This window comes from Ornithodoros turicata, chromosome 5, assembly GCF_037126465.1.
Source record: "Ornithodoros turicata isolate Travis chromosome 5, ASM3712646v1, whole genome shotgun sequence".
NCBI classification, from domain to species: Eukaryota; Metazoa; Arthropoda; class Arachnida; order Ixodida; family Argasidae; genus Ornithodoros; species Ornithodoros turicata.
Genome location: NC_088205.1, coordinates 50128 through 190408, shown reverse-complemented (window position 1 = coordinate 190408; position 140281 = coordinate 50128). Strand labels below are relative to the sequence as shown.

At 45.7% G+C, this 140281-nt stretch overlaps 3 protein-coding genes across 4 annotated transcripts; 2 read left to right on the top strand and 1 right to left on the bottom strand.

Moving 5' to 3' along the window:
• Positions 1–7816: 7816 nt before the first annotated feature.
• LOC135395241 (serine hydrolase-like protein) lies at positions 7817–9295 on the bottom strand. Its single transcript, XM_064626481.1, has one exon. The coding sequence runs from the start codon at positions 9067–9069 to the stop codon at positions 8104–8106; it is 966 nt and encodes a 321-aa protein (XP_064482551.1). The 5' UTR covers positions 9070–9295; the 3' UTR covers positions 7817–8103.
• A 35320-nt stretch (positions 9296–44615) lies between these two features.
• Positions 44616–66870, top strand: LOC135393753 (DNA damage-regulated autophagy modulator protein 1-like). The gene is made up of 8 exons (XM_064623989.1): positions 44616–44659; positions 48796–48951; positions 54365–54432; positions 56634–56806; positions 60381–60558; positions 61174–61266; positions 61594–61658; positions 63403–66870. The coding sequence occupies exons 2-8, from the start codon at positions 48821–48823 to the stop codon at positions 63607–63609; spliced, it is 915 nt and encodes a 304-aa protein (XP_064480059.1). The 5' UTR covers positions 44616–44659; positions 48796–48820; the 3' UTR covers positions 63610–66870.
• Positions 66871–85481: 18611 nt separating this feature from the next.
• LOC135393752 (DNA damage-regulated autophagy modulator protein 1-like) lies at positions 85482–127174 on the top strand. 2 transcript variants are annotated; one of them, XM_064623987.1, is made up of 7 exons: positions 85482–85603; positions 92637–92818; positions 107441–107508; positions 112203–112375; positions 121417–121594; positions 121721–121785; positions 125152–127174. In XM_064623987.1, the coding sequence occupies exons 2-7, from the start codon at positions 92637–92639 to the stop codon at positions 125296–125298; spliced, it is 813 nt and encodes a 270-aa protein (XP_064480057.1). In that variant the 5' UTR covers positions 85482–85603; the 3' UTR covers positions 125299–127174. The 2 variants fall into 2 exon arrangements, with proteins under 2 accessions (XP_064480057.1, XP_064480058.1); XM_064623988.1 differs by lacking the exons at positions 85482–85603; positions 92637–92818; positions 107441–107508 and adding an exon at positions 108772–108885.
• Positions 127175–140281: the final 13107 nt, after the last annotated feature.

The following is a 140281-nucleotide window of genomic DNA, read 5'->3' as shown; positions in this document are numbered from 1 at the left end:
TTGACCTCGTCGTGGCAGCTCAAGTGGCGGCCCCCAAGGAACGACTTCAGTGGCCTGAAGAGATGGAAATCGCTTGGGGCGAGGTCTGGACTGTAAGGGGGATGTGGCAGCAACTCCCAGCAAGTTCCTGTAAGGTGCGTGTCGTGAGATGCGCGGTATGCGGGCGTGCATTGTGCTGTAGGAGGAGGACTCCTTTGGTGATGAGGTCCTGCCGCTTTTGATTCAGCGCCTTATGCACTTCCCTGAGAACCTGGCAGTAATATGCACTATTGATGGGGGTACCACTGGGCAGAAAATCAACATGAACAACGCCAGCCTTGTCCCAGAAAACATTGGCCATGACCTTACCCGCAGACGGGGTGCTTCGGAACTTCTTGGGAGCTGGCGAGCCCGGATGCTTCCACTGTTTTGATGCGCGTTTAGACTCAGGAGTGAAATGGTGCACCCACGTTTCATGGCACGTGATGATCCGATCAAGAAACGGCTGTCCTTCAGTGTCGAAACGGTACCTTAGCTCTTGGGAGATTTCCAGTCTTCTCTGCCGGTCAAACACGGAGAGCTGCCTCGGGACCCAACGGGCACTAATTTTCCGAAACTGGAGGTGTTCATGAATGATAGTGTTCAACGTTCCCACAGAAAGGTCCGTCTTTCGAGCCAGTTCAAGACATGTTATCCGTCGGTCCTTGAGGATCAGGCGCTCCACAAGTTGGATGTTCTTAGGAACTCTGACACTGGGCTCTGAGCCGCCCCGGCCGGGATCGTCCTGCACTGATGTACGGCCGTCTCGGAACCGTTTGCACCACTCAAACGCTTTGCTGCGGTTAAGTGTATCGTGGCCATACTGAGCCTGAAGTCTTCTGTGAATTTCAGATGACTTTACGCCTTCATTCACGAGAAAATTCATGACAATTCGCTGTTCGATGTGCGCGCTCACCTCGTTGTCGGCCATCTTGTCCAGCGCTTGTCTTCTGTTTTGCACAAACTTTGGACCACCACATGGTGAACGCGGAGGCCTCTCGCGTGTGAAAATGACGAAAAAGAAGTAGCGCGAGCCATTTGTACACTCAGGAGACAGATAATCCCGGTTTGACTTGAACACCCCTCGTACACTCTAAATCGTTTTACACCTTAAAGGGTGTAAATCAAAATGTTCATGGCGCACACCTTTTAAGGTGTATTTTAACACCCTCATGGCAATTGGGGTGTAAAGGGTGTAACGCCGAAAAAAAACTGCTGGGTTTGTGGCAATAAGCTGGTAACTGTGTATTCACAATTACCATCATATTGCGTATAATCACATTGAGGTCCATATATGTATGCACATCAAGGTGATTAAATATGTCAGTAAACATGCGCAGCCGACATACAGACAATCATGTATGGCGTGGCAGCTGTTCATGGCAATGAAGCATGGCAGCTGTATATAGCTTTTTGTGAAACTGTTGACCTCATGAGCAGGCACCTCCCCCATATGCATGTTCATTACTTAGAACGCTGCATTTATTCGTTTCTTCAAGGCTTTGCAGTGTTGTACCCACAAATATCTAACCACTGTAAAATGCAATACGTTGTTCATTATCCGCGACTCATCATGATGTTTGGTCCTTTCCTGTCTGTATGGTTGTACGCGTTTCGAAGGGAAACACCAGCATTTTAAGGATGTTGCTAGAAAAACTCGACATTTTAAGAACATAACCCTTTCATTAGCAAGAAGACATCAATTTTATGAAATGTATGTGTGGTCGCAGCTCTTCATCAGAAATGCCACATCTACTGGTGGTTTCAAGGAGATTCACGCAGAATCTATAGTCTATGTGAAGAGTGCAGTTGATAATGATAACACATTTGCTGTTGGCTGTTGTTGCCAAATAATATTCAGAGGAGGACTTACCCGTGTTCATTGAGATTGCAGGCATACTTGTTATTAACTCTGATACCATTTTTCTGATACAAACATTAACTACAGTTGAGTATGATGAGCACTATCATGTATTTGTTCTGTCATGCAATGAGGAGCAATGTGTTTTAAGAAATTTAAGCACTATCTCAAAAGATCTTCTAAATCTGCATGCATTACCAGATGGTAGACTTGTTGTAAATCCCGGCCATGCACTGTTATAATGTAACTTCCTGTTCCCTGTTGTTGTATATATTTACTTTTGTTCATGTGAACGAAAACAAACATACTCCCTTTCTACACCCAGGCGACACACTATCACCATATTTCACCTGAGGGTGGAGTACACCAATGTTACACCCTCAGGAACTTCCAAAACAAAGTTGTAGGGTGTGAAAGGGGTGTGATCTTTGTTAATACACCTATTTTACACCTTTAAAGGTGTGAAACGATTTAGAGTGTATATTGGAAAGTGTGTACACATACCTATTTTGGGCAAGCCATATCTTGTAGCTTCAAATTGTAAATTGCATGACAGCATTGCATGACATGCAGTTGTAGTTGCATGACAACTACCTTTTTGCCAAGAAAAAAAATCTAAAGCACATGCACTGCTCTTTATGCCTCAGCCAGATGCACTTCAAAACAGACGTCTCCCCCTGCTTTGTCATGAAGGAGCAGAGAAGTGGGTGCGAACGTGCCGAATTCTTACACACACTGATATGTTAATGTAGTGACAGATGCACTTCGAATAACTGTTTTGTTTCTTGTTTGTATGATGGTGATGGTGATGTGATAAAGCAAAAAATGGAGTTGGAAGTACATGCCAGGTGATAGGTGCATTGGGTGTGTTGCAACCTCACAATACGAGTCCGCCTCTTGGACCTGCATGGTACCTTTCCAGGTGTTCTTATGGGTTTGTATGAAGCACTGAGAGTTTGCTTTTTCTGTTCTTACAAATTTGTATCAGGGAAACAATAACTCTGTTCTTTAAGCATACTGTTTTGCAACACTTACTTGCATGATCTTCAAGACGACTTGAGTACTGCACACTTCAGGATAGGGGCATAATTTTTATGCGTTATGTACCATAACAAAAATTCCCCAATGGAGATAGCCTTGTGAATGGAGCAACTCTTACACCCGATATGCTGGAGTAAATAGGGGGCTGTATGGGAGTAACTTTTACTCCGTACTATATAGGGGGTAAACTTTACTCCATAGTTCCCGGAGTTGCAGATACTCTTCGGAAAGCCTGAAATTTTGCAAGTATAGGAGTTAGGGTGTTTTACCCCCGCAAAGGAGCCGGTACGACTCTTTTTTTTTTTTTTTTTTCAGAGTGTAGTAAGAATGCGGTTTCGAACTTGGCAGAGGACACGGACGTTTGCTATGTTTCATAAATTACACATATTACCCAAATATGGAACAAGGACATAATCGTATAGGGGTTTTTCAGTATATTCAGAGTAATTTGTGTGCATAACGTTGACGGATTCCAACGTATCACGGTGCCCTGACGTAATACCGCCTGGCGAGAGCTCCGCAGCGGAAACCTGCGTATACCTGAAAGTGTCTGGCACGGACCGCTTCGTATCGGAACATCGTATCCATTTCGTGTAGTGACCCGCTTCTGCAATCTACTTATGGATGGAGATATCGTTTCACCCATACTTAGCCCGAAGCCGAATCTCACCCATCGCCGGTCATTCCTGTTAATCTTCTACGCACTCAGGAATAACTCACTCGTGAATATAGCTCGCACCCAACTTGTTAGGAGGAAACCTCATGCATGGCAGTACGTTCTGGGTGTGCACATCGTCAATGTATGCAGGAAAGAGTTTGGAACAGCTTTCGACTAATGTTTCTTTCTTTCTTTCTTTCATTTTTTTTTTTTTTTTTTTTGTAGCCCGCGTAATGCCACAGCTATGTTATCAAGGTATTATGTTTGGTCACTGCAGCGTCATATGCATGATGCGTGCTGACAGTGCTGTTCTTAGGTTGAGCACAACAAAGGAGGAAATAATTTCAACGCGCATGCGTGTTGTACGATGCACATTCATGATACGATGACTGCGAAAGCAGACTTGTGCCCGTTACCAAAAAATAGGAACTAAATACCGTTACCCGTTACTTCAGAAAAAAGTAACTAAATACGTTACTCGTTACCAATATACAAAAGTAACGAGTTCTCGTTACTCACAGGTAACGAGTTACTTTTACGTTACCGCCGCATAGTTAAAGGAGCCAACAAACATGCCGTCACTTGCCTTCAACTCATTATTAATGAGAAATTGCACTTCACAAGAAGCTGATACTCGAAATTTACATCAGTGATCTTCGTTCTCTTTCGTGTGAAGACATCTGCTGCAGAAGTGGGGTTGATATGAGGTTATGCAAACACAAGAACAGACACCGGTTTTCGTGCCACCGATCACCAACGGTTCCCAAAAACAGACGAGGGGCTGCGTCATAATTTAGGGCGCTCAGAAGGTTAGCAAAGACAAGAAAATGCTAGAAGTCGAAACGCGTTTTTTCTAGCCATAGCACAATTGGTGCCCATTCTTGGGAAGAAGGAGTGATGGTCGGAGATTACGGAAACAAGAGAAAAGACAAGGGCTTTCGTTTAAGACGATTCAGCACCTCAGCAACACATCCAGCGAGGGACTGCAGTAATACTTTGAGTCACACGTGGTCGTGGGTCACGTAGGTCCACGCATTGCGCCACGTGGAATGTCGAAATGTGCTCCCCCGCGCTGAAGAAAAGGAACGAGTAACGTGAGTAACGAGTTACCAATTTTTGTAACTGATTCCGTTACTATTACCATTTTTTCAAAAGTAACGGAATCGTTACTTCGTTATCAAAAAAAGTAACCGTTACCAAGTAACGAGTTACTTGTAACGAGTTAGGCACAACTCTGTGCGAAAGACTACTTGTATATATACTGCCCGTAGAATGTACAGTCACATTGGGCATAAAGTCACATGCACAGCAGTTTGTTGGATGTAACGGCTCGTTGGACGTAGTGGCCATTGGGCATACTGGCCAAAAATGGATGTAATAACACGTTGGACGTAACGGCACTTTGGACTTAAAAGCATGTTGGATTGTGATGGCACGTTGCCGTAATGACATGCAATCTTAAATGTGTCCCTATTGGAATGACATCACTGCGACGGAGCCCACACTTTCCCCCTTCAAACATATGAAGAAGCACACGCACTTTGGTTGATTGATGCACTGCTCGAGTATAGCGTGTATTCGACGTCAAACGAACGCGTTTGGCCGCCATGGTGGTGGTTTTTTTTCGGCGCAGCTGCCGAGATTATCTAGCGTTTGCTCGACAACGCGAAGCCTATAGAATGGTGTTTTGAAATCCAGTCGCGTCCACCCCCTTCTTTTATCCACAAGACACTTCGTTATTGTCGTTCTCACGTTTTCTTTTACGAACACTATGGTTGCCGCATTGAAAAATCGCGGAGTTTGTGATCATTCAATGCCGCTACCACGAAAAGTGACCACCAGTGGGAGGAGCTTATGCGCATATGCCACGTCACGACGTGACGTAGGTGAATACACTCTATACCACACCGTGGCCAGTTCCTGCTTTTAGCAGCAGTGGCTGTATTCTAACAAGAGAAATTCTCTTCTTTCTTTTTTTTTTGGGGGGGGGGGAGGGGTGAGAATTTATGTTAGGAGTAGCAGAACACGTCGAGAGACGAGTTCAATTTCTCTTCTCTTTTTTTTCTTACAAACAAACTTCTTAACTGGGGGAGGGATATGTTTATTGAAGAAGAAAAAAAGGGAGGAAAGGTTGGTCAGGCGTAGGCCGACTTGCTTCTTAACTGGGTGTTTGCAGGAGCTATGCGGTGACTTCATAAGTCGCCTGCAGCTCAATTTCTTGCATTTCTTGAGAACTTCACTGCATTACACTCTCAGGAGCAACTGTGATTGAACTGAATTGAAACTTTATTTTACATTGTAGCAAGTACAATGTGGGAGGTCCAGTGCAAAAAACTGCAAGAAGCAGCTTCAAATTCATTCAGATTCAAAATCGTATCGTTCTGTTTGCTGATCCGTTGAAAATAAGAAGTGTACGCCTTTTTTGCATGAATTCGGGTATGCACGTTGATTGATACAAAAAGGCATACATTTCCGATTTTCAACGGATCAGAAGAGAGGGATGTCGTCTTTTCCCATTCCTCTCCGAATCGACATCTGGAGTGACTGCCAAATAATCCCAAGGTTGCTAGTTCCAATCCGACCGAGGTCGTTAAACACGGGATGCCGTGTACTGAGATTTGAGCGCACGTAAAAGATGCCTCAGGTGGGCAAAGTGAATTCCCAGTCCCACCACCTGGTCCTGGCCGTTGTTGTTTCGCTAACGTAAACCCACGAATTATCACCAATCGTAATATGACAGTATTTTTCTCACATTTTTATGATTCTATAAATCTAACCTCACCCCACCGTGGCAATTCTTACAACATTTTAACGGCAGCACAATGCCGCACTAACCATGGTGTAATACTCCTTATGCCCCCCATAATGTACGTTTCATCATTGTATATCGCTGTAAGTCAGTTACAGCTGTCAGAACTTTCCCGTTTTAGCATTGGACTCGTAGAACAAGTTTCCGAACTTCCTGGTGTTTTTCCGGGAACGCGAGTTCTGAGGTGCGTGGGGAGGAGCAAAGAGCTCGGTTTCCGTAATGCCCGCGAAGCGATAATAGCTGGATGAAACAGGCTTTTGGCATACAGATGCATGCACTGCTGGGAGATGCTCTTCATCAAGATTCAGCACGCGCAGCGTCCTGCCGGAGAGTCGGAGTTGCCCTTGAAACGGAGTCTGAAAGAGTCCTTGAAAAATGCGGGACGTTCTTTCTTTTCACGTTATATTTATAGATCTGCTGCAGCCTCCGTTGTTATGGCATCGAGAACATGATGAACGATTGGAGAAAAAAAAAGTTTGGTCGACAGGTGCTTGGTGAATTGTTGACGACGACGACTTGGTGTCTAACGGCGTAAGAGAAACGATTGAATTGCGCAAATATGCCAGCAGTAAATGTATCTTGTGAAACAGATGGCGTGGCAATCGCGCGTGTGATTTTCGTGAGGCCTTAAGCAGTGGCGTAGCCACGGGGGGGCTAGGGGGTGCCCGAGCCCCCTCCTATCTGCCACTGACCGACCCAGGCAAATTGTGCAAACCCGAGGAGAAAATAATATATGGGGGGGGGGGGGGAGAGACCAGTGTGACGATCGCGAAAGCTCTTACAGTTCATGGCGTCTATCTAAGACGCCAAAATCCTTCCAATCTCGTGACACCACCTCATTGGACATAACAGTATAATCGTATTGTGAATGTCCAAATCAATTATTTTAGTTTTTTTTTCAACCGCATGCTGCGGTGTGCACAAGTATTGTGTGTTGTCGCACCCAGGATCAGCGTCGGGGAGGGAGTGGGCGGGTTTTCGTATAGAGCCCCTCCTACCTTGGAGGTCTGGCTACGCCACTGGCCTTAAGGCGCAAACAGTTCATGAACACTATTGAACAGCTCTTGAATACTCATATGCGCAAGACTGTACTTAAAATGTGATTCCTTCAAGGAACTACAGTCTAAGTGGAACTACAGGGGGACCACAGCAGCTATAAAGAGCTTATTAATTTACATATATTCCCTGACTTAGGTTCAGGACTCGGTAAAGTCTGTAGAACATCTTAAATGTGCACTGGTACTTGGTGTAATTCGGTACAGGTCACGGCTCAACAGGTGTTCCAAATGTGGCTTCGCTTTTCGTGACCTTGAACATGCTACTAAAAGCCAGTTAGAAAGTAACTTTTGCTTGGATATAAAGCCTGTGCAGTAAGTGAGACCGGTGTAACCTGAAAGTGCGATATCGAAGAAGTCAGCACGAGTTAGAGTGATAGATTCGTACAGGCGTTCTTTGTTTGTACGCATCTTCAATTACCATCTCCAACATAGCGCGCGCAATAAATGTACCGGAAGGAATATACATCAAGATGAGGCAGCATAGTAATATTCACTACACATTCTTATTATGCAACGCGTGAACGACAGTCCTGACTATTCAACAACAAAAACAGATGCATACGCGACAAAATACATTATTTACAGTATGTACAACATCGATGATGACATCTCCCGAAGGAACGCGGCGCAATAAATAGCAGACGTCACAACTGAAAGCTCACAGGATGCAGTCACTTTCCATGAGTGACATCGCTTGTGTGCGGTTAACCCAATCTTCCTCGTCCGAGTACGGCGACGAGCCAAAGTTCAAGAGGAAATTGTTGACGTGCTCCGAAAGAGCAGCAGGGTTGTTCATGTGCACGTGGTGCGTTCCCTCCACTTCGATGCTGCTGAACGGTTCACATGAACTTTTGAAAAAGTCTTCGCAGATCGTCAACATGTCGTCCACGTCCGCGTCCCTCCAGTCTTTGACGCTGACCATCAGCAGTGGGCCTTTGTAAAGTGTCATCGTGTTCTGAAGAGTCAACGAGTTTTTCCTGGCGTCCGACATTGTGAATACCCGCAAACACCTCGATAACACAGCAAGAGACATGCTTTGACCGGCTTTTTCTTCGGCCTTCAGCAGAAGCCTTGCGGAGTCTCCATCCAGAGAGCCCCCTGTGGCGTCCACCAAGTCACTAACGGCCGAGTCGAGTTCTTCAAAAGCAAACTTCGCCTTCACAAGTGCCTCGTCTTGTGCGTACTGGAACAGTGTCGGCATGACATGAACTAAGCTGGTGCTCACAGTGTCTGCGATGCTTAACGATACCACACAGTCGCACACGTCCGGACATAATCCAGCGTAGTACAGTGCCATTGTCACACCCAGTCCATGAGCGATAATCCCACAGTGGTCCCAGTTGAGGTAGTCCAGTATGAAGCCCATATCGTGCACGAACTGTTGATGACTATATTGGAATCCTTTAGGTAGCCTCGCTGATGACCCATGTCCTACGAGGTTCAGGGACACCAAACGTATCGAAGGATCTAGGCGTTGAGCGAGGGGTTGAAAAGACGCTGCGTTGTCCAACCAGTCCGGAATCGCCAGGACAGGAACACCATCCTCGGGTCCCCACTGCAGGGCGTGAAGATTGCCGTATGATACAGGAATCTGCAAGTCTTTCGGCGTGCGTAGTCGCTCCATGTTGGCTGCGAGGCAAATGTCCGGGAGCTCTGTCGAGCCCTTCCCTTTTTATGCCTGACTGCCACGTGAGGTTTCTGTAATATTTAGCCGTCCCCTTCTCCGCATCCTCCTCTCTGACAGGATACACACGCAAGTGGTTCCCCGCATGGATGCCCTAAACAAACGCGGTCTGTCCTGATTCGGCTCAGAGAGAGAAGGGTGCTTTGCAAGAGGAGGCAATCGGAGGAGGAGGTCGGTGTGTATCCCCCGATGTAGCTCGAAAGCAACAGCGGTATTCCCCGCGTGGCCTCCTCCTCTCCTAGCCTTCTCGACGTTGTAGAGTTACACAGGACAAGGTCGCATACAGATATACCCACCAAGGGCAGTGATGCTTCGAGCAACTTGTCTGCCACCATGATGCAAATTGAAGCCGTGTCGACTTATAAACATATATTCTGGGGCTAGAAGAGTTACGAGCACATTTGATATGCATAAGCGACCTGCCTACGTGCGTTATGCGCACTGGTTCTGCGTATTACAGCCCTCGCAGGTGTAATCCGAAAAGGAAACTGTGTCAAAACAAGCTCGTTGCGAAAGAGTGATGTGTGATGCCAGCGAAGGACGTCATATTCACTGCTGCCCTTGTTTGCCAGTCGTCAAGACCGAAAGCAAGCTTACTCCCATTTCCCCCGTGGGGCGAAAGAAATGAATCACGTTGGGGTCATGTGCGAAATTTTCCGTCAGGGGTATTCCGTGACGCTCAGGTACGGAGAGCCAAACAAAACAGCGTGACCGGACTCGGGATTCGTGTCCGCGTGACTGTGAGCTGCTGTGTGGGTGGGCGACGAGCGGAAATGTACATCAGTGAACGAAACTCCGTCTTCTTGGTAGCGTTGAACTAAGTAACTTTTTGCATGGTTATCCTAGGAAGTAATTACAGCCTCGTGCTTCTGGCAGGTCTGCAGTCCTGGATGGCTCACGTGATATGAGTCAAGGTATGACTTTGCAAAGTCAATTCTGAAAATGAAGGTTGCTGAAGGTGTGGTTACAACACGTTCGTTTTAACCACTGCAGATGAGTCGCTGTTGGTCATATTCTGTGCCAACATGCAGAGATACGAGCGAAGTGGTGATAATAAGTGGCCAAGTGGTGGCATTACATCGCGAGACAACTACGAAGTGCTGATTATGGAACCTAAGTCCTGGGGGAAAACATCCGGGTATTAGAAGTGGAGGGGGATGCGAAGGTGGTGGTGTTTTGATATTTTATGGCAAGAGCAACTAAGGCCAAATAGTGCCACGACACTTGATTTGACGAAGGTGATATGCGAATTACAGACATGTATTTTGGATTCGGATTCACGTTGGTTGATTCATACAGAGCAGATACATTTGGCAGAAAATTATACAGGAAGACGTCCCGTAGCTAAACAACTGACCAGGATTGACCAGGTAAAGCATCCATATCCTTTTACCAAAAAGGAAATTAGATTGCTTTTTGTGAAACGTTATACGTGTAAATTGTGCTCATCATACAGGGTCAACGCAACATTCTGTTGGGTTTAACCATAGCTTGAGCAGTATGGTAGGTTCTTCGTCTTAAACGGGGATATTCTAGAATGTCGTTTGATTTGTATGGGTTAATCTGTATCGGCGACATAGACAGACCTATAGACATATGTGCCTCGTTGTGCGTCTCAAGTGTGCCGAAAAATGCGCCGACAGTCATACTTCAGATCAGCGGCAAAATGAAAGGCATCTCCACACCGACATGGGAGAAATTGTGCGCCTTGCCTGAGCAAAAGCGTTTCCCTGCTTTATCTGTCTGCAATCTCGTCCTTCACAACTGTCTGTTTGAAGACTTCCAAGAAGCTATCCGCAGTCCAATTACCTATAGGCTATAGCTTATTACCCAGAATGGTAGAGGGAAAGTGACATTTGCATTCCTCAGCTGCGTTCCTCAATCACGTTCTAATGATTCTATGTCATCAAGAGAAATGGAAACAGCGTTCATCTCCTAAATCCTGGCAACTTGCCTTCGACATATGATACTTGTGGCAGTTATCGACAATTCGTTCGTCACGTAGACGAATGGAAGCCCAACCATGGTGTCAACCATGCACCGTCGACCGACGGACGTAGGTTCGTGGCAGTGAGAACATGTCAACACATTGCGCTGCGTTGAGCACTGATGATGCGTGCCAACAGAACGGACGCCTGTGCGTCAAAACGCACCAGTGAAGTTCATCGTTTTCATTCTTGGCATTCTCTGTATAGGTATGTGTACAGGGAGCCAGACTTCGTCGCGACGTTACGTCCCCATCTTTTCCTTTTCTTCACCACCACCACAACCACGATCATCACCATCACCTTTGCATACCAGCACAAAGTGTGGAAGTGGCACCTCGTGTGAAAAAAAAATAATAATAATAATAATTGTTGCATTTCGTGCCTTACTTACTCACTAAGATTGGTCGCTTTCCAAGTGGAGGCCGACAGGTGACGCGGGTTCGAATCTCGGCACCGACTGTATTCCCTAGGTCTTTTACTTGCAGGGTTTTCATCAGACGCATTAAGATAAATGTCGGCACAGTTCCGTATGAAGTTCCTAGCACGCACGATGCCCTCAAGCAACACGCCGCCGCACCGGGATGCAAACTGCCTGGCAATAATACGGCACCTTATGGTGTTCCAATATTTGTGTTCGCTGCTATACCCTAGCGATAAAGTCGCATTTGCGCCGAAAATATGAAATATGTAGCTGTCTTTCAATGATGCCTGCTTGTCGAATCGCAAGAAAACCTGCACAAGAAGGAAACTGTTTTCACGAAACCATGCGGCACACAATATTGGACCCATATTGACTGGGCATTGGCCATACTGGTCCAATATGGGACACGTTTTGCAAGGATTTCCTCCATATTGGCTCAAACTTGGCAATATGGGCCCCATATTGCCCGTGTGAACCCCATATTGACTGAAAATGTAGAAAATGGGACGTACCCGTATGGGCACTTGGTACAAGTGCCCAATCAACACGGCAAGATTGAACGTTGAAGCGTGTGAAATGCCCAACTCAATACGTCGTTACATCCAACAACTTCCCGCAGATGATACACATTGTTCGAAACAGTCAACATATCTGGCAATCCCACTGTAACATGCACTACAAGTCAACAACTCAACTTTCCACTTGCTGCAAACAGCCGCCATCTTGCTTCGCGATGCCAATCGGTCGAACCGACTGAGAGCGTAGTCGTTTGAGCGAAATCACGCGTCCTACAACTAATGGGCATGCGCGACACTCGGATCGGACGTTCATTCGGGCTAAAATGTCGCTGGTTTCTCTAATGACAACGGAAGCAGCAGGTCAAGTAAAAAACACAATGTTTGATAGGAAAGGATGTCTGTTCTGTAATGACAGGTGCTCTCAAGTTACTGCAGGCAGTGTGAGTTGCTGAGGCGTATGTCCGTCACCGTCACGAAAGTGCTTCGCTCAGTTGTACTTCAGGAACGGGTTGGAAGTTGTTGAGTCATATGTACCAGGCTCCAACAGCTCCTCATAGAGCCCATAGTTTGAGATAATTCACACAACACTGGGCACACGACCAATGAAATTGCAAGGTGGTGGATATTATGCAAAACCAGTCGGCCAATCAGGAGCCTCAATGTTTGGCTGGCTTTTCGGGCGGCCCTGGCTACCATCGACTTCTACTGGATTTCAGGCCTGTCGCCGTTATTCAGTATTCAAAATACCTAAAGCGAGTTTTGTCTAACATTTATTTGACACAAAGCACTGATTCAAAGATCTGATACATGGGTGCACGTTGCGTACAAAGCCCACTACGTTGCTGACACACTGGGACAAAGTTCGAACTGACAGTGTTCAACTCCTACTACCGAGTCAGTCTCATGAGCGCCTACCATTTCACGATGAGTGTCTTCTTTCGCTGCTTGCAGTGCATCATACATTACAGCGAACCGGAAATCGCTGGTGTGGCACGTAGTCCTGTCTTTGTTGTCATTCCTCGAAATCTAACGGCGCCCGAACTTGTTTTTCACGATCCAACTCATGAAGCATTCCGGTGCCGCAGTTGATCGACTGTTCGTGGGATAATAGTTGTGTCCAGAAACAGCACAACACACGTAGACTCACAATGACGCACGAATAAACCCGCGAACATATTTCTGTAAACTGTTCTGTGGATCAAAATCACGGAACACAGGAGGATGCCGTGCCGGCCGGCCGTGCTATTTCGAAACTATGAAACGGTCGAGACGCTGCACGCACATGGGCGCGTACCAAAATGAGATTTCAAAACGGTCTTCAGACTCGGCCAATGGGCTTGCAACGTGGTGTATGAGCGCAGTGGTACATACTCGACAGCCGCGTCCGTGGGTACCTGAGGAGGACTGTATGTACTACTGCAATCCCAATGAAGGTTTCTGAGGGATGCTTGGCACCGGTTAGCACGAGGGCAATTCTATTTTTGAGGCGAGGTGTGGGCAAGCTTGTGCTTGTCCCATCATCCAGTTGGCAATACGAATGCCATTGGTAGTTTTTGGGACTGCCCGGCTCCTTCAACAAAATAGGCACGGCACCTGTTCTTTGTTTTTAGGACGAGGCAGTGTTGTTTTTGTAACGTGATGCAACGTGGATCAATTAAAAGATCAACAGAAAAATTTTAAAAAGACGACATACATATTGTTATCGTTAGTAGTGGATATTATACCGGATAATGCTTTATTATTACCCGGATTCATCGTTGGCGTTATCACAAAAAAAAAAATGGGCGCAACATGGGCAATCTGGGCTTGCCAATATAGGCAGTACATGGTTTACCCTGCAGTTATCGGCGAATATAAATCGCAACGTAATTTCGAAACTGTGCCGCAACCTTAAAACCAGAAACCAATGCAAAAATAGCCCCTGTGAGACATCACAAAAGGAACACTTTATTGCTCCATAGCGAAGCGGTGGTAGCTGTAACAATCGTGAAAGCAGAGCTCATTTAAGCTAAAATGCAGCGATTAATCCTCCTAATCTTTCCTCAGACACTCATTTGTGTTCGTTGGTTTTCGGTTAAAACCGAATGATAAAAAAATTACCGGTGTATGTATTTCGGTTAAAAGCGAAAACTCGAAACCCTACTTACAGAGCACCACAGCGCTTCTTGCGAGTTTATGAGCGCTTCGTATAACCAATTAGACGCACCCCTGAGAAAGTGGAACGCAAAAAATTAAAAGGAGCGTATATTCACACGAGCCTTACCACAAGCAACACATTTATGGAATTCATGCGTCCGTTACTTCCCATTTATAAGCAGGTAGCCCTATTTTAGCGGCAGCGGGAAGGAAAAAAATGACGTGAAATCTTGGCAGGCTGCCCCACGCAGCTGGGCAACGAATATTTCTCGGATCCATCAATATTTTCTTTGCCACTTCGGGAACACGAGTACTAAGTGGTAGATAAACGACCATTTCTCAGTCCATCAAATGCATTTTCTGCATACCACCAGACATTCTCCTCGCTTGGTCTCCTCGGGAAATGACCACGAAGAGTTGCACAACGCGTGCCTCTGTATAAAAGACCGCCTTTAATAGGGGGTCGGGAGCGTTGCATTGTTAAGAAAGCCGCTGTGAAAGCTCGATAAGGGGGACCATCATCACTTGTGCAATGTGTTGCTATTATGGGTGAAACTAGTTGGAGGCTATTTTTGGGACCAGCTTGGTAAGGTGCCTTTGTGGTTGTGTCCTGGCACCTTGATCCCTCGCGAAAGGGTTTTTGTAGCTTGTTGCCTACTGTACAGAAGGCGTATATAGGCGGGTATATAAGCTAAGGGTATGTAGGCGTAGTACGGTGCTCCAGAACGTGTATTCGGGGACAAATAGTCGCCTTCAATCAGCCGGCCCCAAAAGTTCATTTCTTTTGTTTTCTATTTTTATCAAGCAAACATAGTACCGTATTTTCACGCGTATTAGCCGCGGCTTATGCGCGATTTATTTTTTTCGCGGACGCTCTGCGGCTTATCCGTGGGTGCGGCTTATCTGGTGACTATTTTTCCCTGGTACCTTCCCCATACCCCGGGTTAAACGAAAGGGCCGACAGTTCCTCATGTTTTTCGGAACAGCACCGCCCTGCCAGTGCACGAACAATACCGAACATGGGCGGGTCCACTCGACATTCGAGTGGACTAACCCGTCAATCCACGAAAAACACGCAACAAGGGCACAATCCGATCTTAGTGGTAGAACACTAGAACTGACCTCCTTTGTTATACTTCATGCCAACACCGGAATGTGGACAGGGTTTATGGCCTTCCCCACGGTCTCCTTTGTCGGCAGACGCACAGGAAGGGTTCAATACACCTGTCATCGGGATAAAACGTGGTCAGCTAAGCGTCAGTTCTCATTTGACGAGAGCAGCAGCATTCGTGGACACGGGCACGGCAGTTAGAGGTGGGGCATGACTCCAACGCTGAGGCACAGCCACGACAGCGGCTTCAAACTAAAAGTCGTCAGGGCAGAACAGGGCAGCTGGCAGGGAGTACGGCGCTCACGAGCGTTGAGCGTCTCTGTTGATTTTGTATGTGCATCATTGGTTTAGTGCACAAAGCAGTCGCGTCGTATTACCCGCGGCTTATCTGCGAGTGCGGCTTATCTGCAAAAACATTTTCAAAATGTATCTAAAAACGAGTCCTGCGGCTTATCTGCGGTGCGGCTAATACGCGTGAAAATACGGTATGTCTTGCACACAAATAAATCGTCGCAAAATCTTTTGGTTTTGACGCGCAGGGAGCTGTGAATGCGTTGGGTTTCAGTTGAGTTGAATGTAAAAAGAAAAAAAAAAAGACGAATGAAGGGTGATTCCACGTCAGATCAGGCAGGTTGGTCCTGACGACCTCCCGGATTTTTTTATACGCAATATACGTTGAAGGCTAGCGTATGGAAAGCATTCCAGGACAAAAATAATTTGAACATTATTTGGGGAGTTTGCGTAAAAAGTAATTACATGGAACGGCAGTTTTGCGCAGTGGTATTTTCATCAACTTTTGGACGTTGTATCTCTGGGGCAGATAGGTTCGTAGAGTTCTTGAAGTGGGTCCGCAGAGTCGTAGGAACGGTTCGCGGGCCCGACGCTACGTCGACACGTTACGAAAGGAGGAGTCCACGGGGACTTGACGTAGAACACCAATAATATACATTTATTACATGGAACTTCCAGTTACAACTGCTAGCCAAAGTGGCAGCGAGACCATCAGCAATCAACCACGCTAACATGCGCGGGTGCCTTCTTAAAGGAAAGGCCATCTCTCTTCTACCAATCAGCACACACGAAACTGACGTCAGTATAAATATACAAAATGTGTGGTGAAAGTGAAACCCATCCACACGAGCACTACATGAGTTCAATTACAGTTGTGCCGCCTAACCAGCGGCGACTTTCGTCGCAGCGCTTCAAAGCGACGGGCCCCGCAGGGTTAACCTTGGATACCTGTTGTCTACCCTGGTCCGTCGTCACTCTGCCGCTAGCACGATTATAACCCTCCCAATGTCCTTGGAGGCACCTACGTTATGTATCGACGGCAGTGACCAAAAGGGTACCTTAATCCCATAATGTCTCTAGGTGCAGGGTTCCCATGTCGGCGAATAGGGCGCACTTCAGAATAAAAGTCGCCGACACACCAGCAAGAGGTTGCGCGCCTAACAGAGGCCATGAGGCGCAGGGGGAAAATATTTTTGTCACAGAATAGATAGGTTGTCGTTAGTTGGCCGCGTACTTTCTACGGTCGCAGCTGTGACAGATAATTTCCTAAAAATTCTCAAAGTCACTCCATCTGCAGATTTTTCTGCTTTTTAGACTCCTCAATGCTCGTCTCTATGTTACCGATACATAGTGAATGTGGTATCATAATGTTCGTCATTACAACCTCTTTCTACTCGTATCAAGAATGTAACAGGTTGTTCAACGACAAAGCTCTCAGGGGCTAATTGCTTAACCATGGTTCAGCGAAACTGTCAACTTTGGACGTCCGTTACAGGTATCCGCCCACTCAGTACGTTGTTCATACTGCTTACAGACATTGTTCCACGTGTCCCGAAAAAAAACGTCAAATTTTTTTGTGGATCAAAGAAGGGCAAAGCACAGCCAGTAACCTTAAAATCACCCCTACCTCACCAGTTGTATGCCCGTAGGGACAGCGCATGCAGATGCAGCTTATCACTTTGTAGCATGGGGCAATCTTTCGAATTCACTGCAGGGTCTCTTTATGTGGCCGAGTATAACATGACGTGGCTTGCACACGCTTATACAGTTGTTGCACAGGGGAAGGTAAACAGTTTCCAGAACAATTGATTGAGCTTGAAACACATCTGGTAGGTAAACGAAAATGCAGACGATGCCCAACACTGAAACTGTGCGTGGAAAAGCAGGTACTTAAGGGCGCATCACTACCTTCTTGCACACACTATCCGCCGTCCTGGCGACCAAGATTTCACTGTTACCGTCCTTGTTCCGTCTGAATTCCCACACATGCGACGACTGTATCCCGCGTATAAGACTATATATATATTATTATATTATATAGATTATTATATAAGCGTTTCTTAGAAACGCTTCAGAGCTTGTTTCTTGTCTTTCGCCAAAGCTTTCACATATCCACCTCATCCACCTTCCAGCCGACATCATCTCAGAGTTCCGGATGACAAAAGGAAATGAATGGACAACTGTTCGCGCCGTTCCAGGGATACAGTCGTCACATGTGTGGGAATCCAGACGGAACAAGGACGGTACTGTGAAATCTTGGTCGCCAAGACGGCCGATAGTGTGCGCAAGAAGGTAGTGACCTGCTTTTCCACACACGTCAGTGTTGGGCATCGTCTGCATTTTCGTTTATCTACCAGGTGTGTTTCAAGCTCAATAAATTGTTCTGGAAACTGTTACCTTCCCCTGTGCAACAACTATATAAGCGTATGCAAGCCACATCATGTTATACTCGGCCACATAAAGAGAGCCTGCAGTGAATTCGAAAGATTGCCCCATGCTACAAAGTGATAAGCCGCATCTGCATGCGCTGTCCCTATGGGCATACAACTGGTGAGGTAGGGGTGATTCTAAGGTTGCTGGCTGTGCTTTGCCCTTCTCTGATCCACAAAAAAATTTGATGTTTTTTCGGGACACGTAGAACAATGTCTGTAAACAGTATGAACAGCGTACTGAGTGGGCGGATACCTATAACGGACGTCCAAAGTTGACAGTTTCGCTGAACCATGGTTAAGCAATTAGCCCCTGAGAGCTTTGTCGTTGAACAACCTGTTACATTCTTGATACGAGTAGAAAGAGGTTGTAATGACGAACATTATGATACCACATTCACTATGTATCGGTAACATAGAGACGAGCATTGAGGAGTCTAAAAAGCAGAAAAATCTGCAGATGGAGTGACTTTGAGAATTTTTAGGAAATTATCTGTTACAGCTGCAACCGTAGAAAGTACGCGGCCAACTAATGACAACCTATATATTGTGTGAAAAATTTTTTTTCACCCTGCGCCTCATGGCCCCAGAGATACAAAGTCCAAAATTTGATGAAAATACCACTGCGCAAAATTGCCGTTCCACGTAATTATTTATTACGCAAACTCCCCAAATAATTTCCAATTTATTTTTGTCCTGGAATGCTTTCCATAAGCTATGCTTCAACATATATTGCGTATAAAAAAATCCGGGAGGTCGTCGGGACCAACCTCCCTGATCTCACGTGGAATCACCCAGAAATTGAATTCGTCACCTGTCGAATTCTGCTACTCCCATAAAGAACCCCTAAATGGATGAACCCCACACAAAGGAAAAAGAAAAATGAAAAGAATGCGAATGCGTGTACAGTACAGTGTTGTACACGTTACCGAAATATGGTGTCGCGATACCGATACTCGTTACTTTAGTAAAAAGTAGCGAAATACCGATATCGATACTTCCTTTTTAAGGTAGAAAAGTACCGCAACCGTTACTCGAAAAAGTGACGCGATACCTTGCCAGGTGCTTTTGCTCAAAATACGAAGAAGTTGCATGAAATCTGCAACATCGAAAGCTCGTTTTCGTGACCATTCCATTTGGATAATAGCGAATTGGGAGAGGACAGTTTTGCAACAAAAAAGCAGAACATTTATCATACAGTTCAGACAGTTTGGCTGACTTTTAGCAATAACTGGCGCTCAAAGTTTTTGGTTTATGCGCTTTCCCGTAAGCGTGTCTGCACTGACACTGAACCGACGTTCCGCTGAAGCATTAGAGGCAACTGCTGTGTTCACTCTTTCGAAAACACAGTGAACGTTTGGAAAGCTGTCCTTGTCACTGTCCGCGCTGGTGGGCCAGTGACAGTGAATAAAGGTAAGAAATATTACCGGTGAAGCAAGAATGGGAGCACATAAAAATATATCGGTGTCGGTAACGATGCGGAGGTCGTGCTACCATAACTTTGTAACGGAAATACTTTTCCATAACAGATATGAAAAAGTATTGCGATCCACACTTAGATGCCGAAAAAAGTATCGATTAGAGTAGCGGCGTTACGTACAGCACTAGTACAGAAGAATGTCTCAGATTTCGAGAATGTGAAAGTTGGAACACAGATGCAAGCTGAAACATTATGATGCTGAGTGGCAAAAAGCCTCGACTGTCTTGAGAGGGTAATTTGAATTTCGTGTATATTGCCGAATTCCTTAAGATATGTTAACGAGGTCATTGTTTCCATGAGCATTTTTGTCCCCCACTTGGATAATTTCTAAAAATACGTTCATGGGCATTAATGTATTCGCGTATAAAGAATTAGAAGAAAGAACGAGGCAAGAGAAATAGACAAAATTCTTCGTTTATGAAAACACGTTCATCTCCTATGTTTTCTTTTCCCCATCAACCAAAACGTGCATGCTGTCATGGCAGGGCACGGCTCATGGATCACGTAATATTCATCTGACTTGGTGACTACGAGTACTGGAGTAGCAGGTCTTGACACCGTCGGGACTAACAACTCCACATTTTTTTCTCTTTTGTCGTCTAATGTAATCTAATGTCTACTGCCTACTTATTTCAAGCTTACACCAAATTGCTTATGTCCTGCTGTAGCGTCTTACCTTTGTTATTTCTTGTGTGTGATTTATTATCACGATTATTATGTTATTGATTTTTGTATCTGTAATGACTATCCGTGTCATGTATGTTTGGGAACATGAAAGCTTCTGCACCGACAACTGGGTGCACCAAACTTCCTCGGAAAGCAAGCGCTGAAACGCAAGTACAACAACAACAAAGCCCCTGCATAGATTGCATAGGGTGTTTTTTACACTTTACATAATTTTTAGAAAAAGCTATGAGAGCAGCATAGATGTCGTTTATGCAGTTGAGTTGTGCGGCCAGGCGGACATCATCTCGAAGAGAGTATGTAACTACAAGATGACAAATTATCTAAAATTCTATTTAATCAGGGAATTTCGGGAAAAAGCCAGGAAACAGAATGGGAGACAATCCTCGTTGAAAGCCATTTTATCTTTTCAAAATCCTGAAACAAGCGCGTGCCGTGAAATATTATTCGCTGAATTTCACTATGCGAATGAGCCGAAACCAAAACAGCGCCGCCTCAGGAGCACATCACCTTCGCCGACGGAGGCTTACCTGCGCCGGAAAGCGGTTGATCTGGCCAGGAGATCAGCACCTACTTCAATCATGTCCATTGCTCCAAAGCACGTGGCCCTCTGATGTGAAATGAGCGCTGTGCTCCCTGCGCTCCCGGTCGCCGCGGTTTCGGTTCATATGCATATCAAAATTCGGCTATGGATATTTCAACGCACGTGCGCGTTTCAGGATTTAAAAAAAAAAAAAGGAATAGCTTTCAACAAGGATTGTCTCCCATTCTGCTATCTAGCTTTTGCATGAAGTGCCCTAACTAAAAAGTTAAGTAATGAATTTTAGGTAATTAGTCATTTTGTAGATACATAGTTTCTTCGAGAGGATGTCCGCCTGGCCCTATAACTTAACTGCAAAAACGACATATATGTTGCTCTCATAGCTTGTTATAAAAAATCTGTAAAAGATTCTTAAAAAACACCCTGCTGTACAAAGCTGTCAATATTCAAGCATTGCAACACTGGATAAAACGCTAATACTTTCATTTGGTGGAGGTATTTTGCAAAGATGAAGCAAAGGTGCTGCAAAAAAGAAAAAAAAAACGCTAGATGGAGGTGCTTGAAAAAGCAAAAACAAAGAAAGGTCGCGTTTCCGTCAGTTTAGCACGTATACAGGGGAAAGTTGCAAAATAGGAAAGGTCAAGAGATGGGACAAAATGTCAACATTGGTGAGCTAGTGTTTGACTTTGGAGTTTGCAACATCACGCAACAGGATACAAGATATTCAAGCGCAACATTCTGTATTTCTCTTTGCGATATCAAGAAAGCGTGAGAAAATCAGTGACATACCTATACGCGCGTCCGTATGGCCTGCCAAAGAGGATGAGAAGTTAGATAACAGAGGGCGTTCATATGAATGCCACCTACCCAGTCCGTACCAGCGTGTATATTAAAAGCAGCCTCAGCAAGACTCCCAGTGTCAGGAAGTGCGCTCTCTTCAAGTTCGTTGAAGCTCAATCACGTTTCGCAGCTACTTGAATCCAATCTGTTTCATTGAGTCCCGACATGTCTGAGAGCAAGCAATAACTGCAGCACCTGTTTCTTTATTGAGGCAAATTTGTCGTGTAAAGTGTACTCAAAAGCGTATTTTCGATACACGAATAGAGAATTGAAGATACGCATATATTGGAGCATTGTTAGACGTCGCGCCCTGTAGTTGCACTTCTATTTTTGCAAAATGACAGTGCAATGGCCATGATGACAATGACAATACAGTGTCTAACAATGATATCTAGCTTTACTTGCCTAACTTACCGACTGAAAGCTTCGCTCTTTGAGCCCGGTCATAACACATGAAAAAAAAAAGAAAGAAAGGAAGGAAGACGAACAAGAAAAAGTGAAAGATTTTTAGTTGCTGTTTGTTTTACTTATCTGTAACCTTCTCAAGCAAAATAAGCAGATGAACTATGAAAAGTTACAATGTGCCCGCTTACAATACATACAATCTGTGCGCGAAAAAAAAAAAAAAGAAAAAAAGAGGGTGAATGCAGATCGCGCTCTTTTGTTTATATATTTTGTGGCATTTTTAGAACACTCTCTGTCATGCATAAACATGAGCTCCTTGACGCTTCGTAGCGCAGACACTATGAAGCAGAGGACACGTTACATAAAAGAGCCGCACCCACCCCATGCACAGAAGCGCCTCGTGGAAGAGGTCGTGCGTTCCCTTTGACGTCACCAACTGGAGCCTAGCCGTCTGCAAACTTGTTGGTCGTCTGCTGCCCCGAGGAGGAACATTTCTTTGCCAGACTACTTGGCGCCCAGGAGAGGTGACCGACAGGGCATGCATCGATTGAAAAGGGAAAAATACCGAGGCGGCGTTGCTCAGGGAAGCTGCACTGACATTGCCCGCGATTGCAATAGAAACGCGTGTAGAGCGCTTCGCCTTTCCTTTCTTTTTTCTTGATAAACATATCCACCCCTACCCCACCCCGCTTCGCATGGCAAACGGGACACGTTCGAGGTGCTTTGAAGTAGTACTTGAGATACTGTCCTGCGAAACCTAAACTTTTTCCAGAGAAGTACTTTGAGCACAGGCATGACAAAGAAGTACCGGACATGGTCACAAATTGATTTTTTTTTTCGGATACGAAATTGCTGTTCTAAAGTGATAGCCTAATAGGATCACATGACACCACGTGATATGCCACCACCACGGAAGAGCCAATCAATGTTTGTGTGTGTGTGTCTGTGATAAGTTGATAAGTAATTTTTTTTAAATATATGGAGAAATTGAATTCGGCACCGGTCCAATTCTGCAACTAAATTTTTTTTTTTTAGAAAGAACAGACACGCGTCATAACACGCACCCACTAAAACGTAGTCTCGGGGCCACAGTTATATGTATACAAACACGTGCACAACATCAACAACAGCGCAATAGCAACAACAAAGATGCGGTACAGCGGCAACAATTACAACATCACAAACCAACAGTGCACGTAACCTAATCAACGGATTCCAAAGAACACTGTGCAATAAAATTCACAAGCGCAGTCAGAGCTGCATCCCTCTTGCTGAAGGGCCAAACACCTCACACCTTTGAAAATAGACCAAAAGCCAGGGATCATGATGTTTATTACTGCGTAACACTGCTGTTGTTTAAAGGAAAACATGACATGGACACTAAAGGAAAACATGAAAAGGACGTTTCGTCCTTTTCTTGTTATCGTTTGTTTTTATTTGTTGTGCAAGCCAGTGTTACACCAGCTCTCCGTCTCCGTCCCAATGTATTTCTTATGGAACATGTTTATACTTGTTCTCGGTAACCACTGCGCAGATTTTCACACGGGTGGTTTCATTATAAAGAGGAAAACGAGCTGTATTGAATAACGCGTATGCATTTCTGATATATGTCGTATGTATTTTACGGCGACGTCACGAATGTGAAAAAAATACACAATTTTTCTCATCCCTCTTTGAACAGGTTTTTATTAAACTTCTATAGCATTTCGAAACAACTTCTCATTTACTCTCTCTCGAAATATTTCAGGAATCGATAGACACCAAATTTATATGTCTACCACTTTTCGTTTTTATAAAAAAGCATAAAATATGAGTACACATACACACCGACTGAAAGATCTACGTAGCGGCGGTAGAACTTAACTGGGCGGGAGAACCGTTCCATGGCCGTCTCTTCAATGTGTTCCATGACCAAGTTTGCTAGCGTCACTGACACAGGGCTTCCCAAAGGGCATCCTTCGATTTGATGATAACACTTGCCGTTGAAGCAGAAATGAGTTTGATTGAGGCAGAATATCAGAAGTATAGCTACCTCTTCAACTGTGAGTGACGTTCGTGATGGCAGGGTGCTGTCCTTCCGTAGTCGGTCCTCCGCCACTTGTACCGCGAGATCCTTCGGAATGTTGGTGAACAGTGACACCGCATCAAATGACACCATGACATCGTTGTTGCTGGGGGCCTGTGTCCGGACCAGCTCGACAAACGCCTTCGAGTTGCGCACCGTCAGGTTGTTGTTACCGGTAACGGGAGTCACAAGTTCTACTAGATACTTGGACAGGTTGTACGTCGGCGACCCGATGAACGAGACAATCAGTCTCAATCCATTTCGGAGGAGAAATCTGGCTTGGCCAGATCGGGCCGAATTCGGCACGGAATTCTGTTCTCCGAAAAAAGTTCGGTCCCGAATTCGGTTCGGAAAGAATTCGGACGCTTTTCAGCCATGCGGTTCACGCTTTAGGGCATAGCCTTGGAGACCAGTACAAAAGGTTGCTTAGCTGCCCGTAAAGGGATTACCCTCTGAGCCTGCATAGTCGTGCCTGTGTAATGTAAAGAGAAAGCACACTGACATCAACGACCCTCTTTTTTTCTGTCTCTCTCTCTGTCTGCGCACGGTGCGCGTATAGAAGGTGATGCTTGGTTCACACTGTTGCATTTTCATGCGTTACGGATGCGGCGCGACACGGTTGTCATGACAACGAAGCACGACACTCCGAAAAGCACACGCACCGCAAGAGTTGAGCTCGACCGAACTCCATGCGGTACGGGCTACCTGCGGAGATGCAGCTGACCAATGAGCGAACGCGCTCCGCGCAAGCTCCCCGTGCACGGCACGTTCCTGTAGTATTTGGCGAACCCACTGTCGTCGTCGTTTTTTCCTTCTTTTCAGCAGAAGCGCTGCTGCTGCCATTTGAACAACAAGTGGCCAGTTTACGCGCTCTGTATGACGCAGATACGCTTCAATACACCTCAAAGTTTCGCCGACCACATCACGTTGCCCGTTCATGGCTGCCTGTGGAATGGAGACGTGGTGGAGTGGAGACGTGATTGGTCAACCACAAGCGTTTGACGTATCAAGAACGCATATGTCTGAACAGCGTGTCGTACGACAGCCGCCTCCGCACTGGATCCGCACCGTAACCGCAACGGAGAGAAGTTGTAGTGTGAACCACGCATGAGACGAGTTTATTAGCTTCACGTGAAGGGCGTCAATTTGCCCGATTTAGCCGGTTCGAGTTTGTGCGTTCTTAGAGTCACTAAATAAGCTTCGCTTCAGAGTATGGACACTGAGGTCCAAGGGAGAGCAGGAGCGCCATCTTGTTTCCGCACCACACCGGTATCATCCCCAGTTGAGGATCAAAGACGGCTAACATAATGCTCCTAGAGTCACTAAATAATAATTAAATAATAATAAATAATAATTATTTAGTCACTCTAAATGCTCCCTGTGGGATAGAGAAGCGTGTATGATTGTTGCGCGATAATCCATGTGTTGTCAACCAGAGCGTCCCGAAGATATCAAGGTGAGCTCAAGGCCGTCAACTGCTGGTTATAAACGAAAGGAACATTTCACCCGCGCAGTGCGCAGTTCACGGCGTTCAAGTGCGCAGTGCGCGTGGGTAGCGCGGCGCTGAAACAAGATGGCGCATGCTCGCTCTTGGAACTCAGTGTCGATACTCTGAAGCGTAGCTTATTTAGTGACTCTATGCGGACTCAGTCAACTGTTTAAACTGTCTCATAAGGCTAACGAGAATCTCTCGTATTTCCGGTTAGTGCAAGCTGGGATTTACAGTCATTCTTTACAGTAACGTTCAACAGTACTGTGCTGTAATGTTCGTAATGCTGAAAAAATGCTAGAAATTCTACCGTCGCCTCCCATAATATTAATTCCCCGTTTCTTTTTCATTTCGCTAAGAGTGCACGCCTCAGTCAGTTCCAAACTTCTGAAGTTTTCGGGAGGTCCTCGATATTCCCGGTTGCGAAATCCACGATCTCGAAATTCGCGGGGTATAAGAAATAAAATGGTCCCTGGTTGTGTGGACGGAAAAAATGGTCCCGCAAGCACCTGCGCTGCCAAAAATACAGGGGCGTATTTGCAGATAGCCGATGGAGCACATCACAGCCGACCAAGTGTTACCATTCGCTCCCATGATTTGAAATTCCATTCAATGGGCAACATAAAATCGATATAATTCGCTGCACTAGTTCGCTAGTGATATCGTCCTCTGTATGCTAGTATTTTTCTACAGTTGGCCAGACACGGGTTTTACAGTTGTCCCCTGCATCTTTTCTGTGTCGATGTTTATGTACAATGAAAGCTGTACACCCATTTATTCCTTGTTTCATGGCCCGTACAACTCCACTTCTGCTGAAGATACGGTTCATCGACATCCAAAGTATGAGAGAACAACTGCAAAGTCTGTGTCTGACCTACAATAGGAAAATACGATACAGGAGATACGATATGCGATATAGGAGCACCACCCAGTGAGCATCATCAAAAATGTCATTTATTTATTTGACTGATTTATTTGTCAAAAATGTTTATTATTTGACATCAATTATTACTTGAAAAGGGGTTGGGGACTAGGGATGAAAGACATGTATGGTATGCTTAGTCACTCTGTGCCAGAGCGGGAAAACCTATCAAGTGGCCGGTTACATCCCATTTCGCCTATTCCCATTTTGCCTAACCCGGATTATCGGATTAAAGAGGCGGGAGGGGTAACAGCCGTTAGGCGAAATGGGACTGCCGTGCAATCTCATTAGGCAAAACGGGACTGTCGGCAAGTGGGCGTTACTTACACGCTCCGACCGGATGATGACGTGTGCAAGAAATGAATGTGCTCGTCGGACAACTACCTTACGTCGTCCGAAACAAAGACCCTTTACATTTGCAAATATAAGGTGTAAATATAATGTACAAATATAACAAAAACATTTTACAAACATTTTACATAGTGACTCCTGATCGACAGCATGACGAATGAAACAAGGCTTCGAGCCACGTTCAGTGTCACCTCAGCGATGTTAAATATGGAAACTGGTGTCGCTATAGTCGTGTTTAATTTAACTCTTTTTTTTACTTTCGTGTTAGCGCCGCGAAGCTATGAGCGACGGCGAGGTGGCTATGAGCGAGATGTGGCTATGTGGAGATGAGAGGTGGCTATGAGCGACGTACAGATGAGGACAGATGGAGAGAGGACAGCAGGAAGGAGTGGGGGGATAGGGGGTTAATATGCGTCTTGGGCAGACTTCAGGGGGAACTGTGCCGGTATTCCTCTCGAAAATCTTCGGAAAACCCAGGGAAAACCTCAGACAGCACAACCGGTGGTAGGATTCGAACCCACCGCCTCCCAGTTAGCACGGCACCACCGAGCGAGACGCCTTAACCCACGTTCAACCTAACTACCGTATTTTCCGGTGTATAACGCGCGCGTTATTCGGTAAAAAGGTGCTCTGAAGAGGGCCTGCGCATTATCTAACGGTGGGAGTTATACACGGAAATATTTTCCGACAGGAATTCCTTTTCTGGTCGGTGTCGTACAAATTCTAGTCTCCTCCAGGGTGTGCTGTGAATTTCTCCCAAATCACTTAGGGTCAGTTGAAAAAGTCGGCGTAGGGCGTTGGAATTAATAAAAAGTTGTGATGCTACTTAAGAATGTCATTGAGCAGTCAATAATTCAGAATGGCGAACGGGACATGATGTCGTACCTCGATGCCGTGGGACATCTAATGCATATTGAGTAGAGCTGCAAATTTGGAAGAATTTTGAAGTGCAGAAAACAAAGCTGCCCTTTTAATTTAAAAAAATTAAATAAAAACTATGTTTTCACTCTTGCACAGTCTATATTTGTGAACCAACAGATGAGGGAAGAAACCCTAGTGTAATATGAATTATAAATACAGACCTCATGCTTCAGTAAAACCAACAAGGTTGCATGTAAAGTTATATGAAGATCCGAAATTGACTTTTGGCAGCATGCCAGAGGACCGCCTTCTTTCTTACGTAACACGGATTAGTAGGCGAAGTGGGACTGTCTGCAGCATACATTAGGCCAAATGGGACCCCCTGCAGTTCGAGGTCGGTGAACCTGCTAAGGGATGGCGAGATAATCTGCTAAGAAGCATTAGGCAGAATGGGAATAGGCGAAATGGGAAGACACGAAGTGGCCGAACGGGCTCGGGTGAACAAAGCGGCCCTTGGACCGCTTCCCGGATGCGAAAAAGTGGGTTAGCATGAGGAATGTGTTTACAAGCAAGCGGTTTACACAGAGATAATTGTTCCTTATGATAACAGCATTTACAACTGCAGCTTTCTTTGTTCTTCTCCTTTTATTTATTTATTTTTATTTTTACCTTTTTTTCATCAACGCTCCAGGTTAACCAATAAGAAAAATCAATCAAGCGACCGCTGCACCATTATTTCCGCCCACGCAATGAGGAATCATCTTTTCCGGAACCCAAATTCACGTTCTCGAAACAAGGAAAACCAACGACAATGCTCGATTGCTTCGTACGATGACATGCCGTGTTTAAAAATCCCACATCACTATATTTACCACATAATCTCACGAAATTCCGATGTCTGTCCAAGTCATTTTAGCGAACGAAAGCCACATTTTAGCGACTTAGGCTTAGAGGGGCAGACACGACGGAACAGCACGTTGGTTAGTTTATTATTAGGTTAGTACAAGTTCGGTGTTTGCATTGTCATGTTCAGGTTAGTCTATGTGCGCTTTGGCAGTTTCCCGCACACAGCTGTGCATTTTATAGCCAGATAACATTTATTTACAGTAGTTTATTTTGAGGTACACCCAATTTTTCGATACCGGTTCCCTGAATTTTCTATCTTTCGACACTCTTTGCTGGTTGTGCATAGGATGACCCAAAACCTTTACCCGTCTGTCTTTGCACCGCAGACAAAGGGAGGCCTACTGACGAAGGTAAGAAAGAGCTCCGAATCACTGGGGGTTCTCGGCTGAACTAGTGACTCAACGCTGAACGAAAGGTTTGCTGTAATGTGAAGTACCCTGTAAAAACCAAGGAGCGTCTAAAAATATAGCACTGAAGTTTCCGGGTAATAATAAGAGCGTTACGAGACGGAATTTGTCCCCGAGACCTTCTCGCGCGTCAAGTTCCTTTCATATTATCTTGTTCATTTATACATAACGACGGAGTTCAAGGAGCTTTAGGAGCGTCCTTCTCCTTTTTGTTTTTGAATAGCTGTTGCTAAATGCAATGCATTTATTTAGGCTGATTGAGTGTGAGTATTAAGCCTATCAAAAGGCTGAAAATCATAACGCCGAACTATCAGAAGGCAGAAAGCCAAAAGACCGAAAAATCATAACGCCGAGCTATCAGATGGCCGAAAGCCAAAAGGCATAAAAATCATAACGCCGAACTGTCAGAAGGCGGATAATTGTGCACTAAAAGCCCCTGGAATATAGATGCAACTATGAACTCAAATCTAGACAGCCGATGAAGTACATCACAGCCGACCGAGTGTTATCATTCGCTCTGCGGGTTTGTTGAAGTTGGGAGGCATAGGGTTCTTTTTCCTTTTTTTCATGTGTGAATGAATAATTAAATCTACATTCCATTCAATGAGCAACATAAAATCGATATAATTCGCTGCATCAGTTCGCTAGCGATATCGTCCGCTGGATGTTAGTATTTCTCTAGTGTTGGTCAGGCACAGGTTTTACAGTTGTCCCCTGCATGTTTTCTGTGTCGATGTTTATGGGTTATAAAAGCTCTACACCCACTTATTCAGTTGTTTCACGTTCTCGAAACAAGGAAAATCAACGAGAATGCTCGATTGCTTCGTAAGATTATATGCCGTGTTTAAAAATCGAACATCACTATTTACCACACAAATTCACGAAATTTCGATGTCTGTCCAAGCCTATGTAGGACAGCCGTCGTTTGTCGCGTGAAGGTGTCTTCCCAATCTGCCGAATCCCAACTCGCCGAATGCATTGAAGGCCGGGAGATAGCCTTAATTCTTTGAACTCCAAATGGGTCGTACCAACCGGCCGAATGACCGACATGTCCATTCCCAATTCGCCGAATTTACCTTGCTACCGTGGCTTAGTGGCTATGATAATCGAAACTGGGAGGTAACCTGGCTGCATTGGGCGTTTACGCTGGATTCTCCTCAGCTGTCTGTAAGGTTCCCATAAAGTTTGCCCAGGAGGCACGGTCCTCCAAGGGCAACGTGCCTTCCGCAATACCGGAAGGTAGATCGCTTGGCCAAACCAGCAAGCAAGCAAGCAAGCAGTTCGCCTATTCGATTGTTCGTGGAGCGTTGTGTTCTTCCTACGATGATGGCGTTTCAAGCCGAGACTGGTAGGTGAGGTGACACCGGCTGTGCTGTCTGTGTGTTTTCGCTGTGTTTTCCTCAGATGCTTTAAGACAAATGTTGCCACAGTTCCCTGTGAAGTCTTCCCAGGACGCACAATCCACCCTGAAGTTAACGTGACGTTGCCCCCTGAGCGTGGCCGACTACGGCAAGCAGTTCCGTGGAGAGATGGGGAATGTGGACATGTGCTCGCAGTTTTATAAGGTAACTGTGTTTTATGCGTAGTACTGCATAGCCTTGCTGGATGGACATGAGATGAGTTTGTGTAAAACCGACAGAGGTTGCTAAACTGAGTGCGTTCATGTGGTTCTTCCTCTCGAGCGAAACTGGGAAGTGTCTGAAGTTTCACCTCTTCCCCTAGCCAAAGCCGTAATACACTGCGCTGGCACTGCCCCGGCCAAAATATGGAAGCCGATCGGCGACAGCGCTGGGTATCTGGTACTCAAAATAATCCATACGGCAAGGAAAGCTTTTGTTCGTCGCCACCGCCGCAACCAGCACCTATACGTTCCTCTCACATGGAGTGCTTTCATTACCTTGATACGCAATAATTGGTACGCTTTTATTGGTATTATTGGTATTATTTTATTGGTTATAAAAACGCTTTTATTGGTGAATAATTAGCCTTGAAATCGTCCTCATATCCAGTCACAACGTTGCGACAGGACCTCTCACGATAGTGACGCAGAGCTCACGGCTTCTAAGTGCATAGACAAATAGGAGCCGTAATCAAATATCTGGTTTAAAAAGCAACATTTAAAGCTTAATGGTTTGAAGTGTATTGCAATAAAATGGACACTGAAGATATTTTTTTTCTCACTTTAAATTATAAAATCACGAAACAATACACGTATTGTTAACGAAAGAATGGCAAGAAAACATGCGAGATGGTGGCAAGGATGCAATCGAAAAACCCTGAGACCAGGAAACGTTAAGCTATCACACACAAACAAGAAACACGTCTGTGAAGTTTGATACGGAGACGACACCCTACTCTTGCTGTGGATAAATTTGTCGTCTCTCTATTCAACAGATCTACTCCTAATTATTTATCATGTTTGCGCGCGCTCTCGCTACGTTTCCTAGTCTCGGGGGATATTGTAATTTACTATATACAGTGACAATATGTTGTTGCATCGTTTTAAATGCCAGCTGGCTGCACTGTGCCATGTGCGTGTGTCATTTTTCAACACCATGTATAGTTCTTCGGGTATAGTTCACTGAGTGATGGCAGAGTTGTACGTAACGCGTTACTAGTAATCAATTACTTTCTCAGTAATTTTTTAACGTAATCAATTAATTTTGTGAGCCAGTAATTTTCCAAGTAATATGATTACCATTTTCGGTAATCAATTACTGAGTAATCGATTACTTTTTTAACCTTCTGTCAACAATGGCAACCCTTTTCAGCAAGCCAACCTGTTCTGTTCCACCACGGGTTTAACTGAAGCAATGACGCAGAGGGCACTGTGACGGCCGTCTCTAGTCCACACATGTTCCCTGATAATCTCTTGCAACCGCGACGTACTGGAGCAACAGTGAAATAGGTGACTGTATTGATAAGTTATTCTTGCTGAACATAGCAATAGTAACAAAACGAAGCGGATGTTTCGATGTTGTTTGAAATGTGTATATAAATCTGTAATAAACGCATGTATGTGTTTTGTATGTTCTTTCAAATGTATTTGTGAATTTCTCTCATCAAGTAAGTTGGTGTGTCATATTAGAATTTGCATCAAGAGCTGCATGGTTGCATTCACTGCAGGCATGTTGGCTTTGTTATGGCCCACAATTTAAAAGTAACTGGAAAAGTAACGCGTTACATTTCTAATCGGTAGCGTATTACATTTGGTATGACGTAATTTGTAACGGTAAAGAATTACTTTTCGCGCAGTAGTAACAGTTTTTGTAATCAATTACTTTTTTCGAGTAACGTGTACAATTCTGTGGTTGATTGATTGACAAAAGAAAAAAAACGGAGATGATTCAGCAGGAGCCATTGGACATTTCCTCATCTTGCAAGATGTCCGCTCCCACCCCTTTCCTACTTAGATCATTTTCTGCCGTACCCCACCCGCCGAAAAACTCATGTATCCTTTCCCAGCTGGCCGAAAGGAGTTGACCTTTCCCTCATAGATAATCCGTTTAACTGCATTCGGCGAACTGGGATTCGGCAGATTGGGCTGTGACCCGCGTGAAGGAAGGTGGTACTCCAAAGCGTAACTCTGGATCGACCTTGATCGATTACGTATATGAAATAACTTCTCCGTGAGCATTCCTTCAGTTGGCAATTGACGATCGCTCAGATTCATCTCTGGAAACCACCATTTTGTAATTCCATCTGCGTCTGTGTTGCCCACTTGCCCTACAAGAATAGTGATTTGCCTAACGCATAAACTTGGCTCATAAGGTATCCCATTCTTCAGCTTTTTCCACGACCGAATTACACGTTTTCAAGTTTGATTGAATTAACTGAGACCTCAGCGTCCAACACGACGAAATCTGGAGGAAGAAATTTACGCTTCAGGAGCTCTTTTTTTAAAAAAATAAAGAAAGCACAAATTGATTTTTCCACATAAAATATAAGGAGATCGAACTGCACTGTTTCCTAGACTGAAACAACAGCATGTTATGTTGTCAAGTGACCGTTATTACTATTTTTTTACTCTATGTCCTTTTGTTATTTGTTGCATCGTTCTTCTTGGTGGGGAAAAAAAGAAACAGTCCCTGTTGGAAATCTCGCGACTCCCGCTGCGAGGCCCCGCCGTTCGACCTTGGCTGGTTTCGTGTGTGTCGACCCAAAGCCCCAAAGCCTTTATCCTTCCCCCCCCCCCCCACCATGGATAATGGAGGTATTATCAAGGTAAATTGCGTGTAGGCGAGTGCAGGAATAAAATACTGCTTCGAGCACTCGATTTTCCAGATCGGCATTGTAAGCGCGGTGTGCAGGCAATGTTTATAGCCTCATATACAGCCGCTAGTACGTCCAGTTGAGAGCCTCCGAGATACCAACATCGCGGGAGAGCTTTGGCAGCATATGAAGTAACTTTTCCGTGGTCACATCCTGATTTTTGGCAGTCCACTAGCGCTCAGACTCAGTGCTGGCAGCCTTCGTTTATAATAACATCTGTGTATGCATTGCCCATATTACCATCCATACTATCCGATCACATTCGTAAGTCTGCATATAGCAAGTACGCACAAGTACAACAATACGAAGAGCAACTGAAAAATTCCATAATCAGTCAGTACAGACGCCAGTGACTTGTGAAAGCAATAAATATAGCAATAGGAGAATAGCAAAAAGACGTGAGTGTCCCGAATCGAACTGCGGACCTTTCGTCTCAAAGTCCGACACTTTACCTCTCGACAAACAGCGCAGGGGAGCGTGCTGTCTTAAACTCGCGACCTCAACCGTGCACAATGGGGATTATTTCGGAGTCGGAGGCGAACAGCGTGATAAGGCACGGCGAACATGGCGCCATCTAGGGTCAGGAAAATCGTGAATCGGAGTTGCTCCCCGACTGGTATGGCCTCTTAAAGTAGCACAGAAGTCATTTTTAACACCCATTTTTTTTCCTATAAAACTGTTAAGTTTGCCATTAAGGTGCACCATGCGAAGTAATTTACACCACAGAGTCATAATTATCGCAGAAATTGAATTTAAAATACGCCGCAAAAAGCGACCGTGCGCAACGGTGGTGAAGAGCAGTACAAGCCTGTGATCTGCCTGGAACCTCGCGCTGACGCTATAAGGAGAACGCTCGCTGATTGGCCTAGAGAAATGTTGTCTGCTACTCCGCTGTCGTCTGCTACTCGGCTGTTCGGGGTTCTGATAAAGCCTTTCTCCTTGCTCGGTAATGCTTCGGCCGCTCCTTCAATCCCCAATTCTCCGGGAAAACTGGCAAAACAGGTTTACGGCGGCAAAGGGACAAGGCGCTGACCCCCACTGACCGGCAAACCAGAACGAATCTCCTTATACCGTCATCGGTGACGTGCCATCATACCTCCTCATCCTCGAGTGGCTGGAGTGGCGAGTTAAGGGTGAAGGCGCGGAGCTATGTTTATGTGAGTTTTTTTTTTTGAAGCAAATTGCACACATCAAAACCTTTTGCGCTATTCGGTATAATGACACACACACTTTCATCAGATGTCTTAATCTGAAATTTTTTTGGATGGCCCTCTGTACTCCTTTAAGCTGCTCCTTTCAATTTGAAGGGGACCATAATATCACAGCATATGGCCCTGCAACCCTAGGTGACATATATATATATATGTAGTGTCTTTACCATATATGTATATATATGGTAAAGACACTAGGACTAGGGCGATTTGATGACGCTCGATTAGGAAACATTAAATTAATCAAAAGTAGTGTAACTCAAAACCATGTGGTATTAGGAGAAAAGTGTCTTCGGAATTGAGCAGAAAATGCCGAAAAAGTTTTTAAAACATCGCGTCAACGATCTCAGGAAGGGAATTGAGAAAGATACCAGAGGGTACCCAGTACATTCTACCATATGAAACCCGAGCGGAACCCGAGCGGAACCCGTGTTTCAGGCCTAGAGAGTTTTCCATCCACTCACATTCGACGCATCACTGAACGCCCCTTTCCGTCAACGACGATTCGTTTGTTTCTTCTGGATACCTTAGGCTTGCTGTGTGGCGTCAACGTACCGATGTTTTACCTACGAACGATAAATGAAAACGAGAACGGATTAAAAAGGGGAACTCTGCGGAAGGATGAGTGTGAGTTCATTTTTTATCTCTCAGTTTCCATTTACTTGTAACCGATGCCTATGCATAGGCACGAACGTGTCCGAGATGCCGAGATTGTTGCCGTGCCTGAGATTGTTCGAGCCACCGTTCGAGCCTCGCGACGCGATAATCGCAAGGCTGAACATTTAAAAATGCTCAATGCTAGTTATTCCTAGAGTTAAGGTAGACCCAAACCAGGGGAGTAGCGACGGGGGGCTTAATTGTTCTCTTCTACGCCACTGTCACCGGGCCCTCTTCCACAATATCTGCGTGTTATTAATATCTTTTGTGCTGCAGTCTCGACTATTCACAGAACTGTTACATCTGCTCTGTCCCCGTGCGTGGCTTTCTCCCGTGTACTTTGCTTTAGTTCTGTCGCGTGTTTCATAAATGTAGTTCATGCCTGTGATGTCAGACACCAAGAATGTACACTATGAAATCACATTTTTCAGTTCCGGTTTCCTCAAAACCACATGCAGACAACCCCCGATTTATGAACGATGCCCTCTGGGACAACACACATCCCTTTCCTCGTTCCGGACCTTGATTTATGAATCCCTCGATTTGTGAACGATTTTTCCAGGCACATCAACCGCTCATGAATCGAAAGTCGACTGCATATGTACTTCTTGTGGAAGCTTATGACCATCCATAACTATTCTGCTTACTATCACCTAGACAATGTGTAGTTTACAGGAGCCTGGTCTCTCATATATAATATACCTAATACAACAGAACAAAGAAAATTCGTTAATTAACAACACAAAGAGCGCCACACTCGTCAGACAGGCTTTCTTTCCTCTTTTGTTACTTTGTTGTTATGCCACCTCCGCCCCCCCCCCCCCTTAGAGGTCCCAGCCCCCCACGAAACAATTTCTGGCTACGACCCTGACCCAGGTCCTCCACTTTTGCGTGCGAACGAAATACAGAGGATCTGAATGTATTATACAGAGCAGTGAGCTTGAACTCAACCAAATCAGCTTCCAATGCCCGAAAGTTCTGTTCTGCTTGTGTTAGAACAAAACACAGACTTTAACACCGACACTAGAGGTGAAAATTTCATGCGTTTGCAAGGATTTAGTTTGGTATTTATTCGGTTCAGTGTTTATAGGATTTATTTCTGCAGTTTACAAGGGTTGTTTGTGGTAATTAGTTCCGGCTTTAGACACATTGCCAGTCTAAATTTTCAAACATATACATTAAATAAAAATGCTATATAAGATAGCATTACGAAATCTCACTCACGAGAAGATTTATCCATATTTCCAGAATTCTTCTTATTTATTTTTGGATTTATATTCAGAAGTATCCCATAAGATAAACAAGCTACTGAACTGCCGAATGGTGTACACTGTTGGGCTTACACCATTGGTGGACGGTGAGATACTTTATCGCCGAGAGCATCGGACTACGTCCACGGCCAGCAGGAAGCACGTTGTGTTGTGATTTCCAGCAGTGCGACCTCTGTTTTGCATGTTGTGTATGCCATAAAAGGGCACTGTGACGCTGTGGGTAACCGAGTGGGCGTTACGTGACATTCTTTGTGTCCCGTCATCGCCTGTGGAGCGCATTACCGACACGCATGGATGCCACTCTGAAGGAATTCCACCAGTCACGTAGACAAACACAGGTTTTCATCTTCAGCTCTACGGGCAGCGATTCCAGGATTATACATGTTTTGGAGTTGGAGTTGGATGGACTAAAAATAATACGGAGAGGTTGAGAGGTTTCCTTTTTCAACGCAGAATGCATTCGGCGTACACAAATGGAGAATGAAGTCGGACCACGTGAGTCAGACAAAGCTTGCATGGCGTTGTGCTATCACGTGATGCGCTCGTTTCATTCCCTCTCTCCCTCTTCGCCTTTCTGGGCCGTGATGTTTGATAGGCGCTTGCGCGACTTGCGCTTCCAGTCTCTCTCTCTCTCTTCTGCGCGAAAACACAATAAGCCAAGTGCCTCAGCGGAATTCATTATTTGTTTATTCACAGAGAGAAGATACACTTCGAGTTTTGCAAGAAGAAGTCCCGTAGTCAAACAATTTAAAAAGCTAGTAGGAGAGTAAATAACTTAAAAACTGTCGTAGTTTTCTCTGCAGGTTGGAACTGCAAGAATATTTATTCGCGCGAGTGTGTGTAGCGGTATAGGTTTGTGTGTAAATTCTACGTCTGGTAGAATCATTTGATTTTGAAGTATCCACTAGAGAGTCAAGGAAAGTCAATCGTACTGTTCCTTTCAAGTAGGTACCATCACACCGCGGAGCTTGGAGCTTCCTCTATCATTCAGTTTGCGCAGATCTATTCCGATATATTAAATTAGGCTACTGTTGTAACGTAGCGTGATGGTAGTGAAGCGAGTCGTTTCTGGAGTGTGTTGCGACTCGCTTCAATTCGCCATGCCACGTGGACACGTTCCCATACATAGCAGCACAACAATTAGGGAAAGCGGTCACCAGCGGATAACTAACCTATTCATCCCGTCGGCCAGCCGGATCTAACCGGACCTTGGAGGTTCGGACAATAACGGGGTGGCATCGTGACCTACAGATTTCAGAACACGACGACATGAAAAAACGAAAATTTGGCCACGTCCCCAGGCACTATTTGGACCGGAGCTGACGTCTCGACTTGTATACAATCAGCGACTCTGACATCAACTCCCGGATTGTAATATATTTAAGCGCGGGATCCAGAGGACCCGTACATTCTGCTGTCATCAACGCCTCAACATGTGATTAAACGTTGTTTTGTTATCCGAGACGTTCTTCTGCCTGGTTCCCTGCCTGCACGCTACAATTTGGACCTTCGGTTGCAACAAGTGTCTTAGATCCACCACTGGCTCTAAATTCTACCAAACGCAACAGTACTTAGCGATCCGAACCGCTCAGATAAAGGTTACCACGAGCGCGGAAATCTAATTTGATTCCATACCTGTTGGCTTTGACTTTCGCGACCGATTTGGTAGGAATTTATTCGTCCGATTTGGAAGGGATGGAAAAAATAAAAAATACAATTGTGGAGCTAAAATTTATTTTTATTTTTTACTTCTCTCTCACCCTCTTTCATTGCGCAAAGGTTTGAAAAGTAAAAGTAAGAGAGGAAAAGATGATCATGCTCTACAACAAAACTGTCGTCAATGGTTCAACTCTGATTCAAACGATAACGACATATTGCTTTCGATTATGCGTCATTCGACCACTTTGACTCCGAAATTAACGATGAAAGTTGAAAGTCACTGAAAAGGTTAGCCAGCTGTAGGAGTCGAACCCACATCTTCTGGATTGCCGGTCCAGGGCTCTACCAATTGAGCTAAGCTAACACGCCTTCTCAGCGACATCAGGGTGCGACATCAGTTCTCTCATGTTCACTTTGACTCCGTTCATTCAAAGGTTCTATCCGTTCTGCGGGAAACATCGGCCATTGCGACATATAGTCCGAGAGATTGGATGTAGCGCCATCTGGGGGAGGGGGGGGGGGGTTCGCTCAGAAGCACTGATCTCGATTGTAAAAGGCTGGATCGCGGATAGGAGCGCGAGCGTGCGGCAACCAGCCGCCATCTTACTGTACCCAAAACAGTCGCCGCAGCGATCATGGCAACTTCTTGCAATTACGGTCGTGCCAACCGTACCGGCAAGGATACAGGGCCGAAACTTCTAGAGGTGAGTCATTCTTTATCAAGGAATAAATAGGCCTCCATTCTGTACATTTATGTGACAATTATGAAGTGTTTTTTTGCCCAAAACCAGCACTGGGTGCAAGTTGTTTGATCGCTCTTCCCAGGTTCAATCGAACACACTTGCATTTTACCCGGCGGCAAATACAGTTTGAGTGCATAATATGCTGGAGAGAACATGTTACACTACACTGATAGTGGTGTCATCAATATGTGCGAGCACTCGAGCGCTTTTCTGCATGCATTGCTAGCACGCTACACTGTGTTCTCTACTGAAGCAAGTGCACAGTCATTTCTTTGAATCACTTTCGCGCACAAGTTCAGTATTACGACGTAATGAGAACAAGAGAGTCAATCTTCTCCATGTATTGGTATTGTTTTGTGTCTTGGTTCGATTTGTGACAAAGAATCCTACGTAACGGTGGTGTGGTGTGACTTGGATAACGCCTTTGTGTCTGAGCTATGTTGTCAGCTTGTTGCGATAATAATAATTGTAGCTTGTCGTGTTATTTGTAGGAGTTTTTAAGGCAAAAGTGGTCTCTCAATACAGGTTTCCTCAGAGGGGATCCCAGAGGATCGTATGTGCAGTGTGATGCGATCGAGCTTACAGATTAGTACCATGTTCCTCATCCACGGGTTCCTACTTTACGGGGAGGAACCACCTCAGTGCACGCACTGTGGTGAGCCTCTCTCAATTTTGCACATTCTCTTTACATGTTCACATCATTAAACACATCACTTCAGAGAGTTTTATATACACCTTAGGCCCCCACTCAGCATTGTGCCTTGGTGATGAAGCTATAATTATCTTTAGAACAGCGTTTAAACGTTGAAAGTTTTAAAAGATATCGGGATTGTAAACCCTGTTTTAAACTGATGTTTTAAACATTTATGCAATGCTTTTACTAAACAACATATTTATTTTTAACTAGTTGCATCCTAACCAATGTTCTCTCCTTCACAACTGCCTCGTCATACTCAAGAAATGGGTGCAAAACCTGAGCAGTGCCCACAAACTTCGATCACCGCAGCACCTCCAAAAAGTAAAAGCCAATGTGTCACATGAGATTTTTAAAGGTATTCATAGTATATAATACCTTGCATTAACTGTTGTAGATCTAACCCACCTCTACAGTACACCCTCAGGAATTAAAACTTGTTGGGGAACTGTGATCATTGTTTCAGTTAATAGGCATGCACATATATGCTATAAGAAGAAAATTATTTCTTGAGAATGCACTACTGTTGATCACATTCATGCAGCTGTAGGTTTACCTTCGGCCTCTTGGAACGCTCTGTAGTTGCCTTAGCTGCAGGAGCTCCAGCATGTCAACTACTTGCAAAAATATTGACGTATTTAAGATTATGACACAGTTTGAAGGATTTCGATTCAGGAAATTTGCAGTGGCAGGGCCTGCCAGAGTGAAACCTACTGAATATTTTATGGTATCGAAGTGGCGGTTCCTTCAGGATAGGAATATCTTAGATGGGAGCAAAAAGCTTGAAATTAACAAAGTGTTGTTTGCATTAAGCAATTTGTAATACACTGAACACATAGCAGCAAAACAAAAATTTAAAATTCAGCATGTATGAAAATTGGGTGCAACAAATTTACATAGTGTACCTGTACATTGTCATTCTTGAGATATATATTGTCATTGCAGGGAGGTCACAAAACAATAAACGTATTGTTTTGTCACCTCCCTCCACATTCATTGTATCTTGAAATGCATATATACAAGAACAAATGTTGAACTTGAAAAATGTATATTCTCTTTTGTTCATAGAGCATAACATCACTTGTCTTCTTTACAAAAGCATATCGTGTTACATATTTGTCACGCGGAATGCATAACCAAGACACTTCCACTAAAGATCACTTTTGACATGATTCAGTTGGTATCATTTCATAGACAGGGTACACCAGGGCTCCAGTTTCAAGCTCCAAATCGTCATGTTACAGTTTGGAAACCATACATGTGTAGTGCAAGAGAGCCCTCGCATATTAAAATGTAAGCTGGGAGTCACTGTTAATGCAAGGTGACTCCTATGAGAAAGACTGACGCTGAAGAAAAGTGTGCAAACTACGGAAAGTGTCATAGAAGATCTTTAGAAATCGTGCCTGGTTTCACGGCAGTGCTACCACACTCCCTTTTATATTACGATAATGATTGGAGTTTCAGATGTGCAACTGCATTTTTTGCAACGTGCTCCACATAACAAGCGACAAAGTCAGCAGTGGATGGCAGGCCCCCTTCCCTACGCAGCTTTCTTCACGGTGCAGTTCTATTCAGCAAAAGCATGTGAGTACGCGAGAAGGACATTCAATTTCAGCTGCAAATAATCAGAGCAAATGAAGGAAGAAACAAACAAAAGAAGTGCTGTACTTCAAAAGGAGATAAGTATTGTGTCTCAAGGAGGTGTTACCACTTACTAAGTAACTTGATTAAGTTTACATCAATACCTAGATTAACTGGCCTAAGCGTGATCTAATTGCGTGAAGTAATTGTTTGGGATGCTTCGGTGTGTTCATATTTGCGAGGCATTACGTCGAAGACACCACCGTCGTTCACTAAAAGACCCTTTCTTGCTTGATATAAATCACACTAAACGCATACGCGTGTCTAAAACAACGGCTGTGATTCTACGGGGCAATTTCTTTCTAACATGCGGGTATACATCCTTTCTGGGACCGTTCTTTGTGGAACAATTTTTGTCCAGAACGCAGCACGAGAGATTATATACATGGTTGTTGTTAATCTCACATCGTTTTTTATTCAAATACTGGCTGGGAAACGTGCTGTAGTAATATCCCCAGCGCTGCACTGCAGTGATGGTCTAGTTTCGGAATGAAAAATATAACGTAATTAAGAATTGAAAGGCAGGACATCTGTGAAACACTGTTAGGCTACATCAGTATACTGGCACCTTACAAAATTGTGTGACGACAAACAACGATCAACGCCTGCAGCGCAATAAATACTCACAATGTCTGTTGCCTCCCATTGTTTTCTGTGGGCACACACAGCGCTTTAGGGCCTCCCAACGTGGCGGCCCGAATGCGTGCCTCTCCCCCACGAGCCTCTCTCCCATGCGCGATCCAGCCTTTATACATAGAGATCAGTGCTCAGAAACCGTTTCACCGCAACCTTCACATTCCAGTCACTGACGGTCTCCGCGGCGCGAGGTGCTACCCACACCGCAACGGAAAATGGTACATTTTACGCCAACTATTCCGCAACTGATTCAAAGCGATCACTTTGTTGTAAAGATGGTGCCTGCAGGGACCTGCCTCCTCATTCCCAGGTTGCAGGTTCGAGTCGAGCAGAGGACGCAGGTGGCAGGGTATACAAGTTGCTCCGACAAGCAGTGTTCAGTGCTGGTGTGCCGCGTGCTATCCGCAGACCGACCACTGTGGCATCGCTAATGATCTTAGTTGTCTCTCGGCGTAATGCCACGAATCGTGAATTTTGAATGAATACAGAACCTAACTACCTAACTACAGTACCTATAAAACATAACTATCACGTTGAACGACCTTCCTGTATATTATACCGGAAGATCAAAAAGGAAGTGTATCTTCTTTTTTCAGAGAAGAGAATATCAATATCCAGGTCTTTCATTTGTCCTTCATCAACAGGGTGCTCTTGCCTTACTGCAATATGGTCGGCAGACACGATACCAACACACTTGACATGAAACGATGGAAAGTAACAGAAACACACAACAGACGTACAGAACACAAGCCTCAATGGTGCCTCGCGGCAATCGAGATGCTGAAATCGAGAGGTGCGTGGTTCGATTCTGTCGTAGTAGTGCTCAGTACTTCGAGAGTGTCTTTTCGTCCCGTGTCTCTCGTTTTTTCTTCCTTATATGCTACGTCTGGAAAGCCTGTAGGAAAACCCAGGAAAACCCTCAGACAGCACAACCGGTGGTAGGACTCGCATCCACCACCTAACAGTCTTGAGCTTGATCTTGGAGCGACCACCTTCATGACGCTGGTGTCCCACGACTGTCCGAAAGATGGACGTGAAAAACTAAAACCACTTTGTCTCTACTCCTCCATCAACTAACAGACTCATTCCTCATTGTACCGAGGACATCGAACAACGTACCACGTGTGTAAATTCTTCCTTCTTTTCGTTTATTAAAGAAGCAGATCTGTCGGCAGGTGTGCCTACCGTCGCTACAGAGGTACGTCCTCCCATTAACGAGGCTGTCCCTCCGTTCCTCAAGGCCAGATTTTCTCTCCCTTCAGTTCGATTCCCGGCGGCCACATCTCTCGATCGCAGACTCTCCAAACTGGTTTCCCTTTGGTCTCCGCCGGCGGCGGACGTATTTTTCCTGGCCGCTTTTTATTCCGATTCTCTACTACCTGTGTCACACAGACAGGCTACAAACTAAGACGTATCGTTCCGGAAACGGCTACTGACCTGAAAACGAGAGTGGCCCCCCCACACGTGAGTCTGCCTTGTTTTTGAAACAAAGCTTTCCTGGTGCCGATGCAAGGGACTCGTGTTATTTGTAGCTTCGGAAGCGGGTTAGGTAACACGCCTTTTTTTCCGTCCGTGGATATGATATCGGATAAAAAAAAAATCGGTGTGACTTTCCTCATGCCATGACTGATGAATGAAGGCGAAAAAAGAAACGAGGGTTTCGTTGTTTTCGATGGGATAATGTTGGCCGTTTCGTAATCTTCGCGTTGGTGATGCTGACGGAAGTGGTCGTGGTGCATGCAATCAGAAAATGAGAGTGCATTTATTTCTTTTTTTTTCCGCATTGCGGTGACCTAAATCGAGAGAGTATCAATTAAAAAATGCGTGTGGAAGATTCCAAGACAATCGCTGAGAGCATCGTTTCGGGGTATACAAATGACAGCTTTCTGGGGAGTGTTCTTCTTCCATAACTGTCACATGCAACAGACAACTGTACATAAGCGGCGTGACATGTTAGTAACGAGCGAGATGGCTTCAGAATCGAGTGACGCAAAAAAATACAGCAACTAAAATTTGAGCATTTAGTATAACAGCTGACGCGATCAAATGAATCCTGAGCAAATTAACGTGGGTGGAAGGACATTCCCTTTGTAGCATACAAAGTAACCTTTCATATTATATATATTTTTTAATTCAGCGTTAGCGCCGCGAAGCAACTGTGGCTCGTTTCTCTTCCACGCGTACATCAACCGTAGCGACGTGAAGGAAGGCATTGCACTGGCACAAGGGCCAGCAGCAACAAGACTGTTTTCTCTTGTTCCCATCATCATCCTCCTCATCACACCAGCAAATTACAAGCCTTCCGACAGTCATAGCACGCGCGTGCGAAGAGTAAACAGACATCATAATATTATTATTATTGGACCATTATTACGCCGTGCTGCAGCCACCTGAAAGAAAACTGCGTGTAACATCACGGCTCCATTATCATATATTATTTTGAAAGAAAACTTTCCCCGTGTGGCTAGAGAAGCGTATACGAAGAGGGGAGTCAAGTCCTGTAGATCACGTAAACAAAATACAGAAACTGGCACTGAAGATTTTTGTTTAAGTTTAATTTGTACAAGCTTTCGCGTGGACCTCCACGCGAAAGCTTGTACAAATTAAACTTAAACAAAAATCTTCAGTGCCAGTTTCTGTATTTTGTTCCCGTGTGGCTATATGAAAAACCAGGAGAACACGAACAACCTCTGCTGTATTTCTAGCTGCAATAATTTTCCTACCGAGAGCCTTGAGAATTCGTCCCACATGGTCGGCTATACTGATACGCGATCGTTAACAGCGTCCGGTCACCATGACAACCAAACCGGTCTCATGACGTCACTTCATGTATTTACTCGTATATACGTCCGTTCACTACGATAAAGGTAATGTATTCGTAAGCCTGCCGGCGATTAAAACGTAAGTGAGATTTTTCAAATTTTCACGCCAAAATTTCCTCCTGAAAATATGTCAGAGGCTATTGCGTTCATATTCAAGTAGAAGATTAAGTGTCAGTGAAAGTAAGTGCTACTTATCAGTAATGTATTACGGCAGGACCAGGCATACGTGAAGGTTGCATGAATTCACCTTGTACGCGATTCAGAATCTGACCTCATTTGGATAGCAGTAGAAGTTGATTTGTGAGCGGCCTGTACCGTAGAAGAATATTTGATGGGATACGATACCTGTTTACTGCGAGCACGGTTTAAGTGTGTGCGGTTCGCAGATTCCAAATGTATTTTTTCCAAGCACATTCTTCTGAGAGGCGTCGCAGATCATTTCCTTCACCCACTGCTGACGTCAGGTATGCTCAATGCTTGCGTATCAGTTGCCTGTCTATCGGCTATACTACTTCCAGATGAGCTTAAAATGATAATGATGATGACTGGTGGCGTTACGTCGTGAGACAACTACTTGGCTTGTGGATCAATTTGCACCACTGAGCGTTCACCGAAATCTCAGCAGCACACCGTATTTCACGTCCCGTGTGGAAGACTGCGTGTTTAAGCAACTTCTTCAGTTTTTATTGTGTTCGATATTAATGAACATAACTGACTTAAATAAATCTTAACAGCGCTTAATGATCATGTGTGTGTTGTCAGAGTAGACATTATAGAGGGTACATATCACAAAGTGTCTTTTCCGCACGCATTTCTGCGTTCATTGGTCAATCACTGGGCAATCTTGTTCATTGGTCATTTGCTCTACTGTCATCTACCAGCTGCTCCCGTACTACTGTTGCACGATATCCTGCACTGTACCTTTCGGTAGCAGCGTAAAAGAAACTTGGCAAATATATTCGTTCCGATAGAGAAGCGATGTCGCGGGCAACCACGAGTATCTCTGGCACCCTTCGATATCACGCGATTTCGCTTTTATATACTTTTTTCGGGCTCGATATCTTCGTCCCAACCAGAACGTTGGATAATATCTCAACGTCATAAAGGTCACATAAAAGACACAGCTCGCCAAGGATTTCATGACGGAAATAGCCTGAACGCGTCAACAACAAAACGATTATATGGCAAAAACGTAACTCCGTTGCGTTCTTGTTGTCTAATTATTTGCTAAAAATGCTTTTCATCATAACGTTTATCTGTCAACTCGCTTGCATTTATTGCGGGGTACATTGTGCAGTGTGCAGGGCCATTGTTTTTTGTTATATGTCTTGAACATCTTGGGTTGCATTTCTTTTGCCTTTTCTACTTCACTTTTATTTACGTGTACAGGAGTAGCCTGTCCCGAGACTGACATCTCTATATTTTCTTTTTTTTTTCTCATCAATCAATCACATCACTTACTTTCAAAAGCTGTAACGAAACGGCTTTTTGTGTACTATCCCGGAGTTAATGGAAAATGCATATTTTTAGAATGCGTCCTAAAGGATATCCTATAGCGTTTTTCCACACATTACCAATCACAACGACATAAATCTGCAATATGTTTCTTGCGTCACATAATTGCATATTTCGGCATATATCTTCCCGATCGTCATATAATATGACGGTTGCATATTATATCATATTTCGGAGCCATTTGAAAAATCTTTTTAACGTTTGCCATTACTTGTTTTTTTCATTTCTCCAGTTATTTGAAAAGGGATGACATGGGCCAAAAACTCGTGTTCCAGCTACACGTCTAAGCTACCACGCTGGTTCTATGCAATCAGTGGATTCGGCTAGCACCCAGAACGAACTTCTCAAAACAGAACGTGCGACAAGTACTCTGAGAGATGGAAAAAAAAAATGTCGCAAACAACAACAACTACATGAATGACGATGAGATGAGGGGATTCACCGAAAATATTGCAAGCATCCGTGTGTTCCAACACCTTTTTGAAGACATTGCGTGAAAAATGACATAGCGGTCAGTTGTGCTATTTTCTAATTTCTTCTTTTCTTCATTCATTTCTTCTTCATTTCTTAATTGCATAAAAAACTGGAGTCTACAAACTTGTCTCTTGGAGATGCTTGAAGTTGTGCTTGGTAAGAATAAGGGACTCAAAGTATTGCAGTCTGTGAGCGGCCGTTCTCGAAGGCAATGAACACCACAACAAAGAGCTGTCTGCACATAGCGTATATGAGCTATACGTAGCTAGCGAATTTGCAGGAATAACATCCAGCGACATAAAGCACACATTTTCGCAGTGCATGGCATGGTAAAACAGGAAGTTTTTAATCATTCCATTGAATTGGATAGGATATGAAAGAAAAATATGGAGAGGTTAGTCCCGACTGGCTACTCCAAAACGCGTTTGTGGGTGGAACAATAAAGCAAAAAAAAAGAGAAAAACAAATAAACAGGAAAGAGGCAGAGTGGGTCAAGCAGAAGAAAGCATAAAGGAAAAAGGGGGAGACGTTAGGCACCGAGAAACACTCTGTGGTTCATAATGTCAGAGACCGCGCGAACACAGAGTGTCACAATGTTACACTGCATATGTATGTGTTTGTGTGTGTGCACTTTTGAAAACCTGAGTGGTGGTGGTGAGGGAACTCCTTGCCGTAGCATGGCTATGGTGGCATGCAGCAAAGACCAATGAGGAATAACAAGCTGAATTATGTGACTGCTAGGGTATATGTCCTCGTTCCAATTCACTGCTGAGGAATGAGGAATACCTGAGTGAACGTACTTTCGAACTTCCAATAACAAATGTGCATTTTATTTGCTTTTTAGGCAACTTATATATTTATACAGTTCCAAACTACGCAAAAGCTCCCCGAGCAGCATTCCCCGCATTATACTATTTCTGCATATTTTGTGCATATTTAGACTTTCGCGGCGCACATCTGCATGCATATTTTAAAAGATTTGTGTGCATAATTTGAAATGTACACTTCCCAGGTGGTGCAGGGATACTCCAACACCACTAAGGGTGCAAACTGTTAATATTTACAGTCGCAAGGTAATCTAGGTGGGATTTTCACTGCGTGGCATAAATAGGAGTTCGACATGCACAGTCGAAGTACACTGTAAGAGAAAACAGAAGTAAATTGGGCAGCGGCTACAGCTTCTAGTCCCCTAGAATCAAAACTCCCCATGTTAGTCCCCGATCCTGAAATTTACGTCCAACACAACAAATAGTCGTCAAAAGGTCCCGTGTGGTCAATGCACCTAGCCCCAAAAGGGCTATTATTTTCTTATAGTGTACGCTGCGAAAGTGCGTGTTGTTTTGTAGATGTTTTAAGCTGTATCCACGTAGTACTCACCGCTGGCTGGATGACCGAACGTGGAATTGTGTTCTTGTTTTTATTTGCACCAGTGGAATCGTCTTCCTACTGAACTCTCAAATGATGTACAAACCTTCATTTGTTTAAAAGAAATATTATTTCTTTTGTACACATAACTGCTGTTATAACTAATTTGATATACTTTGTCGTCTTTATGCTCATTGAACCTGTGTGGTATATTGCCATTTTGTTGACATTATGGAGGAGCCTTCAAAAGGGATCATTTCCCACTGGGTCTTTTGTTTCATATATAATGCATGTGCGATACGTTTATCTTTGATAGAAGAGAAATAAAACCAGACCAAACCAAGACTCAACCGTACCATATTTCAATATTTTGCCTACTGACTGAATTGGTCAAGATAATCTGCGTTGTTACTCCGCAATTTTCGCAAGGATGATCAAAATCGAGTTCGAAAGAATTGTGAAGGTTACGAGACACACGGCACACCGTTGCATAGAGGGTCGGTCTTCGAAACACCGCCACAGAACTGGGACATCGCGTCGTGCAATCTTCCATAAAAAGGTTTTATCTGTGGATTTGTATCTCCCCTTGGTAGTGTTCCGGGTGTTTAGTACGATTAAAAATACCTTTATCTGCTTTCGAAAAGTAAATTGGCATAGATTACGTAATACGTTCTGCCGTCATTACTATAGTTGATGTGAAGACAAGCGTTCATACTCAGTGTGGAAAGACGTGCAAGTCGGCTGGAGTCCACAGTGCGTGCTCTTTTACGGTGTTGATACTCTGATGCCCATTTGAAATGCCTGAAAATTCGATTTGTTTGTGAGTACGGTTGCTCTAAAAAAGTATGTCTCTTATTCCAGATTCCGTTTCCCTAAACGCAGCAAGATGGAGTTTACGATAAAGAAACTCCACTACATCGCATACATTGGATTTATCAGCGGCATCATCGGAGTACTTGGAACTTATGTCATATCGGTGGCGAGGAATGATGTCCAGGCGTGGCTGCCATACATCAGGTAACGCAGAAAATCATTTCGTAACTGCTAGCTGCAGTACGTGTTCTAGGCTTACAATGTACATTGCAAGTGCATCGCATCTGTTTGATATGTGTTGTGGGTTCGACAGTACGGCGCGCACTCTGCACCGCGCTGGAAGGTTGCAAATGTCGAAAGAGAAAGGCGAGGACAATAGTGAGCTTTAATATATCTTAAGCACTCTACAAAAACCATACGATAAAGAAGGATGTCAAATCAAAGATTTGCAACGTGACGTCAGCCACGTCAAGGGAATAAAGCGATATATTTATTTGTAACTGGCTTATCATGTTTTTAGAACTGTTATCGTGAACACTTTTCGAGTTTAGTAGACTGGAAGGAATTCAATCGTTGCTGATAGCTGATCTTTGATTTGGCAGCTTCATTTTCGTGAGCACCTTCTACTCAACGTCGCTAGTAGTAGTAGTAAACGTCGTCGTAGTAGTAGCACTAGTAGTAGTAAACGCTATAGTAGAGCGGAAGGTGTTGAAGACAACGGTTCTTAAAACCTTCTCCTTATTCTTTGATGTGGTTGACGCACATTGGAGGTCTTTGATTTGGCAGTTTCTGTTATCGTATCGTTTTCGTAGACTGCATATACGCTCTACTAAAATCGCTAATGTCAACCCAGAAACGACATTCGCGGACGTGTGTAAAAAATTCGAGTGAAGCATACTGTCGAAGTTATTGGGAAAAGAAGCGAATAGTACTTTTCATCACTGCAAAAAGTCTGCCACACACCCGCTTGACACACACAAAGCAACCTGACAAACTATGTACCTCACCGCCAGAACATCCGTAGCGTTATTCCGTTATTTGTACGTGGTGAGGATTCCTTTATCAACCCAGAAGTTGAACTAACCTCACCTCAACCTCAGTTCTTGAGCTTCACGTTCGTTTATAAGACATCTATTCCTAATTAAGAGCGCCGGTGTTATTTGCGCGTTTGCGTGTTATGTGAATTATACCGACGTGGAAGATGGCATGACAATCCAAGGTTCAATGCGTGTGTGCACCCTAGAAGCCCTTTAAGGCTCTGACCGTGATTTGAACGCTCGTTATTCGAGCCTCAGTTTTGGAGTAACTCTCTAAATCGTATTACACAACAAGTATTGGGGTAGTGTTGCGTTGCCTGTGAGAGGAAATACCCTATACACATTTAATGGTCGTTGGTGAGTCGTGAAGCCAGCACTGAACGTTTTCTAAACCTCAGTTCGCTCTCAGTAGAGAGTTTAAGTACATCGTACGCTATCGCTTTTGCGTACGTAAGGGATAGCGTTGATGGTTCTGCGCACATGAAAAACATAAAGGGAGCTTCGCGCATTGCGCAGAACCACCACGCTATCCCTTACATACGCAAAGGCGATAGCGTACGATGCACTAAAAGCCTCTAATATCAAGGACTGACAACACAATTTTGACCTGTTCCAAAAACACATGCTCATAATGTATTCTCGCTTCAAGCAGAGGGTCCCTGGCAATATCTCGTAGCACATCGTGGCCTCCCAGGCACCACTAGATCGTTAAAAGGAGAAATTATGACCTTGGTGTTTCCTGTTGTAAAACGTCAGTTGTCGTCATTCGTTTTCGCTGTTACTGCATCTCAATCGATTTTTGGATTGCGTCTCACAGGCTCGGAATAAGGTTACCACCGTTCACCGCAGATGTTCGTTTCCTTTCGGGACTCGCGTTAATAATTTACGTCATTGCGTGCTCCTTACCAGTAGCCGTGACGCCTAGGAGGTGGATCCTATTAGAATATTGATGGCAAGGATTTCTGCGAGGTGATGCCTATACGTAGCGATCGTTGCAAACTAGCGTACGTTTGAAGAAACACCTAAAAGAGTGCAAGCGAGGTAGCGTACCTGTAGATAGAAGGGAAATACTTTTTATTGAATTTCTCGTGCCTGCCTTGCTCGGGCTGAAGAAAATGTTGCCTCCATGACGCGCAATTTCGCTGGAAGATTCCACGTTACGTAGACGTGGACCTTTTTTTAGAAGGCCATTACTGCACGTGTTCCAACTTCTCGTACAGTAAACATGTCGTAAGGAACACTAAAAAGCATCTCACAGTCTTAACTATATAAAAATTAAAATAAAAACATAAAATGCTGCTCGTACAGCGTGGGGGGGGGGGGGGATATGTTTAATAGAATGGAAAGAAAGAAAAATGGAAATGTCAGCCAGGCTAATGCCGGCTTGCTATTCCAAAAAAGAAACTCAAAAGAAAAAAAAAGAAAAAGAAAGACGGAAAAAGTAAGAAAAAAAAAGAAATGAAAACAGTTAGTGCAGCACAGGCATGACATGACACAAGAAAGCCCAGTCAGAGGGCAGACGCAAGGCCCGAGTCTTTCAGGAAGCGGAGCAGGGCAATGGTGACGGCCCACTGGGTAGGCCGAGGGACGGGACCAAGGAGGGTGGCCATGGGCATTGTGTTGCAGCCAAGCTGCATTTGACGGCAACGGAGGGCTTGCCTTTGGGGAATGTGCTGCTGGCAGTGCAGAAGATAATGAGGAATGTCGGCCACATCGCCACAGCTGGCTCGCGCGGGCTGGCATACAGCGCGGCTTCGCTAGAGTACGAGACGATAAAGAAAACTACAACGTAAGATTATCTAGGTTTCATCCCGAAAACGGAGATGCGACCAGGTCGTGTCTTAGAGGTACATTACTGCTCTGAGTAATATACGGGAAAGAGTACGGCCAATACCTCCTTTTTTTTTTTTTAATAGTCAGGCCAAATCAAACAGTCGCACAACACGTAGTCATGCACGTAGCCGCACAGCCGGTAGTATTTCAGACTTCAGAGCTTGCATGATGTGTGCATGTATATGCATGGGGCATCCCATACGTTTTCGGCCTAACACGGAAAAAATATGGCCGAGGTAATTGTATTGGTTTTTTATCGTAGTCCTAGCCAATGTCCACAAACATATACGCTTCGCCCTACAGTCTAAGAAGAAAAAAAAGGAGTAATTCTACTCCTTTTGGGGACTAAATGCATTGCCACAAAATATAGTCCCTTTCGGGAGTAAATGCGCGGTAGTAAATGAATGTCACAGAGTGGAGACTAAATTTCACGCTCTGTTCTAACACTCCCAGGTACATAATTCATGTGCATGCATGAGTAAATGAGCCTGGGGAGTAAATGTCGGGGTTAGGGGATTAAAGTGGGGAGTGATTGCAGTCTAGGGGACTAGAAGCTGCAGTTACTCCCCCTTTTCCTCCTTTTTTTCTTATAGTGTATACTATGCTCCAATGCTGGGATCCACAAAACATAAATTGGAAGTTTCATTCTCGAAAATACGGGTCACGGCGTCGATGACGTCATCATAACCGTACATAACTGGGAAAGTGAACACCAGAGAGCTCCTATTTTTTCTTGGGGAATAGGTGGAGGTACGATGGGGCGAGATCTGCCCAGTATAGTGAATGGTTGACCACAGAAAATGTGTATATGGATATAATGGATGACACCCATCGCAACAGAAGCACGTCTTGTCTCATGCCCCAGTCTTCAATAGAACAGCAGCCGGGTGAGGGGCGCATTGTCCTGGTGGAACAGACCCCTTTCCAAAGCGTAGCGCACACTCTAAGAAAAAAAAAAAGAGTACTTTTACTCCTTTTGGGGACTAAATGCCTTGCCACAAAAAATAGTCCCTTTCGGGAGTAAATGCACGGGAGTAAATGAATGTCACAGAGAGGGAACTGCAATTCCCGTGCAGTTGTAACAGTCCCAAGTACATAATTCGAGTGCATGCATGAAAATACTTTGAAGCAAACCGTCAACCGTGATATATCGCGTGATATAAAATCTTGCGCCATACATAGGGCACAAATTGCGGAGAAAGATGCGCTAACGTTTTCTTACTCTGTGTGGTTGGAATATTGCGACGTTGTCTGAGTTATACAGCCTTATGCCGCTCAAATTGACCAAGGGCACATATCTACGTAGACTGTTGCGTTCAGGAGACTATGCACGAAGTTCATTGACGATTTACAGTCCTTGGGAGTAAATGCCGGGACTAAATGTCGGGTCAGGGGACTAAAATGGGGAGTAATTGCAGACTAGGGGAGTAGAAGCTGCAATTACTCCCCGTTTTACTCCTTTTTTTTCTTAGAGTGCACCGTTTGACTTTGATGGCTTACGCAAGCGATCAATCACAGTTCTATAATAGTAATCGGTGATTGTCTGCCCTGGTGATTGGTCATCCTTAAGGCACTCGGTGACCAGCACACCATCCGAATCCCCGTGGCCATCACGTTGCCTCCTGATGGAACAGACCGTATCTTCTTTGGCGGTGGGGAAGAAGGAAGCTTCTCCTGTTTGAACTTCCCTTTGCTCTCGCGTTGGAAGTGGTGGACCCAGGTGAACAAACCGGACACGGAAGCCTACGGGACCGGTGCTCTGAACAGCTGGACATTGTCACTGGATGTGGTGTAGTGCGTGCTTCTCTGACCATGCGTGAGCAATCTTAGGGTCATCTGGCATAGACCTGGTGCATATCAAGATATCGGGACAAGTTGCGCTGGACTGCGCTTTTGGATATGCCAGTGGCCCTGCCCGGCGATGGTCCAGATGTCGACTCGTCTGCCCGCCATGACCTCATCGTGCACACTGTGGATGTTTACGTGTGCGGTCATTTCCGCAGACCTGCGAGGACGAGTAGACTTCGAGGCTGTCACGTCCTCGCCTGCATTCCGAGGTCCACTTCTTTATCGCGCTGTAAGATGGGGCATCCTCCCCCAATGCGCAACCATGTCACAAAAAGGAAGCGTTACCTGTACGCAAAGAGGTTCTGTCTTATTGAAACTTTACAACCCATATGTGACCTTAAGTTTTCCTTTTCCTCTTTTCTAGTCGTTTGAGTTACACCCTGCTCCAATGCTTATGGCTGGACCAAGGGCTAAAATATTAGTTGTTGCTGAATTATTTTTTCTGTTTAGCGCTGCAGGAAATGACAACAGCGTACCCTATATGCAGCAATAGAAAGTGAATATTGCGCAACACAAACAGGACAACAGAGATACTCAAACGCGCACGTAAGGAAACAGCAAGCAGCGTAGCGTAGCAACTTTCCGGCCGTGACACCTTCCATAAGAAGGCTGTGCATGTCGCTTGATAGTAATCACACGTGCCCGGGACAAACTGTTCAATTTCTGTATAGCAGCAAACACCCACAGGATATCCGTTGCACTTTGATACAGTATATCTGCACTGAGTTGAGCAGATATCCGGTTGGATTTGCGAACATGCGTTCGAAAGGCTATTCTGAGCGTGGAACTGAGATTTCTAAGCAGTAACATAAAACTTCTTCCTTTGTGTAGTTTTATAAAGATTACACATGCTCATCAACATCACTCCACTCCACTCTGTTAATGTGTTTCTTTTTCAGTGATGCCGGTGGGGACGCGCCGCAGAGCACAATCTTTTCTTTCTCCATGATCATCGTCTCATTTTGCTGTGAGTAACCAAAATTGATTTTATTTTCTGTTACCGTCCTTAGTCGGGATGGGCACAAATAAGGAGGGAGGTAGACACTGTTTTCAGCTCTATAGACGGACTCACTTTATCTGTAAATCTACTCCACGTTATTATTTCTTTTGTTATTTTCTTCTGTTGTTGTTGTTTTCTGCGTAGCCGTTGTTTCTGTTAGGCCCATTTCACACTAACGTTTTTGTCGTCCGTTTGGTTCAAAAATAGAACCTACCGGCAATCGAGTCCAGCAGGTTCCAATGGGTCAGCTTTGGCACCGTGAAAAACACGGACCAGAAAAATGCTATAGTCGTCAAGTCCGTCAGCTCTCAAAATATTACTGCTCCGCGGATATGATGGCTCGACACACAGACACCACCGTCTCTGCTTGCGCCAGATAATGTAATCCATTATACTCGCTCTGCTTCCGTATGGTTGTTAAGACTGGCCGCATGACACTACGCTGCGGCAGAAAGTGCGCTCCCTACTGATGGCGCATGGTGGCGCTGCAGTATTTTTCCTGGCGCGCTATTGTTTCTCCTTTATCTCCGACGGCGTATGTAGTTGATGTACTAGGGCCCGGTTTCACAAACGCTGGCTAATAAAACAACTTTGAACCGAGATCAAGGGTTGCTAAAACTCGAAGTTAGCCCCAATTCTTTTTCACAAAAGCTACTTGGTGACGTCATGAATGTTCCAGTGACAATAACTCGCTTCAGTGAAGCAGAGTTTTCCGTTAAATTCAAGTTAAAGGACCGTGGATCTCGCTTCAATTGTGGTGCCTTCTTCAGGCGTTTCTGAAACCGCGCCTAGATTTCTTTTCCTTCTTAAAGGGACTGTGAAACGATTTTTTTCTTCGTTTAGTTCGAAAGAAGGCATTTTTCTGAGTCTAGAACCGAAATTTTACTTTCGTAGCGCGAGCGGATTTCTCGGGAGCAAATTTAAACGGAGCGCGAAGGGAGGACAGCTGGCGCCGCGCCGTGACGAGCTGCCGAGCGGAGACACAACGGGTAACTTGACGCGACCACGGCCGGCTCAGCAACACGTCATCGTGACGTGTTGCCGAGCCGAGGAATCCCGCCAGGAGCATGCGCCGTAGGATCCCGCGTATGCGTTCATCGGGAGTGGAAATCTCCATGACAACAGCTTTCGCGCGATCGGCAGATTTCGGCAGTGGCGGCAGCCACAGCGCGAGCTCGCGGCATTACTTGCCATTGTGCAACACCGGTGACGTAACGGGGAACCGAAGTGCGGTCCGTACAGTTACACCATCGGCAGGGAAATATGCGCGGGAGAGGAGGAACGCGGAAGAGACATTTCCAGCGCGCGCTCCTCGCAGAGTGGAGCGATTTCGTCCGGAAAAATTTGTGGCATATTAGTTTCTCTGCGGGAAGAACAGTTTCCATCGAAAAAAAGTATGGGGGTTCGGGAAATTTCATAGTCCCTTTAAGTTGGACATGACTTTAGAACGGGCCTTAGACAAATCTGTTCACTGATAGGTATGATGCAGTTTCCCACGTGATCGATAACGACAGCACTTGGGAAGGATAATACAAACGTTCTGGTGTTATAGCTGTAATTTAGTATAATATTATTGATACCAGGGCTTCAGAGAGGAACAAGAAGGGATGACAACACAAGGAAAGAAAGGAAACTACAGTCGATGTTGGGGGTATCGTTTACCGAAAGAAAGAAAAAATAAGAAAGAGAGGGCGGTCTGCCTGCCGAGACGGCTGGCAAGTTGCCACAAAGAGAGAAAAAAGACAAGCAAAAAAGGAAAAAGCGAAAAACGGGACACACCAACAAGACACACGACACGTACGACACACAGACACACTGCACTGAATTTTGATTATGACGATTGGGGGTGTATCTTTGCCGGTTCCGCACTACATTTGTCTCCAACGCTGCTATTTCCTGTTTCCAACACGTGTTTATGGCTCTCACCAACACCGGGACTTGGCTTCTTTAGATTAATGCCTAGTGAGTCACAACTTCCAAGTACAATATTAACAACTGTGCTGCAATAGTGCTCAGTAAGGGGTGCTAGAGTCTTGAAGGGACAGGTAAAGCTCGGATCTTAGCAAGCGTACCGCAAAGTTTCAATCGCATTTTTCTTTTGTTAGTGCATCACTTTGTTCACTTGTGTCTTGACATTGCATCATGTTGTTTTTTGTCACACTCCCCAGTTATGGTCGGCGTTTGGATATGTTACCTCCTTATCCAAGAAAGAAATGAGAAACGCGACGTGAAAGTTCTGTGGCTGAACCGACTTCTCCTACTGTCCGGCGTGGGGACAGGAGCTGGCATGATCATCCTCGCAGTTAATCCCACGGGACATCTTCGAAAAGACGGCACATGGGTACGTTACACAGTCTCATTTAGTACTTACTCGCGAGCCTTATGCACTTACATCATTATACAGATTATTGGCTAATACTGGTTAGCGCGATTCTACTCAGATATATTTTAAAATGTATATAACATTTTAAGTGTTCGTAATACATGCGGATATACCGACAGGTCTGTTTGTTTAGGTACAAACGGCACTTTTGTCTTAAAATATCGATGTCTACTGTATACAGCACATGCATTATGCGTAGCATTAATGTGTTCACAGTCACTTCGTGGTCGTCAAGTGTAGAAGGGGCCGGCGAGGTCGTCAAGCTGCTCACGACTTTTTCTCCCGGCTTCCCACAAAAAGTATTTGACGAAATCAAGATTGAATGATTGATGCACTCGAAGGCAAGGTCGCGAGTTGTAACGCATGGAAAGCATGACTGTTATCTTCAAAAGACTTTTGTGGACGCTACTATGCAATGTGAGAGACCATCCTTGTTGAAGAAGGACGTAGTTCGGTTAGCCGGCTATATACGGCGTCTCATTGCCATCTGCCTGCCGATATGGCGGGATATTGCTCGGGGGGGATCACGCGTCCGACTCTGCAGAGAACAGTGCCAACAGTTTGCCTTAAGGAGCCAGAGCAAAATCCAAGGAAAATACGCACACGGCATCGCCGGTGCCAGAGTTGGGACCCGGATCTCCTCCCAGTCTCCGCAGGGTTATGGTAAGGTTATGGTAGTAGGCAGGGTTATGGTAGTATGGTAGTATCATTAACAATGTAGTTGGTATTTCTGTGACCTTCCCGTGGAGGTTTGTTTTGGTTATTGGCAGTGCTAAGCCTGATGGAAACCCTTTCCGGCACAGTCAAAGCATAAACAATGAGACTTGGCCGAGGCAGACAGGGACGACACAAACACGTAAGCCTCAAACGCCAAGAAATTACTGAATTCAAACAACTCAGGGAACAGAGGTGATAACGCCAGGAATCGAACCTGGGTCTTCTGATTCTCAGGTTCGATTCCTACGTCACCACCTCTTTCGCCTGAGTTGTTTGAATTCAGTCAAAGCTTGCTCTTGACAGCGCAGTTACTGCAGAAGAGTACCAGTTATTTGAATATCCTTCGATTGCATCCATCAATCAACGTCCAGTCGAGTACGGCTTCTTGGTCACCTTGAAGTGACGGAGATCTATACTGGAATCCCTGAGACTGCGACGCACAGAGGGCAACACAACATGAATTTCAAACACGGCTACATGTTATTGCATTAAAACACAAGAATATACCGGTCATTTTTTTTAATAATTTGCAGATTTTTTATTAAAAAAGATATCAGAGCAGCATATGCCGTCTTTGCAGTTGAGCTATACGGTTATGCGGACATCCTTTTGAAGAGGCTATGTAACTATGTATAAGATGACTAATTACCTAAAATTTATTATCGAAATCGAAATCGCTGGGGGCGAGGTTTGGACTGTAAGGGGGATGTGGCAGCAACTCCCAGCCAAGTTCCTGTAAGGTGCGTGTCGTGAGGTGCGCGGTATGCGGGCGTGCATTGTCCTGTAGGAGGAGGACTCCTTTGGTGATGAGGCCCGGCCGCTTTTGCTTCAGCGCCTTATGCACGTCCCTGAGAACCTGGCAGTAATATGCACTATTGATGGCGGTACAACTGGGCAGAAAATCAACATGAACAACGCCAGCCTTGTCCCAGGAAACCGTGGCCATGACCTTACCCGCAGACGGGGTGCTTCGGAACTTCTTGGGAGCTGGCGAGCCCGGATACTTCCACTGTTTTGATGCGCGTTTAGACTCAGGAGTGAAATGGAGCACCCACGTTTCATCGCACGTGATGATCCGATCAAGGGACGGCTGTCCTTCAGTGTCGAAACGGTACCTTAGCTCTTGGGAGATTTCCAGTCTTCTCTGCCGGTCAAACACGGAGAGCTGCCTCGGGACCCAACGGGCACTAACTTTCCGAAACTGGAGGTGTTCATGAATGATAGTGTTCAACGTTCCCACAGAAAGGTCCGTCTTTCGAGCCAGTTCATTTTATCCGTCGGTCCTTGAGGATCAGGCGCTCCACAAGTTGAATGTTGTCAGGAACTCTGACACTGGGCTCTGAGCCGCCCCGGCCGGGATCGTCCTGCACCGATGTACGGCCGTCTCGGAACCGTTTGCACCACTCAAACGCTTTGCTGCGGCTAAGTGTATCGTGGCCATACTGAGTCTGAAATCTTCTGTGAATTTCAGATGACTTTACGCCTTCATTCATGAGAAACTTCATGACAATTCGCTGTTCGTTGTGCGCGCTCACCTCGTTGTCCGCCATCTTGTCCAGCACGTGTCTTCAGTTTTGCACAGAGCCGTATATTAAAAGGGAGTCTGGCCATTAATGGGTCATGCCTATACCTGAAGCTCCACCCACTTTTTCAGCTTTCCGACCAATGAAGTCTTGAAATATGGGGCGCTATCAATCAGCCTATCCTCACTATTTGCCCCCTTATCCAACATGGGCAGCGCCATTTTGGGTGGCAAGTGGATTGGATGGGATTGAAATGGATACCTCTCGCAATCTGCAAAACTAGTGGATTGTTGGTGCAAATTTGATAAGCGCCACCTAGGGAGCGTAAGGCACGTCGGGAATTGTCGTCTGCTTCCGTCGTTGTACCGCTGCCGGCAGAACCATCTGCTGGGACACATTCTGTTGTCGGTATGATTTTTAAACAAATCTACATGAATAGTTGGAATATAAGAGGCAAGAATGTTTATATCCATGAAATCCAGCTGTTAAAAATAAGATTGTACAGCACAGCGCCGTTTTTGTTATGATTTCGTTGTGGTCGCCGCGATCGCCGTGTTCACTAGGCCTAACACCGGCGACAAAACGTATTATTTTCAGTTAGATATTGATGGATGAGCATAAGTTGAAACTGATTTCTGAGAAATTTATATTAGGATGTACATTTGCAGCGTAAAATCAGGTTAGTCTGTGAAAATTTTTTGTCACGAAATCCCCGCTTCACTGCGTTTGTTTTCGTCGCCATTTTGGGTGGCAGTATGGTGTCATGGCGACCCCCTTGGTAAAAAGCAAACCAATCAGAGGAGCGAAACTGTGATTGACAGGTCGAGCCTCTTTTTGTGACTCCTCCCAATGGCCAGACTCCCTTTTAATATACGGCTCTGATTTTGCACAAACTTTGGACCACCACGTGGTGAACGCGGAGGCCTGTCTCGCGTGAAAATGACGAAAAAGAAGTAGCGCGAGCCATTTGTACACTCAGGAGACAGAAAGTCACGGTTTGTCTTGAACACCCCTCGTAAATTGCATTTAAGAAGTATACGGGTATGTTTTCTCCTGAAAGTGACCTGTCATTTATTTATATTTTCATTAAACAAAGATATCAAATTCTGCTTCAAAACACTTTTCAGTAGAAGTGTTTTTTTACCTTGGTTTTTCAAACTTTTTTAAGGAAGGATTCGAAAGATTCGAGATTCGTAAGATTAGTGGATTCGCAGAACCTTCCTTGGATTCGGATTCAAATTTGGGAAATTCTGGATTCATCCCATCTCTAATAAGAACGTTTCCCGTTTCAGGTTTGGCCCATCTTCGCCCCGCACATGTTCGGTGCCGTGCTAATGTTCACAAGTGGTATTGGCATCATGGGCCTCTTGCTTATATGTACCTACATCCTCGACTATCCTCACTACCGAAAACCGACCTTCTACGTCCGGTGTTTTGCCGTTGTCGTTGGCCTCATCTCGGGGTTACTCAGTAAGTACACGCCTTAAATTCTTGCCTTACAATATTTCCTAGTTCTTCTCCTACATCTCCTTCTCCTTCTTCTCCTATACTCATTCTTCTCTTTTCATTTCGTACGTTAGTTCAAGAAAGGCACCCGTAGGTTCTACGCAGTATAACCGTGCCTAAATTGTGGCGATCCTTGGGATGTCCCCTAAAGGGGGGGGGAGGGGGTGTCGAGGTAGCTTGCCGTTGTTGCCCTAAAACTGAGACCCCTAACGGACAGTCATCCAATTATAGCCGAAGTGGATTGTAGCCTGCATCATTTGGATTGTCCCAGGATTCCTCGGCACCTCAATTCGATCACACGTGGGACGCTCTCGTCAGTCACCTGTAGGGGGTGTTCAGTCAGAAGTTGCGCTGCTGCAGAGTACTTTACAGCACTGCACGGGCTACATTGTTGGGCCCAGGCCCGGCCCGAGCCCGGCCTTCCTTTGATATTCCCGCCGGCCTCGTACCTGGCCCGGCCCGACCGAGCCCAGTGAAGCGGGCTGTAAAAGCTGACTGTGGCTAACTAACAGTGGGCTAACACAGGCTTGATCCCGACCTTTTCTTTCTTTATCACATCACCATCACCTACATCTACAGGAACATCAAGTCACACTCGAGCCCGGCCCAGGCCCACAAAAAGAAGGCTTTGCCCGGCCCGGCCCGTGGGCCGGTTCGGGCTTGGTCTTTCGGGTAAGCCCGAGCCCGTGAAGTGCTCTAAAGTACTACTCTAAGAGTTAATGGGCAGTATGTTTTGCCCCATTCCAGCACGTCATGGGGGCATGTATTGCATTAGGACTACAGAGTTTATCATTGTTCTTTTTTTTTCTTAAATGTCTGCAGGCCCTGGGGTCGGGGTCGAACGATTCACGTTCGATGGATATTATGCTCTCGATATTTTAGAGCTCAACAGTCGATCGTTCTAGGTCTCCTGCTGAACCGAAGCCAAAATTTGTGAGCTGCATGTGGTGCTCCAATTTTGTAACAACAGGAGTAAAATATTTCCCTTTCTCTTTTCAGCTGCAGCGTTTTGTCCCTACACCCAGACGGACAAGCTAAAGCCTCCTCCTGATCATCCAAGGGATGTAAGTGTCGATTCAACTTGAATCGTTATTTGCGCAACACTTTCCTGTTGATATCTCGTTAATCGTATAGCTATTTCTAAACCAACGCTCAGACAGTATTACATATGCCATGCCATGGAGGGCTGCCATGTATTACATACAGGGTGTCCACGCTAAGTGTGAACAGATTTTTTAAAAATATATCAATCACTTTTTCCGAGATGAAATCAATTGCAATATAGCATATGCTGAAGGGCACTCCCTAGGGGGGCATTAACAGACCCCTAAGGCAATGTCTTAATTAACTTTCAATAATTAACTTTTTAATTATAAAAGCTACGAAGTTGCTCCAATGAGAACATCTGATCTCTTCTGTCACCAGATACCAAAACCGTTTTCAGAACAAAAATCCGTTCGGTAGATCGTCAGCAAAAAATTCGTGAAGGAACGCCATTTTTTTCTTTATTTGGTTTATTGCGCAACTTCAAAGAAGCGGCTTTCCTTTACCCCCAGTGTGAGAGAGTGAAAGAGCACAGTGCCGCCTCATGCGTCGAAGATTAGCTTTAACTTGCGGAAACAAAACAAAAACACAAATCTATCGGGTGACTCTATCGCGACTGCCCTTATCTTGGGCTGCATTTTCTGTTTTCTTTTAATCTTTTTCCAGGACGCAAGAGGCGATAGTGTGCTCTTTCGTCCTCTCGTATTGGGTGCGAAGGAAAGACGCGTCTCTAGAGATGCGCAATGAATAAAATACAGAAAAAAATGGCGTTCCTTCACGATTTTTTTGCGGACGATCTATCGAACAGACTTTTGTTCTGAAAACGGCTTTGGTATCTGGTGACCGAAGAGATCAGATGTTCTCATTGGAGCAACTTCGTAGCTTTTATAATTAAAAAGTTAATTATTGAAAGTTAATTAAGACATTGCCTTAGGAGTCTGTTAACGCCCTCCCTAGGGAGTGCCCTTCAGCATATGCTATATTGCAATTGATTTTATCTCGGAAAAAGTGATTGATATATTTTTAAAAAATCTGTTCACACTTAGCGTGGACACCCTGTATATGTAATACTACATGACAGCCCTCATCTGCGTATATCCAAACATCAATCATCATATGGGCCATATTTCTTCCTAAGTAGCTATAGCAAGACGCACAAGGAAGGCCTCAGACGATGACCAGTCGGGTATGCTCGCTTACGAAGCAGGAAATTACCACACGCTTTTGTCCCGAAGGGTAGAACACACACACGGGCCTGCAGAAGTTGTCCCTGAGACGACAAATAAAAGACAACACGTTTGTCGCGTGATAGAACTTGAGGAAGTCGTTTCACTTCCATAGATATTAACGAGGAACGAGGAAATCTAAAATTTTACGCTAAATGCACATGAAACGTGCGCGCTGAAAGCGATACTTCTTTGCATATATGCTCCTTCCTGTATGGTTTTGGGGTGCCTAAAAAAACTAGAGCGATTAACAACAAACAACCGTGCATTTTCCTTTCCGGGGTGTTGCTTTCCTTGGGTGTCCGTCTTTTTGTTCATGGTACGCGCAGAAGTCGCCCTCTCGCTCAAGTGGAGTAACATATGTACACCTCGAATCATCGGCTTTCCTGTGTGACGTAATAGCTTTGATGTAACACACGTAATAACTTTACGGTGTACGAAGTGATCAATATATTTTAACCTGTTTTGTCAGGATACATCTTGCAACTACAACCAAAGAACGATCTCATCTTATCCTTTCCCTTTTGCCATCTCGCAGTACCCTCCGAACACCATAATCAGCGCTTTCTCCGAGTGGCTGGTGGTTATAACGTTCATGGTCTTCACCCTGTCCTTCGTGCCAGAGTTCAGGAAGTTAAAGATGGACATCAGATTAGGCTACGATGAGCAGAGAAAGCCTCTGGCGACGTCCACTTCCAGCCTCCACGAGTCCACCTTCAGCAAATCATCGGACCGCGTCGTCTGAACTCTGTCACATTCAGTGCTCCAGACACATCATCGTGCGGATGTACATATTTGCTCAACTACTACCGTCCGAACTTCGTTCGTCCCAGCGTGTGCACCCTCACTTCACGACAGCTGCCAAAGGGGCAGCTGGAAAAGAAGCTGCCAGGGTGTGAAAACTAATTATGAACACAATACTGAAACGTTGCCTCTGAGGGGGCTGAGACGCGAACGAAAGCGCGCATAAACGCAAGACTGCGACTGATGTTTCAAAAGCAATTGCCTTAATTAACAATGTTGCTAACGAAGGCAATTGATTTTGAAACATTAGTCTCTGCTTCATGTCCTCGCGCGCTTTCGTTCGTGTTCCAAGGACTCCCCGAAGCTCATTGCAGTAATGTACGGGTATAAATTAAGGGCAACTATTTATTAAGGGTAACTACAAAAGTATTTTTGTGTATGTGGGGGGGGGGGGAGCGGTGAGACTTTATGTTAGTAGTAGCAGATCAAGTCGGGAGACGAGTTCAAATTCTCCTTTTTTTTCTTACAAACAAAGAAGGGCAACTATGAAGGAAGTCCACGGAACATCTGTTACTTGAACAAAACGAGTGTTATGAAGCTCGGACGGGTAAAAAGGAATTCAATTTTTATACCAATGAACATTCTTTGCGATGAGAGGCATTTTCGAGATTGGGTGACAAGAGCCTCTTGGCCAATTCCATTGCGAGAGCAAATTTTGCCTGACGACGGAAGTGGGTTCGCGGGAGCAAAGCGCGTTGCCCTCCAATTCGAGTATCTTTTCTGGGATTAGACGTACTACCCGGTGCGCCTAGTGACAGCGTAGCTACATCGCTAGGCAGAAGGCCGCGAAATCCTGCAAGATTTCTCTGAACCACGACCGAGCATAGATAGTAATGTACGTTTACTTGTGCAGCAGTAATTTTGCCCCTGTCAGCGACACGAACCTGGAAAAACCCTCCAACATTATCGCCTTCGCTTGTCCAATATCTGTCCTGTTCCGCTCGTTTTGTCCCATGCGAAGCCACCTAAGTAAACCGGCGGGTCAGAATGTATTGCCCATTCGAACAAATGTTTTGCCTCTCCTCCACCAATGGAACATTCCGCGCATAAACTGGCTCCGCAAACGATTCTTTTTTTTTTTTTGCATCTTCTCCGAGCAAAATTTTGACCCAGCTCTGCCGCAGTGGAATTCTGTTACAGCATCGAAGCATTAGGCGTGTTGCATGTTTGTTGGATAACGAACAGAGCCCGAACAAGGTAGTCGTCAATCTAAATACTCCATAAGTGCGTTTGGGTTGGATGCGTTTTAATCATTATTAATCAAAATTAAAGAGAACAGCGCCCCAATGGGATGCTACTGCGGGTGGACCACTTGACCTAGAACATATCGCCATTTATACTCTCATTGAATAAAAGGCATTTCCCTGCTATACGGTACGGTACATTCATGAATTTCAGCTAACTAGTCGTCCAGTAGTTGAATACGCTGTCTTACAGGAAGTTCGCCTGGCCGTACAACCCACCCGCAAAAAAGAAACTTATGCAGCTCTAATAGTTTTTTTTTTAGAAAATAAAATGTGTCGAATATAAAAAAACACCCTGAATAAAAGTCCATGCATAGTCAGTGCGGATACCTTCTATGTGTAAAATAAGAATAATGGAGGTTTCGGCAGAAGTTTACAGTGTACTAGAACATCGGTAATTTATTACAAGTTAAGCGACGATGTTAGTACATATTGTTAAGGCAAGATTTTAGTAGTGCAATCCTATGGTTATAAAAAAAATGCGTTACGAATGGAGTCAATGTTGCGGCAGAAACTCAGCTCTCCTCCGGAATAAACTGGTTGACGAGCCTCAATCGGTTTTAAAGTCCGCCTTGGCGACTTCACTGTCTAGCTTCAGCGCACACCTCAGTGGTTGTCATGTGCATATACATGTATGCTATCAGCAGGCGCACGAAACAAAACTGGTGTTCAGCACGGATATGCAAGTGATATTGGCACAGGGTCCAACAACAGCAAAGCATGTCTTCACAAATTGTGCTTATACAGTCAATAACGATGGTGTGTTCACAACTGCAATGGTTTGCTGAATGCCGAGGTAAATATTACGAGTATGAAGAAAAATGTGATTGCAGTGTGAGGTACAAACATGGTACCTTTTGTAGCGCTCAAACAATTATACACCTGTTCTACGTATTTTACCTTTTACAGTATTGTCATACACGTCCTAAGTGTCGTGTTGCACAAAAGCGTTATGAGAGATACTCGTCCTACGGTTTCTTGTGTGTGTTTGTCTCGTGCCATTACTTGATCGTCATCAGCAGCAGCATCTCAATGAGATTAATATGACGACAAACAGCGAGCACATTCGCAAGAAAATGTCGCAGCGCGATATTCATCAACCGTGACGGAAATCATGGTTACAGTACCTTCAATCCGCAAGCAAAGATAGTTGTTTGTGAGTCCTGTGTGTGCGTATTTGCTTCACGCCCGAGTTCTGAGGTGGATTTAAGTTTAGAACCTCGGTGATACTGCTGTTTGTTATGCATTGTTCGAGGTCATTTTCTTTGCAGGCTCTCATAACCGATTGCAACACGTTCCGTAACATGATGTCAGCCACTACACAGGAATAAGGCGAATGGCTTAATGTTTTTGGGACCGTTATCATAGAGTCCATGATAACGGTCCCGTGATAATGGTCATCTTCCGTTCTGCTAAAACCCGCTAATGACAATTCCTGATTTTATGTCGCGAGGCAACTCAAAGCTTGATTGCAATGGACGTCGAAACGAACAACAACTTTATTGTTGAAACAACATGTGGAAACGAGTGTGCTCATTTTTAGCATGAACTCTGACCAACTTGCCCGACGTTCTACACTTACTAAGGCAAACGATTGGCTGTAAGGTTAGTATGTATTGTAGTATTGTAGTTAAGGGTAAGTATTTATTGTTCTGCAAGAAAAAGATCCGAATCTCAGTTTAAGCTCTTTTGATTTCTTCCTTCTTGTCCCCGTTGTCAAGGGCTCAAACGAATCCTTGGTTGGTAGCACGTTATTACCGGGCGATCTACCTGTCAGAGTGGCGGGGTGTTGCTCGAAGGTACCGTTGAATGAGAAAGGAAAAAAAAAACCGTACAGCTGTTTGCACCAAGGCTGTTGGAAGTATACTTTAGATCCTGTTGTCGATGGGAAATGTTCGATATTTCGAACAGTATTAAACGTTGTATTGATCCTGTTGATAAAGATGTTTATTTCGTTACTTTGTTTGTCGCTTTGCGTCTTGAGAATTAGTCACTACGACGACGTGAGTGCACACAGTTATATGTAGTCAAATGTTCTGCGCCACCAAACAACAACCAACCCACAATCCAGTCCTGTTCAGATCAATAAATAGGGTCCCGGGCTTTCGAAGTTGATTTTTTGGCATACTCAGATGGTGTTTTTCGGAGTTTATTTTCGCTGAATTTTGACTTTTTCGTCGTTTATTTCTTGCAACTGAGTTAATATCTGACATGCAAAGAGAGAAAAAAAAGACTGTGACACGACGTTATTAATTAATTAATTGGGAGTAGATTTACACGTAAGGTGAGTCAGCCTAAAGGCGACATGCCGACGTGCAGCATGCTGCAGCAGACATGCTGCACGTGCCGCAGGGTAGGACTGCGGATAATTTCGACCACCTGTACTCACGAAAAGAATCAGAAGCTGCTTTGAAAGACGCTTACTGTTGTGCGGCATAACTTCCACATCGTTCCAGCGCTAGGAAATGGCTGAAATTACCTCAAAACGCTGTCATGCCGAGTAGAGTCACTAATCAGTGGGCCCTACTTAGTTACCCCAATGCCTTGGGCCACCACCCCCTCTCGCTCGCTACACTCCTCGGGCCTGTCCAGCGGCCTGGGCAACGGGATGTTACCAAGGCACTCTTCGAGTACCTCAGGGCCACCTAAATGATGACATCGTTGCCATCGCGGCTCCTCCCGCACCTGCTTTCTTTTTAAGGAGTAGCAAGCCGGCACTTGCCTGGCTGACATCTCCTTTTTTGTGTGAATAAACATATACCCCCCCCCCCCCCCCAATGTCGAGGTGTCTCTAGGCAAGGATCGCAAAACAGCCAAAAGCGGAGTTTTCTAATAAATCAAATAGCTTTATTTAAATCGAATAAATCCTAAAATCCAGAAGGCTACCAACAACCTGGAGAGTAGCTTAGTTAGTTAGTTAGTAAATTAGTAAAATAAGATAAACCTTGGAGCTTTCAGCAACCCACCATGGGTGCTACCTGCTCCATTGCAAAAGCTGCATTGCTATTACAAACTCTGAATCAAAACTCTGAATCACAGCGGGATCCCTCTGCTCACGGACACTCAATCAATAGAGCGGGAAAACAAAATAGCACACAACAGATCTACAAAATACGGTGTCGGCAGTTCACACTAAAAGGGAGTCCGCACTTACTGTTCACAATCGCGCGCTGCCCCACTGCGGAGACGCCTTCAGCCTTTGCTGAAGAAGGTTCACATCGATGCAAATAGTAGATTTCCACATTTATTTGGTAACCTGACACGAAGTATCGCGACCCGAGAACATTGTCACATCAGGGTGTGTCTATTTTTTAAGCGTTACAAATCTTTTAATAAAAAAAAAGCTATGAGATCCGCACAGCCGTTTTGCGGGAGAGTTATACGGCCAGGCGGACATTCTGTCGGAGAGCGTGCGCAACTACTAGATGAATAATTAGCTAAAATTCTTTAATTAGCATTTTAATGTTATGTGTTGTTTGGTTGGTTTTAAAGACAAAATAAAATGGAGATTTTAGCTTTACTAATGTGAGGCCCGCAACTCCACATCACTTGCACCAGTTACTTTGGTGGAAAACTGTTAATGTGCATTGTTGCTGCTGAGCCGTTGTGGGCAGCAGAGCATTTATTTATTTATTTATTTTACCCTCAAGGCCCGTTGGGCATTACAGAGGGGAGTGGGAAAAGAAAATACAAAACAGTAATAAATAACAGTGAACAAAGGTCAGTAAATCAAGATGCTAAGTTAAAATGTAACAAATTGATGATGAAGTGTATAATACAAAAGCCAGTGAGTTGTGAGAGCTTATATTAAGATGTACAGGTTGATATGACACTAAGTGGTGTGATTGTGAGTCAAAAAAAGGAACATAATGCAGAGCGAAATCGGGAGTGATCGCGAATGTGTATGATGTCACTAGGAAGGTGGTTCCACTCAGCAGATGTGCGGGGGACGAAAGACTGCAGGCAAGTGTTGGTGTGGTATGACGTTAGGCCTATCTTATGTTGATGATCAATCCGAGATGAAATGTAAGTGGGCGGAGGTAGAAGTTCACCACGCAAACCAGGCAGGTCATAGTAAAGTTTGTGAAGTAAAGATAAACGAAAAATTTTACGACGTGAAGCAAGGGAAGGTAAATCAAGAGTGTTCTTTATCGTACTAATACTCGCTGTGCGAGAATAATTACCAGTAATGAAACGCGCAGAATTATTTTGGACAAGTTCGATTGCATTAATTAGTGTCGCTGAGCTAGGATCCCATATGGTGGCGGAGTATTCTAATTTTGAACGCACAAGAGACTTATAGAGCAATGTTTTTAGGGATAGGGGGGCTGAAGAGAAGTTGCGACGAAGGTAGCCTAACACGCGGTTTGCGTTGTTAATTATGCTCTTTATGTGAAACGACCAGGATAGAGTTGAAGTTATATGAAGACCAAGGTACTTGTATGATGAAACATTTTCAAGAGTAATATCGTTAAGATAGTAAGTAGAAGGAGGTAACATATTTGTTCGGGATATGCGCAAGACTTTACATTTAGTAATATTTAATTGCATTAACCAAGTGTCACACCATTCAGAGATAGCAGTTAAATCTTGTTGCAACAAAAAAATATCGTTAGGATTAGTGATTCGACGAAAAATTACACAATCATCCGCGAATAAATGAATGTTACAGGAAACGCAGTTAGGTAGATCGTTGATATAGATTAAAAACAAAAGGGGACCAAGGACGGAACCTTGTGGGACACCTGAGTGGACTGGGCTAGGCGTGGAGTCATAGCCGTTAGCTGTGACGTACTGTGAACGGTTAGACAGGTAATAATGCAACCAAGAGAGAAGATTATGGTCAACATTTAGTTTACTTAGTTTAAGTAATAGAAGTTTATGACATACTTTATCAAAGGCTTTAGAGAAATCGAGAAATATACAGTCAGCAGACGAATTACGATCCAAAATTAGGTGAAGTTTGTGAGTGAAAGAAAGAAGTTGTGTTTCACAGGAAAATTTTTTGCGAAACCCATGTTGTGCGTGAGAGAAAAACGAGTTTGTTTCAAGAAAAGACGCTAAATGTGAGAATAAAACGTGTTCTAACAATTTGCAGGGGATGCTGGTGAGGGACATAGGACGATAATTAGATGGCGAACATTTACTCCCGGATTTGTGTATTGGAACCACCTTCCCGACTTTCCAATCATTAGGAATTGTATGCGTATTGAGTGACTGCTGGAACAGTTTGGAAAGTATGATTTACGTGTATTGTACAGTGCTCTTCAAAAACTTCGTATTGATTCCATCAAAACCACAGCTTGACGAAACCTTCAGATTACTGATTAGTTTGATGATGCCACAAGGTTCAACGATTATGGGCTCCATTGGAAAATAGTCATATGTTCGTAGGATAGTGAGTGAAGATGTAGTAGTTAGAACAAAATTATTGGAAAAAACATATTTAGCATGGATGAACACTCGATGAACACAGCATTCGTCAAGTTGCCATTGCAACTTTTTGCACTGCTGCCCATTCCATGTACGTGGAAAAAATAAAACGAAATGAAAAATGTGGGAAATGCGAGATCGCAGAATTGGAGCCAGTTATTATTTAAAGCCACACTCTTTTTTTTTTAATCTTGAAACAGACACGAACTTTGAGGTATCCATTGCTGGCCAACAACGAGAGATAAATGGTGACTATGACATGGGGTGTCTCACCGCTAGGGAGCAGTACCCTACTGCAGATAAACCGCTTTGTGGTCCAGAACAGCTCCTGGAGGCAAAGGTCGAGCCTTCTCTTGCGCTCCTGGTGCGGGTACGGTTACGGTTTCGGCTCGTGTGCGTAGCTAAATTAGGCGATGGATATCTCGAAGTACGTGCGCGATTCAGTTCTTTTCTTTTTTTTAATGACATGGCTTGAAATAATGACTGGATCCCATTCTGCTATCTCTCCTGACCCGGGTTCGAATACGGGCGCCGGCTGTGCTGTCTGGGGGTTTTCCCTGGGTTTTCCTCAATCGCTTTACGACAAATATCAGCACAGTTCCCTGTGAAGTCGGCCCAGGACGCATGATCCCCCCCCCCCCCTGCGATAATCGTGACGTTGCCCGCCTGAGCCGACTACGACAAGCAGTTCCATCGCCACCACCCGAAAACATATAGTTAAAAAATAACGAATTTTAGGTAATTAATCATTTAGTAAGCGCATACTCCAACAGAATGTTCGCCTGACCCTATAACTCACCTCCAAGAACGGCACTGTGCTGCTCTCATAGCTTTTTTGTTAAAAACATATTTAACGCTCTAAAAGAAAATCACCTTAGAGAAAGACCACGAGCAAGATGATTTCTCGCGCATTTCTTTTTTTTAAATTATTATTATTGCTTAGAAATGGTACGGTACAAGCACATAGAAAATTGGGCTGAGAGGGCAGGCCCTGCCGAATAGCCCAGGAAGAAACATGGGTATACCGGGTGTCTCAGTTAAATCCCCGGGCTAAATAATTCGCGAACCGGTGCACCCATCGAATCACTTTCTTTTCTACAAGTATCTGTCCGCCTACAAGATGCGCACCGCGTGAATGAGCGGGAGGCGCTCATTATTTAAATAAAAATTCAAATGAGTTTCGTTAAAAAAGCTAGCTTCTAAAGCAGGGCGCCGTCGGCATTAAAATGGGTACTACCCCTTTTGGGACCTTCAGTGGACACCTTCTAGAGAAAAATCTGCCAGCGAAGCGGGTCATTTGTTGCAGTAATTAATTGGTTTCGATTTACGTTTTTTTGTCGCGGCTGGTTGCGGCGAAACGCAAAAGGATGTAATTCATTGGTGTAATTCATTGGTGTAAGGACGTAATTCATTGGTGGACATGGGAATGAAAGAGCGTCCTTTTGCGCTTCACCGCGACCAGCCGCGACAAAAATATGTAAACCGAAACCAATTAATTACTGCAACAAACGACCCGCTTCGGTTGCAGATTTTTCTCTAAAAGGTATCTACTGAAGGTCCCAGAAGGGGTAGTACCCATTTTAATGCCGACGGCACCCTGCTCTAGAAGTTAGCTTATTTCACGAAACTCATTTGAATTTTTATTTAAATAATGAGCGCCTCCCGCTCATTCACGCGGTGCGCATCTTGTAGGCGGTATTGGACAGATACTTGTAAAAAAGAAAGTTATTCGATTGGTGCACCGGTTCACGAATTATTTAGCCCGGGGATTTAACTGAGACACCCGGTATAACAATGTTGCATGAGTCTTGTGAGGATTGTTCAGAAAAAAAAAGAAAAAAAAGAAGATGAAGGTGGAGGTTAAGCAGCAGACGAAAAATGGAACTACGTGTTATTGTGGTAATAACAAAGTGGTTAAACTGAAAGCAAAGAGTAAGTACATATGTCTGTAGCAGCAGCGTCATAATCATCACCAGCACCGCCATCGGTTACGCGCAGCACTGCGCGTGACCCGAGCTTTCGTTTTCGGTTCATCGCCATTAACCGTCATTAAACCCATCAACCTCAGTAGAGCCTGGTCGCCTCATTTCTCGCTCTACAACTGGTGACCCGGACGTGATCCAACGTTCCACCATCATGAACGGCGACCAGCACTCCACCAGCTCTTCGCCTCCCAGCCGGCCACCGCCACTTCCACCGCTCGAGGCTTCTGTGGCACCGCTCCGCCTGCCGCCTTTCTCCATCTCCGATCCTCAGCTGTGGTTCGCGCAGGCGGAGGTTCTCTTCGCCGGACGCCGCGTCACTTCTCAAGCCTCAAGGTTTGGCTATGCCATCGCAAACCTTCCTCCCGAAGCTGCGGCAGAAGTCCGTGACCTAATAATCCACCCTCACCCCGAGTTGCCCTACGACACCTTACGGGACGAGTTAATTCGCCGTACATCTGCTTCGGAGGAGCGGCGATTGCAGCAGCTTCTGAACAGGGAAGAGCTCGGCGATCGACGGCCCCACCCAGCTCCTACGCCGCATGCGCGACCTCGCCGGCAACCCTACCACGGACGACTCGCTACTACGCGAACTCTTCCTACAACGTTTGCCCCACAACGTACGCATGATCCTGGCCGCCGGCGAAAATTCCCGCCTGGATGACTTGGCGAAGATGGCGGACCGTATTATGGATTTTGCTGGCCTTCCATCACCAGGAGCCGTTGCCGCCCTGGCACCCCGCACCTCCCCTCCACCGGTGGACGTTGCAATCAATGCCATCAGCACGTCGCTCCAGCAACTCCAGACTACGGTGGCGGCCCTTGTGAACCGGGTGGACGCCATTCCCCCGCAGCGACCACGTTCCCCTCAGCGCCCGTTTTGCCGTCGCTGCTCGCCATCCCGTCAACGGTCTCCTTCGCCCTCTCAGCACCACTTCTGCTGGTATCATCGAAAATTCGGCGATGCCGCAAGGAACTGCCAGGCCCCTTGCTCGTGGCCGGGAAACGCTCCCCCCAACCATTAACGGCTGGCATGGCTGGGGGCGACAACAGCCGGCTCTTCCGGATCACGGACCGCGTGTCCGGCTGTCGCTTCCTGGTGGATACCGGGGCTGACGTGAGCGTCGTTCCACCAACCCCCGCAGAAAAACGACACCGACAACCAGACTTGGCTTTGCAGGCCGTCAACAAGTCCACCATCTCAACTTACGGTCAACGCTCCGTCACCCTCGACCTCGGCCTGCGCAGAGTATTTCGTTGGGTTTTTACCATCGCCGACCTCCCCTTCGCAATCCTTGGCGCCGACTTCCTCCACCATTTCGACCTTCTTGTGGATATTAGACGCCAGCGCCTCGTCGACAACACTACTTCTTTGCACGTTTATGGAGCTCCAGCGTATATAGCCGCCATTAGTCCCACCATACGGCTACCGTTGCCCACTGCTTTCGCCGACATTGTCACGGAGTTCCCCGCTGTCCTGCGCCAATCGCACGCCTCTTGCCCACCTCGCCACAGCGTCACTCACCACATCGTGACACGGGGCCCCCCTGTCTTCGCTCGCCCCAGACGGCTGGCTCCGGAGCGCCTCGTCATTGCCAAGAGGGAATTTGAGCACATGCTCGAACTGGGGATCATTCGGCCTTCCTCCAGCCCGTGGTCTTCCGCTCTCCACATGGTGCCCAAAGCAACACCTGGTGATTGGCGCCCATGTGGGGACTACCGTGCACTCAACATCGTCACGGTACCGGACAGATACCCGCTTCCCCATATTCAGGACTTCACCGCGAATCTTGACGGAGCGACCATCTTCTCCAAGATAGACCTCATCAAAGCCTATCACCAAATTCCCGTCCATCCCCCTGACATCCCGAAGACTGCTATAACCACCCCTTTTGGCCTCTTTGAATACGTGCGGATGCCCTTTGGCCTGCGTAATGCTGCGCAGACATTCCAACGATTCATCAACGAAGTGCTCCGCGGCCTGGACTTCGCATTCGCATACATGGATGACATCCTCGTCGCAAGTCCATCTCCGGAGGCTCATCGCGCCCATCTGCGCGCCCTGTTCTCGCGCCTGGAGGACTACGGAGTCTCCATCAATGCCGCGAAGTGCGAGTTTGGCGTTACCACCCTTACCTTCCTGGGACACACCATCACCCCGCAAGGCATCCGGCCACTCGCATCCAAGGTCCAGGCCATCCGAGACTTTCCTGCCCCCACTTCTCGCAAAGGACTTCGTTCATTCCTTGGCCTCGTGACTTTCTACCGACGTTTTGTGCCTCGCTGTGCTGCCTTGCTCCAGCCTCTCTACGCAGCTCTCGGCGCTGACCATCCGAAAGAGGCCCGTGCTGCCCCACTGGAGTGGACACCGGCAGCAGAACGCGCGTTCGAAGAGGTCAAGCAGGCCCTGGCAGATGCTGTGCTGCTCCACCATCCTCGTCCTGACGCCGAGACAGCGTTGTTCGTCGACGCCTCCACCGCTGCTGTCGGCGCAGTCTTGCAGCAGCGTCAGGATGGCCACTGGAAACCTCTCTGTTTCTTTTCCCAACGCCTCTCGCCAGCAGAAACACGCTACAGCACCTTCGGGCGTGAGCTCCTCGCCGCCTACCTGGCATGCAGACACTACCGCCATTTTCTCGAGGGCCGCCCGTTTGTGCTGTACACCGACCACAAGCCTCTCATGTTCGCCCTGCGATCGGCCTCCCTCAACCACTCGCCTCGTGAAACCCGCCACATGTGCTACCTCTTGGAGTTCACGACCGATGTGCGACACGTCGCAGGCGAAGACAATGCCGCTGCCGACGCACTCTCGCGGCCGGACGTCAATGCTCTCCATCCGCCCCCCGCGGTCGATTTGGACGGCATCGCCCAGGCCCAACAGGCCGATGAAGAGCTCGCCGCCCTTCGTTCATCCCCCGCCTCGTCCACCACTTTTCGGGAGATCTCGCTCCCCGGTTCGACGGCAAGTCTATGGTGCGACACCTCTACTGGTACCCCGCGCCCTTTCGTTCCCCTGGCCTTCCGCCGGCATGTTTTCAACGCCCTCCACTCGCTGTCCCACCCTGGCGTGCGCGGCACGCAAAAGATCGTCGCAGAGCGCTACATATGGCCTCGCATGAATGCCGACGTCCGTGACTGGGCGCGGGCCTGCCTTGCCTGCCAGAGGGTCCAAAATCTACCGCCACACCATCTCGCCTCCATCGCGGTTCCTTCCGCCAGATGCCCGTTTCGACCAGGTCCACATCGACTTGGTCGGCCCGCTTCCTCCGGCCAAAGGCTACCGCTACCTGCTCTCGTGCATCGACCGCTTTACCCGCTGGCCGGAGGTAACGCCGATCCCTGACATCACGGCAGAGACGGTGGCCCACGCATTCCTCTTCTCCTGGGTTTCCCGATTCGGCGTCCCGTCCACTGTAACCACGGACAGAGGACGCCAGTTTGAATCGGCCCTCTTCGGTCACCTGTGCAGCGCCCTCGGAACCCATCACATCCGAACCACGGCCTACCATCCGGCTGCCAACGGCCTGGTCGAGCGCCTTCATCGGCAGCTCAAGGCGTCCCTCCGCGCCACTGACCACGGCGACACAACCTGGCCCGAGCGTCTACCCTTCGTCCTGCTTGGCCTTCGCGCCGCGATCCGCCAGGATGACTGCAGCGCGGCCCACATGGTTTACGGCTGCCCGCTCCGCCTTCCCGGAGCATTCTTCACCCCATCGGCCCCGCTCGTGCACGACCCTTCCTCCTACATCGACCGTCTCCGCCAGCTCTTCCGGGACCTCAAGCCCACGCCTACCCGCTCCGCTCCCGCAACACGCGTGTTCGTGAGCCCCGACCTTCATCAAGCCACCCACGTCTTCGTCCGCCGGGACTCTGTGCGCTCCAGCTTGCAGCCTCCCTATGACGGCCCCTACAGGGTCATCTCGCGAGCCGGGAAGTTCTTCCGCCTCGATCTTCCGCGGGGACCTGACACTGTGGCCATCGACAGGCTCAAGCCCGCATTCCTGGAGTCGGCACCTCTGGTATCGCCCGACCCGCCCTCCCTACGTCCGTGCTCAGCTCCTGTCTCCAGCATTCCTTCCCCTCCACGTCGGGTGCATTGGGCGCCGCAGCTCGCACACTACGAACCGCCCGCCGCCTCGGGTCCGGCTCCTGCACTCCTTGGCCTCGGCGCCCGACCTTTCCGCCAACCTCGGCCCTCCTCGCCAGCCTTGTCATCCGCCACGGGGGGGAGCCCTGTAGCAGCAGCGTCATAATCATCACCAGCACCGCCATCGGTTACGCGCAGCACTGCGCGTGACCCGAGCTTTCGTTTTCGGTTCATCGCCATTAACCGTCATTAAACCCATCAACCTCAGTAGAGCCTGGTCGCCTCATTTCTCGCTCTACATGTCATTCAGCAAAAGGGAGTTAATACCAATAAAATAAGCTATTTGTAGCCAAAAAGAAAATAAACAAGGTGACACAATATGAAATGCACAAAATCTCAAGTGCAAAAAATCAAATGATAAAGGAAAGTTCATACATGTGAGAAAACAAACAAACAAACAGGAACAAAGCATTTGTAGCCAAGAAACAAACTGTCAAACAAAACACGGTTTATGTCATGTGAAGAAAATGGTTCCTAACGGCGTGTTTGAACTTCCCGGGGTTTGAAGTGGAGCGTGATTGAAGTGGCAGCTCGTTCCACAGTTGACCACCGAAGGAAAAAATAGAGAAGAAGCCGTAGTTGGTACTGTGAATGACCAGATGTGCCTGCTTAACTTCGCAGTTCAAATGGACGTGAAGTGAACAACACAGCCGTTACACAAACGTTGTTTACGGTTTCGGAGGCGCCGTCCAGTTCCTACAGTCGAAAGGGTGTAATGCGACACCGTCGATCGGCCCCGTCTCTGTCGCTTCTCGGAAAGTGTCCGTTGCTTCGGTTTGCTCAAAAACTCTCGAACACATCCGGGCGGGGAGGGAGTTGTGTCACAGTCCCCAAAAGACGAACAAGGGTCCAGCACCGAAACGGGGGATGGAGGAAGCCAAGAGACAAGGCAGCGGCCACTGAAGCTACTCGGAAGACAAGGGCGACCACCAACAGGGAGAAGACGACGATCTGTGAGCCAACATTTTCATTCCGTGCTCATATTAAATATCTGTGCTACAAAATCTGGTATTTCCTGAGCTTCCTCTCAGCGTGGACTCACGCGTCGGTAGCGAGCCTTCACAGTACGACTAGTAGGGTATTGTAGAGCGTACTTTGTATGCCTAAGTGGGTAAGGGGTGTTGTAGTTATGTATGGGGATTTGGTGCCTATTAGAGGGTGAGTAGAATAAGTTGTGCATGATTCTTGCTAGTTTACATCTGGGAAGTTTATAGATGTTGAGTGTCCGCATGTAGGAGAAGGCAAAAGAAACAGAGTCACGAGGCCCCAGCGAGAAGATTAACTGAAGTGCCCGTTTCTGTGCTATGAGCAACGGATGCAAGTTACTGGAATATGAATGAAGATGACAATGAATGAGGGCACAGTGTACAGCACGCAAGATGTGAATGGGAACCAGGTTTTTGATGCGAGCAAGGGCGTAGAGTCTTGGAGTAATTCTGCTTCTAACAGAGTCAATGTGTGGCTGCCAACTAAGGTTTTCTTGCAGAGTAACTCCCAAAAAGCGAACACATGAGGAGCGGGTTAGAGCTTGGTTTCCAAGAAAGAGGACGTCATTTTGGGAGGGTGAGGATTTTCTGAGGAGGACGGAACACGACATATGTCGACTTTTGAACATTGGCGACTAATTTATTATTGAGCAGCCAGGTATGGAAGTTTTTTTAGTGCTGCAGTAGCTTTAAGGTGTAATGACGGAGCGTCGACATCTTCCACAAATATATTGATATCGAGAGGATAGAGAGGTAGCAAGCGAGCTGGTGGTATAGATCCATAACTTAAAAACCCGAGACTAGGGGACAAAAAACGACAAACACAGACAAGGTCTCAAGTCAATTGAGACCTTGTCTGTGTTTGTCGTTTTTTGTCCCCTAGTCTCGGGTTTTTAAGTTATGGATATATTGATATCGTCGGCATACAGGAAGCAGGAACTGGAAAAATGGTGCCGTAGATCGTTGATATAAACGAGAAAAAGGAATGGGCCCAACAACGAGCCCTGAGAGACACCTGTACACAAAGTTCTGCGTAAGGAATCACTACCAGCGAGGCTCACGTACTGCTGTCTATCTACCAGGTAACTCTTGAGAAGTGAAAGTGGTGTGCCTCTAATACCGTACTGCTGTAATGTGCTGTTTGAAGCCAGATACTGTGATTGATAAGGTCAAAGGCTTTTGTGAGGTCGACGAAAATACCCATGGTCACTAATTTTGCTTCAATATTAGACCTAATTTTTTCTGTGGCGTGCACGAGCGCAAGAGAGGTCGACTTTCCTTTACGAAATCCGAACTGCGAGTGAGTAAATAGCTGTTTAGACTCAAAGAAGTTTTCTAGGCGCACCAGCAAAAGCTTCTCCATCACCTTGCCGATTGAAGACACCAAGGAAATGGGACGATAGTTATGGACATTTGATCTGTCACCTTTTTTATAGATCGGCACCACCTTTGCCAGCTTTAACTCCCGAGGAAAAACGCCCACTAAGAAAAGCTCATTGAACAGCAGCGAGAGAGGTTCGGCCAAAAAACCCGCGAGGCGCTTCAGCAATCGGGGCGAGATACCGTCATGACCACAAGATTTCAGTGATTTCATAGAATGAACGATAACAAGTACTTCATCCGGTGTTGTGGGGACAAGGAAGAATGAGTCGCTATTTGAAGGGGGGAGAAATGAATGGACGTTAGAACCTGGAGGCAAGGGAACACGATTATCTACATTGCAAAAGTGTTCATTAAATAGGTCTGCTACCTCTGAAGGTTCCGAAACTTGAGTGTTATTGTGGAGGATAAGACGTGGGCCAGGAGCGTTAGACGAAGTGTTTTTCGATAGAGCGGAGTTTATTATGTGCCATAACTGTTTCGGGTCCCCTGCAGAGCAGGCTATAGCGTTCTGAAAGTAGCTACGCTTTGCTGCCCCAATCGTGCTTTTGAGGACGTCGCTGTATCTTGAGTAGCGCGCCCGGAGGTCAGCAGGTCAGCATTCTGTGGTGACAAACGTACTTTGCGAGACAAGTTGCATTTGTGTTTTACGCTTTTGAGAATAGCCCTCGTCATCCAAGGTTGTTTGGGTGTGGAGCGTCGGCTATAGGTGGTAGTCTTACGTGCCTTTTCGGTTATGCTACGGAGTGTAGAGAAGAAATAATTGAACTTTAGATCAGCCACATAGTGTATGGGGCCGGTTGGTACATATCCTTTGGCCCGGCGACGACAGACGAAGAAACGAGACAGCGACGACGCAGCATCATCTGGGAAACTTTCAAAGTCCCAGGTTACCTGGGCTAAGAGATTCTCTACTATGGTGAAATCGACAAAAGAGCGGGGTGATTGAGTGCAAGGGGTGGCAGAACCGGAACTGGCCCCAACATAAATTAATTCGTGATCAGTGATATCACATGTCACAACACCTTGGCACATCCGATTATCAGTTAGATTAGTGATTACATGGTCTAGCAGAGTGCCACAGTTAGACAGGCCGTATCGTGTTATTGATGAAATCAACTGTTGAAATCCGTTTGCAGCCAAAGTCTCTGTGTACGCAATCGATGTCGAGTCGGGTTTTAGCAAGTCAACATTAAAGTCACCCAGAATTAGGGTATTAAGTCTGGAAGACCACAACGTGTGCAGTAGATTATGAAATTCAGATAGCAACGAGCTCAGGTCATTGCTAGGGGACCTATATATGACTCCAACGATAAGAGGACGCCCTATAGGGCGTCCTCTGTAGGACGCCTATTTGTAGGAGTTAACGACAACACTTTAGCCTTGTTTACATGAACCCGACAGGAGCGGGTCGAGTTGACTAGCGGGCTGAGTCGAACGCCACCCGACGCTGCTTACATGAACTCTCTCAAACCGGAAGCGATCGCACCGGCGCCCATAGCGAGTCGAGCCTAACCCCAGCGGCGCCTAGTCCAAGCGAGTCGAGTCGAGTCGAGTCAACCTAACCCCTGCTGGCGACGCGACTCGACACGACACGGGGTCAACACGACCCGACAGCGTTGAGCGAGTCAAACCCGACAACCCAACTCAACCCGCTCCTGTCGAATTCATGTAAACGAGGCTTTTATTGTAATGATGATGATGATGATAATGCAATAAACAACAACGTTGATTGTCTCCCGTACTTATGTGTCTGATCGCTCGTTACCACCGGTACCTTACATGTCAGTGTCGATAGAGAAACTAACAACCGCCAACATCCAGCGGATCACTGCACATTAGCGGGTGTCGAAAACGACTTGTACCGCTATGGAGCCCTTCTTTAAAGGTGAACTAAACTGCAAAAATTTTCTCATCGCGGAATAAAAGATGTCGTTACCTTGACATCAATTCAAAAGGAATAGGATTCATTGGTTGTGTCGTTCGCGATTTATGATTGATATTGGCTGACCTCTCTTGAAGGTACTGTAAAGCAGCATCGATCAAATGTCGATTAGTGTGACTATTCGATAGTCTAAGACACCAGGACAAAAACTGCGCAAGTTTCATTCCAATCGACGGTGCAATTAATTAGAAAATTACAATTAAAGATTACGGGCAACACTGTACTAGGTATTCGAAATAAATCCGTACTCCTGACACATACGGCGGCAACCACATTGCATGCGTATAACACTGGGACCGACATAACAATCCACCACAATCCACCATAAAATCCGCCCCTGTAATCCACACAACGATCCACATCTGAGGATAAACGGATAAGCGAACTGAAATGAAATGCCCAGCCGTTGAAAAAAGTGTGTCAGACGTTCAAGAAGCCAGACAACGTTGGGACTTGTTTATTCACAGAGGTTCACAGAGGGTTTGTTCGTTCGAAAGAGGCCACGAACAGAAGGAGCGCGCAGGCGCAGCAGAGAAGTAGGGAGAGCCTCCATTGAACAGCGGCCAGCGCTGGGTTACTTTGCAAAACAAGGGTTAACAGGTTAAACTGTTAACAGGGGTTTCAGAATGCATAGGTAAACAGGAAAACTAATAATATGGTTACTAAAATAACGAAGTTCCGATGTAATAGTGTGTAATACCAATTTTCAGTGTTGCCCGCTGTACTTGGGGTTGTTTGACACCAGGCGTCGCACCTCCACTAAGCCGCATCTTTCATGGCAAATTAAAAATATTTATAGGGCGTTATCAGTCGTATGGTTTCGCATATGGGGGGGAGGATATAGGTTTATTGCAAAAAAATATTTAGAAGCAACAAAGTCTCTAGTCACATCACCGGCATATCGGCTTGTCTACTGCTTTACAGTAGCTTTAACACTTAAAAAGAATAAGATCGATAGAAAAAACGCAATGTACGCCTTCCCTCTCTCTCTCAAGGAGGTTCCAACTGCGGATTGGGGATTGCCCCCTCATACAAGTCAAGTTTCACAGGTTCCTGGGTGTTATCCTGGACCGCAACCTGTCGTGGCGAAGGCACATTGACTTCATCATCTCAAAGGCTCAGCGCTGGGGGAATGTGATTCGCCACTTTGCCGGCGTGCGCTGGGGCAGCACTGAGCGGGATTTTCTTGTGCTCCACAAAACTCTGGTTCGCGGCTCCCTGCTATACAGCTTGCACGTATTGCACGGTATATCAGCCACGTCTGAACACAAGCTTCGGTGTACACTGGCACACAGCCTGCGGACGTGCATTGGTGTCCTGCGCAGCGCTGAGACACGGATGGTGATCGCCGACGCCGGGGAAATACCCATCGATGTCCTCCGCCGAAGAGAAACCATCCGACACTACCTACGGTTGCTCGCTCACCACCGGCGTCATCCTCTGGTTCAAAAAGCTACGTAGGCGGAAGAACAGTAAACTCTCGCTATGTGTTACAGCAACATCTGGAAACATCCCTGGCTTCACTGTTGCCCCGACCACCCCTTCAGTGGCACCATGGACACTGCCGAGCCCATCCCTCTCGACACACATCCCTGGCCTCCTGGGACCGAAGAGCCAGATCCCCGTTTCGGTTCTCAAGCAGTCTACTTTGGAAATGATGGATACAAAGTACAGAGGCCGCACGGCTGTGTTCACAGATGGTTCGTCTAAGTCGGATGGCTCCTCCGCTGCCTTTGTCATACCGGAGGTGTCACTATCATGTGGGTTCCGCCTGTCACATCACACTTCGTCGACCTCTGCGGAGCTGTATGCCATCTTGTTATCTCTAAAGTCTGTCTCCAAATACCCTCCCCGCTCCTGGGTGATATACACTGACTGAAAATCAGCCCTGCAATGTGTAGGAACCATGGGCATCCGCGGCTCGTTGGCCCCGGTGGTTGTTAGTATCCTGACGGCGCTCAAGGTTCTCGGCGAACAGGGACACCGGGTGACCCTACAGTGGGTTCCCGGCCACACCGGCATTCAGGGCAACGAAGAAGCAGATTTGGCGGCTGCTGCGGCCCACCGTATCTCCAGAGCCGTGGCCATTATCCTCTCCAACGGGGATAGGCGCTCCTACTTGTCTGCGTTGGTGTCACCCTTGGCCCGCCAGCAATGGCTGCATGACATCACTCAATGGTCGCTCCTCCCTGCAGTGGACCCGTCATTATCATTTAGGATGCCAGGTGGCTTCCCTCGCAGCTTTACGACACTCTTGCGGCGTCTACGACTCAACGTCGCCTTCACCCCTGTGTTCCGTGTTAAGCTGGGTTACAGTAACACGGCGCTGTGCCTAGCTTGCCGCACCCCAGCTACGATCCCCCGTATCATCGAGGACTGTGAGCGGTACACGTGTGAACGCCGGGTTCTTCGACGCCAACTTGAACTCCTCGACCATAGACCATTCAGCCTGTCCAAAGTACTTGGCCCATGGAGCTCCCCTGCGCATCAGTGCCGGGCTCTTCGCTCCCTTTTTGCTTTCATGCAAGCCACTGGACTCCTCGAAGAGCTCTAAAGAGAACTCCGACCTGTCGTCGCTTCAATCTCACCATTCTTCATCCTCTCATATTAACCACTGTGAAGTGGGGTAGGGTCCTGTGGCTACCACGGGGAAACATCCCATGTCATCATCACTTCTTCATTTATGGTTGTTGTTGTTGTCTCTCTCTCTCAAGGAGCGCGGCAATGCGGAGAGGCCTCGGATTGGTCTCCTCAAACGATCTCCTGCGATGATTGGACAAATCGTGTAGGGAGACCAATGGGAATCGCTCCGTGTTGTCGGCCTTCTTGAGAAGGAGAGGGAGAAGGAAAGCTTAAAGTGCGTTTTTTTCTTTTGCTCATAAATCACGAATGATGCAACCTGATTAATCCCGTTCCTTTTTTGTTGATATCAAGGTAACGGCATATTTCATTCCGCGAGGAGCAAGTTTTGCACTTGAGTGCACCTTTTAAGGTACAGTAAAGCATGCTGACTGGTTATGTTGACGGCATAGTTTAACAGCTTGTTGTTTGCAAACCCAACACAACAAGTTCTACATGGGACAGGGAACGCTAAATATATTTAATTTGCTAGTAAAATTGCGATAAAACGGATCGGAGCAACGTCTGGCGGGAAATAATCCACAATTTGTCAAGCAATTTGTCTATGTTCACGACTGACTCGCTGCTCAAGATGACTACGTAAGGTAGCCGACATGTAGCCGACTTCTTTGGAACGATCGGAGAAAAAATTGCTGCACATCGTCCCAAGCAGCACAATGTACTGAAAGTCGAGTGCAATAGGGGTGGACGGTATGTGTCTTATCAACGTCTTTAGCTTCACGAATCTGTTCAAGGCCTTCCACCTACCCGTCCACCCCAATTGCACTCGACTTTCAGTGCATTGTGCTGCTGGGGTAGTTGGTGCATAACATCCACTGTATACCTGCCACCAACTTTCTTTCTTCCTCATGTGACGAATTATGCCTCAAACAAGAAAGCAATTAAACAGAACCAGGAACATGGAGAGGAGGTCGAAGAAATTTTTCCCTCCCAAGGCCGCGCAATCGCGCCTCGCAATCGCGTTGACGTCACTCTGCACCCAAGCAGCACAATGTACTGACCCAAGTAGCACAATGTACTGAAAGTCGAGTGCAATAGGGGTGGACGGGTAGGTGGAAGGCCTTGAACAGAATTCTGAATGTAAAGACCATTGATAAGACACATACCGTCCATCCCTATTGCACTCGACTTTCAATACATTGTGCTGCTTGGGTAGTATACCACGCCGGTCGCAGCCGCTGTGTTACGTTCCCGAAACAAAACAATGGAAGAAGATTCGGGATCAGAATACTCAGACACTGATGGAAAGAAACAAAGAAACAGCGGTCTGCTGCTTCCCTGAGAGTCAGGTAACAGCGCAGGAATGGAATGACTAATGCACGGTGACGTTGGCCGACCAGAGCAAGAAAGAACTACTTCCATCGACGCTCCGTGGCCGAAGCCAAACTTTTTCAAATTTCAAAAGTCGTTTTTATGATTCCCCCCTTCGTTTTCAAGTGTGATATTTCACAACTGTGTTCCGTTCGTGTAAATGATTGTGGGAATACCAGAAACTTGAAATCCATTTGGTTGCGAGGTCTCCATTTAAAGACACATTGTTATGCGCATGCAATGTAGTTTTGCGGTCGTACTTCGGGAGCAATGCGCAGTTGGTGGCGACACAGTGTTGCCCGCAATATTCTATTTTAATTTTCTAAAGAAAACTATGAGCGCGATTCGGACGAAAATTGTGACGTAAGAGGACAGAGGACTGAGGCTATTGAATAGATAATTTTTCTGGTATTGCAGCTCTACTGTATTACCGCTGACTGCACATTCTTTCTGCAAAACACACTTTTGTGGTGGTCTACGTCTTCAGTTGCCTTTCTCCTTTTGCCGCTCGGTTTAATACCATGGTCTAAAGCTCTTACGATGACAGCATTGAAAAACCACCACCCTTCGCGTGCAAGGCCACCATAAGCGGGCAATGGTCCTGACTATCGTCAGAGGATCTGACGTCTAAACCTACGTCACCGCGAACTTGATATTTTCTTCTTTCGTTTCTCACTCTCCAAGTCTACGCGCGCCACAAACAACAACAACAAAAAAGACTGGCTGGAGGTCAGTAAAACAGGTTTCTTCCTTCTGTTTTCCCGCCTGACAACGCGAAACGTCGAAACGTAGATCAATGTTTTGCGCTTGAATTCCAAGAAAATAAGGCTAGATCTTCTCCAACAAGAGGCATATCGAAAAAAATTAGTAAGTGCACTTGGTTTTATGACCGTTATTGACTGTTGTTGTTTTGGAGTTGGACGTTAGCGACGTTGCACAGATAGAGTGGTTTCTCGTATGCGCGGAGATGACTGAAGGACGCATGGTTCCCTTGTGAGGAGCCTTATACAGGATCATTGTGAATTCTTGTTCGTGGGGTTTTCGTGATTCATGTTCGTCACCACTTGTAAGTTCGCGTGCAAAGTTCCTGCTAGATCATGCCGTTTCTTACGCTCTCCCTGATGTGCCATTTCAATACAGCGTGCAGGCAGGTGTGAAAGGAGCTCGCATTCGTGAACGGAAGTCGTACAAGTAGTATTCAGTCATGCCGAGGGACAGACAATGAGAAACTATGCCCCCCCCCCCCCCCTGTGCCCTGCGCGTATTTTTCCACGCGCGACGCTCGGGTGGAGACACTTACCAGTGGGCGGAGCGTGGCCGGAGGGCTGCGTGCACGCTTACCCGCTAACATTTTTCAGGCTGGGCCGACTTCTTTCGTCATTTTTCAATATGTGACGACTTCAGTCGCAATTTTTTTCCAGCTGCAACAGGCGTGCAGTAGGTGGTTTACATGCAAAGGATAACCATACACAAAAGTACAAGTGAAAATATATTTACTAAAGTCATTAGTGTCAGGAATTATGTTATGACTCTGTGTGCAGGACAAAAACTTAGCCAAAAATCTGATGCAGAAGGAACACAATACACGTAACAAAAGTTATACTTATTACAGGCATGATGCAATAGCATTGGATGGATATCATACATCATACACAATATTTTTTTTGTGGTAATCACGCGTTTTCAATTAAGCAGAAGAGAACACATTTAATCATAGAAGATATTTTTAATCAATATGATTACAATAAAAAATTACAAGTTTTACTACAAAAAGTCTCACATTATTATACGTGAGCACCATTGTGGAGTTTTAATTACAAAGTTCTGATAGGATGTATGTAACTCCAAGAACAATAGCCGGGCCGACTTCTCTAGCAATTATTATTTTTTTCCAGCGCGCGGTGGGTGGCGCGCAGGTGAGGGGCTGTCCGGGTGCTTACCAGCAGGCCGACGGGCTCGGTGTGCCCTGGGCAGACTTCTTTGGCGATTTTTTCGCCTGGACCGACATCTCTAACGATTTTTTATTTTTATTTTCAGCGCGCGGTGGGTAGCGCGCAGGTGAGGGGCTGTCCGTGTGCTTACCAGCGGGCCGAAGAGCTGGGCGTACACTTATGGTTGTACACGCTGGGCCGACTTCTTTGGCGATTTTTCACCCTGGGCCGACTTCATTCGCATTTTTTTTCAGGTGGTGCGTGAGTGGTTTACATGCAAGTAGGCGGGTGAGGGGGTGTCCGAATGCCTACCAGTGAGCCGGAGAGCTGCGCGTGTCCTTATCATTCTGTATTTTTTCACCTGGGCCGACTTCTTTGGCAATTTTTCCGCCTGGGCCGACTTCATTCGCAATTTTTTCAGGCGGCGCGTGAGTGGTTTACATGTAACTAGGGACACTCGCACACTGTCATCCCAGCCAGGCGATGATACCATCACCCCTGGGCCGACTTCCTTCATCATTTTTTTAGCCTGTGCCGACTTGAATCGCTAATTTTTCCCGCTACAACAGGGGTGCAGTAGGCGGTTTACATGCAAAGGATAGTAAAGCCAAATAGTGGCAGGAATTATGTTGTAACTCTGCGTGAAGGCGAAAAACCCAGCCATGAAACATGAAAAGGAAGAAACACAATACACATAATAAAGAATATGGGAAGCTAAGTTGACTATTCCAACACGACACAATTAATCAATTTCTTATTATGTGAATAGCACACACTCAAGGAAATAATAAGAAACACGATCAACAGCTAATAGAGAACCAAAACAATGCACCATCCAACACGTAAACAAGAGGTACACAAAGGATAAATAATTGAAAAACAGTCTATCAAAACGAGAAACATGCACACACTTAACACTGAACAGCAGACAAACACTCTAAACGGCGCATCTGCCAACGTGTAAACAACAGACGCATGCAGGAAAATAATATCAAAACAAACTATCCAACAAGAAACATTACAAATTTAATAAATTGGGATTGAAATAATCTATCTTTGGGAAAGCTAAGTTGAGAGAAAACTTCATCCAAAAAAGAAAACAGAAGGAATGCAATACGTGTAATAAAGAATATGGAAAGCTAAGTTGAATATTCCACCACGACCCAATTATGCAATTTATTAACACGTGAATAGCACACATGCAAGGAAATAATGAGAAACACGATCAACAGCTAATAGAGAGCCAAAACTATGCACAATCCAAACAAGAGGTACACAAATGATGAATAATTGGAAAACCTAACAATATACAATTTTAATAATAATACAATATAACCTAATAATATACAATTTTCGTCCTACTCAGGCACTATAAACATTACCTTGACATCCATACAGACAAGCAAGCAATCTATCTATGCTACTTGAGCCCGGTGGGGTCACTCTCTCCCTCTATACACCCCAAAAGCAAAGAAACCGCACATCCTTTGTCAATCTATGGAGTGGGGAAACCCTCTCTCTTTTTCACATTCTTTCCTCCAAAAGGAAATATTCTTACGACCGGTGTACAGAGGCGAAAGTTTTTATTGATCAACTATCGCAAATAGACATTGAAATTATTCGATTCTCAAGAACACAATAAGAATTCTATCAACAAACAATAGCACGCAAAAAAAGAAAAAAAAAATCTAAGAATAGACTTTTATGTCAGTGCAAACCGGTTTTAGAGAAACATTATCTAAACAAACGAGAAATATTATCGGCGCAAACAATACTCAACCAAAACGAGAAACGCTGCATTTAATGTATTTTAGATCTGACACAACTATTATGCATACATTATTCTCAACTCACAAAATATCAATCGAGTGAATATCTGAAGCAAAGAGAGAAAGTCAAATTTATTCAATGATAGAAACAATACTCATTCGAAAACGAGAATCAAATTTAATTACATCATTTTATGATAACTTTGCAATAGTAATTTCTACACGCAGAAGCCACAAACAAACAACTCATCTGAAATGCAAATTCATGTAAAAGTTTGCTACAGTGAAAATCAACGCACACAACTTAAAAACACTTTCCCCAACTAGTAGAATATTTTTATTAATATCAATCGAGCGATCATCTGAAACAAACTCAAAGCAGTAATTAATTTAGGCAAACACTTTCTGAACAATCAGGGTGATACGGGAACACATCTTTTTCATTCAGAGCCCACTAACAAAAAAAAAAGAAAAGAGAAGAAAAAACGAGTGAGAGAGGGAAGGTGAGCTCCCATGCACTTTCGCCAAGGTTACGCCCGCAGGGAGTAGGGGGATCCCACAATGGTCGTGGTAAAAGTCAGAAACTGACTCCAATAACTCAAGCTCGGAATTGAGGGTTCTAGCGCGTTTAAAGCACGGGTTTTTCTTACTCATCACATCATTTTGTAAATTGACTTTCATAATTCTCACGACAGGTGGATAATAATAACATTCTAAACACGATAACATAATAAATTTTTAATATATAAAATGAGCACCGATATGACTTAAGTGTACAGGCACGCTACACAACAGAACAGACATTTGCTATACATTGAAGAGATGGACGGATTTTGTACTCATTACCATAGGTCATGGGAGGACATGATAAAAAGCTGCTTCGAAAAAGAAGAGCTGCGAAATAATTCTATTATCACAGCATTTCAATACGTCCTAGACATGGTCGTATTCGGAGATATGGTGCAAATTATGGAATTCAAGGTGCAAGAACTTGTATGCCGAATCTACAATAGTTATAAAAATATTTGCACGTCAACATCGGAAGGACCACTGGGATTGATGGTGGAGTTTCTGAGGTTTGCTAACGAAGAATTGAAATACACTAGACCAAATGTAATTGTAATCATCGCAATGGGCATTGCATTAATCAAGAAAGCAATCAGATCAAATTATCATATACAAGCAGTCTATATCGCACGATTCATTACGGATTTGTTAAAATTACACCTAACGGTTGAAATGGAAAGTACATAAAAATCTTATCACGTGATATGTTCCACTAGAGCCTAGAGTTGTCAGTGTGCACGCCCCTACTTGCATGTAAAGTGCCCACGCGCCACCTGAACAATCGCCAAAGAAGTCGGCCCAGGCTGAAAAATAGCCAAAGAATTCGGCCCAGGGTGTACAACCATACGTGTACGCTCAGCTCTTCTGCCCGCTGGTAAGCACACGGACAGCCCCTCGCCTGCGCGTCACCCACCGCGCGCTGAAAACAAAAAAAATCGTTAGAGAAGTCGGCCCAGGCGGAAAAATCGCCAGAGAAGTCGGCCCAGGGCGCACCGAGCCCGTCGGCCTGCTGGTAAGGACCCGGACAGCCCCTTACCTACGCGCCACCCACCGCGCGCTGGAAAAAAAATTAAAAAATTGCTAGAGAAGTCGGCCCGGCTATTGTTCTTGAAGTTACATACATCTATCAGAACTTTGATTTAAAACTCCACTATGGTGCTCACGTTAGTCACCTATAATAATGTGAGACTTTTTATAATAAAACTTGTAATTTTGATTGTAATCATATTGATTAAAAAATCTTTTTTGATTAAATGTGTTATCCCTTCTGCTTAATTGAAAACGCGTGATTATCACTAATAAAAAATATTGTGTATGATGTATGATATCCATTCAATGCTATTGCATCACGCCTGTAATAAGTATAACTTTTGTTACGTGTATTGTGTTTCTTCTGCATAAAATTTTTGGCTAAGTTTTTCTCCTTCACACAGAGTCATAACATAATTCCTGACACTAATGACTTAAATAAATATATTTTCACTTGTACTTTTGTGTATGGTTATCCTTTGCATGTAAACCACCTACTGCACGCCTGTTGCAGCTGGAAAAAAATTGCGATTGAAGTCGGCACATATTGAAAAATGACGAAAGAAGTCGGTCCAGCCTGAAAAATGTGAGCGGGTAAGCGCGCACGCAGCCCTCCGGCCATGCTCCGCCCACTGGTAAGAGCCTCCACCCGAGCGCCGCGCGGGGAAAAATACGCGCAGGGCTCAGGGCAGGGCCCAGGGGGGTGCCGTAGTTTCTTATTGTCTGTCCCTCGGCATGACTGAATACTACTCGTACAAACGACTGTCGAAAGCTGGCTGGCGTCTGATTTTCATTCCAGAATTCCCGACGTTTAGAACGTGAACAAAATTAAACAAACAAAAAAGGAAGCAGACCCTCGATATCTGTCACACTAGAGGCACATCTCGACGCTTTGGAGTGCGCGCAGGAGAAAATAAAAAATCTAGAGTGCATGGTTTATCGGAGATTCTTTTCCCTCTCTCTCTCTCGCTTGTTTGCTTGTCTTCTTTAGAACTGTAGACCGTAAAATTTCTTCAAGACATTAGTAAACGAAATGCTATCCAGTTGGGAATCACTCAGCGTTTGGCAGTGCAATTGGTTCCAAAATTTGTACGTTCTGACACAGTACAGGACGATATAATAGGTGACCCAACTTATTAAGAAATGTCTAAGTGAGGCAGCAATAGATGGAGTGCCGTAGTTTATCCTGACCAGAGTTTGGGGAGCGAGAGATTAATGGGTACTCGCCCAAGCTGCACACAATATTGGTCCAATATTGGCACTATCCCGGTACTGATAATGTAGCTGCGAATGTTGGTATGGCAATGTGTACCATTTGTGAACCCATTGTAGTCTTGGGTTGGCTAAGGCACCACGCAGTTCTTACACTAATGTTTGTTATCTTACGTTTGACGTTTGTGTGTTATTATGTACTTCATATTACAATACAGTTGCACGCCTATATGGAAAGAGCTGGAAAGGTAGAAGATCCAGCGAACGAGAGCCGCCGATATTTCGAACAGAGACTGTTCCGCTCCTGGGTGCCGTCCTCGTGATTGGCATGGTATTTAAAGGGTTACGGATGACACCTTAAATCGTTCATGGGCATTGTAGGTCGACAGCAGGCTTGGATGAGAAAATTCCAACTAGGCTTTACAACTGACAACTTTTACTTTTAACAACCAGCGTCCTTGAAGCGCTTTGTTGGTGTCCCATAGATAATTTTTTCTGTTTGAAAGTCAAACTATATTTCAGTTGATTGAATGATTAATCGATCGAACGGACCAAACATTAATAACAGTTTTCGAGGTTAATTGAAAAACGCATTGAAACGTTTTAATTGAAAAAAGGAAAGACTTGTGCAGAAACAGCCTCTTGCGTATGAGAACTGCGGATATAAACGGCGAATTTAGTATGGTACTGCAACTCGACGGGTTTTCCTTTCGCATTATTCGGCACGGAACTCGCACCGCGGCTCAAGGATGACACGCGTCCGTAAGTAATATCCGTAGAAGAAGATCTGCGAACACGGTTGTACAGAAAGCTACATATCTGCAGCGTGATAACGACAGTTGATCACGGGACGCTATCCTGTTGATCTTAATCGCTATCTCAAAACTAAAGGCTCTTTTCACATACAGTATATTACACTGATATTATCATTATCACTCTAACTTCTATGATAATATAAGTCCACGCCACCTATGTTCCGTATAGAACAAAAGTACCGCTAAACAAGGGGAATATAAGTGAACCAGAATGTCCGGATTTGGAATGCACACGAATAAGAGGCACGATGATGTATACGAACGTGCAGTGTACATTGCAGTAAATCATTGCTCATATCTGCATTTCTAGCAGTTGACGTTTAGTTATGGTGCATGTGTTTATTAAACCGGAATGCTGCCAAAAAAGAAAAAAAGAGGCGTTGACATTAATGAGGGGGGGCGAGGGAATATGGAGGTCTATTAAATGACATTACTTCAGGTGATATGTTTTGTGCACGTTTCACTGCAGGGCACCACTTCGTCTCCTCTCCTCCGAATGATCTTCGTACGCATTTTTTTTTCACCAACTTGAAGAGATTGAGTACTAGTTTTCAAATTGCTTACTTCTGCTTTTCAGATGTGTTTACAAAAAGAAGCACAGGAGACAGCTCCGACCGTGCATCAAAGCAAAGATCGCGTTTACACCAATCTTCACTACGTACCCATCGTCGGTTTCGCATGCTCATGCTTGGCGATACTAGTCCCATACTGCATCGCAGTCTACGTAGGGGATGTGCCAGCTTTCTTGCCCTATATAAGGTAAGAGTTGGAATGATTTATTGTACTCAAGAATTGTGCACACAGAAGTAGGGCCAACACACCAACATGATTTTTTCATCTTAATTTTTTTCTTCGCACTACGCATAATCTATCATATAGAAGTGTCAAATGCCATTTTTTTCGCTGCCAACTACGGTGGGTGATACCGGAACTTTTATAGGACACACAACACATGAAGATGGTGATGGTAGTAGAGAAAAATATGAATATGCGGGACCCACTCAGCGTCAGACCAGCGCTACTCCAACAATATTTAGAGGACATGGCAAGTAAGGTATTTAAATGACGCTGCCAATGTATAGCGTGCAGGTAGGATGTGTTAGGGGTGTTTGTCGAACATGCATCAAAGAGCAAAAAAGAAAATAAAGAAAGGCAGGGTTGACCGGCTCAGTTGGTAGAGCGCCCTCTCTGGTCCCAATGTTGCGTGGCTCGGTGGCTGCTTCGATATTTTAGTGCATGTTAAAGAACCCTCAGATGGTCAGAATTAGACCACTGATATAAGCACTGTGGCATTGCTCATGATAATAGTTTTCCCGCAACGAAACCCACGAGTTGTTATACACTATGAGATGAGCCTTTCGAAGACTCACATTATGCACGTGAATGCGATTCGTAAACGCAGTAATCCAACCTAACGCAGTCGAGTCACGCATTACTAAAGTATCATTGTTAATGCAAGGTGGCAGTATTCTGCATAGTCACAGTGGCGACTGATTTAAAATGCGTGAGTACATCTTGCATTAAATGTTCTCGTGTGAAGCATAGCGAGGAAATTTCGGCGATGTCTACACAAGAAAAGGGAATTTAGTCCTGTAACGAACAAGTATAAGTATGTGTTATTAGGTAGGGGAATGGAAGGAAAGAGGACCAGAGTTTTCGTCAACGCTGTAGTGGTAGCAGTGTTGTACCCGTTACCGAAATATGGTATCGCGATACCGAAACTCGTTACTTGAGTAAAATGTATCGAAATACCGATATCGATACCTCTTTTTTAAAGTAACGGAGTACCGCTACCGTTACTAAAAAAAAAAACTCACGAAAAAAACCCTATACTTTTGTTGGAAACATGATGCAATATATAAATCTCGCTTACGTGAATACCACATTTGTATAATAGCAAATCGGGAGAAAACAGTTTTGCAGTAGAAAGACAGCATATTTATTATGTAGCTCGGACACTTTGCTTGACTTTTATCAATAACTGGTTCTTTAGTAACTCTGAACATCCATCATCATTCAACATCTTATCCCCCTCAAGCAATGGCATAGGGTGCCGCCCCAGCGGCGACACATCCCACTACATCATCATTACTTATTTCTTGTTCTTGTTGGTTCTCAAAGTCTTCTTCTGCCATCCTAGCAGGCAGTAGTCTCTCTGGCAGCTGACAGAGGCCAATATGACAATTACGTTAGTGTCGGGATCATAGCTGGGCGAACTCACTCATGAGGGCCCTCATGAGTGCCCCTCATGAGTGCCCCTCACGCCTTTGAGGTGAGGGTGAGTGAGGGCAAGCCTGCGATCAGGCCATCCGTGAGTGCACTCATGAGGTTCTTACCCTCATAAGGTCTCCTGTGAGTGCACTCATGAGGTCGTACACTCACGAAGTCCCCTGTGAGTGCACTCATGAGGTTTTGCCCCTCATGAGACCTCCTGTGAGTGCACTCATGAGGTCTGAGGGGCGCCAGGTCTGTGTGAGTGAAGTCACTGGTGAGGCCTGAGGGGTGTGAGGTCAGTATGAGTTTAGGTTAAATGACGCTTACGAGACGTGGACAAATTATGAAGGCACTAGTGATATGGTTTCAGTGATCCAGGTACCGGCAGAGTGTACTTTAAAGGGCTGGTGTGCCCGTTTTTAGAAATTTCGTCTACGTCGCGCTGGGAACACAGCCAAGCGCCCTGAACTGACGGATTAGTTGGGGAAATAGGTTCCAGCGACCTAACTACACGCAGTGTGCACTTTAAAGGGCTGATGTGCCCGTTTTTAGCAATTTCGTTTACGTCGCGCTGGAAACACAGCAAAGCGTCCTGAGCTGACGGATTAGTTGGTGATATGGTTCCATCGACCCACCTACACGCAGTGTGTACTTTAAAGGGCTGGTGTGCCCGTTTTTAGCAGTTTCGTATATGTCGCGCTGAGAACAGAGCAAAGCGTCTTGACTGACTGAGTACTTGGTGACATGGTTCCAGCCACCCAACTACCGGCAGGGAGCACTTTAAAGGGCTGGTGTGCCCGTTTTTACCAATTTCGTCTATGTTGCGCTGGGAACACAGCCAAGTGTCCTGGGCTTTGTTGTGTTCCCAGCGCGACATAGACGAAATTGCTAAAAACGGGCACACCAGCCCTTTAAAGTGCACCCTGCCTGTATATGGGTCGATGGAACCATATCGCCAACTAATCAGTCAGCTCAGGACGATGTGCTGTGTTCCCAGCGCGACGTAGACGAAATTGCTAAAAACGGGCACACCAGCCCTTTCAAGTGCACCCTGCCGGTAGTTCGGTCACTGGAACCATATCGCCAAGTAATCAGTCAGCTCAGGACGCTTTCCTGTGTTCCCAGCGCGACATAGACTAAATTTGTAAAAACGTGCACACCAGCCCTTCAAAGTGCACCCTGCCTGTAGTTGGGTCGCTGGAACCATATCGCCAAGTAATCAGTCAGCTCAGGATGCTTCGCTGTGTTCCCAGCGCGACGTAGACGAAATTGCTAAAAACGGGCACACCAGCCCTTTAACGTCTACACAGCCAGTGGTTGTGTCTCTGGAACCACATCATGCGTCATTTGACCTCATTTCTGAATGCCCTCATACTGACCTCACATACCTCAGGCCTCACCAGTGACTTCACTCACAGAGACCTGGCGCCCCTCAGACCTCATGAGTGCACTCACAGGAGGTCTCATGAGGGGCACAACCTCATGAGTGTACTCACAGGAGACGTTATGAGGGTAAGACCCCCAGGGCTTGCGTTTGTGCGTGCCGTGAGGGTGAGGGCGAGTGAGGGCCTGTGCTCGTGAGGGCGGTGAGGGTGAAGGCGATTGAGGGCATGTGTTTGTGAGGGCCGTGAGGGTGAGGGCGAGTGAGGGCAGGTGCTCGTGAGGGCGGTGAGGGTGAGGGCGATTGAGGGCATGTGTCTGTGAGGGCCGTGAGGGCGAGGGCTAGTGAGGGCATGTGCCTGTGAGGGCCGTGAGGGCGAGGGCTAGTGAGGGCATGTGCCCGTGAGGGCCGTGAGGGTGAGGGCCGTGAGGGTGAGGGCGAGTGAGGTTTCACCAAAATGCCCACCTATGGTCGGGATACATACCGTGGACTCCAATCACCAAGGAAACCTATCCGAAGTTACAATACCACAGTATAAGTATGTGAGCGTGACTCTGTGCGACACGGCAGCTTAGCAGTGGAATCGAGCGCGCACTGTCCAGGATTTGACCTCTGTTCGTTGACCTCAACTCTTTTGTAGAGCGTAGCGTGGCTATTTCCACCAGATTCGAAGAAAAAAAGTTAACATGTGTTTGGTACAGTGTTGGGCAGTACTTGAAGTACCAAGTACTCAAGTAGTACTTTAAGTACATTTCTGTGTACTTGTACTTTACTTTAAGTACATTTCAAATCGTTCACTTTGTACTGAAAGTGCTTTTTTCTGAGTACTTTCCCATCAAGTCTGAAGTACCCAAACTTGGACTCCAGACAAAAAATCTAAGTGAGTATCAAAAATGCACCCTTCTAAAAGTGCTAAAATGACAAGAAGACGACGAAAACACACAGATAGGGCTATAAATCTGAGTTTTCGTCGTCTTGCAGTCATTTTAGCGCTTCTAGTGGACTGCAGCACAAGATTCCCAGTATGAAAAAAAGCTCGTGACGCACCTGTGCAGCACGGGCGTGGATTGTTCTGCACTTCGTTAGCCCTAAGGTAACCTAGCTATCTTAAACCCGAAATAATCCCTCACCTTCAGGCCGATGGCCAGGAATGGTGCTGATGGCCTCGGTTGTCGTTCCGGTCTCCCCGGAACGCACGACGCGGTTCCCGGAGGCCGTAGTCGCTCCCTGGTACGGAGAAACCGGTCGAACTCCGCCCCTTGCGAACGGACACTTCTGTCACTTCAACAGTGTATGACGTAAGTCAGACCAGTGATCCAATGAATGGTAATGATTCACTGGACCAAGATATGGGGGACCTTTTTACGCTGGTGACGTACAAGAAGAATAGGCCTCAAGGCATCCCTGTATTGTTTAAACCAGTTGATTCTGGAAAGTCGTTTTGGAAGGTCAATCCCAACGTGGTAGCGAAGACTATTCGCTCTGCGGCCCAGGAATCAATTCTCCGTCATCGTGTCAACGCTGATGGCTCCATGTGCATCTTCGTCCAGACGGAAGGGGCAGTGTCTAATCTCATGACCCTTAGTGAAGTGGCTGGGGTCGCAGTTACTGTCACCATCCCCTCCTCATACGTTAATAACATGGGAAAAATATATGACGTCCCCCTGGAGTATACCAACGAGGAACTCACTTCGCATTTGGGAGAGGATGGCGTCGTAGCCCCTCGGCGTCAAGTGCGGCATGTCTCTCATGAAGATGGGTCGGACCAGTACATCCCCCTTCGAAATGTCATATTGACCTCCAAGTCCAACAGAAGGATACCTGAGGAAATTAAGTTTGGTTTTTCAACGCAGAAGGTGCATGAGTACGTGGAAGGTCCAGTGCAATGCTATCACTGCCAGAGGTTCGGTCATCTTGCTCGAAGCTGTCGATGGCCACTACGGTGCAAGTTTTGCTCTCAGCCGCGCACACTCCAGGAATGTACAGCGCGGCGCCAACCGAAATGTGCAAACTGCGAGGGACCGCATGCTGCTTCGCATTCTTTATATCCCCGTAAGAGGGCAGCCACAAGGCGTTTTCATGCTCGTGTTTTGACCAACACCCCTTGCCCTGGGATCAGGAAGGCACGACGTAGTGCACAAACGGCCGGAGGTTCAACTTCAGGTCTCCAGGCGGCCAAGAGTGATGGTCGACCACAAACTACTGCGAGGTCCCAACGGGCACCTCAGCAGGTCTCAAAACCACCAGTCAAAAGCCCCAAACCACAAGCATTTAAGCCTCAACCGAGTAGGCATGTGCGGCTGCTAGATAGCCAGCATGACATCCCTAATGCTACCACTCCTCTCCGTGCAACTTTCGCGGCCGTAGTGCGAGGTCCAGGGAAGACCGACCAGTCCCTGCCAGCAGCGCGTCGACGGCTGAAATGGCAATCCCCCCAGTCTTCGAATGACTTCTGTGTCATCATCCCCTTAGTTCTTGCTGCTATGAAGGCCATTGTCGCTTGTCACCCTGAGGCTGCGCGGTTGCCCGAAATCAAGGCTCTTCTAGAGACTGACAGCCTTTTCCTCGGTCATGGAGCAAATCTATAGGAATGTTGTCTTCGCGCGCAGTCTGCGCAACAAGCTACCAGATCTTAAAGAATTTCTACTTCGGCATCGAATTCCCATGTTGGCTATTAGTGAAGCTTATGTTGAGAAGGACTCAGCGGTTATAGTTTGGTCACGCAAGAAGATACAGATATCTCAAGGACGGTCCTGCTCGTTCGACGCTATTTCAATGCAGCCGCCCTTCCAACGCCGAAAGTGGCTGGTCTAGACTGTATCCGGTGTAAAATTCGCTTGGGTAAAACTGTCGTCACTGTGGTGAACTTATACGTGCCGCCGTCAGCTAAGGTGTCCAAGACAGATCTGAAGGCTGTGCTGGACAATTTAGAGTCTCCTCATCTAGTGGTCGGTGATATTAACGCCCACCACCCTGCATGGGGGAGCACCAAAACTCATCGTCGAGGGAAAATATGGATGGAGCTGATCGAGAGCATGGATCTCTGCATCCTGAATGATGGATCACACACGTTTTTGCGGAGGTCTTTCACTACGGACGTTCTGGACGTCTCCTTCTGCTCAAGAGATATCTATAGGAAGCTACATTGGCACACGGACCTTGATGGCCGGGGAAGCGACCACGTGCCCATATACATCACGTATGATGGATATTCAACGAGAGCGGGATGTAGAACGGCGAAATTAACAGACTGGCGTTCGTTTCGTACAGCATGTGGAGATAGAGCCCACCCTTTGCTTTCTGTGGATCAGCTAGAAAATGTCATTGCCGATGCCCTTGCCTCGTCCTCTAAGACAGTCAACGTGTGCTCTGGTCACTTAGGGTCTAACCCTCGTGTGGAGCAACTACGTGCTGTCCGAAGGCGCGCTGAACGTAAAGCTCGACGGACAGGAGATCTTTCTGATATACAGGAAGCAAGATGCGTGAGTAGGCTTGTACAGAAAGAACTCCGAAACCTTGTCCGTCAACGGTGGCGGCACTTCGGTTGCTCCTTATCACCTTTTGAGAGCCCTGCTCAGATATGGAGAGTCGCAAGAAGTTTAAAGGAGAACCCTCCAGTTCGGAACCCACTTGGAGCTCTTGCGCTCTTAACATCTACGTCTGAGAAAGAGGTGGCCAGGGAATTCTGTCGTGTCATTACGAAGGGTGCCAATGTAACCAGCACCGAGGAGTACCTAACCCATACAGCCCATGTGACATCTATTCTCGACCATGCCAACCCATCAGCTGTCCCTGCCTTGGATATGGACTTCTCCGTGGCAGAACTTTCGTCAGCCATTTCAGCTGCATGCAAGAAGTCATCTCCAGGCCAGGACGCCATTACATACACGGTGATTCGAAACCTTGACCCTACTTCCCTTCAGGCCCTGCTGAACATCTGCAATCACTCGTGGAGGCATGGACAGGTTCCTAGGCAGTGGAAAGTCGGCCAAGTGGTACCGTTACTAAAACCATGAAGACACCCATCCCAATTGGCATCATTTCGCCCGGTAACTCTGACCAGCTGATTGGGGAAAGTTATGGAAAGAATTCCCTTTGAAAAATGGCTGTTGACCTTTTGTTTCCATTCTACAGAACTTAGTCAACAGAGAGCACAGACATTCAGTAGACTTTCTATTGTATTTTATGTTGACATATAGAACTTTGTCTTGTTGACAATTATTCACAGGAAGGTAACAGGACCTTCTGTAGACTCTCCATATACTTCACACAACTTTCCTGTGACCTTCATGTGTAAGTCTTGTTATATGTGATCTCAATTCCTCTGTTGACTTTGTTGTGACTCAGCTGTCAATGAGTCGGCGTCACCCACGAAACTAACTCTGTCCTTTTTGAAAAGGCTCAGCGACTGTTACGTGAGGCACTCGGTATATTCTTAATCGAGGAAGACACATGGTTTACTGAAGCCCGATTAACACCATCCCCGTATGATGTGAAGACTTTTTGTGGACTCTCTGTGACTTAAGCGAAGTTGAATTTCCTCGTTGTATTGTTCACTCAATCGCAACACGCATAAAATACACCAAATGAAGGACTGCAAAACTATATTTTATTCCGAAAATGCATACCTTGAAAGTGCTATCCAGTGTCGACACAATTATACAAAACATCCCGCGCACACAGTAGCGAAGTATTCCACACGTACACATGCTTTATGCCACACAGTGTCGCGTCGCACAATAGACAGTCAATGACCTGATGCAGTCTGAATTCTTCTAGCGACTCACGATAACAGTGGACTTCAAAATTCACTGAATTTCGGCGAAAGCGACGTCTCTGAAGTGCTGGAGAGAAATGTGTCTGAATAGGGCGTTCAATCGCCAACTAGCAATCTTCAAACGGAAGTGAGTAAAACCGAATAAAATGGTCATAGCAACAGCAAATTTGGTTCACAATCAACACCGGCCACGAACTGATACTCGTACACTTACCTGACGGGAAGCAAAACTGCAGCCGCCGCTCGAAACATACAAAACCCTGCAGCACCACAGTCGTGGTATGAATACAAGTGAAGCTTGATCACACACTTCTATCACACAGCTTACCCCTTACTACGCAAAATGATATCCTCCTTCGTCCTTTCATGGCCTGCAAAAACGAGAATGAAATTAACAGAACCAACACCGGCCACGAACTGATACTTGTACACTTACCTGACGGGACGCAAGACCGCAGCCGCTGCTCGAAACGAACAACAAAAACCTACAGCACAACAGTCACCGTATGAATATAAGTGAAGCTTGATGACACACTTCTATCACACAGCTAACCTCTTATGACGCAAAGTCATATCCTCCTTTGTTCTGTAATTGACGTGCGAACGCTGAGAGCTTGAGAAAGTTCAAACATCGTGCAATCCCAACAACGACATTCCGATGATGCTAATGGCGATGACTCATTCGTGATGAGGCGAGGGCGATGCACGGAGGCGCAGAATCAAAATGTGCAGCAGACCTGTCGCATGCGCATGATCCTCATGTGGTCGTATAAGTTGGAAGTGTATTGTGTACTGAACTGGGGTATAAATAATACGAGGAACCGCCTTCTCAAAGCCATCGAAAATGTATTTAGTGTTTTAATATCTAGCTAAAAGGTGGCAAAGTGGCGTTAAAACTACTACATTTAATTATAAGTTCAGGTCCAAATACCGCTTTGTTTAGGGAGCCGATAGCACGGACCTCTCCACCTCCCAGGAGTGGTGTACACCCCACACGGTTTTTGCAACACACCCAGAAATTGCTGATATCACCCATTCAGCTTGTCTCCCAATGTATAGAGCCACAAGTATATGTCTCTATATACATATCCCCTCCCCCTCCCCCCCTATGGGATGCTCGGTACCCCCTTGAGGTCGACCACTGTGGACATTACTGTCCTATAACGCAGTAATTAATAATACGGAATTCATCTATGTAGAAAAAAAAACGATTGAAATAAGTACTGATAATAAGTACTAGCTACATAGGCGCATAGAAAGTCCACAAACTGTCAACAACGACATCTATATACCTTTTACCACAAAAGGTAGACATAAGGTAGATCAAGAGATTGTCAAAATGATGTCAATAGCAATTCCTGTTGACTTGATCAACAAGAAGTCAAAGTCAACACACTGTCAAGGCAGGAAACAAGAGGTCTGCAGAAAGGAAAAATCCATTTTCATAAGGGAATGGTCTTGCCTAGAATTGAGTGATGGCTCGAAAGCCGTGCCTTCTTCCCTGAAGAGCAAGGTGGGTTTCGACAGCACCGCAGTTCGATAGATTCTGTCCTCGACTTGGTCACGTCGGTGGAAGAGGCACGACGAGGCAGGAAGATCTCGGCAGCGGTATTTAATGATCTTAAGAGAGCATACGACACCGTTAGTCGTCCATCAATCTTACATGCGTTATACAGCGCTGCGCTCTCACGTACAACGTTGCTTTGGATCAGGTCCCCCAAACTCACCTCGGAAAAGCGTGCAACGAAGAAGGCCGCCACTAGATACCCCACTGTTGCCGTTCCGGATCACTTCAGCGCGCTAAGTTTAGCGGCAAAATGTTTTTGTTGTTTCTGCGAATGAATCTAGTCTTTATATGTCCAAATAAAACGCGTATAACAACTTTCTCTGTCGTGTTTCACTTTTTGGTCCCGTTTTTAAACGTGTTGAGCGATCGGAAGGATCTAGTGCACGGCTGCGTGCATCACATAGCGTACCTGCCGTACCAGGCGCCGCAGGCGCTGCAGTCGTCCATTTCTCTTTCGGTGACTTGGCCTGGCTTGGATTGTGCTTCAACTGGATCTTTAGCGCGCTACATTCCACGCAAGCCAACGTCTGGTAACAATGGGGTATCTAAGGGCGGCCTCCGGCATTGCACGCATCGGGATAGGAACAAATACATGGGAAAATGGCGACCTTGGGGGACCTGCTTCGGATAGCTGATTTCCTCAGTCAACGAGGTATTTTCGTCCGGACAAGACAAGGCGACACAGAGCAATTCCCCATCTCTCAGGGGGTACCACAAGGAAGCGTCCTAAGTCCGCTCCTCTTTAATGCCGTTATGGCGGCCATTGGAACCTGCATTCAGCGGAAAGTCAACTTGTCCCTGTATGCCGATGACATCTGTATTTGGACTACAGGCACTTCCCGTCCAGCACTCCGTCAGCGTCTTCAGCGCGCGTTAGATGCCATTCGCCTCTATTTACTCCAGGCAGGAATGGAGATATCCGTAGAGAAAAGCGCTGTTCTAGCCTTCACGCGCAAAGACATGCATAGATATCGCCTGTATATTGGTGGAAGCCCACCAGAGCAGGTGACACATCACAAGTTCCTCGGCGTGACTCTATCATGGAATTTCTCGTGGAAGCGCCACGTAGACGTCATTGAAAACAAAGTCCAACGCTGGGTCAACGTGATTCGTCACTTCACAGGTATGAGATGGGGGCGAGACGAGAAGGATCTCCTCATGCTGCACAATGCCCTGGTTCGTGGCTCAGTGATGTACAGCCTTCCCGTCCCGCACGGACTTCCTCAGGCACTGACACAAAGGATTCGAGCCCTGCTCGCGCGCAGTCTTCGGGTATGTCTCAGGGTCCCGCAAGGCGCTGAAACCCGTCTAGTAGTGGCTGAGGCCAGGGACATCCCCATTGAGGTTCCCCGTACTCGGGAAACTGCACGCCACTATCTGCGTCTCCGTGCCCATCCTAACCATCACTCTCTGATTCGCAAGCTTCACGCTAGACGGAACGCGACGGTTCATGCTGCTGTGACATCATTCAGACCTCATATCCCCAAATTCATAGTCGACCCGACGGCACCCAAAAGTGCCTCCATGGACGTTGCCATCGCCGCCTGTCACTGTCTCCATCCCCGGCCTCAAGAACAATAAAAAGAGCTATCTTGATTTTATTCTTAGGCAACTTACGCTTGACTTCATCGAGCCTCAATACCACAACAGTACCGCTGTATACACGGATGGATCATCGACCAGGGACACTTCATCTTCTGCCTTTGCCATTCCATCAGAGTCTGTTACACGTGGGTGTCGTCTATCTCACCGTACCTCATCGACCTCCGCTGAACTTTATGCTATCTTGTTATTCTTGACATATGCGGAAGACTGCGAACCGCGGCACTGGGTAATTTACACCGACTCCAAAGCAGCTCTCCTGTGCATTAAAAATATGGGCATCCGCGGGAACCACGACGCCGACGCTGCCGCTGCACACCAACAACGGCCTTCTATGCCCGTTATACTCTCGAGAGGAGACAGAAGATCCCTCCTGAGGCATTTGTCCGATTCCTGGTCAACCCTACAGTGGCAACACGACATTCCAACTAGGTCCTCTTTGGGAAGTGTAGACCCAACGCTGTCATACCGGCTGTTTGCAAAGCTTCCTCGTCCTCTGAAGTCGCTCATCCACAGGCTACGTCTGAATGTGTCCTTCACTCCGTCCTATCGATACCAGCTAGGCTGTGAGGCTAGCCCTATGTGCAACGAGTGTGGTGTACTTGCCAACGTTGAGCACATACTCCTCCGCTGCCGGACCTATATCAACAAGAGGCGTACATTGCAGTCACAGCTTGCCACCCTTGGCTGCCGCCCCTTCAACTTGTCGACCACCCTCGGCCCTTGAGACACCACGGCTTTTTTACGTTGTTTCCTTCATTGGCAATTAATAATCAATTTATATCACAATGTGTGATTGCATTACACGATGAACACTCTGAAAGACACACATGCTTTCATTTTTACATTTTACGTTTTTTTTAAATTGGTCACATGGATTACATCGCTGCATATCATGCCGTGTTTCATCCTTTTTAATTTTCTTGGTATCTTTTTAAAACATGTTGTATTCCAAAAGCAGCAAGGAATGCCCAGAAATGTATAATCTCTGTTGGCTTGTACTTTTCCCCTCTGACATTATCTAGCCTCTTATACCCGAAGATTAGTACCGGAACACCACACTAGGGTGGTGACCTTGGATCAGTCAGGGTAGAATACTATTTTGCATAATCGCACAACAGCTGGCTGATTACCTCTCTACGTGCAACTGCAAATTATAACATCTGATTAAGTTCATATACACCGGTTAGCGCTTAACCTAAGACTTTATGGTTTCAGAGCATTTGTCAAGGGTGCTCGTTGAAGTTTTGCCAAAGAAAAAGGAAGACAAAGATACAGTGATAAAGATAAACAGTGAAATGCAAAGTGATAAATTAAATTGATGTAGTACTTGATGAGTACTTGAAGTATTTTGCTTAGTACTTTGTACTTTACTTGAAGTACATTTGGAATTGGGTACTTTGTACTGTACTTGAAGCACTAATGACACCAGGTACTTGGTACTTTACTTGAAGTACAATTTTGAGGTACTTTGCCCATCACTGGTTTGGTATAATTCCCGTAACAGAGCACATAGGCGTGTCCAGAGGCTTCTTGTCGAGCGCTAGGCGGACCCGTGCCAATGAATAAGAGTAAGAAATATGGTTGGTGAAGAAAGGGTGGGGCACTAAAAAGTATCGGTATCGGTAACGATACGGAGATCGCGTTACCGTAAATATGTAACGAAAATACTTTTTCGATACGGATTTGTAAAAAGTATCGTGATCCGCACTCCGATACCGAAAAAAGTATCGATTACTGTAACAGCGTTGCGTACAACACTGAATGGTAGACAAGTCGCAAAATAGCGGGATATTAAGTGTATGACAGAGGAAGAACACGGTTTCAGGTTCTTTAGCTTCTTACTTTTTTAGGGAAATGAAACACTTCTCCCATCTCCTGATCCGCCCTTGTAAGATTCATTCGCAGATTTACATGTTCGCGACCTATTTTGACCGAATGCACGTAGCACACACAAACGGATATTCCAAGTGGCTATTACAAGGGTAAGATGAAGTCACGCACATTATTATGGCCACTATATAACATCATTATAGCCGGCAGCCCGGTTTCTCGAACTTCCTCTTACACTTTGAGAGCTATCGACTCTATTTAGCATCGTTCATTACCTCATCATTAGGACACATCTCATCCTGCCCCATTGTGCCTTGGGGTAGTGAGCCGTGGCCCGTGGCCGCGGGGCGTGGGTTACGTGGCGAATTTCCCAATTCATTATCATTTACTTATTTGTTGTTGTTGTTGAGAGCTACAATGATTGTAGCGAATGTGCTCGCAGATCAGCATATATTTCCTGCAGATATCACGTCAAGTGTCATTACCTGGAATACGTGCTTACAGTGCTAGGAGCCAGTGACAATATGTACCAGCGTTACGCTTTGCGAAGTTTCCTTGAACGTGTATTATTCGTCATTAATGTACCAGCCTCTCTGTGTACGGACAGCAGTGGGGTGGACTGTGAAGTCGTGCTTCGCATCGTGCGTCTCTGGGGAAAAATAACCCTTAAAGCTCATATTCCTAAGATTTATGTCGCGTACTACTTTACTGCAGGATGGTCTTTGTTTTTCTTCAGAACACCCCGTTCATCATCATCCAAATGAAGTGTTGCTGATGTTCTTTAGAGATGTTTTTTGCAGGAGAATGAAAAAGACGAAATATTTGATGCAGTGGGATAAGATTCCATGATATATAGAATGCTGCCTAAAGGACCATGCTCAATTCCTTCCTCTCTTCCTTAAAAGAACGCGTCTTCTCTTAATACCCAAAAGGAAAGCACTCTATGTACAGTATCTTGTGTATGTCTTTCAATGAACAATGTGCACCTCCGTACACCCGTCGTCATTGCTGACAGCAGCATTTTACCAAAACTTCGTGTTTGGAATCGTTTGACTTTCTGTAGAACTGCCTTCGTCTGTTAGTTGTCGTCCACGCTCTGGCCTCTTATCATTATGGTGGTTTGTACTTCCTTGCGATGTGATACACTATGACTCACACACATAGACTGATAGTCCTCTTTGCTGCTATTTACATTTGCAGGTCTTATTTCTACTTTTCCGTTCATTTGCAGCACATCGGAACACCATTTCGACAATTTCAGTTGCGATGTAGCATTTGTCCTGCTTTCGGTCTCCCTCTCGCAGGCGACATTGCGAGGGATACAGAAAATATGAGTGTCCGAAACTGAATAAGCAGGTCCTACTCGGCGCTTAGGTACTGGCGGCACCGTCAGGAAAGCCGGTGGCAGCGCTCGTCCGGACGTGATTCACATTGATCTGGTGAAAGTTTTTGGCATCGTTGTGCAGTATAGTCAAAGAACAATACAGTACAATACAACGTGTTGAGACTGCACTGTACATACAGCGGACTTTTTCAATAAGCGTTGTGAGCTGCAGACGTATCTCTCTCTCTTTTTTTTCTATTTCCGACACAGCGGAATTTCAGCCACCAGTTGCGCGTTCATGCGATATTATTGGTAACCACAGTTCCCAAATTGCACCTGTTCAGGAAGCCACACTGGCGAAGGAAAAAGAGCAAAGAGATCCCGGCTAGACGTCTATGGGATATCCCGAGTTTTGTCCTGCTGAAACATGTGTTGGATATCCCCACAATGTTTCAGCGGGACATTTTTATTTTTGGGACATGACGGGACCGCGGGGACATCAGAGGGATTTTGTGTGTTGTCTGGGACAAGGTGAAATGTGATTCAGAAAACCTTCGGCCAATGTCATTACTGTTACTCCATGTTGTCAGTCATTCGGGGTTTGTGCTATCTTCCTACCGTGTTCGTCTAAGCAATTTCAGTCTTTTTCTTTCTTCTTTCTTTTTCTTTTTTTGTTATTTCAGTGATGTTGGCGGTGATCCACCACAGAGCATCCTCTTCGGCATCGGGTTACTGTTTACAGCTGTGATAGGCAAGTGCTTTACAATTTATCCTCCCGCTCAGGAAAACACGATTTGTGCGATGGCAAATGCTAAATGAAGGATGACAGTTTCTGCCATAACAGCGACAGTACTCCTGCGTGAACTCTGAACATTCATCATCATTCACTATCTTCTCCCCCTCAAGCAATGGGATAGGGTACCGCCTCAGCGGCGAAACATCCCACTACATCATCATTACTTATTTGTTGTTGTTCTGTCATAATTGTGCTTCATTAGTTTGGGCTCTCAAGCAAGGCACATGTTTCCGCTGTCGTATTGTCGTATGTGTCCTGTGTCGTCTCGTCCTTTTTGTGTCGCCCTGCACTGGGTTTTTATCGATTTTAATTCCCCTGTCCCTCGCTCTGTATGGACAACACTGGTTACCCATGATTACAATGGGGTTCCACTATGTGGTTATCTAATGATCTTACGATGTGTACCCTGGTGCGCAGTTTGAGGTTACCCAGAAGCAGTTGCCTTGAAACAGGTTGCTGATACACATTTTTACGGCGCAAGAGCCCATAATGCGCCAACCTATGATGTAAAATGAAGAAACCGTAGACGATAACGACCAACGTGACCTTGACAAACAAAGCGTGATCGCTTAAAGGGATAGTCGCTTCCAGAAATGTGTGTACGGATCAAGTACCACAATGTCTGACGTAGTTCCACAGTCTATTTGGCCAATTTTCTCTCCCGAAAAGTGTTTAGATACTATACATACTGCACATACATACTGCGTACTATACAGCTGCATGAGGGAGCTCCAGCTGCAAAGACATCATCGTGACGTACGTGCGTTTGAAGGGCCATTCAGAGGGCAGCGCGCACACGATTGGCATCATGGAGGAAATAATCCTATAAGGAGAAGGCGCACCGCATTTTACCACCGAAGAGAAATGTAGGAGAAGTGACCTGAGACGTCACACGTCATTCTGCCAATGGAAACTCACAGACGCTGGGCGCCGCCATTTGTTACGGGAAAACGAGGCGGTCGAGGAGCGAGCGTTGCGCAACACGGCGCAAATGTTTGCAACACCAAATGTTATGCGGGTGAGGGTTCGTCCGAGGAGGTTGCCTGCCGGTAAGAAATGGCGACGGGAGAATTTCCGACTTCTCTCAGCATTAAAGGGACGGTCGCCTTCCCCATATTGATTCCGACACTATGGTAGCATTTTGTTCCTCGTTGACCACTGACTATGGTACCGAAAGTCGGATGCGAGTTACTAGTGTAGTTTTCGTACAGTTTGATGAAACACACCGCAAGAGCAGACGCCGGATGTTGAGCGTATGGCGGAATTCACTCTCCGGAGAAACGAGAAAACGTCATACTGTAACGGACCAATCATGGTGTGCCTTTGACAAAGGTGAGCCGCCTGCGCTGTCCGACAGCGTCATTCACGAACAAAATGTAAATGTCATCTAAGTAAGAAATATGCCTCTATGTTCAACTTACTTAAGTACATCGAATACAACTGGGACCTGGCGCATATAATCGTATTGTGTCAATGTTTTCTTGACTTCAAGCCAATCATGGCGACGTACCTGTGCAGAAACTCGACAATAAATTGCCAGAAGCGCACTTTTTGATCCTTGCTTTAAGCAAATGCTCGCAGATATGCATCGTTCTGTACAACTGCCTGCTTATTTTAGCGGCATGCTTTGCGCGTGAAATAGTGCACCCTAGGCGATTTTTGCAAACACTCGAGGTGACGTTGTACTTCGCCTTCGAAAAAGTACTGTCAATAGCCTAAGATAGCGTTACCCCCATGGAGATAAGAAACTAAGGAGATGCCCTAAGCGCCTCTCCCAATGGAAGCGAGCGTGCTGTGACCCGCGCATGGCATTGTGGTTAGTTGCCCACACACGTGACCCATAAACGTCACGGCAAGACGTCATAAAACATGGCGTCCTCCATGTCCGCGGCGTATCTGACCTGAATACAGAGACGAGCTGCGGCCGAATAACTTGTTTCCGCTTTCATAACATCTTAGAAGTTATCACACCCGTTGAAACACAAGATAGATCATCTCAGTGTGGAAGCAATGGATCACAAATCGCTAGAAGACGTACGTACGTCATCGTGACATTGCCTGGCTTCTCTTCTGTTTTGCTCAACTTTTGTTGTCATTTATCACGCGGCAAACGTTGAAACAACCCATAACCTTCAAAGTATTGTGCGAATGGACTCCTTGAAGGTAAGACGTTTGCTGAAGATGAGGTTTGCTAAACTTCCAATCCTCCGAGCAGACCGCCATAACGCCGAAACATGTGGGGATCACGTGACCGGGCAACTAGATGGGCGTGGTATTGCCAGGAGCGACCGCTAGAGGGGTCCCACGGCCCTCCGATCTTATAGCCCTCTCCTTAGTTTCTTACTTCCATGGTTACCCCATTATTCCCATCACGATGGCGATATCCGATCTTTTTTTTTTTCTCTTTTTTTAGTGCACACCAGGGGTGCCGAACTCATTCGTGTCCGCGGGCCGCATTGAGCCATGGAGGAACTACGCGAGCCGCATACAAGAACAACAACAACTTTATTTTGAGATGGAGAGTGGGGAGGTCCATCGCCGGAGGTTCATCACCGGAGGCGATACTCTACCCCATTGCTGGTGGGGATGTGGGGAATGAAATAATGAGCCCCTTCACAATAACGATCGAAGTCCGATTGTGTCCAGAAATGTCAAAAGAGCTTTGAGCGCAGATCGTTGCCGGGCTGGGTTGGGCCAGGGACCAAGCAATTTCGATAGGGAGAAGGGGCGAGAGTCCAGCTGAGTAAGAGACTCGGAGGGTGCGGTTCGGGAAGGTTGGTAGTGGGGGCAATGAAGAAGAATGTGTCCAGATCCTCTAGAGCACCACAGTGGCTGCAGGTGGGCCGCATACGACTGCTTTGGGGTAGCCTGCTTCTGATATAGATGCTCGAATTCACTCGGGAGATCATCAAGCCTACCGGTCCGTTTCTGGTAGCTTTGAAGGCACTAATATTACAAGTCGGCCATGCAGGGTTTGCTCAGAAATTTGGTAGGAATGTACTAGTAATACTAATTGAGTAAAAATCTGACGCAAAGACAGGTTTAGAGAGCCATCAGCAAGACGTCGAAAGCAACACAGAGGCAGACAGGAAATGTAGAACTTTCAACTTTTTATCATATGATTAGAGGTTGAAATCACTTTTCATAAATATCTGCGCAACGCAGAACGACGAAATCGTTTTTGTATGTTGGAATCGTTTTGATCTGGCAAACGGAAAGATTCCCAGACATCGCATTTGTGAGATTCCCTAACGATACCTGCGTACAAATAAACGACGCTAACATGAACCGGTGCACCGTAGCATATTAGTGCTGTTTTCAGAAACGCCCCGATCAAACGCCTCACCTAAGGTGAAGTAATTTGTGCTTCCAGTGACTTGTACGCTTGCACAATATCAGCAGTGAACTGGCTCGGCGAAAATATTACAATGCGAAAAATATATACTATACGAAAAATATATACAAAATATAACTACAATGCGATTGTGATGGACGGCATGTTTTGTAGCTGGGCTGTCCAGTTGTCGATGTGTAGCGCAAAGAGATCGTCATGTTGTATACCGTCCATAAACAACTTGGTCTTGTAGCGACACTTGCCTGATTCCTTCATAGCTCTAAATTATTCGGGTATTGTGGAAGGAGACAGTCGAAAGCGGTGTAGCAGTTAAACACAGCCGATGTCGCATTTGCGTAAAGCATTCGCACGGCTGCGTTCAGTGTGTTTTGCCCACACCAACTCCGCACATGCGCAGATGGCGCCTCTTGTTTGTAAACAGTAAAGTGGTCTATACATTTTGAACGAACAAAGAGATCACTTCTTTCCGTGCGCGTATGTGCTGTTGTCGGGCGGTATTTCGAAACTTCAGGCGCGTTTTTTTTTTTAAACCGAGGAAAAAAGAACGAAGAAGAACCGAGAGGAGGTACATAATCACGGTTAAGAAAATCGAAGACCCCTCTTCCCCCTCTACAACTACGCCATTGACAGTTTTGCTATGGTCTCCTGCAGTTAAAAGGATCAACAATTTCAATTAACGAATTAATTAACGAGGAAGCAGAAATAGACTGAGTATCTCTGGAGCCTTACTAACATTACGCACTAAGTCTCGTTCAAGTGCAATGCACCATTTTTATAAAAAAAGTTTGACTCATTTTAAATGAACCTCCCCGCAATAATAGTGAAAACAGAAAGTGTCGCGGAGGTATGATGGCATTGAGAATGCCATTTGTACCAGCGATACTCGTCTAAAAAGAAGTCTGGCACTTGAAAGCGATGCAACAGTTTGAAGAATCCTTATCAAGCTCGTCACGCAGTGCCCATTATCACCAATCAAAAGCAAGTGACCTGTGATAAGTGTTCACTCTCTCCTGTCCTCCTCCCCTTCCTTTCGGGTTTCATGCCTCCTCTCACCTATACACGTGTACAAACGTAAAGTTGTCTTACTCACACAACACGTGCTATTAGGCTAAGCGCACTTTAGGGAGACGTGTCTGCGAATCTTGGGCATGTATCCCCCCCCCCCCCTTGCTTTCTATGTGGCAGCTAAGCTACGGTTCACGGCAACACAATAAAATGAATTTGAACGGATACAGCTGCTCACCTATGTGCACCATGCTTGCTAAGTGGTGACTTTGGTTTTGTCCTATTGCAGGTGTGGCCGGAATGTCCTTGAAGTACTTCATGGTTCAGGAACAGAACTTCACCAATAATCCGATGATCGACAAGCTAAACAAGCTAACACTTTGTGGAGGGTTCATGATATTCCTAGGAATGTTACTAGTTGTGCTGTGTCCCACCGGCCACCTACGCAGGGACGGATCTTGGGTATGAGGCTGCTTTTCTTAGATCCCTTGCCATACGGGCACGAAAAATGACATGAAATGGTTAATGCCTTAAGACATGGTAAAATGCGCACAAAAACACGGACTAGAGGAAGACAACACCAGCGCAACTCACAACTCAATTTTAATGTGACCAAAAAAACGCACATATCACGCACACCGCGACGCCACCTACAGAAGCAACAGCCTCAATCAGGGTCATCCCATACAGAGATAAGTGGGTTCCATGCGCGGCTATTAGGGAAGAAAACCTCCCTCTCCGATAAGGCTACAGACGCCTGACTGACGCACTTAACGCCCATCTTACTGATAGTGCAGGCCTCTACTATTTCTCTAGTCAAGGCATTAGATGACACAGCAACAACAATAGTGTCTTGAAAAATCGGGTTGCACCCACATCTACTACAATGCAGTGCCAGATGACCAGAGGGGCTGCCACCCAAGGACGAGCCATGCTCTCTGAGCCTTATATTGATACACCGACCCGTCTAGCCTATATAAAATAGACCACACGAGAGGGGGATACTACAGACCAGACCTAACCTACAGGACACAAACAGCCTAACATGATTGACGCCACACATAGGCTTCCGTGCAGGAGCCTTGACACTCAGATAGCCTGCTCAGCTTAAATCGAGATGAAAACAGTAAATTAACCCCAAAACGTTCCCCAACCTTCTTTAGGTTATGAGACACAGAGTGAACATACGGGACGACAAGGAACTTCTTACGCGTAGACTCTCCCCCTGGTCAGTACCAGTTTGATCCTTAGACGCCTTCAATAATGTGTCACAGACACTCTGGAGCAAAGATACGGGGTACCCGTTCTGAAGAATGCAGTCACACTGCTGAGTGTACGCTTCAGCAACCTTGTGCAAGCATGACTTAGTTACAACATCACGTTTCAATGGGTCCCTAGCCACGTAGGCGTGTATGAAAATACTCGAGCAGACGCGGTAGCGAGACGCGCTGGGTCTGATGACACTTCGGCCCTGGAACCTCTGCCGCTTACAGCCTCCACATGCCGTCTATACATACGCCTCGGTGTGCCACATGTGCTCAGCAGTGCCGTGCCGAAACTACGACTTACAACTCATTCCTATGGTCTATCGACCTATTGATGGAGTTCGTCATCACTTGCCACCGCAGCCGTAAAGAAGAATCCCTTCTCCACCGCCTACGACTCAATGTTGCCCGTACACCCTCACTTCTCTTCAAGATGGGTCGGCTAAATTCACCAAACTGTAATGTCTGTGGAGTGGAAGCTGACATCCCACACCAACTCCTGTATTGCCAGCAGCACCTTCAACATAGGAACACCCTCCGCTGCCGTCTGCTCCAGATTGGCTGTAACGACTTTTCGTTGGCCGCTCTTCTTGGCCCCGTCTTGCACCCCCACCAGTGTGGGCTGTCACTGCCGCTCTCCTCGGTTTTCTCCGAGTCTCAGGACTCGTGAACTGCATGTAACGTTGTGCTAGCGTTTATTCTCTTCTTTCTTTCTTTCGTTTTCCTTTCGTTTTGTTTCCTTTTCCTTTCTTTTTGTTTCTTGTTTTCTTTCCATTTCCTTTCTTTTTGTTGCTTTTGTTTTCCTTCCTTTGTTTCGATTCCCCCTTTTTCTTTTTATTTCCTTTTCTTTTTGGATTCCCCTTTTTGTTTTTTCCTTTTCTTTTTCGTTTTCCCCTTCCCCCTGTTTTCCTTTTTTTTTGGAATAGAAAGCCGGCTCTTTGCCTGGCTAAGCTTTCCTTTCTTTCTTTCTTAATAAACATATTACCCCCCCCCCCCCATGACTTAGTAAGAGCTGCAACAATACAAGTCCTAACAATTCCGCTTTTTACAATCATGCCCTGATACAAAAGGCAGCAACGCCTTTTTCGACCTTGGGGAAAATCCCCAGCACAAGTGATCCTTACAAGACCACAACCTAAGATCTGAAAACCTTAGATCCCCTTCTACAGCAACTTCGCCCGTGAACTTCAGGCCAGCACCGAAGCGATGAAACACATCAATCAACTGGGCGATTCCACGCGAAATGATCCAGCGGACCTGCTCGGCCCCCACAAAACGATCCCAAATTTTTACGAATTTTTTAGCGGTCCCTAATAATGCAAAACGACACACCACGAAACATTTCTTCACAAATCTCAATGTGGCGGGTGCTACACACGAGCAAAGTTCGCAGCGCTGGCGAAAACCGTGCCTGGCGTGAACGGCAACTGCGGCTCATAGAAAGCACCTAGAACTGTGCGGTTTTCTTTTGCATATAGAGGTAGCTATGCTCTACACAGCATCCAAATCCCGGTTGTCGTGCTGTGATAGGTGCAGGTATACAAAGGCCGGAAATTTCGCAATTTTCCTCCTACTTTGCGATTTTTTTGTGGAAAATCAAACCATTAAATTTTAATGAATATTTTTTCCTGCCAAGGCCTCTAGGAATACTTCAACAGGAAAAATTGCCAGACACGTAACTTTCATAGCCCTTGCAGGAAAAGAAGAGGAAGTATGCGATTTTTCCAAAATTCGCTACAATCGAGCGTAAAACACGCAATGAAGAGGTCGGAAGAGACGCCTAAAACCAACGCAGTTTTATAGAACCAGCCTACCTCTACAACATATTAAAAAATCTCGAGGGTGTTTTTTCGTATACAGGATAAAATTTTTTTGTAGTAGAGGGTATTACGACCACAGTGACCCACGTTGCATGTGTCCAGTGGGGTGCTATATTTGTTTCTTGGGCTCCTGTTTTAATTCTTTTGATTTTCAATTTTTCTCTGGTCTGGTTGGGTTTTAACGAGCAAGCAATATGTTGTGGCATAGACTTCTGCAAGGTTACCATGGCCTTTGCTTCTGTAGCATAACACGTGTATTGCAATCCTGGGTGGTTAAGTTTATGGCATTGTTTCCGGTGTGCACTGTGCCGGCAACGGAGATTGGGGATTAGCGGTGATGGACAGGTCTAAGTAATAATTTTTGTCGTGTGAGCTAAAGCCCTGCGCGGGTGAGCTTTTTCGCATCCGCATCCTATCCGAAAAATCCGCGTTTCCCACGGCACGCAGCAATAGTTCAGTTTCTATGCTCGATGTATCAGGCCAATTTTCCAGGAAATTAACGTTATTTCCCGTCAGCACAAAACAGCAAAAAAAAAAGAAAAAAGGTGTGGGGGGGGGGGGGGGGCAACAAAAAAACTGTCCCCAAACTTCATCCACACGGGCGTCTTCCTCTCTCTCGTTCCGACAGTGAAAACCCCGGAGCGGAATAGCTTTTGTAGCGAGTCCTGAGCGTCCATGATGCTACCAAAGGATACACGACAGCAAGTACAGATTTAGCTTCAACGAAATATTATACGGCACCAAGCACAGCAACACATTTTGCACCAAACGGGATAAGTAGAGTTTATTACAAGTGAAACGCAAGATCGGCGCTGAACGCGCACCTCGACTCGAGACGCCAGAGCCAGAGATCTCTCTCAGATGCGCGAGTGGCTTTAGTACACCTTGTACTCTATCTTCTGTACCTAGTGTGAAGCAAACTGATGGCGCAATCTCGCGGTTTATCCGAGTCTGACCCGCTCCTGATCCGGCGCCATCCACGTCCGATCCGCAGATCACAACAAGCGTCCATATTTCATCCGAACCCAGAAGTTTCTTGCGGATATCCGCGGGTATACGCTTCCATACGCGAGTGGTGCAAGGCTTTATATAGCTGTGAGACACACTGGAACCTAGGACAGCATGGACGATGAACCACCACCACGAGATTCCGCCGTTTCCAGTACTGCCATGTAAATGGCTTTTTTGCACGTTCGTCTTTTCCTCTAGCGTTATAATTTGTTAGACTTTTCGTGGTTAACATTTTTGCTGAATTGTTCAGCATTTAAATGTGACCAGTTAAAGGAAAGTTTCCTCAACTAAACCTGCATCCACGCGCCTATAATATTCAACTGGAGCCATGTTCCTTTGGTCCGGGTGGCTGTCATATTGGAAACCAACCAGAAAAAAAAGGGAAATACGCAGAATTAAAACGGGAGCCCAAGAAACAAATATAACACCCCACCGGATACATGCAACGTGAGTCTGTGTGGCCGTAATACCCTCTACTACAAAAAAATTATTTTCTCCCGTATACGAAAAAACACCCTCGAGATTTTTTATTATGTTGTAGAGGAAGGCTCGTTCTATAAAACTGCGTTGGTTTCAGGCGTCTCTTCCGACCTCTTCATTGCGTGTTTTACGCTCGATTGTAGCGAATTTTCGAAAAATCGCATACTTCCTCTTTTTTCCTGCAATGACTACAAGAATTATGTGTCTTGCGATTTTTCCTGTTGAAGTATTCCATGAGGCCTTCTCAGGGAAAAATATTCATTAAAATTTAATGATTTGATTTTCCACAAAAAAATCGCGAAGTAGGAGGAAAATTGCGAAACTTCCGGCCTTTGTATACCAGCACCAATTACAGCACGACAACCGGGATTTGAACGCTGTGTAAAGCATTGTTTCCTCTATACGCTCATAAGCATTGTTTTGTGTAATGTGTAAAGCAATGTGTAATATGTAAAGCAATGTGTAAAGCATTGTTTCCTCTATGCGGTCCCTGGTGACCCTCACATTGAGGGTCACCAGGGACCGCATTGAGGCTCATGGGAGCGTGAAGTTCCAGAATAGTTGTGGATCCACCGTTGAGGGTTTCCTGGAGTTGTTCAAGTGCTATCTATCTTCTACGATTGTTACGGATGGTGCTGGCTTCTATGTGCAAAAGAAGGGAATTTGTATCGGGTCTTCAGTCGCGCCTGTACTGAGTGACTTTTTTCTAACAGAGGTTGACATTCAGTTGTCGAGTGTGTTGCCCACAGCGGTGGGGGCCAAAACGGGCTTTCAGGTATGTGGATGATTATTTGGTGCTGTTGCCGCTTGATGCTTTGGGGGAGGTGCACGTCTGTGAGGATCGGGCTCGACAGGTGATTGATGTGTTTCATCCCTTCGGTGCTGGCTTGAAGTTCACGGGCGAAGTTGCTGTAGAAGGGGATCTCAGGTTTTTAGATCTTAGGTTGTGTTCTAGTAGGATCACTTGTGCTGAGGATTTTCCCCAAGGTCGAAAAAGGCGTTGCTGCCTTTTGAATCAGGGCATTCTAAGATTGTAAAAAGAGGAATTGTTAGGTCTTGTATTGTTGCAGCTCTTACTAAGTCATGCTTGCACAAGGTTGCTGAAGCGTAAACTCAGCAGTGTGACTGCGTTCTTCAGAATGAGTACCCCGTGTTTTTTCTCCAGAGTGTCTGTGACACATTATTGAAGGTGTCTAAGGATCCAACTGGTACTGACCAGGAGGGAGAGTCTAGGCGTAAGAAGTTCCTTGTCGTCCCGTATGTTCACTCTGTGTCTCATAACCTAAAGAAGGTTGGGGAACGTTTTGGGGTTAATGTACTGTTTTCAGCTCCATTTAAGCTGAGCAGGTTATCTGAGTGTCAAGGCTCCTGCACGGAAGCCTATGTGTGGCTTCAATCATGTTAGGCCATTTGTGTCCTGTAGGTTAGGTGTGGTCTATAGTATCTCCCTCTCGTGTGGTCTATTTTATATAGGCCAGACGGGTCGGTGTATCAATATAAGGCTCAGAGAGCATGCTTCGTCCTTGGGTGGCACCCCCTCTGGTCATCTGGCGCTGCATTGTAGTAGATGTGGGAGCAACCCGATTTTTCAAGACACTGTTGTTGTTGCTGTGTCATCTAATGCCTTGACTAGAGAAATAGTAGAGGCCTACGCTATCAGTAAGATGGGCGTTAAGTGCGTCAGTCAGGCGTCTGTAGCCTTATCGGAGAGGGAGGTTTTCTTCCTTGATAGAAGCGCATAGAATCCATTTATCTATGTACGGGATGACCCTGATTGAGGCTGTGCTTCTGTAGGTGGCGTCGCGGTGTGCGTGATATGTGTGTTTTTTTGGGCACATTAAACTTGAGTTGTGAGTTGCGCTGGTGTTGTCTTCCTCTAGTTTGTGGTTTTGTGCGCATTCTACCATATCGTATACTTACCAACTAGCCTAACGTTGTTTGTTATTTGTTAATGCCTTAAGGCTTGATGTCTTTCGTGCCGTGCCACACGGAGATATTTAATTACATTTGTCTGAATGACAGTTCCTGCTTTATGAGATCGCCACATCTCATTCGTCAATGAGATGCCTATCGCTTCCATTGTCTGCGCAGAGTAACAATTGTGTAACAATTTTATTCTTGCATAAAATGCCCTTCCCAAGGGCCCTTGCAGTATTTATAAATAAAAATGAATAAAATCACTTTGTACCGTACAGGATAAGATTATTTCACAATTTGAGGTTGCGCGAGTACTCTTTGATGAAGGAACAGCTGGAGTTGTTTGAAATTACCACCGGCATCACGGCGTTTAATGTCATTACAAATTGACGTGGGGCACGACCTTCGTGCATAATGCCATTCGGGACCCTAATGGCATTAGACGATAATGTCATTTGTTCTGCCAGTGTTGCACAGATCTTTGACATATGTCGAAAATGGAGAGAACGTAAAAAATAAAGGTCCCGAACACCAATAGAGTGCGACCCAAAGAAACGAAATCATTCTAATATGGAATGGACTGTGGTAAGAAGCTCTGAAAACTACACAAAGATCATAAAGTGAACTGTGTACTATAATTCCTGCTTTTAGCTGCACCCGATTTTTTTTAGCTATCAGAGTAGCACAGATACCGTTTTCGCAAGTGGGTTACACGGCCAGGTTGACATTCTCTCGAATCGTATATGTAACTACTGGATGACTAATCACCTCAATAATTAACTCTGGCTTTATTTTTTCATCCACAAACGCGTTCTGGAGTAGCCAGTTCTGACTGGGTCGGGACTAGCCTCTCCATGTTTTTCTTTCCTTTTTCCAATCCGATCAATCCAATTCAATTAACCCTTTAGTTACGTGCTTTCGGCGGCAAAAGTGAGACAATAGAATGGGACACAATCCTCGTTGAAAATCATTATATTTTTGAAAAAGTCCTGAAACGAGTACGTACGTTGAAATATCCATCGTTGAATTTTCCTCTGCAAATAAGACGGAACCGCGTGGATTAGGAGCGCAGCCTCGAGGACAGCGCTCATTCCACGTCAGTGGGCCACGTGCTTGTGAGCGATGCGTATTATTGGAGGAGGCGCAGATCTGCTGGCGAGATCCGCGCCTACTCCAATCATGCGTATCACTGCATATCGACTGCTTTACGGCCCAGATACGTTCTCGACGGCGAAGGTCATGCGGTCCTGAGGCGCGCGGTTTCGGTTTCGGCTCATTTGCATAACAAAATTCGGCGATGGATATTTCAACGTGCGTGCTCGTTTCATGATACTTTTAAAATACAGAATGACTTTCAACGAGGATTGTCTCCCATTCTGCCATCTCATTTTTGTCCAGAAGCCCCTGATTAAGAGTTGCTTAATGAATCGTAGGTAATTAGTCATCTTGTAGCTACATGATCCCTTCGAAAAGATGTCCGCCTCACCGTAAAACTCAACTGTAAAAATGGCATCTATGCTGCTCTCACAGCTTTTTCTGAAAGAAATCTGGTGCAGCTAAAAAAAAAAGAATAAAAGGAACGTATATGGTAGATACTAAAATAAGACTGCGCAGATTTTGCATGCAGAAGCACTTCCAAGTATATAGTGGCACTACACTGTAAGAACGTTCTCTAGGTCATGTTTAGCGTACTACGCTACGGGGAGGGTAGAGGGGGGGTAACGTTGGAGTTTCGAGCGGACTGCCTGCCTAGATTGGTGGCACGTTGCTCGGTACGTGCGGCAACCGCAACGAAGATTCTTGAAGAAATATGGTATATGTTATTTGTAGGAGCCAGCCCATTCTGGAGTAGAGGATCGCGCCCCAGATCAACCCCAAATCCTGCGCACATGCAAATACCTATGATGAATCGACAAAACATGTGATTAAAAAGAGAAGAATATGAGAGGAGAGAAACGTTGGTGCTGTGCACTCTCTGGCATCACGCACCGAAAACCTGAGCGATCCAACTGGCGTTTCTTATTTACGTAAAGGACGATCAAAGTAACACGACACCAACAGCAAAATACGTAGCCTTTTTCGTGTTCTTAAATGCACGCCGCTTAGTTATTCTAAATCCCTTATTATCTGTCGAACCATCGAGGTGTATGACTCTGTAAATTATTTTTCCTGTGGGTAACATGACCAGAACTACGCCCGGAAAGCAGGCTCTACCGCAAAGCGTAAAATCGTGCGAGAAGGCCACCTTTACGTTATGAGCTGTGCCATATTTTCGCAGTAAATGTGAGTCTCGGAGTGAAGTGGACATGAGAGCATATAAACAAATCAATGTGAAACTAAAAGTAGTATGCAAGTAGCGGTGTGTATTATGTTGTATTAGGTGTATTAAAGCACATCATATATTGTATATGTTTCATGAACCGACAACTTGTCTCATGCAAATGTTTCTAGCATGATCGGACAACGAAGCATAAAGCCAACGCAAGAGTAATATACTTTTTTCTTACGTAGAGCTTACGTCTTTGCGACCGTTCATGTGGCTGAGACTTGCGAAAAATTTCATGTAACGCTTTGGCGTTACGGTTTGGTGTAGGAATAAATTAATTAAATAATTGCAATAAATTTGATTCTGGGTATCGATTATTAATCATTAACTATTAATTATTTATTAATAAAGTAAAATTAATAGTCGAATTCAAAGTCGTCAAAGTAAATGCCTGCGCCCAAAACGTCGCGGACTTCTCCAATGAAGGAAGCCCAAATGCACAACTAATCGACAAGCTTCTCTTTAGGAATCGTTACGTCCGCCTAGTGTGGTGTGTCTTGCTATCAATCATAGCATTCCGCCATGGGGAAAACATTGCAAACAACGCAGTGTCGATTGATAGTAACGGAAGATGTCTTCAGTTTTGTACTGATCAACATTACTCTGCCCTCTTAGTAAATTATGTATTATCATACACGATGTTTACGCTATGGCTGATCAATATATTTACTTTTTTACTTTCAGTACTGGCCCTTGTTTGTTCCACACATGGTTGGCGCTGCGACAGTTTTCGGCGTCGGTTACTTCGTCGCTGTCATTCATTTGTATCTCCAGATCCTTCTAGACGCGTCTTGGAGATCATCTCGCTTGTTTTACTTACGAGTTGTCCTCTGCATCATCGGCATAACAGCCATGATTTTCAGTATCCTTATCAGTTACCTCGACCCCCTCTCGTTACGACGGGTGAGCAATTTTAAAATATTTAAACTTTTGCTTAAGTGACATTCAGTTGTGTGTACGTGTTTGTTTCTTAACTAATTTCTCCCAGCTTCATTTTACTGGCCAATATTCAACACACATGGCCTGGATCCTACGCCCCATCATGGCCGAAAGGTACCGAGATGTATAAAACATTTTCTACGCATTGTTTCGTTACCAAACTAAGTAACTATAATAAAGTAGCATTAACATCCGTTAGGTCCGAGAAATGATCCACCAATATTGTCCACCAGACCAAAATAGTATGAAATATATTCCCTTAAGGAACCCTGAAGAATATTACCTATACAAGTACGTGGTACAGCTTGAAGCAGAGTTAACTTGAACGCGCTTCCGACCTACGGAGCGGGAAGAGAGCCACCCTAGCGGCGCTTAGGAGAAATAAAGGGAAAGAGTGTTTCGACTGCCCCACTTGTGCTGCGTGGGTGTCCGCCTTGCCACGAGCTGTTGACTCGGCATTACTCTCAGTTGTGGTTATCATCGCGACACTTGTTTGGGTTCGCGGCGATTACGTAAAGGTGTATACTGGTGGATATCGCACGGATGCGATGCCGTTATCTCAATGACACAAGCGAAGGTGGTCGCGTTCGCTGAGCGGGGCATTTTCAGCATTGTGATAAAACAAATGAGGATGCACTCAGCGACCACCTTCGAGGAGGAACGCCAGGAGGAACGCGACCACCTTCGTGTGTATCATTGAGATAACGGCATCGCATCCGTGCGATATCCGCCAGTACGCACCTTTACATAATCGCCATGAACCCAAACAAGCGTCGCGATGATAACCACAGCTGAGGGTAATGCCGAGTCAACAGCTCGTGGCAAGGCGGACTCCCCCGCAGCACAAGTGCGACATTCGAAATACTCTTTCCCCTTATTTCTCCCAAGCGCCGTTAGGGTGGCTCTCTTCCTGCTCCTCAGGTCGAAGGCGCGTTCAGTTAACTCTGCTTCTAGCTGTACAAATACAAGTATGGGCACACCAAGGCGCAAATATCTTCATGAGGTCCCATGAAAACAGCGTCATTAGCACCCTCGTATTAAAACCCACTGTGTACCTTCGATACATCGATTTGTACAGGGTGGGTGCAACAACAACAGATAACTTAATGATGATGAATGGGGGAAAAGGTGGTGATGGTGGTGGGGTGGGTGCAGATAAAGTAGCCCAGCCCACATTTTCGCACATAGCGCGTTCCCTGCATACCGTACGAACTTCCGGTGGCGCACGACGACTCATTTATGCGATGAAAACCAATAAAGAAATCGTGGTAACCAAACTGTGCGTAACAAAATCGTTAGCCACGCGAACTTTGCTCCGTGTATTTCCAATGAGACATTGCAGTGTAGCACAGTTGCGTCGCCCTACCGCTGGGAGTGCCACCTATGCAGAAACGAAACGAAATCTGACACGCCTAGTGGTAGCTAGACGCAACTGTGCCGTGACCGCCATATTGATTTCTGCATAGGAAATTTGGTATGCACAGAGAACAACGTTTCCATGGATAACTTTTTTGTTTCGTGAAGTTTGGTTACTACGATTTTTTTTTTCATCACATAAATGCGTCGTCGTGCGCCACCGTAGGTTCATACCGTAAGCAGGGAACGCCACACGTGCATAAATGTGGGGCTACTTTATCTGCGCCCACCCTGCACTTACAAGGCGTCGTCCTGAGGTCCTTCCCTTAGCGTTAATAAGCTAAGTAGCGTTAACAAGTAACCAGCAGTTAGTAGTTATTTAGCAGTTGGGTAAAGGGTGGATCCCATAACACGCGACAATCGACAAATTCGGCGGCGGCACCCGGGCTCTCGCGACAAAAAAAGCTGTGTCGCGGCTACAAAATCTTGGATCTCCTCCCCGTAGATATTTGTCGCTTGTCGCCAGTCACCGTTGCCCGGCGCGTGCCCAAAACTCGTTAGATTTGGCGGTATGTAGCTGGAGCGAACGACAAAGCATAGAGATGTGGGGAAAACAGCGTAGCGTGGGTGGCAAGTCAACTTTGTTATAATGAAATTTCGAGATTGTAGGGGAAAAGTAGCCGTTTGAATCGATGGTTATGGCGTATGACCAAAATCTATTGCACATTGTGTGGAAACGGGTAGAACTGCAGCGCCACCACAGACACACATATTAACAAACTTACGGTAGTGTAAATTTCTTTCGGTGTTTATCTTCCTGCGGCATTTCAATCGAAATTTTATTTTGTTTTTGACAGATATGCCGCATAATCAATTGAAAAATACGAATTCTTCTCTCGCAAACGTAGTTTTGTCGCCAGCTGCTGTCGCCTCACAAATGGATCAGGAAGCCGCGACAGCGGCGACAGCGACAGAATGTGTAGCGTGTCGCTTGTCGCGTGTTATGGGATCCGCCCTTAACAGCCCAGCAGTGCTTCCGCCCAGCAGTGCTTCTTGCTCGTTATGTCTGCGGATTTTCTTTACGTAAGATCGAGAAAGGAGGACACTTATTCCGAGAACTGTTCGATAACAAGGCGGTTTAAAGGAGTACAAAAGGCCATCCAAAACTTTTTAAGATTAAGACGTCCGATGAAAGTTTGTGTGTCATTTTACCGAACAGCGCGAAAGGTTTTGATGTATGCAATCTGTTTCCCAGAAAAAAAAACTCACACAAACATGGCTCCGCGCGTTCACCCTTAACTCGCCACTCCTGGAATAACGAGGAGAAGTACGATGGCACGTCACCGATGAGGTTACCGGGGCAACTCCTTCTGGTTCGCTGGTCAGTGGGGGTCAGCGCCCTGTCCCTTTGCCGCCGTAAACCAGTTTTGCCAGTTCCCCCGGAGAATTGGGGATAGAAGGAAAGGCCGAATCATGACCGAGCTTTTCAGAACCTTTCAGCTGTTCAGAACCCCGAACAGCCGAGTAGCAGACGACAGCTGAGTAGCAGACAACATTTCTCTAGACCAATGCGAGCGTGGCCCCTGTAGCGTCAGCGCGAGGACCCAGGCAGATCACAGGCTGGTACTGCTCTCCACCGCCGTTGCGCACGGTCGCTTTTTGCGGCGTACTTTAAATTCAATTTCTGCGATAATTATGACTCTATGTGGTGAATTAATTCCTATGGTGCATCTTACTGGCCTGCTTAGCAGTTTTATACAAAGAAAACAGGGTGTTAAAAAGGACTTCTGTGCTACTTTAAGGCAGAGGCGTCTGGGGGCTCACGCGCATGCCACGCGCTCGCACATTCCGATTCCGTCTGACGACGGCTGGATATGTGAGATTAGCGAAAAAAATATTTTCATATCGAAACACAACGTGAAAATACTACTTCGCGCTATGCTTTGTTGCGATAAATCCTAAAAACGTTTTGATGCCAGCTTCACTCGTAGATTGCACTTAAATTAATTTTTGTACCGCAAAAACACTGATAAAGAAAAACGTTTCTGGTTCCGTAATACTGAATAATAGCTCGCAGCTTAATTTATTGCACGACGTTGACACACACATTTCGTTTATTTTCAGTATCCGAGCGGAATGCTGAAGTCCATCATTGGCGAATGGGTGATCGTGGTCGTATTTCAAGTCTACGTGCTCACGTACTTGTCGGATTTTCGAAAAGCGACATTCAAATTTAGGATCGAACTCTCCACGCACAAAAAGGATACTTGACGCCTCGTAGCAGGAGTTAGACCAAACAAAACACTACTTTATATCCATATACTTTACAGTCATTTATTTGGTCTCACGCACGCTACGAAGCCTGCAGTCACAGGGGCCACAGCAGGGTTAGGGTATCTGGCTACATGAACGAATAGAGATATGTTCGCTTACAAAATTACTTTAAAAGCGATAAAAAGCACAGCCCTTTGTAAAAAAAAATGTACTGTACTGTTCCTCTTGGTTTTATGGACTTTATAGGCCTTTAAAGGACCAAACATATTCATATGCATAATTAAACATCAATGAGAGTGCACGCAGAACACACGACAGACGCGACTCCTCTCCCTTTGATGTTGAATTGTGCCTCACCAATTCACTCAGGTTTCAGTTCTTGCTGACTATATTCACATGCTATCGTTGTTTCGGGCGAAGTTCGCTTGTTGTTACGTGAAGAAATAGCATGTTGTGGAATGGATCCGGTATTCCTATGAGAAAATGGCGTATTGTGAAATGGAATCAGCTGTTCTTTAGTTTGGCCATGTCGAAATCAGTTCGTAGTTGTTCTTTGTAACATTCGTGCTACTACGAAAATGCGTATGATTAAGTGAAAGTACACCCTCAAAGAATTGGTTTTTCTCGTGGATTTATGCAGGATTCTGAAGTTTTTCCTAATTTAATATTTTTCTGCGGCGAATTTCCTGCTGCTTGCCGCTTACCACTGCCACTGATTGTTGATAATTTTAAGTGATAGTGAATCTCTTTTACGTTCGCGTTCCAGTACTTCCAAGTACTTAAGCTGATGATGCGTTTTAAATGGCCTCCATGCACTTGTCCTCTGAATCAGGCTATAGTTACCACATTTCTTTTTCAGAGAGGCGAACCCAGGAATTAGCGCACATGCAGACACGCCGTTATACAGGGTGTTGCACGAGAGAGTAACCACTAATTATTAAAGAAAATCTATGAGAGATAAAAATTGGAAACCTTCTGCGGCAAGCCCTTTCACCATCACCACCGAAACCTTCTGCACGACACTTGTGAAGATTTTTGCTACCAAAACAGGTGTTTTCTATATGAGTGTGCCTCATTAATTAGTCTAATTAGCTTGATTGAAGTAAAAAATTTGCCAAGAAAAGTTAACGTGTTTTTTCCCCGTTAATTAGAAAGCCCATGGCCACAACACACCATTTCAGTCATAAATACAGGATCTTTCACAATGTTTCCACAAAAATTTGACACCCGAAAACACGTAACAACCGCCAGAAAAACCGTCGCTCGTCAAGGCGCGTTGGCCAAGTTGTCCCGCCTAAAGTATGGGGAAAAGGAAAGGAAACACAGAAAACATCACAGAACATCTGATGTAGGTGATTAACAGTAACTGAAGGCTGCGAACAGATAAGCTTACGAAGGCAAAATGCGTGATTGCGCCCGGTCGCCGCCCTCCTTTTTCTGTTTTTCTCATGCTGTTTTCATGCGCAGTGGGAGTGTCTTCGGGCCGTGCTGATTGTCCCGGCACTGCGAAATCCGAAAGCGCGCTTGCAGATATGGCAAGTTTTCGGGTGTCAAATAGTTGGGGGATAGTTGAAGAAACTTTAAATTACGATTGGAATAGCATGTGGTGGCCACGGACTTACTATTTAAGGCAAAAAAAAAGTTACCTTTCCTTGGCAAAATTTTGAGTTCAGTTAAGATAATTAGCCTAACTAATGAGGTACACTATGTGGAAACCTGTGTTCCCACAACCTCGAGGCATCAGCCCGACCGTTCCGTGGCCAAGGAAGACAGAGCAAGCGAAAATGCAAACAACTACAACAAAGGTTTATTCCATAACTTACACAAACGTAGCGAGAGCGGCAACATTTCCTTGAGTCTGAGGAAGGACAAAACACAGAAGTAACACGGAACGGAGTGGACGACACGGTACTCAAGACGGGACTTGAGTCCCGTGTCGTCCACTCCGTTCCGTGTTACTTCTGTGTTTTGTCCTTCCTCGGACTCAAGGAAATGTTGCCGCTCTCACCGTTCCACCAACTCACTTGCACCCTCCTGATTTGTTCAACAAACGTGGCCTTCGGCTTCACGTCAGGTAAGCAGCCCTTCCAACCGGGTAAGCACCCCGAACCAGACCGACCGCTTTTTACGAGCGGGTTCCCTTTTGAACCTTACCGAAACCGCCCCCTTACAGTGATCACATGAAGATAATGCGTAATCCGCCATCTCTTGGTGGCAAAACAAAAGATAAACAGGAATCCCCTACAACTCATGCAAATCGCCTGTTTGGGTGGCAAAAACCTTCACAAGTGTCATGCAGAGGTTTCTCATTTATGAAGAGAGTAAGGACTTGGGCTTGTTGGTAGGACATTCTAAGAGAGGAATAGCAGTGAGGGATTCCAGACGAATCCAGGATGACGATTTGTTGAAGATGAAGCTTTGTTGAAAAAGCAGTGGTTGATAGTCTATCGTCATTCAGTCTTCATCCTGGATTCGTCTGGGATCATTCACTCCTATTCCTCTCTTAGAATTCCCATGTGTATCTCACGTAGATTTAAAAAAAATAATTATGGGTCACTCTCTTGTGCAACGCCCTGTATATCATGCACGTTATATGGCATGTCACGTTAAAGGGACAGCCACGTCCAGAAATGTGTATGAAACATACCACAATGTTTGTCATAATTTGCCAAATTTTCTCTCCGGAAAAGTGCTTACAAATTAAATAAACAAGTTTTATAAATTAGCATGGCCTTTGCAGCTGTATGACGAAGCTCCAGCTGCAGATTATTCACTTAAACAGTAATAATGTTCACGGTTGAGCTTCCTTCGATGCTTCCGCCCCGTGAAATAACAAGAGAGCAAGCACGAAGTTCACCTCTGTCCCTATCACGCATGACATGCGTAGAACCTTTCCTTTTCGTTTTTTTTTCTTAATAAACATATCCCCCCCCCCCCCCCGGGCAGTGATATAAGGAAACCGAAACCTTCGGATTGTCCTGACAACATGACCGACGGTGTGAGAAAACTGGCTTCAGGTTTCAGCTGCCATGTCCTCTCCTCTCAGACGCATGACGCGCAGACGATTGGCATTGTTTCCAAGTCGGTCTGCTTCGCTCACTATGAGCCTTGCAGACGCTCACCACTCAAACAGCTCAGGGTCATCAAGGACGTTTCCTTATTGATCGGTTTCATTCTGATGTTGTCCCATATTACCAGAGAGGAAGTTCCGCCATATTCTCAACATTCGGCGTCAGATTACACAAAAAGTACGCCAGGAATTAGGCTGGGGTATTCCTTATAATCGATCACCGAGGAATAAAATGGCGCCATAGTTTCGGAATCGATGGGTACGTATGAAGGCCACCGTCGCTTTAAAGTTCAGCAAGAAGCACGTATACATTTATTTTTGTTTTGTTTTTGTCTTGTTTTTTTTTAACAGGGGAGGGAGTGGAATGATGGCAAATACAGTATTATGCGATATTCGCCTCGTCTTTAGCCGAAGCGGGCAAACGCCCCATGACTTAATCATTCGTCATTGTAATTCCTCTTGTTCTGTGCCTTCAAGTTTAGAACTTTCGTCAAATGAGCTGTTACTTAGGCAGGCTGGTACATATTTTGAAGAGAGCTGTTACCCTTCAGCTATAGCGCAAGAGCAGCAAAGATCAATACGTAATGTTGAGGCTATGTCCCCTCCTGCAATCTCCGTGTAACGCGATAAATGATTATACACTGGTTTTTGTTGTGCGCGTTGTTGCAATAAAATAGTTGGAAACTCTTCGTTGTCCTTGTCTGTTCTTTCAGCTTACGATGGTGCTCAGCACAGCTGTCACACTACACACCAAAGAACCCAGATAAAGAGTGATTCATGATGAAGGTGCGTGCCTTCAAAGATTTATCGCGTGAGGTAGCTGGAAGTATAGCAGGAACGTCTTTCCTTGTAGGATCAGCTTTGCTTGCATAAACCGAAGCGCGATGCGGCTATTTTTTCCTCGTTATGCGCCACGTCTAATCCCGACTTACTTTCCTGTAAAACCACAATGAAATAAGGAATGAAGCACCCCGGAGAAGTTGTTTGAGGAAATTTATTAAACGTCTGTCAACACTAGTACGCTATTACGCTATTTACAATTGATTGCGACGAGAAATGCACAAGATGCGATGTATATATTACTGCATGACTGTGGCTGTGTACATATGATGGGGGTTCTATATACATTTATGGAAGCACACCAGTGATACTAACGTGCACACCTTGAATGCTAATGGAAGGGTGGTCGCGCCACCGACGCCGTAAACAATCTCCTCCTAGTGCAAATAGTGCAAGGTCTTGCTAACGCTTGTCCCATCCTACAGTTGGCGATACAAGGTCTTGCTGCAAAATGTTTGTGACGCTCACTCACAATCTCCGTATCAGTGGGAACCAATGCCCCACACGCAGTTACAAGTGCACTATTGCGGCGGCACGACTGTCGACGATGGAAGGGCACTGGGCAGATGATGTTCGTATGCTGCCGAACTAATTCATGACTTGCTGTTTGCAAACAATCTACGTCACAACACCTGATGTCGCTACCCGTCGTTGGCAAAAGACAGACACATGCGTTGGCAGCCGCCGATCACATGCGTTCTTTTGATGGTTGTTTCTGATGATGGATGCCATTGCGCAAAGCAGATACGAAGGAAAACTTCATGTGCGAGGCAGATACTACCCTGACCTCACCTCACCTCACGAAACACGAAAACCACGAAGTTTGTGGCCGCCCGTGGACGACGACGGCGACGCGCCTCTGCTGCCGCGCGCCACTGCGCCTGCCGGCCAGTTCTACCGGCACCGTCCTAGCGTGAAGCCACGAACATGTGCCTGCTGGGACATTCCATCATCGCCGGTCAGGAGCTCAGGACTCATGTAGGGGAGCAACATCTGCTCAACAAGTTACACGGCGGCAACACCAACGTGCGCTTGTTTTGCCAACGCTCCACTCTTTCTCAATCACATGATATCTTGATGTGACGTGCCGCGGCGTGTGGTCTATTGCCAAAAAGTTCCTGAAATACGACATTCAAAAAGCACGTAGCTGTTGGTATCTACTCTCTACGTAATCACAGCACAGGCATCTGTCCGCCGATGTGATGTTCCACGTCAGTAGGCGGTCCCGCGTGGGTTGGATATCCGCGTGGGTAGGAAGTGGGAACAGACACATGCACGCGTGCGGAGCCTGCATTTCATCGGTCAGTCATATTTCATCGGATGTAGTTAACTTATACGCATTAATTAGATGTTTTCTGGGAAATGCGAGATAGCAGAATTGGAGCCAGTCATTATTCAAATCCATCGACCTTATTAAACACTCCGAGAAGCGAACGCACTTCGAGATATAAATTACCAAATTTCGCTATGCAAATGAGCAAAAACCAGAACTACGCACCACTCGAGCGCAGAAAGAGCGACAGGCAATCCATGTCCGACGGCCACGTGCTTTGGAGCGATGGAGCTGATTGGAGTAGGTACTAACCTGTTGGCCAGATAGACCGATATCCGACTCAAATAAGGCGAAGGTCGCGTCGTTTCTGCGCTTGGAACGCGTGTAGTTCTGGTTTCAGCCCATTTGCATAGCGAAATTTGACAGTTTATATCCAAAAGTACGTTCGCTTCACAGGGCGTCTAATAGGAACTGGGGATTTGAATAATGACTGGCTCCAATTCTGCTTCTCCAACATTTCCCAGAAAACATCTAATTAATTAATTAATTAATTAGTCGTCCAGTAGTTGCATACGCTGTCCTACAGGATGTTCACCTGGCCGTATAACCCACCTGCTAAAACGGCATCTATTTTGTTCTGCTGGTGTTTTCATAAAAATTCTGCAACGAATTTAAAAAAAAAAAACATCCTGTATATATTTTCCCTCCATCGTTCAAGCGTCTCTGTAAAAGGTTCTATCTCCTCTGACACTGCAGCCCTGGATTGACTTTAATCGAAGATTTTTCCACCACGTCGTACTCGTTGAGACAAATATGCCGCAGTGTAAGTTCTTTAAGTACACACAGCGGTGTTCGCGCTAACTGTGAACAACGTTTTATAACACACGGAAATGATTTTTTCAACCACAATAAATGGAGATATATTGTAGGTCAAGCGCGCTACCTATGGCCGCACTTAGCAACATCGTGGGGCGTAAAGTTATGCGCAATGACAACATCTGTTCCTTTCGGTGATGGTGTACGAAAACATGGGGGATATGGAGATCGTTTTCGTCGCTCCGCCACAAACGCACTTTCTCCCTTGCCCTTAAATGTGAGTCAGAAAAACCAACAACTTTTGTTCTTCCTTCCATTTAAGGGCAAGGGATCGAGGAGGTACGCTATTTTTTCGTGAAAGTCTGACAGGGACATCCTGTTGCAAGTCGGACGCGCTGTATATTTGCATAAATAAATAGATAAAATATTGTATACATTTCTTGTAGGCCATTATCGTACAACCCTATTCCTGTAAAAGCTACAGCGTAAAGCCTGCGGTCCCACTCGTCCCCTGAAAACCAGCAACTTAAAGGGATTTCGGCGCTCGTGCATGTCTGTTCTTGATGCTACGGATATTTTGATCGATAATTTACAATGGCTTGTTGCCAACATTTAAAAAATTAACTGCCGATGGACACGTCAAGATATTCGCTATCACTCAACATTGCCAATGCTGGAATCACTTTCGTTATCTTTAGAAGACCGTACAAACTACTAGCTCTGTTGAGATGAACAAATGATAATTCGAATGTCCCCTGGCAGTGCGGTCTTACATGGCGTTCATTCTCAGCCTTGACGGCATCTCATCGCCTGAACAGAGATGGGTGTCTTCGTATTCGCGTTTTGTACGACCTGTAGGTAGCGCATCTTAACTCCAACATGGCGGACGTATCCAGGTTGTCACTTAGTTTCGATTTTGAGATTTCTGAACTGCAATGTTGATTCTCGATGCGTTGAAGGCGAACGAGTATTAAACAACAACAACAACAACAAATAAGTTAATGATAATGAATGATACTTCCGAGTTATATATATACTACACACGTAACTATCATCCGCTTCACGATCACCTAAGCTAAATGCATTTGACGATAGCTGCCGCGCAGCTCTCAATGATACGAGTTTTGTGCACATCTTACCTGCTTTTACTGCGGTAGAGTCCCACAACGAGAGGGCGAGACCCAAAACACAGCAGTACTTTGCTAATGACACTGGAACACAATTGATGTACGTCTTTGTAGCATGCAAGAAGCGTTCGCCAAAATGTTCACAAAGGCTGTCAACCGGTGGGACGAGCCGTCCTCTTGATGCACGCAGTGTGGAGGTTCACGATTCCTAAGAGGACAGATTACAAAGAGCAGGCATAAGGCACAGGGCGACCCAACACAACCACGAAGAGTCCCACGGATAGGACGTGTGGTCCGAACTGCACGCTCGCAAACACAAACTCCACCACACGACACGCTTCGGTTACATTGGTGTATTAAATGATTCAATGCCGGCCTAGCAGCAACTGCGGGACGAACGCATTTCTACATGACGCAGCGTCATAAAAAGCGATCGCCTCGCGCTTTCGGCTGATAAGAGATATATCCTCTTACCGTGTATTCACACGAGCGTGTTTTCTGACGGCGCAGCGATTGAAGGAGGGGTAAATGATAAGGCGCTGAGGCTACGCCCTTTTGGAATGCCTACACAGATAGTGTTCCAATGTGTTGTCAGCTCAGATGTTGGGGAAGCCGGGGATAACGTTCGCGCTGCGTTTGAACGTTGCATCATTAATTTTATGTGCACGGCGCTTGGTACACAATGGACGAAAGAAAGCGAAAATTGGTAGCTCTTGCTTTTCTCATTGACGATACTGAATGCTGCCACGAAAAGAAGCGGTTAAAGGGGCACTAAACAGCTCCAGGAATATTCTCCAGTTATTATGCTCTATGAAAGAACGTGGCTCACGATATCCAATTATGAAATTCATTTACTTCTAGCGAGCGCCAAACAATGCCATTCAAAGAGCATAATCCGCGTGAGTCTCTCCTTCCTACTCCGAGAGCACCTACGTCACACGTCTCACACGTGTAGCAAAGCTGCATTCCAGTCACTGGAGGTGGGGGAGATTTCGGACTGCTAGCCAATGACGGGCCTCGTTGACACAAACAGCAGCGTGCGGGGAGAACCGGTTGTGAGAAAAAATTTGGAACCCGAGAAAGGGACAGAGGAGGGACGACACGACACGTTCTCGTCGAGAACGTGTCGTGTCGTCCCTCCTCTGTCCCTTTCTCGGGTTCCAAATGTTTTCACCATGTACCAGCTGGCCTGTACCCTTGCCCTTTTGCCATTACGGTTGTGAGAACACCGCTGTGACCTCGCGGAGCAATACAGCGCTGAAAACATAGTGCGCACATGAAATGGAATATTGTGGGCTTTTGGTACCTTTTGATCTGGCTGCCTTGGGTTTGACAAGTGTAAATATGTTTAGAATTGACCTCACTACCCGATATTAAAACAAAATCACTGTATAGGCGCCCCGCATTTTGAATGGTTGATGGTGCGCGACGTCAAAATGACGTGTGGCTATTGTCGCCTAGGTATCGCAGGGCGGGGCATGAGCGTGAAAGAGTGCAGTGAATATTCAGTTGGTTTGGAGCCATTGTTTACTTTTTTGTGACAAAAATTTTTGCTAAACGTCACTGTAGGAAACGAATCACACTGCACTGCAAAAAAGTGCACCTTGCATACCTGTTTATTGCCCCTTTAAAGAAGCTATGGATAAACGAATGGGTGCTGAGGAAAGAGTACGGTCTGCAAAATAGCCTTCTACGGGAGCTACGACACGAGAACCCATTTGTCTACCGCAAGGTTTTGAGAATCGATGCGGCCACTTTTAAATACGCTCTGCTCCGCATAGCAAAGCGCTGAATGAGAGTATAGAGGCCAATATGCGGGACAGTATACTAGCCAGTGATCGTCTTTCCGTAACCTGTCTGCAACAGGTTCATTCGAATTATGTGCGCTTAAACATGCCTCTAAATGCATAAAACGTTCGTAAATAAGGGTGAGCGGGAAAGAGTGTAGGAGAGAGTACTGTGAAAGCTGTGCGTCGTCGTTTTTTACCGTGACTCCACGGAAGTCTGACGGTGTTGAGTATGGTGTAAAGCAGAGACGGCTGTGGCGTAAAGGTCGCACCTTTCGAACACAGTAGAAACAGCTTCACCGCATAGCAGGTTCTGCGCCAATCATTGCCGTGAATGATAGAGCTCTCACTTCTGATTGGAGGACAGAGTGGGGCGTACAGCTTTTTGTGTCAATTGTGTGTGTGTGTGTGTGGTGGTTCTTCTGCCACACGTTCCGCTAAAGCAAGAAGCCTTGCAGGGAAGGGTAACGGTAGTGGTAACGGAAACAGAAACGGTATATTACCGAAATTGGTGATGGTAACGGAAACGGAAACGCATACCACGTGAGCCATCCGTTAAGACCGTGCAGAACCCATCATATGCGGTGCCGATGAAATCCATAGTCAGTTGCTGTAGTACGAGGTCGGGGTAGTTCCTTTTGTTGTCCGTGATCCCTGGGACAGAGGCGGTGACGCTTGGCGACGGAAGTGTCCACGGGGCCGTGCTTTCAGCGGCGGGGCTGATCACGAATTTCGGAACGCGGGATTTGAATGACATTATACATCCGTGGATCGGCGTGCTGCGCCTTGCCCGAAGTTTCCGGATGAGCGGGTGGTGGCGATGGTGTGCAAACAGGCGGAGATACTGGCGCACAGTTTCTGTGTTTCGGAGAACTTCAAAAGGGATGTCGCGGGCTTCCGCAACCACTAGCCTTGTCTCGGCCCCGCGGGGGACACCGAGGCACACACGTAGGCTCCGTGCCAGCATAGCGCGGATCCTCTGTGCTAAGGTACTGGGGAGATCGTGAAGCACAGGCAGACTGTAGGCGACTGTGGCACGAATCAAGGCGTTATGCAGCATCAGGAGGTCCTTCTCATCGCGTCCCCACCTCATTCTAGCGAAGTGACGGATGACAGCGGTCCAGCGCTGAACTTTCTTCTCCATGCCATCGATGTGACGTTTCCAAGAGAGGCTAGTGGTTAGAGTTACGCCGAAGAATTTGTGGTGCTGGACATTTATAAGTGGCCTGTCCCCAATGTGCAGACGGCATCGTTGACAAAGCGAGACGCTATCACGTAAGTGTTGCATTTTCAGCACTATAGCTTTATCCAGGGGCAAAGCACGTTACTCTAAAGCGCTGTGGCAGTTCCCAAACTGTGTGGCCGCGATGAATGGGAAACACGTAAGAATAGTGAAACCGCGGAAAACTGGCTCCCTTTATTACAACTGATCGTTCTCATTGATGCTTGTCAGAACACAATGTATGTACACAGTAGCCCCGGCGAATGCACTGCATGACGTGATGATGACTCCGGGGTGCTACCATGTAGGCTTGTGTAATGACAGCCCTAAAATATTATACAATTACATGGTTAATTTATGATGCCAGACAACTATGAATATGCGTGACCCCAGAGTGGCCGGCTTGGGGATTAAATTTTGCCCCCCTTTGTCTTACCCGGCGTGCGGCATACTGCTCACACATTTCTCGTTTTTAAACGAAACTGCTAGCGTCCTGAGCCGATACCTTTTGGTTTGGAACGTGAATGCTGCCAATTCGTTATTATTAATTAGCAGCAACTGATACAACGACTGCCCCGTGAATATGGGGACCCAAAAAGTGTTTTGATGTACACATCTACCGTTGCTTCGACATCCGGGTGTCTCTTTTCCATTTCAAGAGCGATCTTTTCCCACATGGCATGTTTCCTCGGTACATTTCGGTTTTGCTCATTGGCAAGCTTCCACAAGATCGGGTGTTGCTCTACCTGGTGTATTAGATCAAAAATAATAGAGCTTGGAACATTGGCAACAGAGGGTGGCTTTTCTTTTTCGCTCCGTCCTCCTTCTGCGCGTCAGTCGTCAGATTCTGTGCCGCGCGAACAAACTATCCGTGTGGTTCTTTTTGACGGACGGAGCTGCTGAGCGCAGTGATGTTGCACAAGGCCCTTTGATATCTCGCCAAAAATACAACAAAAACGTGCGCGCTTCATAGATTCTGCTGCGCGATAAGCTCCGCCCGCGACCGAATGGTTGGATGATTGCGTGATTATGCTTATACCTCCTTCTCCTCCTTCAGTCGCTGCGCAGTCAGAAAAGGCGCTCGTGTGAATACACCACTGATCTCTATGTATAAAGGCTGGATCGCGCATGGGAGAGGGGCTCGTGGGGGAGAGGCGTGCCTTCGGGCCGCCATGTTGGTGGGCCCTAAAGTGCTGTGTGCGCCCATAGAAAACAATGGGAGGCAACAGAGATTGTGAGTATTTATTGCGCTGCAAGCATTTGTCATTGTTTGTCATCACACAATTTTGTAAGGTGCCAGTATACTGATGTATCCTAACAGTGTTTCACAGGTGTCCTGCCGTTCGATTATTAATTACGTTATGTTTTGCATTCCGAAACTAGACCGTCATTGCAGTGCAGCGCTGGGGATTGTACTACAGCACGTTTCCCAGCCAATATTTCAATAAGAAACGACTTGAGGTTAACAACAACCATGTATATAATATCCCGTACTGCGTTCTGGACAAAAATCGTTCCATAAAGAACGGTCCGGGAAGAGATATACTCGCATGGCAGAAAGAGATCGTTCTGTAGAATCACAGCCGTTGTTTTAGCCGTGTATGCGTTTAGTATGATTTATATCAAGCATCGCCTTAGCACGAGTCTCTTAGTAAACGACAGCGGTGCTTTGCCTCGCAAATATGGACACACCGAAGCAGCCCAAATAATTACTTCACGCAATTAGATCACACTCTTCAGGACAGTTAATCAGGTATAGTGATGTAAGCTTAATCAATTAGTTACTTAGTTAGTTAAGTAGTTAGTTAATTAGTTACTTAGTAGTAATACAAGTTACTTAGAAAGTGGTAACACCTCCTTGAGACACAGGACTTATCTCTTTTTGAAGTACAGCCCTTCTATGTTTGTTTGCTTCTTCCTTTATTTGTTCTGAATACTTGCAGGCGCGGTTGTGCCAAACTGAATGTCCTTCTCCAGCGCTCATATGCTTTTGTTGGATACAACTGCAGCGTGAGAAAAGTTTGTCATGCTTGTTATGTGGAGCATGTTCGAAAAAATGCAGCTCCACATATGGTCTTCAAATTGCAACAGGACTATTTGGAGCTTGAAACAGTTGTGATTTTGTCATTTTGGCCCTCGTGTACCCAGTCTGTGAAACGCAAACAAAAAAGTCTAACACGATATGCTTTTGTAATGAAGATCACTGATGATGAGTAAAGAGAATATACGAGTTCAAGTTTATTCAATATTTTATATCATTCATTATATTATTCAACGTCTTATGTCAAGTTTATACAACATCAAGTTTATTCAAGTTCAAGATTTATTTCTTGCACTTATGCGTTTCAGGATACAATGAACGTGCAGGGAGGTCGCAAAAGGCTACATTTATTGTTTTGTGACCTTGCTACAATGGCAATATATATTTTAGGAATGACAATGATCAGGTACGCTCTCTAAATTTGTAGCACTCAATTTTAGGTTGGAATGAGCAATGAATAGCAACTTCCATCCTGATATTTTCTCATATATGCTAAATTTTAAATTTAATGTGATCGAATATGTGATAATATAACAATAATATATAAGAATATAATATGTGATAAATGAATGTGATCAACAGTAGATGTAAACAACATGAGTAGCCAGAGAAGCAGGAGGAGCACGTTGCAAAAAATGCAGCTGCACATCTGAAACTCCAATCATTATCATCGTCATCTAAAAGGGAGTGTGGTAGCACTGCCGTGAAACCAGGCACGATTTCTGAAGATCTTCTATGACACTTTCCGCAGTTTGCACACTTTTCTGCAGCGTCAGACTCTCTCATAGGAGTTACTTTTCAGTAACGGTGACTCCCATCTTACATTTTAATGTGCGAGGGCTCTCTTGCACTACACATGTACGGTTTCCAAACTGCAACATGACGATTTGGAGCTTGAAACTCGAGCCCTGGTGTACCCTGTCTATGAAATGATACCAACTGAATCATGTCTGAAACGTGATATTTAATGGAAGATGGCTTTCTTGGTTGTGCGTTCTGCGTGACAAAGATGTAACACGATATGCTTTTGTAAAGAAGATAAGTGATGTTATGCTCTATGAATGAAGAGAATATACATTTTTCAAGTTCAACATTTATTCTGGCATATACGCATTTCAAGATACAATGAATGTGCAGGGAAGTGACAAAACAATACATTTATTCTTTTGTGACCTCCCTGCAATGACAATATATATCTCAGGAATGACAATGTACACGTACACTATGCAAATTTGTTGCACCCAATTTTCATACATGCTGAATTTTAAATTTTTGTTTTGCTGCCTATGTGTTCAGTGTATTACAAATTGCTTAATGCAAACAACACTTTGTTAATTTCAAGCTTTTTGCTCCCATCTAAGATATTCCTATCCTGGAGGAACTGCCACTTCGACACCATAAAATATTCAGTAGGTTTCACTCTGGCAGGCCCTGCCACTGCAAATTTCCTGAATTGAAACCCTTCAAACTGTGTCATAATCTTAAATACGTCAATATTTCTGCAAGTAGTTGACATGCTCGATGACACTCCTCCTGCAGCTAAGGCAACTAAAAAAAAGAGTTCCAAGAGGCCGAAGGTAAACCTACAGCTGCACGAGTGTGATCAACAGTAGTGCATTCTCAATAAATAATTTTCTTCTTATAGCGTACATATGCACGCCTATTAACTGGAACAATTATCACAGTTCCCTGACAAGTTTTAATTTCTGAGAGTGTACTGTAGAGGCTGCTTAGATCTACAACAGTTCATACAAGGTATTATATACTGTGAATGCCTTTAAAAATCCCATGTGACACATATGCCTTTACTTTCTGGAGGTGCTGTGGTAGTCAAAGTTTGTGGGCATTACGCAGGTTCTGCATCCATTTCTTGAGTATGTTGAGGCAGCTGTGAAGTAACCTGCATTGATGATGATTATTCCAATTTTTATGGTGCATCGACAACAAAAGAAATAATACATCAGAACATTGGTTTGGGTGCAACCAGTTAAAAATGAATATGTTGTTAAATGCATTGGACAAATGTTAAAACATCAGTTTAAAACATGGTTTACAATCCCTGTATCTTCTAAAAATTAAAAAGATTAAAAACTATTCTAAGAAGAAGTACAATCTCTAGTTATTTTATTGCTGGGTGAAGGAGCCTAAAGTCTAAGGTGTGTTTCTGATGTGAACATGTAAGAAAATATGCAGAACTGAGAGAGGCTAACCACAGTGCGTGCACTGAGGTTGTTCCTTCCTGTAAAGTAGAAATCAGTGGATGAGGAACGTGATACTTACCTGTACACCCAGCCGTATCACACTGCACAGATAATTCACTGGATAGCCCTCATGACAAAACCTGTATTGAGAGACCACTTTTGCCTTAAAAACTGCTACAAATAGCACGACACGCTACAAATTATTACTATCGTAACAAGCTGACGATACAGCTCAGACACAAAGGCGTTATTCAAGTCGCGCCACACCACCGTTACGTAGGATTCTTTGTCACAAATCAAACCAAGGCACAAAACAATACCAATACATGAAAAAAGGTGACAATCGAGGTCTCATTATGACGTAATACCGAACTTGTGCGCGAAGGTAATTCAAAGAAATGAACGTGGCACTTGCTTCCGCAGAGAACACCGTGTACCATGCTAGCAATGCATGCAAAAAAGCGCTCGAGTGCTCGCACATATATTGATGACAACACTACCTGTGTAGTGTAACGTGTTCTTTCAAGCATATTATGCACTCAAACTGTATTTGCCGCCGGGTATAATGCAAGTGTGCTCGATTGAACGTCGGAAGAGCGATCA

What these genes read in the sequence shown, in the direction of transcription:
- LOC135395241 (XM_064626481.1), bottom strand. Translation starts at nt 9,069, where the DNA reads ATGGAGCGACTACGCACGCCGAAAGACTTGCAGATTCCTGTATCATAC.
- LOC135393753 (XM_064623989.1), top strand. Translation starts at nt 48,821, where the DNA reads ATGGAGTTTACGATAAAGAAACTCCACTACATCGCATACATTGGATTT. An exon ending in GCGTGGCTGCCATACATCAG is followed by an intron (nt 48,952 to 54,364) that starts GTAACGCAGAAA and finishes TTTCTTTTTCAG; the next exon opens with TGATGCCGGTGGGGACGCGC. An exon ending in TTCGAAAAGACGGCACATGG is followed by an intron (nt 56,807 to 60,380) that starts GTACGTTACACA and finishes TTCCCGTTTCAG; the next exon opens with GTTTGGCCCATCTTCGCCCC.
- LOC135393752 (XM_064623987.1), top strand. Translation starts at nt 92,637, where the DNA reads ATGTGTTTACAAAAAGAAGCACAGGAGACAGCTCCGACCGTGCATCAA. An exon ending in GCTTTCTTGCCCTATATAAG is followed by an intron (nt 92,819 to 107,440) that starts GTAAGAGTTGGA and finishes TTGTTATTTCAG; the next exon opens with TGATGTTGGCGGTGATCCAC. An exon ending in ACTGTTTACAGCTGTGATAG is followed by an intron (nt 107,509 to 112,202) that starts GCAAGTGCTTTA and finishes GTCCTATTGCAG; the next exon opens with GTGTGGCCGGAATGTCCTTG.